We start from the raw sequence: 144,179 nt of genomic DNA, 5'->3' as shown, positions 1-144,179 counted from the left end.
GGCAGCAACTAATGGTTATGATATTATTGATTAGTCTTTGAATCATTTAGTCTGAAGCCAAAATGAATGCCAGAGCACTAACTTGGTCTGACCATAAGTCATAGTCACTATTCACGAGGGTTATTAAGCATTAAGGTGATATGAAAAGGAGAAAGAAATCCTCACATTAGAGAAGCTGCAACCAGCAAATATGCAGGCTTAAAATTATTATCTAAATATTATTCAAATAGTTTTGTGTTATTTGACTTATGAAACAAATTAATCATAAATGTCATGCTTCTCCAACCCTTTTTTCTGTATTCCACTTCTCCATTTCATGTCATTTCAACTCATCTCCCTGTGTGGGCGATATCGAGGAGAAAAACGCCAGAGTAGCAACCTCATGTTTCTCTCCATCTCTGCTCTTTGCATCTCCCTCGCTCTTCTTAATTCTCAGCTCCTTCCCTCCCAGCCGAGCGCTCCCACGTCTTTCATCAACCTTTGTTGGTTATTCAGAGTTTTACTTAATTTAAATTGTGTGAGAGCGGAGGCGGCAATAACACAGGCTATGGTCATTTTACACAGGAGTGAGTTGAATTTTAACCACTGTCGCTCCCCCCCCCCGCACTCTCTCACATATACACAAATCAATTCTCATTTTCCGCTTTGCTTTATTGGCATGGATGTTAGATGTACAGCATTGCCAAAGCAAGGACATTAATTAATTGTATTTATTAATGCAAGAATGTACCAACCCCTACAATAATAGTGTCAATCCATAAGATTTCAGTCCTGGTTGATTTGGCGACACTCTGTTTACTGGAGGTAACAGCAAACACAGGTCTCAGAATACTGGGGGCACCAAAACAGACTATTGGCGTTTCAATAAAGAAGTCAGGCAATAATTGGCCTTTTCCACCATTCTGTGATCGGATTCTTTGCTGCACACGACATGAGTGTGCAAAAGTGAAAGTAGTAGTAGTAGTAGTGGTCGCCTGCAGCTCTTCCATTACTCTTTGCAGTAGTTAAAACTGACCTGCTGTCAGAAAATGACCGTCGTGTTTTGTAGAGGCTTTTTTGATGGACGACAGTGGTCACATTGGATTTCATGTGACTACTCCAACTCGTGTTTTGCCGTGTTAGCATTGGCAGTAACTTAATACAGCATTTCTTTCTGTGAAATGTCGCCACAGACTCCCATTTCATAATACTGCAAATATATAAATGCTGCAATACGTTCATGGGCCGTAGGCTCAATAAACATGGTGTTACCTCATTCAGCGACAGATAGGGACTTAACAGACATGTATTTAAATGCAACCACTGATGCAATGTATGCCACATGTAGTCCACATGTTAATCTATGTGTTCTCTGTCTCTTTCACAGGGTCCCATAGAGAATGATGTAGTGATTCACGTGGCCCTGATTGCAGAGAGCCAAAGGTAATGTGTGTGCGTATGTATACATGTGTGTGTTTTTTAATGTGTTGCAGGCAGGGTCTTTCAGTGCTGTAATTATGTGAGCTCATAAAGCTGGAGCTCACTCTGACCTCTGCCATCATCCGTCACTCTTCTCATTGTGAGTGTGGGTTTCGTGTGAGTATGCGTGGATACACGTGTAAGAGTGTGTGTGTGTGTGTCTGTCAAACAAGGTCAAAAGACTCTGTGAAGCTTGTTAACCTGTAGCTTCAATCACCGCTGCTGGCAAGTCCCATAAGGACTCATGCATCATCTTTCTCACTGCAGTCCACTCATGAACCAATCGACACTGCGGTTCAATAACTGCTCAAGCTTTATAATGAATAAATATTTACAATAGACCCAATTTACATGAGTTTTATATTTACAAGAACACAAGGCCAATGGATGTATTCATCTTCTATTGACACAGCTATATGTAGCTTGAAGGACTAACAGAATCAAAGAGCTGCAGATCTACAAAAGGTGCATCTGTAAACATAGATTTAAAAGTCAACAGCTGCTCACAGCAAAGTACAAAAGTGAGTTAGAAAATACGCCAACAACTACATGTATAACGCCTAAAGTTATACAGTAAATGTAATATTACAATTTTGTGTCTGTGTGTGTTTGTGTAGACTTCAGGTGTTTTTGAACACCTATGGCATTCAGACCCAGACTCCCCAGCAGGTGGAGCCTATCCAGATCTGGCCTCAGAAGGAACTGGTCAAGGTAACACACGTAGTGCACACATTAATCAAGTTTACAATCCTCCATCCTCCATAAGCACTGCTGCTACGTAAAGCTTTCTGTCCTTGCACCGCTCACATGCAGTTTACGTTCATGTAGCTTGTTTAACCCATCCCTTACACTTTTTGATCTTGTGTTTTTGGTTTTGAAAATGATACATTCCACCTTACAGTACAGAAGTCTTACTATAACCCCATGCGCACATCACTCCAGCATGTGTAGGAATCCAGTGCTTTGACAGACTTGCTGTGCCTAGTTACGGTTGCTAAGATATGATTCACTGTTCGAGGGAGGGCTTTTGTCAACGGACAATTGAAACATCACTGATTGCTGAAATGTTGCCGTGCACAATTAGCTGCAGTGCTTTGTTCGGTTTAAAGGCTTATCTTAACATTTCTAGTCATTCCTGTTGATCAATTTGATGGAAATTTGAGAGGAGGAAACTGAAAGACTATTGATGCCGCTCCACCACCACAACTACAGAAAATCAATCTTACAGTCAGCCAGATTACGTTTCAGCAGTTAGCTGTCAATATCACAACTTGGCTCTGTGAGTCCATCTGCTCGTCAGTCCAAGATTTCCCTGCTTTTAAGATTGTGTTGTTGATTGTCCCGTCAATCACAGCAAGGCTGCGGACCGGTTGTAGTGATTGATCAGTCCAACAGTGATTGTTCATGTTGATCAGCATAGTTGTGGAGCTGTCACTTGGTCACTCTGGCAAATTGGAGACGCATGGAGCTGAGCAGCTTCCAAATGTGTTCTCAGAAGGGTACGTTAGATGGCTCTGTAAGAGACGAGAGACTTGAGACTTTCAGGATGTTTCATTTGGAGTCACTTCTATTGTTACCTTAACAATAGTTTCACACCTTGATTTGAATACTTAGAGGTCAAAACCAGCAGATGAGTTGCTGGGATTCAGGGGCTTCTGGAGAGAATATAGACTAAAGAGCTGTAAACTGCAGTTGGATGAAACTTTGAAGAATTTAGAGATGGTACAGGATGGTTTCTGAATGAGCCTGATAAGTTTCATCGTCTACATTTTGTTCTGTTCTACAAAAGATTAATATCGCTATCCAAACGATCATAACGATCTCTGATGACACTTTCATTATAAGTCTGCTTTCTGAACAAAAGCGATGGGGATTTAATAGAATTTCATCAAATCGGAATTCACCGGCGAATCAGCTCGTCAACTTTAAGTAACAAAAGTAATTTTCAGTTCAGTCTAAAAATGATGACTTGGCCTGTAGGGAAGTGCTGCCAATCTTTTGTGGGTGTAAATAATCCAATGAGATTCAAGATTCATAAACTCTAATGTCCCTGAAGAACAATTTGCTTCACAGACAGTAGATACGCAATAAATACAATACATCGTACACAACACACAATGCATCATACACAACACAGCACAAGATTCATATCTCCTACACTGTCACCGTGAATCATGGAAAAAGAAGAAGCAATGACATGATATATGGAGTTATAGTTTGTTTATAAAAACCAATAGCACATGGAGCAAAGGACGATCTGTATCTGTTCGTACTACCTTTGTGGAGACTGAACCTCCGCCCCGATGGAAGCATTTGGAACTCAACATGTAAAGGATGTTGAGGGTCCAAAACAATAGCTTGTGCCTTTGAGATGACCCTCACTTCATCAGCTGCTACAGGTCATTAAGGGTAGAACCAGTTAAGGCACAGCTTGACAATATCTTTCCAGTTTGTTCCCTTTTTTTAGCTTCTCGTTTAGAACAGTGCCCAAATACTTACCTTTGTTGCGCGGTTTCCACTGACTCACATGGTGCAGGGGCAACGGGAAGAAAAACAATAAACATTTTGTTGGTGTTAGCCACATTTATTCGGAGGAAAGTGGTCACACCAGTTAACTAATTCATCAAGGACTGGGCCATGATCTTGCTCCACACTCTGCAGAAGACTCACAATACCAGAGTCATCTGAAGAGGAGGGATGTGGTAAACTAACAGTTTATTCACAACTTCAATTCAGCCTTTTCAGGCACTTTTAAAACAATGTCCTATGGCCGTGAGCTCCACGTTGACGGTCCGGGACCCAGCCTACTGCAGGAAGAACAGAGCCAGGCCTTCACCATGTTTTTATTGTGTGACTGATCACCTGATTCTGTCCAGCTGTCTGGTCTCCAGCTGAGACACTCCCATCTCTCCCCAGCAGCCAGCGCCCTGACCACACCCCACTGCCACAACGTACAGTCGAGATGCAATACAAATGCCTTTTTTTTTTTTTTACCTATTTAGACCACTCATATTGTGCACATATTTACCAATATATGCCAAAAGAAATGCAGTAACATCAATTTCCACTTATTTTTATACCATGATCCAACAATCTTTTCTACTTATAAAACAAAATATGATGTGTCCTTACGCTAGTACCAACCAATTTCAAAAAATATCATGACATCCATCCATCAATCAAACTGCAACTTATAGTGACAAGGACAAAGGACAAATCTTAGTTGGTACATGATTGCTCTGGCGTGGACAGAATACTCAACATCACATCTGTTTGATTACTTGATTATGAATAATAGAGGTACTCAGTGTCATTGAACTTTTTGTGAGTTACAAGTTCAGCACTAGCTGCTATTTCCACGCTGTCCACTCTGCTTCTTTCATGTACAGCAGAATACACCATTTGTACTGTCATATCTGTAACACCACCGCACTACCTCCTTTCCTACTTCTGTTTCACTCCCATCACATCCGTCACTCAGACCCTGCTCTCTCCTCTAGACACTCTCTCTCATCTGCGTGTGTGTTGTTTGAAGTCTACTATCTCCCAATGTTCGGTCTCACCACTGTCATACCCGTCACTCAAACCCTGGTCTCCTGCCTCGTCTCTGTCCCTCATCTGTCATGTCTGTTATGTAGCGTCTATTCTCCACGCCACCTACTATAAACAAACAATTTCTCCTATCATCTCTCTGGGCTCTGTTCTTTTCTCCAGGCCTTTCTACCTTCTGTCCTTTTCATGCTATATCCATCACATCCACTTCTCTAACCCCATTCTACCCCTTTAGGCCCTATATCCTGCCCCCGCCCCCATTATGTCCGTTGCAGCTCACAACTCTCTCCTCCAGGTCTATTGTTTGCCTTTGAACTGTCATACCTGTTACTTTTCCCTTCTCTCCCCTCTGCCTCTTTCTACTGTGTTGTGCTCAGCCTCTCAGATGGTTTTGCAATTGTGAGTCGGAGCGGGAGCTGTGCTGAATATTAAATCTCAGGCCCAGACAGACGTTTCTTCCTCGACAGGATCTGTTTATCTCGGAGTCACCACCATCTCCAGTGCTGCGGGCTGCATTTGCTCACCTCGTCCCTCGCAGCCGTTTGATTGTGTTGACAACAGCTGCCTGACGATGGGAAAGTGGCAATTACATTTTGCAATGTGTTATTCCCACGTGTACACCCTAAAGCTTATCCCCTTGCAAATCACTGCTTTGCCCCAAAATAGCCTTCATTTTCTGTTTCTCTCTAGTTTCATATCTGATAGTCAATGTGGACATCTTTATGGACAACATGTTGTTTGTTGAAGACTCTGACACATCATGCTGTTACAAGCAACTGCTCGAGTCCAAAGAAAGTCCTAAAGAGACACACACAATAAAAGAGGTAAAAGGGAAATTTGGGTATTTCTCCACCTGCGTCTTATCAGTTAGTCATAACAACTAAGAGATTAGGAAAATGTCAAACAGTACAGGACGCTGATTGGTCACATAATCATGACACAAACGCATTACTTGAGGCCTGACGATATGGATTTTCTTGTGATATTGCGAGAATCCAGCTGCCGTGCAAGATAAGCAGTACAAGAATGCAAAAGTTCAAACAGTACACAGTATCTCTTCACAAAGTTCACACAGAAAGTAGTCCCATCATCACAGTTGTAGAGTGATTAGTATACCTTTATTCTACGGTGGCAGTTGATGGCAACGGCAATGTTTTTAAGTTTTGCAATTTGGAAACTCTCATTGGCGACGACGTGTAAGCAAGTTCATTGAAAGTGAACAAATGGGAACAGGAAGTCGATCTACTGTGCTACGCAGTTAGCAACGATGGCTTCAGCGGACTACTTTCTGTGTTTTGGTGGGACACAAAGCGTTTGAGATCATTTCTGTTAAACTGAAGTTTTTTGTAAAGCCGGACATTGCCCCTATGTTGTTCTTGCATTTCCGAAGTCTGTCCAAGAGGTAGTGAGAAAATGTTATTGTGACCAATTTTGGATAAATATAAAAGAAGAAGGCTCAGCTTGACAAATACTAGAATTTCTCTTTTTGTTGTTAATCGCTGTAACTAAAGAGATCCCATTCCAATGAGTACAAGGATGGGGGCAAAATCTGCAGTCTTAGTTAGTGTTTAGTGTTTTTTTTATTGTCTGTTTAGTGCAGAAATACAGACTAAAGTTCAGCAGAAGCTAATATGTGGCTTGAGTTGATCAAATCAGGTCGGTATCTCTCCCAGTTTCAGTCTTTTTATTACAAAATTCCTTAAATTACCATCCCTCCGCTACAACTCAACCAATGTTGTACTAAAAAGATTGGAACTTTGGAAGATACCCATTTTGATTTGACTAATAGCGACCGCAGAAGCCATTAGCATTGTTTAGACTCTGGTTTTGAACCCCATTCCTTATATACAAGTCACTCTGGTAAGGGATTGCTCCACAAGAAGAACAATTTCCACAACCAACAACACTTTCAATGTAAATTTGAGGATTTGGGGCAACCCAGTGGTTAATAAACCGTTTCAGAACCAAAAGGTTTTATCCCAGATTCAATAGGCACGTACAGTATCATTTTGAGCTGTGTGGCAAGCTGCTGAACCCCTACCTGCACGCTAAGTCCCTCCGGATGACAGCCTCTGCTGTAAAAGTAAATCTGTTTTGCAGGTTTTGGGACACCAACAGATACATTTACACTATTTGGGGCAACAACCCAGCAGCGATAAAAATGTGCAGGAACCTGCTCCTGTCTAGGCTCCTATCAAATTGAGGAATGTCCCTATGAAAGTTTTGCAGAGTTCCTCAGTAAATAGTTGTATATGCTCACACATAGTAGCCACTGCAGAAGTGTAAAATACAGCTTTTATTATCTCTGCCACCTGTCAGGCTTTCTGTTTGTTCGGCGGCCATTGGAAATGTGAGGGAATGAAAGGAGGCTTTGATAGGCTGCCTCCGTGTTGTCCTTCTTCATTGGTATTCTGCACACAGGAAGTGTGAGGTGCAGAGGTTCTCTCAACCTCCCATGGCTTTTCTCCTCCAGGTCTCATACTTGCCTGTTAGGGCAGTAATTTGCAATGCCACTTAATCCTCAATTAACATGTCTCTTTCTTTTACAGACAGACCGTACTTTTTCCTCTCTTAGTGTAATTTTGTTCTAATTGGCCCAACCGTTCCGTCCTCATATTGTGTTCAGCTCAGCCCTTTCAAAACAGTGAGGAAGTACACTAGAGTAGCAGAGCACCACCTTTTGGTTGACGTTGTGAATTGCAGCTGGTTTGAGGCGGTAGAATGCGGCATGGTGGGCTTGATCGGCAGATTTCCTGCAGTGCCACCCGAGTGTGTGGGTGTACTGATGCTGTTTGATTATGGCACAGATTGAGATGTATTTAAATTTAGAAATGTATAGGCTGCCACAAAGGGAAGAAGTACTCTGGTTTCACACTCAGCCAGACACATCAGAAAATGTAATTCACATGATACAAATGCTTCAATTCACACATACACACACATAATCGGTAACTTGTGGTGAGTGTGTCACACCACTACTCTCTGAGGAAGCAGAGCTGAGAAATCAATGTCCATCTTTCTTTTTCTCTTTCTCTTTGAATCAGTGCATTTGACAGCAGGCAACACAGCGGTAAGAAGCTTTTATCTGAAGCACCAAAGAAATGCTGTGGAAACTGATAGGCTTGAGTTCCTGTATTCTCCTTGCTGCCATCTCTAAATGCATTTCAGACATGACTGAGGGAGAAGACCATGACCCTGTCCTCCGCTTTGTTTTGATGACTAGGGAGCCCTTTGATGAATACAGCCAAGGATTTCTATTTATGCGTCTTGCTCTTTATATCTGCGTAACTGGGCACCAGTATTCCTAATGCTACGTTTAGTGCAAAAGTATAGCAATGTTATTGATTAGAGCTAGTGTTAGGGTTTGAGCTGAATCATCCCTGAAAATCTAAAATGAACCTGTGGGGGAATTCTGCTTTTTCAGGCTTTTACCTCAAGCCTGAGGCTGAGTCTTGAGACATTATGGATGACAGTTTATGCATTGACAAGGTAGAAACCACCAGGGTCACCCCTATGTTCCCAGGGACCCACATAAAGTTTCAAGACTCACACAATCACGGTAAACTTAAACTCGTGAAATTACGTTGTACCATTCCAGAGTTACGTCCTCTCAAAGTTCTGTTGCTCTTCTTCTGTTTTCAGTTGGTCCAGCCTTGTGTGGAGTTTTGAGCATGTGTGTCTCTTGATATCAACTAACATTGTACAAGATTAATGAGGACAGCAAAGGGAGGTAGACATTTCAAATGCAGTTCAAGTGGTAGAAATCCAGTCAGCTACTGTTGAGATATCAATGTCTAAAGTCAAGAAAACGGTCTTGACCGCAAATTCTAAGGCTTAGGTTTCAAGGCGTATAACATTAGTAGGCAATATGCTGTAGGTGTGGGATTTCAACATATTGACCCATACATTGAACATTTGACCTAGGGAAAACATAAAACCTGTGTCACATTACAAACATATTGTTGGGGAACATTAGAACCCTGGGAGTGTAGAGCTCAAAATAAAGGACCTTTTTCCAACTCGAAACTATAGCAATCCTGGTGGTGAAAGAAGGATTGGAGCATTTCATTGAGTGGAAAGTGTGGTGCTGTATCCAAGGAAAGAAAAAACATAAATCTGAGAAGTTTTAGATATTTTTAAAGAGTAAGTTCATCAATTTAAAATGATAGTGAGACAGTCATATACTGTAGGTTCTCCAGTGATTTATTGTAGCATTGCACTTTCATAAAGTTAGGTGACTCACAAGAGACTACAGATTAGAAAGGAATGGAAGACAATGTATTAGAGGTAAGGGTAACGATAGCAACTCTGTTCTACTCTCTCCTTTTTTGGAAAAGTTTACTGGCCAGCCAAACTTTTTAACTTAGATCGTGGCACGTTTGCCAAACTTCTCTTGTAGAAATGAAAATTCAAACAATAAGGCATTTGTTGTTTGTCCAAGCATGAGTTTCTATAGTAAGCATCCAAGCATACCAACATGCCATGGGGGTTGTGTTTTTGGTTAGGTGTGTTTGTCAGCAGATTATGTTAAAACTAGCCCGGGTTTCATGAAACTTGGTGGGAGAGTGTAGCATAGGCCAAGAAAGAAGCCATTCAATTTTGTAGTGGATCCGAACAACGGGGTGGAAACAAAACTTATTTTTCACTGTTGACATTGCGAGATAGGGCATTTGGCCTTGGCCGAGCTCTGCACTCTGAGTTATTTATGATACTGTGCTTTTATACTAGAACTAGATTTGATTTGAGTGACAGTTCTGCCATCGTTTTTGTAAACTGCATATGTGCCGTGCTAGAATGCAAAGCACAACAGGTAACATTAACTAAGGGAGATGGGGCTTTGTGAAGGGTCGTTCCACCAGCTAATTTTTAAGATGGATTTGGCATTTGTAGCACAAAGCATATGCTAGTGGTTCACGTGGAAAGTATCAAACAGCATGTCGTTGTTTATTTATTCTAATGAGGGCTCAGTTAGGTCTCGGTGTCTCTTCCTATGGGCCTCTGCATCTCAGTACAACAGTATTATCAGCTCGGTTCCCCATGGGTGTGCTTGGGTCCACTAAGCACGCTGCTGATGGCAGCACAGGGACCTTTCATTATCGTCACGTCTCATAACTTTACACAGAGCTAAAATCAGTAGGTGGTTCTGCCATATGGTGGTAATTTCAGCCTATATGAGTTGCAACAACCGTAATGTCTCAGTGGAACAGACTCATGATGGACTTGCACTGTCATTATGATACAGACTGGCACTGTACTGCATGACATTTTGAGTAAACACTGAAACACTCACTACAACCATGTCTATAATGCATTATAAACATACTTGTAATGTGTTATAAACTACTTATAAGCACTGTATAATGATGGTTATAAGCACTTTAGCACATTATAAAACATTTTATAATGACTCATAAGGTCAAGTATCATTATACTTCATATGTATATACTGGTCACTCAGTGAATTCTTTTTTTTTTTTGCAAGGATCATAGTGTATTATAATTCCCATAACTGTAATAGTGTGTGGGAGAAGGATTTTCGGTCGGCACCAAGGTGCTTCTGGAAAACCGTCCGGCACCTCAGGAGGGGGAAGTGGGGAAATATCCAAGCTGTGGGACCCTGCTGACTTTGACTGAGAAGGTTATCGGGCGGTGGAAGTAGCACTTTGAGGAACTCCTGAATCCGACTAGAGGCAGAGCTGGAAGCTGATGGTCGATCTAATCCCTGTACACCCAAAGCGAGAGTTGTGTCCGGATACTCTGCAGTAAGTCAGACTCGTTTCCAGTGGGTGTTGGCCTCCTCCAGTGCTGCACTTCACCAATCCTCACCAATCCTGTTTGTAATATTCATGGACAGGATATCGAGGCGTAGTCGTGGAGCAGAGGGGTTGCAGTTTGGTGGCCTGAGAATCTCATCGCTGCTCTTTGCAGATGATATGAGCCTGATGGCATCATCGGTCTGTGACCTTCAGCAATCACTGGATCAGTTCGCAGCCGAGTGTGAAGCGGTTGGGATGAGGATCAGCACCTCGAAATCTGAGGCCAGGACTCTCAGCATGAAACCAGTGGATTTCCTACTCCGGGTAGGAAATGAGTCCTTACCCCAAGTGAAGGACTTCAAGTACCTCGGGGTCTTGTTCGCGAGTGAGGGGATGATGAACCGAGAGATTGGCCGTAGAATCGGAGCAGCGGGGGCGGTATTGCATTCGCTTTACCGCACCATTGTGACGAAAAGAGAGCTGAGCCAGAAGGCTAAACTCTCGATCTACCAGACAATCTTTGTTCCTACCCTCACCTATGGTCATGAAGGCTGGGTCATGACCGGAAGAACGAGATCACGGGTACAAGCGGCCAACATGTGTTTTCTCAGGCGGGTGGCTGGCATCTCCCTTAGAGATAGGGTGAGAAGCTCAGCCATCCGTGAGAGACTCGTAGTAGAGCCGCTGCTCCTTTGCTTTGAAAGGAGCCAGTTGAGGTGGATCGGGAATCTAGTAAGGATGCCACTTGGGCATCTCCCTAGGGAGGCGTTCCAGGCATGTCCAGCTGGGAGGAGACCCTGGCGGATGTGGCCCGGAAAAGGGAAGTTTGGGGTTCCCTACTGGAGCTGCTGCCCCGCGACCTGATGATGGATGGATGGATGGATGGATGGATGGATGGATGGATGGATGGCTGGACAGATGGATAACTCTAATACATTATAATCTTTTTATAATGCATGATAATCACTGTCTTAATGCTTTATCATGTGATTACAAGTTGATCTAAGTGGTCATTCCTTGTTTTAAGTGAAGTGAAAATTAATTTTACAACATTTTGTCTGTGGTTCTTGCATATATTTAATGATATGTTTTTATTTTTATTTATGTTTTTATTTATTATCTTTATGATCCTTGCAAAACATATTTATTATGGAATCACGGTACTTATTACCTTATAAGTCATTATGACATGCTTTCTAATGTGGTATAATTATTGTTATAAACCGTTATGAACATTTATGAGTATAATTATACAGTGCTATAAGCCTTTTAGGTATGTTTATAATTTATTAGAAACATGGGCATCATAGAAAGTGTTACTGATATTTTTAATCTCACAAGAAATGTACAGATAAATAGATTAGTTTTCTCTGAAATCAGGAAGGTTGCTAAAATCGTGTTTGCTAACAGGGTATTTGATTATGTCTGTATGTGAAATACTGTGTGTGTCTTTCTACAGGCGTACCGTTTCCTTGCCATCAATAAGAAGCTGGGGTTGAGTGGGCGTCCAGAGAGGCCAGTGGGCTGCATCGGGACCTGCAAGGTATATAGTATGGATTTGCAAACGCACATGTACATACATGCACACACATACATGTTGGCACTCCATGTTGCTGCAAAGGTCATGGGTGACCACATACATGACTCCCACATGTAGATCTGCGTACATTTCCCAGAGCTATTAAGGAGACTACTACAGCTCAAAAAGTCAACATAGAGATGTAAAGTGTTTGTCTTCGTACAGTATGCATCAGTGAATGCTGAATAGATTTAGCATATTCTCTGGACTTATTACATTTTATAATGCTAAGCTGTTGTTCGCTGTGTGTCCGTGTGTGCATATTATGTGGCTGTGGAAGTGATTGTGTGCTAATGTCGAATGCTGATGTTGTTTGCAGTTTCTCCCAAATGAAGGTCACCAAATAAGTTGAGCCATAGCAACTTTCTCCAACAAAGACATTGCTAAACAAATTAATCACGGCTCCCAACGCATTGCTAAGACAATATTATAATGGAACATTTGTGGGGAAGATGGCTGACTGCCAGAGGGCGTTATCATCATTAGTTTGTCTGTACGACTGTGTGTGTGCCTCTGTGACAATCCGTGTGAAAAGGGGCTTTATAACATTTGTGTGTATGTGCTGTATGTGTATGTTGTGTATATCAGGAGTGATTGTGCAGCTTCTGTGTGTCCCCTCTATCTTCAGATTGATGGCTTGTTTTATACACTGCCCGCAATAATGTATACGCGGCTACTTGTGAGCCATCCGTCTTCTAATGCAATAGTGTGTGTGTATGTGTGTGTTTGACTCCCTCCAGATTTATCGTATCCTGGGCAAGACGGTGGTGTGCTACCCAATAGTGTTTGATCTAAGTGACTTTTACTTGTCCCAAGATGTTATGCTGCTGATCGATGACATTAAGGTAAGTCCGGGTCACACTTATTCATCCTTGCCATGACTCCGCAGCATATTATTTGCTCCAATAACTGAGAAATATTCAGCATGACATTTGTGAAATCATCTCATTTGTTTTTTATTGCGTTCTCATTTGATATGGAGTCGCAGAAAAGGCAAATATGCTGTAGGGTCATAGCCACATGAAGGCACAAATCTATGCTCTTTACCAGCAACTTTCCGACTGAATTAGACCACATATTTTACTGTAACTCACAAGTTTGGCCTCTTGTGTCCTATTTTTCTCTACACTTATAATACATCATGTGTAACTTCAGTACATTCATTAAAAAGTGGCAGTGCTGCGTAATAAGTAATGAAACGTGCATGTTGGACAGAAATGGAGCATTCCCTTGAGTCCTGGCCCAATTCAAGCTCTAGATTTATTGATTGATGATCTAGTTCCCTTATATCTCTGTTCATTTTTTGTCACTAATTGATATCATAAACAGCTTCCAGTCGGTTGATGACCGTTTTAACGTTCTAAAAAGCCAAAATACCTTTGGCTTCTGAGCGTCCCGATGATCTAAAGCAGTGATTCTCAAAGTGGGCACTCTGACAGGGGGTCAGTGGAAGGTTTTCAGATTCATTCATTTAAATGATCATGGTTAATAAAGGCTTAATAGTTCAACAAATAATATTAACATTTTTAAATATGTAATAGTTCATAGATAACTTTTAAGAATCCATAACTCTTAGAATCGGCAATTGTTTTTAATACATGTCCAATATATTTCTAATACATTTCTCTTGTGTTGTTCTTTCACATAAGTAATACTAAAGAACTGTTAAAAATAGGTCAAATTTCCTGATTGTATGATATTAGGTTATGATAAATAATCTAGTGCCTTACTTTCATCTGACCACCTACAGTGTGTACATGCACAGTGTAGTTATCAGTGATCCCTGTTGAGAGCTGAAATTGCTCTAGCAAAGGTTATAAAATATAATATAAAATTTAAACATATTCATAACTTTTATGATTTTAACCATTACCCCCAAATGTGAAATCAATCAAGGATAGCTGCAGTATTTGTATTTCAAATGTTACACCTAATACATTCCAGTTAACATACACACTATGAATTATATAAAATACATAGAAATACACAACAATGTACTAAGGATTATATTTTTTTAACATAAATTCATCCTCAGACAGTTGTAGGAGGTTAAATTTAGCTCTGATTCAGTTTCTGCTTAGATACAGTGAAAGCTGGAATCTTTGAACCGGCACAATGTTAGCCCATGCCAATCTGACATTCTGTCTGTGTGTCCGTGTGTGTCCGTGTGTGCAGAACACCCTGCAGTTCATCAAACAGTGCTGGAAGATGAAGGGACGTCCTCTCTTCCTGGTTCTCATCCGCGAGGATAACATCAAGTAATACACACACAATAGCATCTTTTTTTCCCTGTCCCCTGATAGCTTTCTTCCTTCTCCTATCTCACCATACATCACCCTCTTTCCCTCTTTCTCCATCTGATACTGGCTAAAGCTGGCAACAAAATGCCTTGACAGTCACAATGAGGCTTGGTTCATTTTCTTCAATCCAACGTTTCTCTCTCCCTCCCTCTCTTCCCTCCCATGTGTACTATTTATCTTCATAGCAGGAAGTGCAACTGTATTTGTTTGCCGATTGGGTGATAATGTTTCTCGTTTGTATCACTATAGCTTGGATGGTGGGCTGATTACAGCAGTATTGAGCATTATCCAGAAAGCCATATGTTAAATGTGCTACAAGCGCTTAAACAGCCACACTGCAGTATCTGGAATGAGTCAATGGACTCTCAAAGAAGCTACTCAATAGTCATTAGTTTGCTATTGATCGGAATGATGACCTGTATAGAAAGCGACATCAGAGCAAATAAAGCTATGGGGGTCTTTTATGGGTGAAATTGGCTGATTTATTGCGAACGTTTCATACTGATATGTTAAATACATGTGTTCTGTTTGGAATGTAATCGTTAACGCAGATGTTTTGCCTCAGAATGGGACAGATTCACAAAAACAAACTGAGTCATTGTGTCTCATCAGGGGAAGCCGCTTTAACCCAGTACTGGACATGCTGGCCTCGTTCAAGAAAGGCGAAATCGGAGGGGTCAAAGTTCATGTCGACAGACTTCAGGTTTGTTTATTGATTCTTTAATTTGGTCATTTTTAATCACTTTATTTTAAAGGTGCAAATTGTAAGAATTTCCCCAATGGATTATTGGAATGGTTAACAATCAATAGGTAGTTAGAGGTAAAAAATGGACACAACAAAAAGTGTGAGTTTTCCATAAATACTAAAAGAATGTTTAAAAATACTGAGCGCAGACCTTCACTAAACCATTTCCATAAGTGAAAAATAATGTGTGTATCCGCCCCGTGATTTGAATCCAGTCCAACATTGAATGGGTTCTTCCTTGGCCAGTGATACAGCCTTCCACCAAGTTTCATGAGAATTGGTCATAGTTTTTCCATAATCCTGACAGACAAACAGAGAAACCAACTTACAAACTGAACCAAAAACATAACCTCTTCGGCGGGGTTTATAACTAAATAATGCCTTGTTTGGACTCCTTTCTATCTTAATTTAAAAAATAGTAAGAGAAGTAAAAAAGTATTAGGTGTAGAAAATAATGCTGCACAGTTTCAAGGACATACTTCGGATGAGACTGAACACCATGGGCACTTTAAAACTAAATCCAAGCCATTTTTCTTGTCTCTGCAAAAAGGGCTGAAGCATAACTGTTAACCAAGTAAACATGACATAGTTTTCACTTTTCTCTCGACATGTAGATGGCTGAATCACAGTTACCATTTATGTTACTATACTTATTTTATTTTATTAGTTTTTAATTTATTAAGTTATTTTTTTTTTTTTTTTTTTATATTTTGATTGTTTGCATATTGTGGAGAATTCTCATCACATGCTGCCTGCTCTCTCCTGTCAGGTCAGTTACAACGGATATTGCAGTCGTCTCTGGAATAAACAATGGCTTAATTTTACAAAAGTTCCAATAAATTGTGTTGCGGGGCTTCATCTCTTGGTTCTAGAGAAAACAAGGTTTCCCAGCCCTTTATCTGAAGGCTCTCCTTACTTCAGGAGCAGCACCAGTGTTGATCTGTGTTCTGACCTTGGTGTGACAGATTCAATTTGGGAGGCAAACTGTTTTGGTTTGCCTGGGAAAGGTGGAAGTGATTTGAGCCTGGATGGTTTAAAGAAAGAGATGGAAACTATTGGGTAAAAGCTTTTTGTGGCTTGCCAAGAATATGGAATGACTTTAGGGGAGAACAACAAATGAAATGTTGAATTAACAGGTTAGAAATTGATCCCTCCAATGTATCGTTGGCCTGCGGAGAAGACTGCAGAAAGATCTCAGTGCCAACGTGCATTAATGAATCCATTTACATCACTAGGTGATGCCGTCTTTATGGTATGAAGGCATGAATTAAACATGCATAGCGTGTCACAGACGCTATAAACCCAGCCTACTTATTTCAACAGTATTAATGATTATTTAATGAGAAGGTGTCGGACAGGTTCCAGGGTTAGTGTATTCCCAGTAGACATTGCAAAGTAGGAAGAAAGGTTGGCTGTAAATGAATGATTAATCACATCTAAAAACAAAGGACCACAACAAAATGTGAGGAAAACTCACATTATATTGGGTCTTATTTGCTAGATTTTGCAATTATGACTGAACTTCAGCTGCTACTACATTGTAACAGGATCATTGCTCTCAAAGCCAATGGAAGGGCCATGAAAACACAACAACACATTCTTTAAAGCTGCTATGGTCAATATTTTGATATTAACAATGGATCACATAACTACAGCACATGTAATGTCAACAGTGTCGTTAGCACAGACTGTATGCAAGAAGTGGACGTAGTCACCGTGACATCAACCATTGGTGTGGTAGTAACCTGTCAATCACAAGGTAGCCCCACCCTAGTGCATACCCTGCTTTATCGTCAATTTTACTCTAAATGGGAGCATAATTTACCAAATAAGCATCATGCTGTACTGAATAATATTTTAAACTAGCACTTAGGACCAAACATTTGTTAAGACAATGTTTCCTGAAGTAATAAATCAAGTGAGAAGTGGTGTCATTTTCTCATAGACTTCTATACAATCTGACTTCTTTTTGCCACCCGTGGAGTCACACAATGCTGGACGTTACAGAGAATGCAAGTTTAAGGCTTCCCTTTTTTCAGGCTTGGAGGTTGTTGCCCAGACGTTCATAGTGTCAAAACCACAGGGTAATATCACCCGACTCTGCAGTTCCCCTTAGCTCTGTCTTTTAACTCACTGTTTTTGTTTTACCACCCAAAACGTAACTGTTTGGTTCGGTCCCACCATCTCATCTGCCTCATTTCCAGCAGATGCAGGCAGCTGTTTACCATGAAAAGCTCTAAAAACCCTCTAAATCATGGACAGACAAAGTTAGAGACTAGCTGGTGAACATAGTAGAGCATTTAGCTACGGTAGATATCTGCTAGATGAGCAAATAAGGAATAAGTTTGCTAACGACTTCCTCATATCCACTTATAATATGTCAGTGTTGTGTGTGCAGCTTGTTTTCACAAGTGTCAAGATCAGTTAATGTCGTTTTAAACAGTAAAGTTGTAGCATTGCTCACATATCCTTTGTTTGCTGGATGCCTTGTTCAGTCATCTGAAGACCTTTAACTCATTGGAAGGTTCACAGCCGTATTCATGACTTTACAATGAGCCTTAAACAGTTTACTGCAGATAGTTCATATTTCTTCACGGCACACTCTATTGGTTTAAGTTGCAGGATTTATTTAACACAATCAAGCAAAAAAAAAAAAAAGAAGGCCAAGGTAGATTATACTTATTTTCACATTGGTAACTTTACTGCTTTGTCAAACTTATGACAAGCTTTCCAACCCTGACTTCTCTCCCACTGTGTCTGTGGTGTTCAGCTGAGACTTCCTCATATCATCCTTTTTCTTTTCCCTCTCTAAAGTTCTTCCTTCCTTCTGCCTATTTGCTATTCACTTCACAGCTAACTTCTACAGCTTTGAAACACTTCTCCTCTTCATCACCGACCTCATTGTTATGAGGAGCAGGATTGCTCCTCTCCTACGCCTCTTATTTTTGTTTTTGAGTCGACTTCAGTTGGAATGGCTAATATCACATTTAGACCCCAGCAAGTCGTATTGAACTGCGCTCTTTGCTCCCACACTGCTACATGTGCTTTTAAAATTCTCAAACTTTTACCGTGTGAGACATTCACTTGTCACTGCTCCCGTACACATTTGTGCATTTGAAACAGTGAACTGAGTTCACACCTTAGCACTCCATGTGTTCTTTGTTATAAAGTGCATTATTCAAACAGTTGTTTTGTGACTCCTCTCGGGATTTATACAGCTGTGTGTTCTCACCTCCTGGGTTTTTGTGCTCCTAATTAAGTATGATTCTCTCCTACATGTCTTCACTTGCGTACACTGTAGGTATATTACTGTGGAATACCTTGTATATAGAGAGAACAGTTACTTTACAAATCCCTAAATGTGTTTCTTTCTTCTCATCAACCTTTTAGACTCTGATATCTGGAGCCGTGGTGGAGCAGCTGGACTTCCTGCGTGTCAACGAGGCAGAGTAAGAGCTTCCCCTAGTCTTTAAGCCTAATTGTGTCAGAGTTCAGTTTATCTGCTGGCAAGATATTTCAAAAAGTATTTCCATGATGTGGTAGACAAATAGAACAACTCATTCAGATTGTGTGTTGTGTGATTGTTTTCAGGATCAATAAATTATTGTTGTCTAAAATAACAAAATGTTAAAGGAATGACGCCAGCATTGTTTTGTTTGTTGATTCAATTGTAAAATGTATCAAATGAGAAAAAGCAGCACAACAACTGCATATGGAGCTACGGTCTACATACAAATAGTGTGTGTGCGTGTGCACAGGATCCCAGAGTTTAAGAGCTTTGAAGAGCTGGAGCTGCCTAAACACTCCAAGGTGAAGAGACAGATGAGCACACCCAACGCGTCAGACCTGGAGCAGCAGCCAGAGATCAATGTGGAGGAGTGGCTGCAGAAGCCCACTAATGAGATCATCAAGAAGTTCTATGTGAGTAGATTGGCTTTAGGGCAAAAAGAGTCAGAACATAGAGTAAGTTAATTAATAAGGAGGTAAAATAAAGTTGAATTCACAGCAGAACTTTAGTATTCTGTAAGCATTATATAATGGTAATATTTTAACCAGACAGAACTATTAATCGCATAAATTCAGGAAGCAAAGGTTCCATCAACAACAACCAAAAAGGTTGCAAGCTGTAACTGTTGCTGTTTAACATTTGTAGCAGTATTTTTAATTGCTAGTATCTTACTCGTCACTTCCTTAAAGCTGGAGTGCAGAACGTTCATGTCCCCCTTCTGGCACAGAGAGTAATTACCATATGGGACACATCCTGGGCAGCAGTTTCATGAGTGGATGCCAGATAAAAATTAACCTTGGCCTTCAAAGGAAGGATTATTCATTTGTTTATTTCATTTCATGCTTTCATTATGAGGTTTTTGCTTCAAATCTCTTCCCAACGAACATACATAACACCTTGATGTATAAGATAGTAAGCCGTATACTATCCTAGGATAAAGCCAGGCTAACATGAAATATTAAGGCATCACATGCACAAGACATAAGACGCAACACGTGTATATTCAAATCAACTTCATTCATTTTACACGTAACATAAGCGCTGTCCTTGTAATACATTTCAATTACTACATAGTTGCTCGTGTTTGCAAGGGTCCTCATTTCCTTGTCACTGCGCTTGTCAAAGTGGCAGGGGATAATAGGCGTCTGGAAACTGGATGTGTATCAGAGGAGACACCTGACTGTCTGCAGCCATCCCCAGGTACAGTGGGCGTTAGTGAGGACTGCAGCCTGGGAAATTACTTATTCTAAACTGCTTACAGTCAAACATGTAGCAATCCTGCCAGAAGAAGCCAAATCTAAACGTTAGTCAGATTCTACTTATATTATATATACCATTTTAAATGTCAAAGTTTACCTTCATATTGCTGAAAACATATTCTTATTAATCAACACAATCCCGGGTTTCTTTTCAATACGGTTAAACAACTCTCAAATCCACTTCCAACGATCACCTGCCTCCTCAGAGAATAGCAAGCCTTGCCTCATTATTTGTGCCCTCATTGCTCCCCCCTTGATGCCTCATTGAAATGCCCCACTCTTTCCAAGTTCCATCTGTCTCCTGTTTTATTATAACATCTTATTAATATGTTCAAACATGTTTCCTCAAGACCGTTTATCCGTCCAAGTCTGCTCACAATTACCAGCTCTTTAATCTGCCTCTGTAACTGAATATTTCATCCATGTTTGACAGATCCAAACCTCGACCCAAACCTTTAGGTTCAATTCTTCCTCGCTGTTAGTGTTTTGCTTTATTTTGTAAAAAGAAAAAGACGTAACCTAAACAGGAAGCACAAAAAGTATGGTTTACATTTTTTTATAAGTAGTTAAAGTAAAGGATAAATAATTTACCCCAAGCTTTCTCTAATGTGCTTAAAGATGATTTATATTCTATATTTTAGGCTCATTGAGGCTGTAATCAAATTTAAACAGACAATACCTAACCATTATTACACGATTGCAGAAAACAACTTGATCTAACAATTCAATACGGCTTGGTAGTGTTTACTGTGAGCAGATAATATCGCAGCTGATTGAAATAAAGGTGCGTAAATGTTTATCATGTTTGTAAGCGTAACCATGCTCATCGTCCCATGTGTGTGTATGTGTCATTGTCCAGGACTGCGACTGCTTGGCCAGTCAGGCTCAGCTCGGAAGTATCCTTTTGAGGAGAGAAGGACCAGACTTCCTTGCAAAAGATGGTAAGAACACACAAACACACACACACACACACACACACACACACACACACACACACACTCACTGTGAGTTATGCTGGCCCCACACTAGAGGTTAACGGGGCAGATTTGGGGTATGACTGGCCCCTCCCAATCAAACAAGTTTGATATTTAAAACTGAAATACTGTAGTGTGAAAGGAACGGTGATAGAATATTGACCAGAAACCTACAAAAGCCAATGACCACCATGTTAGCTTGTAGCAGTAGCTTGCTCAAGTTTGAAACTAACAATAAAACTTAATTTCCAACTCACCTCCACACAAGTGCAACCATTTGATGACGACAGTCCGGCACCATGTGTGTTTTTTTCTGAAGTCACATTAGATCATGTTTCTTTGAGTTCCTTTGTCCCTGGAACCCTACACTCTGAGATCATTTGGTGAAAACATAAGTGTGTGTCCTGCATCATGACTGAATTGTCTGGTTTGTGCGTTCTTACAATTAAAATATAAAAAATCAGTTAAATCTGTCGTAGTGTCTGTGGTCTCACATGTTTTTATAATGAGCTAAGATTTGAACATCTTCTAGTGTACACAAAGCATTAGTGAGCAACTTAAAGAACTGGTTGCAAGTTATACTGAAACACAACAGCAGATCTTCCTCATTAAGTACAAAGGAGATGTGATCATGTCAGGTCTTTATGATGCTGATGTGTTGTGTTTCTGAATGTGTATTAGATGCCTAATTTGGCAGTTCTGATCCACAGAGAGCCGAAAACATTGGGGTATGACTGTATATGTCTTTATGATTATTCATTTTGTCTGAACACAAACACTTTTGTGATTCCAGAGAACCTGATAGATGAACTGGAGAGACTCTACAGGAGAGCTGGCAGCAGAAAGCTTTGGTCTGATATTCTTACACACACATACACAATACTTAGTGGAGTACAATGACTGTTAGCATCATTCCAGTCTGTGATTTCATTTGTTGAGCTTACGTTGCCATTAGTCCAGTCACAGTAAAGACGTTCATCAAGAGTGTTCAAAAGATGCATTCAGGACCAATGAGGCCCTCTAAGATGGTGACATCGAGCACATTTAGTATTTTACTATGTTGAAGCATTAAAAGGGGTTGGGAATTTATGTCCGAACCCTTGTTTTGCCCTGTGTTTGTTGTCGGGTCCCCTTAACCAAAATGACTTTTCCATCCCTGTTGTATGCCCGTTTGATGTCGTCACAAAAATTCTCATGTTGACACTTTAATCTGGTCGAACTGTAGGCTGGCAGTGCGCCATGCTGCTGCCATTACCAAGAAGTTTGCCAGCTCTATAGCTCCTCACATCACCACAATACTGGTGCATGGGAAACAGGTAATGTTCAGGCAGAGATGGACTGAGGACTCTGCATGTTTACTCCCGGTTTGCTAGCCAGCTAGCTTTCCAGCTTGAGATCTGTGTGAGGGTCAGCCCATCCTACTTTGTGATTCCTCATAACCAACCAACCAACAGGGCAAGATCGGTCGGTCAGTCAGTACCTACTGTACTCACCATTATTCAGGCATTTGTTTGTGTAAAATGAATGCTAATCCCACGTTTTGCAATCAAATAGGTCTTAAAAAGTGAAATCTAATTTCTCACAATGATATTTATTTGACCACTGGTCACCCTGTCAATGACCAGTAGTCACCTTGGTAACAGATGGGGTAATGCAGTAGCAGGCTATTATCTTAGCATTTTGCTAAAATGTTAACCAGCTAAAGCTATTTCTGGCTAAACCACCAACATAATACGGCGGTTAGCACTCACACAGTCATGAGTTCGGCCAAGCTGGCAGGCACATTGCCTCAGATGTGTATAATAATGTGTGTATCCGCCCGTGATTCAGATCCGCACCAAAATTGAATGGGTTCTTTTTTTATTGGCCCATGCTACACCTCCTTTCACCAAGTTTCATGAAAATTGGGCCATTTCTTTTTCCGTAATCCGTTAATGTATCTTTCTTGGCAGAGGTAATGAAACGTTTGACTGGCAAGCCATCGCTCCAGTAAAACTAGATTCTCTTGTTTACCTTTAAACGCAAAACTGCTCAGATTGTATTGGGTTTGTGGTGTACTGCTGGCCTGACTTATCTAGAATTGACAAAATACTGTCGATTGTTTCTCACGGGAGCTCCTCTTTATTGGTGCTGTTTTCTGTGTCCATGGTTTAATTTGAATTTGTGCCCGTATTACGTTACATTTATTTGACTGACACTTTTATCCAAAGCAACTTTTTCAATAAGTGCATTCGAACTGACTGACTTTTATTATATGCTGTTTGAATAGGATTATATCATAGAGGAATTTGATTATGCCACAGAGGGGAAAACCCCAAGCCTGGAGGCTGGTTTCCAACTTGCTGGGAAAAAGCATCAATACTCAGTTCAATTTACTTTCTCATTTACCTAACATGGGCCAGGAAGTGAAGCTTGAAATAGGTTCCCCAACAAAGTAGATTGACACCACACCATGCCTTCTAAACATTAAGCCTTTGTTGTATTTTTATTCATCGTGCTCAAGATGTGCCTCTGTAATTCCGCAGGTTTGAGCACTGAAACTGAACACACACACACACACACACACACACACACACACACACACACACACACACACACACACACACACACACACACACACACACAAACATACACACACACAGCTGTATATAATAGCATATAATAGGAGGTGGTTGTGTTTCAGCTGATTGTATTCATGACCCTATTAATGAAATGATTTAATGTGTTCACTGCTTCTGTGAGGTGGCTTTAACTCTGTGTGTGTGTGTCTATAACAACCCTGGCTGCGGGCTACCATTAGAAGATTATGAGTGTTCATGTGCTGCCTTTTCCCTCGTAGGAATCCTGCAGGCCAGCGGAGGCAGTTTGAAGGCTGTAGTGACTCTTGTGAATAATGAACTGAGAGATTAGTGAACATTAAAATATTTCCTGGGAAGCCAACTATTTATTTGGGTGTTAAATAACTAAATCAAATGGATCAATTAAGATTGTGACTAATATATTTAGATATTTCTTACATGGTAGAAATCCTCTGTGAGGATTAATTAAAAAATATTTTGGAAACATGCAAGTTTTGTTTTCAATTTCATTCTGATGTTCGGATAGTTTTTAAATTTGGGGACCTTGAACTGTTATAATAAGAAAAGGAACTGACGATGATGCCTGGGGAAAATGTAGCCTTTTTATTTGATCTTGTTCGTGAAATTTGTTTGTTTTTCTAATAATGTTGAATCAAATTTGTGAGTAATGGTACCTTATTTGGCAACTGTACTCAAGTTTTTTTGTTTGTAAGTATACTCACCGGTCACTTGATTAGGTAGACCAAGCTGGTATCGGGTTGGACAAACCTTTTGCCTTCAGAACTGCCTTAATTGTTGGTGGCAAAGATTCAACAAGGTGATGAAAACATTCCTCAGAGATTTCTATCCATATCGACATGATATCATCGCAGTTTCTGCAGTTGTCCATGATGCGAATCTTCCATTCCACCACCTCCCAAAGGCACTCTATTGGACAGACATCTGGTGACTGTGGAGGCCCTTTTAGTGCAGTGAACTCATTGTCATGTACGAGGAACCAGTTTAAGATTATTTGAGCTTTGTGACATGGCGCGTTGTCCTCGTTCAAGTAGCCATTAGAAGATGTGTTAACTGTGGCCATAAAGGGATTGACATGGACAGCAACACATCTCAGGCAGGCTGTGTCCTTTAAACGAGGCTCAATTGGTACTAAGGGGCTCTTAGTGTGCCAGGACATTTCCCCCCACGCCGTTACACCACCAGCATCCACCTGAACTGTTGATACAAGGCAGGATGGATCCATGCTTTCATGTTGTTTATGCCAAATTCTGACCCTGTCGTCTGAATGTCGCAGCAGAAATCAACACTCATCAGACCAGGCAACGTTTTTACAATCTTCTGTTGTCCTGTTCAGAAGAGCCCGTGCCAAATGTAGCCTCAGTTTCCTGTTGTTATCTGACAGGAGTGGCATCTGGTGTGGTCTTCTGCTGCTGAAGCCCATCTGCTTCCAGGTTCCACGTGGTGTGTCTTCTGCACACCTCGGTCGTAACCAGTGGTCATTTGAGTTACTGTTGCCTTTCTATGAGCTCGAACCAGTCTGGCCATTCTCCTCTGACCTCTGCCATCAACAAGGCGTTTTCGCTCAGAGAACTGCGGCACCAACCATCCCGTGTAAACCCTAAAGATGGTTGTGCGGGAAAATCACAGTAGATCAGCAGTTTCTGAAATACTCAAACCAGCCTGTCTGGCACCAACAACCATTCCACTTTCTAAGTAACGTTAATCGCCTTTCTTTCTCAGACTGATGCTTGATTTGAACTTCTGCAGATCTTGACCATGCCTACATACACTGAGTTGCTGCCACGTCATTGGCTAATTAGATATTTGCATTAACAAGCAGTTGAACAGGTGTACCTAATAAAGTGGCCGGTGAGTTGTACTGTATATATAAGACAAATGTCACATACAGTATATAATGTGTTCTCTATAGAAACTGCAGTAAAGCTGAACAAAATGATGTAGTTTGCTAAAAGCCTTAGTTGCTACTTGTTATCTGTCATGATGAAAAGAATGTTCTTGTGTCTTTTCGCCCACTAGGTCTGTTGTCCGTCTGGCTGCCAGTCTCTTAACTAAGCTAGTGGACAGCCTTGCCCCCAGTATTACTAGTGTTTTAGTGCATGGCAAGCAGGTAAGCCTGAGTAGATTACAGTCAAATCCCTTTTGTACAAATGATTTGGGGTTATGTTAGGAAAATGGCATGTCGGAAGAATGATTTTAATGTTCACTGATTAATTCAAGTAAATGAAATTGGTTATATTATTAGCTTCTCATGCTGTCATTCTAAGGGAATTACTTAGGCTAGCTGCATGCTCATACTCCTCATTACAGCTCACCTCCATTCTGTGTGTTTCTAAGCTGTAGTTGTAGCAAGGCTGCCAGTGTGACCAGCGTAGCATCCTAATGTGCACCGTGTCCACGTGTCTAGACACACTCATTGTGCCGATTTGATATATAGTGACCTGGGAATTTGTCTGACTCCACTCCCTCGCGCTGGATGAGAGCTGGTGCATCATTTCCTGTCAAGTGTTACTCAGAGATTAGCCTCCACTCGAGAGTGTCAGTTATCTCGCCTCATTTTTACCCTTCTGAGCAGTTTTAGGCATTTCATTATGCTGAAGTAGCTCAAGGTGTGAATCTGCATATAGATTGCTTACCGGAGGGAAAGCTCCTCTCAACATGATTGGAAAAGCTGATTTAAGATTTGAGACGGCTGCGTTCCTCTCTGTGTCCTTACAATAACAGCTCAGTTGGAAGAAATAAGAGGCACCACCCCATTTAAGTCAATTCTGACTCTAGCTTTGATTATATTTCTTGTCATTGGTACACTTCAACAATGTATCTCTTCTTGGTCATTTTCCAGACTTAATTTCCAGCTCCAGGCTGTTCTTTGCTAAGTTACAATCAGTCTTGATGTAAAGATGAATGATATATCTTCAAAGGGCTGGGTTTCATCCGCTGAAGGCAAGGATAAAAGTGTGTCCTCCCATCGGGAAGATTGGTTACGTGTAATTTTCACGAGATGGCTTTCATGGGAAAAAAAAAAAAAATACAAAAGAGTCATTTTTTTTCCTACGCACTTTATGTGACTCTGGGAGAGGAGGCCAATTTTAGAGTAATGGAACAAAGATACTTGTAGGAATTGCACCTTGGAGGAGTGTGCACGTGCCAGTCTACGCATGAACACACTTTCACACACTTTCACACACGTGCACCGAAACAGGCACACATATTCATGAAAGCTTGGATATATATCATAACAATTATTCTGCAACATAGAACTTTCTAACTGTATGTGGGTTCGGCGTATGCTTTTTCCCCTTTCCCCCCCCCCGTGTGTGTGTGTGTGTGTGTGTGTGTGTGTGTGTGTGTGTGTGTGTGTGTGTGTGTGTGTGTGTGTGTGTGTGTGTGTGTGTGTGTGTGTGTGTGTGTGTGTGTGTGCGTGCGTGTTCTAATGCCTGGTTAACAGGTGACCCTCGGCTTATTTGGGCAAGAGGAGGAGGTGATCTCCAACCCACTGTCCCCAGGGGTGATCCAGGGCATCATCTACAGCAAGTGCTCCCCTCACGGTGGGGAGCGGGAGGCTGTTCTTCAGCAGGAGCTGGTTATCCACATTGGATGGATTATCTCCAACAACCCAGAGCTGTTCAGCGGCATGATCAAGATCAGAGTCGGGTAGGACAAATTATAATTCAGGATAATAATAATAACAATAATAAAAACAATCAACTTTGTTTATATTGCACCTTTCATACAAGTAATGCAGCACAGAGTGCAATATAATAATAGACATAGAATCTTATGATTAATGTAAAATACAACACACGAGATAAGATGAAATAGAATGCATAAAATAAAATGGAAATAAAACCCACAGAATAAAAATAATCTTAAAATCAGTAGCAATATTTTCAGCATGCACATCAATAAACACTGTGACAGCATCAATAGGTCTCTTCTGCTGTGTTCTTATCTTTTCTACATCAGTGGAATTCTTTAAGACGGAAACTCAGAAAGTGTTTGGTTGCAATGGTGCCCTAACATGTCGTACATTTTGTCATGCGGTATGTTATCTTTGCTGTAATTCTCCGACCCTGGTTTTCAGACACAATAAAACCTGAAGAATTGAATGACTATTAGCATCAGTTGAGGCTGCAGTTGTCTCTTTTTTTCTATTGTTAGCTGATCCAAACATCAGGATTAAATATCAAATATATGTGTCCATACTGTACATTTCAGGTTGTTTTTCTAAAGTAGTAGTTTGCTGTTGCTCTAAATCAGGGGTATCCAAACTACAGCCTGCGGGCCAACTGCGGCCCCGTGGTCCATTTTTAATTGGCCCGCAGCTAATTCTAAAAGTATAATGGAATATGGCCCAGATAGAAACTTGCGCTTGAATGTTTTGTACTTCTTAGTTCTAACACAGAAACACAGTTTTGACTTGTCAGCTAACTTAAAACATCAAGTGTCAGATAAAGTTTGTGCTTTAGATCTTTACTAGATTGCATGTGATGAGAGCACAGATACGACAGACACCGCACAGCTGTTCATTGTTTATGCGGGGAGTTGACGATAACTTTTGCGTTACAGAAGAGCTGCTTGGTCTTAGGAGTCTAAAAAGCACAACATAATTCGAGCACGAAGACTTTACCACAGAGAATTTCAAGCTTTCCTGTCTGATGTCGATGCTGAATACGGGTGTTAACAAGCCCAATAACTTATTTGTTTAACAAGCTTGAGATGTATCCATCCCCTTTTCCCCTCATTCCCCCCCCTGATTTGTTTTAGGCAATATACCTCAAAAGTATGAGTGGCCCAGCCCTTCGTATATTTTTCTGTATGTGGCCCTCAGGGAAAAAGTTTTGGACACCCCTGCTCTAAATGGAACACACTGCAGTTCTCTTTGAAGTGGACTGGGACTCAATTTAGAGGTGTAAATGGATAAAGCCCCTGAGTTTGAACCAATTTCTCCAGACATGTTTGGTCCGTAAACACCGAAAATCGAAACTCGTGTTCAACTCATGTTGGAAGAAGTGAGGTTGGATACAGTGTAGTATTTTAAACGATCAAAATTCATTTCCACTAGTCAAGACAAACAACTTGTCTGGTTTCATCTGTCTTTGACTTCTTGTGGAAGTCCTGAGAGGCAATTGAGAAAAAATGGATCTGGTGATCCATTTTCTAAGTCTGATCTAAATTGTTTTCTCCCCTGTGTTTATTATTGAAGAACAGATCAAATGGTTCTGCCAGGAAAATGGTTCTAAGTTCTCTAAAATAAATCATATTTCTAAATTACTTTTTTCTTTTTCTTTGACTGGTTACATTACATTTATAAGAATCATGAAACTGTGAAGCAATACAGAAGAAAGGACACTATTTTGACACACGTTCCTTCTTGTTAAAACAAAGTAACCATCCCAAGGGTTTAATTCTGTGGTGGTTAACAGCGTGTGTGTGTGTGTGTGTGTGTGTGTGTGTGTGTGTGTGTGTGTGTGTGTGTGTGTGTGTGTGTGTGTGTGTGTACTGTGGATTTCCAGATGGATTGTCCAGGCCATGAAACATGAGCTGAAGATCGGGGCGGGGGACATGCCACCCCAGGACATCTACCAGCTCTCCCCCAGCGACATCAAGCAGCTCCTGCTGGACGTCCTGCAGCCACAACACACCAGCAGGTACTGTCTCATCACTTTTCACTCTCAAAGCAGCCTTTGAAGATAGTGTCTTCATGCATTCACTTGTTGTATAATCTGTTTAGTTTTAATTATTTTATCTTCCGTCTTGTCTCCATCCATATCTTATTATCGGCTGCTGCCACAAAACCCAATTTCCATATGGGAACTATTAAACTTTTATCTTATCTCATCTAATCTAATACACATTGACTCATAGACAATTTCCTCCAGAACAAACGTTATCAACGTTATATTTCCCCAGTCTCTAAAGTTCCACCCTTGTTTTGGCCTCAGGTCTTGGCTGAACAGGCGTCAGATCGATGGCTCTCTGAACAGGACCCCTCTGGGCTTTTATGATCGTGTGTGGCAGATCCTGGAGAGAACCCCCAACGGCTTCATGGTGGCTGGGATTTACCTCCCGCAGGTACCTGCCTCGTCTCACTCTGCTGCAGATTAAATATTCTGACCAAATGCCTAAAGGGTACACTGTCTAATATGTGCTGTATAGAAACCTGAATGGCATTATTTTAAAGAATACTTTTTCAAAAGAGTGTTGCACACATTTATTGATTGGTTCAAGTACTGGTGACGGTGTCCGCCAAAATACCATCTTCAAATATGGACCAGATACACGATAAAGATCATTTCCTCCACAGTTGCAGAATGGAACCTGTGCTGATTCATTGATATTTTATGATTCACTAAATGATTCACTTTAATAAGGACAAAATAATTCAAATGAATAATTATAACAGCCCTGTTATAATTTTATATTGGTCACATCCACGATGATCATCAATTACAGCATCCAGTAGCTGTCAGGTCACCACTTCTGTCTTTTTTTCATACCATCTCTCTGCAGCAACCGACACTATCTGACATGACCATGTATGAGATGAACTTCTCCCTGCTGGTGGAGGAGACCCTGAAGAACATCGTCCTGCCTGAGTACAGACAAATCATAGTAGAGGTGACCACCAACACCACACAACAGAATGAAAACACTTGCAGCTAATGTAAAACAAATTAAACTGAGTTGTACTCAACATGACATGGACTTTGCTCTCTTTGTTCTGGCATTGATCACATACTGTATGTACCAGTATGTTCTTTACTGGCTATCCATTCTGTTTAAGATTGATTTTAAGATTCCTTGTTAGGTTTAGACCTTTAAAATTAAGAAACGGTGTTCTTAGTCTGTGACAGCCTTGTCCTGTCTCCACTGTGTGAGTAGTTGCTGATGGTGGTGTCCGTAGTGCTGGAGAGAAACCCGGAGCTGGAGTTCGCCGACAAGTTGGATCTGGACGGTCTGGTGAAGGAAGCCTTTAACGATTTCCAGAGTGATCGCAGACGCTTTGAAGGCGTGGAGAAACAGGTAGGTTGTTTTCCCTCAAGGCCGTAGGAGTCAAATGTTTTTACAGAGGGGATTTGGATATCTCTTTGCATCACTCAATAAATCAGAAAAATACTGTCCACAGCCATAAAATATTCATTTTTGCCATAGTTATAGGAGTAAAATTTTATATAAATCAGGCTGTGAATGAACAAACCTCTCTGTACACACCTTCAGGATATAGATAGGAATGAAACTGGAGTGTTTGGTGTGTGTGTAAGAGCAGCTGAAGAGGAGATATCAGGCTTAGAGTCTGAGAAAAACACTCATTTTGAGAAAACAGCCTTTAAAGATATGTATTGTAAAAGTCCATACATTTTGCAACACACTACAGGTGAATAGGGTAAACATTGTTAACGAATAGATATCACCATTAAACTTCCCATTCCAACAAGTTTTGTGAAATGTTATATTTAAATATGCAAATGAGACATTTTATTATGCTCACTTAATATGTCAAATTAGGAGAAATCTCCAGCTGCAAATTGGCAAAGTTAGTAAAATAAACACCTAAATGTGTATTTGTAATCAATTTGTTCCACTCGTCAGAAAGAAGATGAAAGTTATGAAAGCAAAATAGCCCGAATTCTCAAAATTGACCAGTGCATGAAAAAACAATGTTGTTGCCTGTACTGTCGCGCCTTAAATTTATGAGATATATTCATGCTAGGATCATTTTTTTTACTTATAGCTTATCTAAATTACTTTTAATTTCTGCCAGGATGACATGGAGGGATTCTACAACACACCTCCGATGGGAAAGAGAGGCACCTCCAGCTACCTGACCAAGGCTGTTATGATATTGTTGCTGCAAGGGGATTTCAAGCCCTGCAAGGACGACCCGTGCACTGTTAGCTAGATTTATAACTTCTTTGACCTCTAAGCCCAGCCCACTGCAGTGTAGTCATAAAATGATCCGGCAAGGTCTACTGAGTATCCATCACATGTATTCAGAAGATGACCTCTAACCTCTCTGATCCTCCCTTTAGCAGGACTCTGCCCACTCCTGCACATTACATGTTTCCTCAACAGCAATAGAAACTTTAAGCAGAAGCCTCAAATGTTGTAGATTAGCATTCAGCATCTAAACATTACTTTTTGATAATTTTGGGAAATACTCACAATATCACCGGGGCCTTGTTTTTGTCTTTTACCTCTACATATTTCTGTTCAGTATCCAAACTGTGCTGTGTACGATTGTAATCTAGTTACCTTTAATTACTCTAGTTATTATTACCATTGGTGGCTAGTCATGTCAAATGCCACATGACTAGCTAACGTTGCCACATAACGTAAACCTGGCTACCACCAGTTGTGCATAATAGCACCTAAAGCTTTGCATAACCTCAACACATCTTTTAGTTGCCAGGGTTCCCTCTCCCAGCTGCGTGGTGTTAATTGTTATTGATTAGCATAGGTGGCTAGGTATGTCAAAATGGCACCTAGTCATCTATCTACTGTTATCTTGCCCTTTAGGCTACTAAAACCTGCAAGATAAAAAGCAATTAAAGGAAAATGTACACAGGTGATAATAGTTTTGGGTTTTCTCATCATAGTTAGCTTAACTTAGCATAAATAACTGGGGAAAACAGCTAGCCTGGCTCTTTTTAGTCCAAAACTAAAAAGGTATGCTAAGCTAAGTTAGCAGGCTGCTGGCTGTAGATACATATATAGCATACAGACATAAAAGTGGCATCAATCTTATATAATTATCTGTAGTGAAGCGATTTAGCGTCTTTAATTATTATTTTTTCTGATATTCTAGTTTTGTATTCTGGCTATCGGATGTTAACGGATAATGTCACTAAGAACACAGATTAATGAACCATGAGCTCAGATGTAAGCTATACCTCACCAGCAATAACATATAGTTACATAGCAATTAGTCAGAACAAGGTCACGTTGTATCATGAGAGGTCAAATTGATGCATTTAGCTCCCAGGCGCCTTTAAAAATGTGTCACATATCACCAGATATAAAAAGTCTGCCATTATTTGATATATGATCCATCAGTATACATGTATGAATTTTCATCTGGTTATCTTTATCAACATATCTGTGGGTCTTTGGCATTAGAGGGTTAGGGAACCACTGCAGAGATATTTAGATTTGATAGTGTGTCCACAGTATGTTCAGCTGAAATGTGTTTATTGTACTATGTTGCGTTTCTCTTACTGGGACACTTTACCTCTATGCATGCACAGTCTGCCGCATGACAATGGGTACTGTTTGCCATAACCATAGTGACGGTTTATCTGAATGTTATAGACTACAAAATAAGAGTTTCTGAGAGGCCTGTTTTTCACATCTGCATGACAATGACTCACTTGAAGTCCTGGGACTGAGGATTCTTTAGAAATATGTGGGCAACAGTAAAGACTGCTGTCATCCTTAGGTAAAGATGATGAAAGATTCACTTTGACTTATTTTAAAGCGTACCTCTTTGAATAACATCCCTGTGATGTATCCGCCCAACCTTGTCACTGTGTGAGTGTGTGTGATGTTTACTGTTGTAGTTCAAAAGAAGTATTTTTAACTCAAAACTGTAGTTTCAAGGAATAAAGTTATTATGGAAACTATCAACATTTCCCTTTGTGTTACTATCGCCTTTATAAACTGTATATGTGAGTGTGTGGTCGGAATTACGCTTCGGGAAAATGTCCCCTTTTATTGAGCAGTTATGTGAATATGAAATACTGACATATAATTAATTCACATGAAGTAAAGATCTCTTGTTCCTTGGCTAAAAACTGCAGCAGAAATTGAGCGTGACTGCTGCAGCCCAGAGCGGTGCGTTTTGGCATCGTATCGGATTCTGCCAGTTACACCCACTTATGTGGCCCGAACCCCTTATCAATCTGCATCTCGTGGATGTGAGTGCTGTCTGCAACACTGACTAACTGACTGGCACAGAGATGTGGAGGGGTGGGCGAGAGCCAGAGGAAGAAGATAAATGAGCTCTGCCTTGCACTCGATATATTCAAATCAACTTCGAGCTGGTGAGAGGAGATCTTGCCTGTCTTGTTGAATAAATCTCTTCTTCACCGAGAAGAATCCAAAATAAATTAGTTTCTGTCAACATTAAGTAAATGATCTCAGTAAGGTTTTCAGTTGTTTTTATATTTGTGTAGTGTTTAGTTTACTTTTGAACATGTGTTGCTAATTAGCTCTACACATTATATTGATATGATTAAAATACATTCATAGCCAAAGTAAAGACATGACAGTAATATTGCTCAATAAACCAAGAAAATGGATCACAAGAATTGTTCTTTTCTTCCCACTTGCCTCTCGTTGCTTGCTTTCGTACATCAGTGAAGGGATAACTAAAAGATGCTATTAGTTGCATCATGGGAAATATAGAATTAAGTGTTTTTTGGCCCATAATTCAACCTCTGCTGCTTCGATTATTTTCTAAATCTCTCCGTCACCAATCACCCAAGTTTAAGAAAGTTCAATACGAAATCACATAAAAGAGTCCTCCTTTAATGAGGCTAGATGAGAGTTGAGTTATAGAATGTATTACAAATGATAACATAAAATTAGAGATATTAATTTAGCCAGTGTCAACTTCCCATCTACAAAACAACAACCCACTCAGATGCAGAGACCTGCACGATATTGTCCTCGGTGTGGCACAACTCTACTGTTGGCATCAGTATCTGGAGTGCAGGAGTTTGTACCTCATCAGTCCACTAGGATGCAGCAGAGTTCAAGAAATGAAATTTATGTGATCTGGGTTTTTTCCTTAAAGATGTTCATATGGTATTTTGCAGAAAATATAGTAAAATGGAGGATAATGCAAGGAAAGTCAAATAATTTGCATTCATATCCATGACCTGTTGGGTCATTGTGTATAACCAGAAGATCAATTCTATAATATATTGTTTCTACATCTCACAATTAGCTGTTTCTCTTTTCAAATCTGTAATTCATGTTACATATATGTGTTAATAGATAAAGAGGTGACTGCTGCTGCTCAAAATATCAGATGTCGTACATAGATACTTATCAATGGATGAATCCTCAAAGAAACATTACATTTTCTCTGTGCTGCCCACCATAATAATTGTACCGTACATAATTCAACTCAGAAAACAGGTCAGCTTCCACCTCCACTTCACATTGCTTTGTTATTCTCTGACCAAAGGGCACACTAGGTAAGTGGCCAGAGTGGTTTTGTCTTCTCAGACAGGAGAAAAACAAACAGGTGGGCGCTGGCAAGAGGCCCTGCTGTTTGGCTGAATGGAGAGGAACAAGGAGGGACACTAGCAAACAGTTAACTGCACAAAGATCAGGGGCCTTAAATGTTCTATCGCAGGACTGTGGAAAATAAAATCATAATTGATTATGACTGATTATATTAGATTAAGGGACTATACATAAATGTGAAACCAAACTGTGTTTAGTCAGTGAACCAGTAAAATAAGAGGAAGGATGGAACATTGTGGTGATAGATAAATTAACTGCAAATGTGAGAAAGCATTTCTAATATCTCTCCACTCTTTAAATGTTCTTCTTTCTTTTCTTTTCTGACACACCCACACACGTCATATATACACATCCCAAGGCACTGCAATCATACATTTCCCTAGAAGTGGGTTGTCAACATTAACATAACCGAGAGGGAGAATAATCCCAGGTGACACACTCATACAGTGTTCTCGGATTGACTGTTGAGCAGAGGAGGTTTCTCCCACGGCGCTGAACGCAGCCTTCGCTCGTCTGCATCTCTATCACACCTCCTGCTATAATACAGCAGGACATCCACCACCTCCTCCCTTGCTGTTATCTGGGTCTGAGATGTGAGTGACTGCCAGACTGCAGATAAAACGCCATAAAATTGTGTTTAGTCTGCAGGCAGCCAACCACTGGGGAATAATGCAGCAGATCCACAGGTGGTCGTCATATATCGTTTATACTATACATCAGTCATTGGTGATGGGTGGTCTTTCTGACAAATCCAATAGTTCTAGTGGAGATGTTGTTACATCAGTCCACCACTTCGGTCCAGACTGCATTACCTCAACATTCATTCTCTGGGTTGTCATGACATTTTGTACAAAACTTCCCGGCTTCCAGAATGTTGAATCTTAATGACTGATGAACCCAACTTTTTTCTCGCACCATCATGAGGTTGATATTAGTTGTTAACCTTTCATTGTGGCATCATCAAGTCCAAATTCCAAATGATCGGCCACAACCATAGACTGTATAAAAGAAGTGGATGCAGTGACTATGACATCACCCATTTTTTTGTTGAATAGGTTTTGAAGCCTTGAGTTCGGCCTTTTGGCCATCTGGGTTTTTTTGCAACCAGTAGTAACACCAGAGAGTGGAGCTAAGTATAATCGAACACTGGACTTTCTTTTAAGCCACTTAAAATGTAACAATTAACTTTCATGAATTGAAAACACATTGTAAAAGGGTTAAACACCCAAACCAGACAACACTGTGGTAGTGACAAGGATAACTACACCCAAAAGCATATCCTGCTTTTTCGTCTATTTTACTCTAAATAGGACCATACTTTACTAAATGAACATTGTGCTGTACTAAAGAAGAAACTAGCGATTGAGACCATAAACTCCTCAGGCAAATGTTTACTGAGGTTTCAAATCAAGTGAGAAATAGGATCATTTTGTCATAGACTTCTACACAATCTGACTTCTTTTTGCAACGAGTGGAAATGCCCCCTGCTGGCTATTTGAAAGAATGCCGGTTTAACGCACTGCATTGGCTTCACTTTTCAGACCCATAGTTTGCTGCTTGAACACAATCCATCCAATGCCAACGTCAGAAAGTGCGGGGAGGGGTTTCCGAAGTTGTTTGATCATCCAACCTTTTCTCGTCCATCCAACACTTTTATGTCTTTGGGCCGTTAATATGTGTTTTCGTCATTCTGTCATTTGTCAATTTCTGTATATTTTCCTTTTTACTGTGAAAAGCACTTTGGTCAACCGCGGCTTGTTTTTAAACTGTGCTATATAAATTAAATGACTTGGCTTGTGGTGAAGCATACTGGCCTCTTTAGTCTTGTTTTGGGCTCTTACATTATCCTTCTGTGATCATGAGAATATTGGAAGTTTAGTACAGCCTTGACCGTTGACCTTAATATTGGTTGCTTATAATACAAAACATTTTTGTTGCAGTTGCAGTAACTCAAAATGAATCTTAATTCCTAAAATGCTGGTGAAAAAAAAAAAATACAACCGCAGTCAAAGATGACATTGTGTTAATAAAATGCACAATTAAGGGGAATATTGTCTTCTGAAGGGCAGCAGGACAGCAGTGCATTGTGGTTCTCCGAAACTTGTGTTATGACACACTGCCGATGCTGTGGCCTCATAACTCAGCATCTGCCAAGGTGACACACATCTATCAAAATCTCATATTAGAGATGGCAGCATGCAGACACAAACACAGACCTTGACTGGTCTTAAATTGTGACTAAACTAATGTACAACATGAGACTATAAAAGTAGTTCACTTTGTAGAGCAATGAAAGTCAAAGACATACGGACGAATTCACAAAGAATGGATTGTGCATCACTAGCAACCACTATCTGCCCCGTTTCAAGGTCTGGCTCACAAAAGATATTGCGCTAATGACATTACAGCACAAAAGCGTATTTGGGATTTAATATCCCAGTCCGTTAGTATGAATGTGCTTCAGATCGCATCAACTCTCTGAAGACGCTGATAATTTCAGTGTAAATGCATGTGGTTTTTAGCTCTGATGTTTGTAAATTAGACTGTTTTTTGCAATAAGGCTCAATTCCATAGAAAGCGAATCATTTTGCACTACATGTTATCAAAATAAAGTAAGGCAAATGTATCAAATGCACGATTCACAATTGCCAATAATTCCCGACATGCAGACGAAGCTGAAACAACAGTACACAAATAACAGCTCAGTCTAATACATTTTATTTTCTTACATAAAAAGCTCCCATTGATTGTCACTATAAGCATCTCACTTATGGATGTTTTGTGCACAATAATACATGCATACCTTCTTATTAATGGTGCTAATGATGATGATTATTACTATGCTGATGATCCCTTGCTCGGCTACATACCTCAAAAAGGCCCCAACATAAGTATGCTATTATATTTCACTAAAATGAGGGAATTCATTTTTAGATTTGGAACCATCTTCTACTTTAAAGATATCATTTGACTAAAAGCACCCTAAAACAAGCTTTAAATGTCAAATGCTACTATCTAATCATTCATTAATGTTTAATTTATGTGGAGGGGAGTGTGTGAGATTAACGACAGGATGAACAGATCCTCCCATCCACACACTACCCTGTCTGTCTGTGTCTGGAAGGAGGCAACTGTAGGCAGATGTAGAAGATTAATATGAATATACAAACACGTATATGGACACTTGGGGTAATTCAATCTTCTCCAAAGTGAGCGTTAATGCTTTCTGCACATTGACAGAGGAGGACAGGAGGAGGTGAGGAAGGAAGGTGGAGAAAGATGGAGAGGAGGACATGGAAGAAGAGATATAGAAGGAGGAAATATAAGAGAAGTTGGCAGACGTGGAGTATGACAGGAGGATGATGCAAACTGACAGAACATTTGAAAGAGTGGGAGCAGGAAATGAGTAAAAGAAAGAGGAGGAGGATGTGAAGGACATTCATGTCCAACCTCCTGCGGTGTGTGTATCTCAGCAGCAGCAGCAGTGGGTCCAGACTAAAGACGATGGGAAATCTGCAAACAGACCGGGGGAAGTACCACAGCCTCTGACCTTGCCAGAGAGAAACCCCTCGCAGCAGGAGGTTGACAGAGAGAAAAAGGGAGTCTGGGACAAGAGTGAATTTAAATCAGACAGAAGCCTGGAAAGAAACCTGGCCCACTCCTTTCTGAGTCAAATAATACTCAAATAATACGTATTCTGCCAGGCTATGTGCTACTGCTTTGTTGGAGGATTATTTAATTGACAAAAAAAAAAAAAAAGATTCTGTTTTGCTCTAAATAAAAACACAATTTACAGTAAATGCAATGGTTCTGAAACCATGCATGATACAGTGCTGTGCTCGAGAGGCTTCCGGCAATAACGTAGGCACCATTAAAGTAATTGTCACCATGTAAACATCATTAGCTGCCTTCTGTACCTCGGTCCAAACCTGCTTATTCCAAACTTCTCTATTTACATTTTGTTTAATTCTGCAGAATTTATCAAAGGTATTCTGGAAACCCATCAGATCAAACTCCTTCTTTGAAATCGTGTACTTTTGCAGCTTCAATTGAATTCAAGATCACTCAGTCCAGGAATATAAGCTCTTTTTAATAGTCGTTTGATAGTCTCAATCTTTTTTCTTTTTTTTTTTTTTTGACAGGGACAAGATGGCTCAGTAATGAAAATCATATGTGAAAACTTACATGTACATACAAAACACACATGCTTTTTGGACACATGATGGTTTTCAACATGATTTTTTCATATTAAAATGACATGTACATGACATATAGAACAAATACACTGTATAAATGTTCTTAAAGATCCACTTATTTTTTACAAAAGTGGATCAACTGACTATGTGTAATGTGAAAGCCGTTGCCTGTAGCGATTAAGCCAGAATATTATAACACAACTCTCACTCACTCAGCTCTATGGGGCATTTTAGCATCTTTCAGCTCATTGTTTCAGACCAAAATAGCGCTACCACGGTGTAGGCCTATGTAGCACGGCGTTGTTCAGTTTTTGGTTGAAATCAAAGACACTCAGGGATTTGGCTGCTCATTTTTAAAGAACATTTTGTTTTAACCATGATTTTTGCTAGCCAAAGTTAGCATCACAGTTAACCTGAGGTAGCCTACAGTTGCACCTTGCTAAACAAGCTAGCTAGCTAGTGCTATAGCATGCTATATCCATTTACCATAGCCTATATAGAGCTGTAAACACACATTATATTAAAAACGCTACTTTATGAAGGACTAATAACTAGGCTACTCCTCAACCTACAGAGCAGCTGTTTTATCTTGCTGTGGCAAACAGCTGAACACGGTCAGCTGGACTTCCACCTTTTCCAGAGATAAAATAGCTGAACTTGCCCTCTGACCTGTGTGTCAAACACAGGGTAACACATACAGTAGCCTACTGTGTGCCTTAAGAGGAACAGTGGGAGAAAACAATATGGCAATGTTATCAATTATCAATCAACCACTTGAAACATATACTTACAAATGTTGAGTTTTATTGTAGCAAGTCAAGAAGAAAAATATTGGTATCTGGACTGATTAATAGAGTTGTAACATTTATATTTTTTGCAACAAAGTCGTGTATTGTGAACACAGTGTGAGTGGGACCCCATTCTCCGCCCCGCCCCGGTCGTGCAGTAAGTCTACCCTATAAATCAGTCTTGTCCTGGGGCGAGACGGGCTGTCTGCTGAGCAATCTGTCTTCCATAACACCCACCAGGAGGGGGACATGCCGCTTCAAACGGCATCACATCTGCTGGTGTCATGTTGGTGCTTGACCAACACCGTCAGCTGATCATAGCTCTTTTACCTTCGCTTCCTTTCTTATCCACATCATCTTTATCTGTGCCTGTCAATTCATCCATCTGTCTGGATCTGCTTCACTGTCTGGCTCCTTCTCTTCACTGTATATTTATGTTTAAGATGAGATATCATAAAATTGTACTGACCCCTGTGGAGAAATTGAATCAAGCTGTGGTAAAAGTGACAGCAGGAATAAAGCAAAGAAAGCAAAAACAAAGGCGATAACTAAGTCAAATATAAATAAGACAAATGCAGGGACTGCACAATACAATGCTATTAAATACAGCAGCCATATCATAAATGCATATGCACATTTGAACATTAAACTATACAGAACCAAAGAGCACTGTCTTTTCTGAGAGCAAATCTACTGTGTATTGTTCTCTCATACACAAATATTCCTAGATCACATGAATATTATGCAGGTACTAAAGCTCTTACCATAATCCAAGGGCCTGAGGCATAACATATAAAGTAAGATATTTTGCTGTAGCTGACCTGACCTCTGACACTGCAGATGAAAACAGAAGAAACAAACATCTATGTGATCAATAAAGTACCACATAAATGATTTTCTGTTTTCTCTTGTTTACCTTCTAGCAGTACCAACGCTGGCCACAAGATGAGGATAGACAGCAATAAATTGAAGATACACAGATGGATTACCTGTACTAGTTCATAGTTTGGAGTCTTGTATGTTGTCTCATACAACTATACAGTATATCTCAAAAGTGAGTACACCCTTTAGATTTTTGTAAATATTCTGTTATATCCTTTCAGGGGATAACATTATCCTACTGAAACTTTGATATAACTTAAAGTAGTCAGTGTGCTGCTTGAATAACAGTATAGATTTATTGTCCTTTGAAAATTACTCAGTACACAGCTGTTAATGTCTAAACAGCTGGCAACAAAAGTGAGTACACCCCATAGTGAACATGTCTAAATTGTGCCCAAAGTGTCAATATTTTGTGTGACCACCATTGTTATCTAGCACTGCTTTAACCCTCCTGGGCATGGAATTCACCAGAGCTGCACAGGTTGCTTCTGGAATCTTCTTCCACTCCTCCACGACGACATCACGGAGCGCACGGATGTTGGACACCTTGCACTCCTCCACCTTCCTCTTGAGGATGCCCCACATGTGCTCAATTGGGTTTAGGTCTGGAGACATACTTGGCCAGTCCATCACCTTAACCTTCAGCTTCTTCAGCAAGGCCGTTGTCATCTTGGAGGTGTGTTTAGGGTCATTATCATGTTGGAAAACTGCCCTACGGCCCAGTTTCCGAAGAGAGGGGATCATGCTCTGCTGCAGGATGTCACAGTATATATTGGAATTCATGTGTCCCTCAATGAAATGCAGCTCCCCAGTGCCGGCAGCACTCATGCAGCCCCAGACCATGATGCTGCCACCACCATGCTTGACTGTAGGCAAAACACATTTGTCTTGGTACTCCTCACCAGGGTGCCGCCACACACGCCGGACACCATCTGACCCAAACAGGTTTATTTTGGTCTCATCAGACCACAGGACATGGTTCCAGTAACTCATGTTCTTGGATTCATTGTCTTCAGCAAACTGTTTGCGGGCTTTCTTATGCATCGGTTTCAGAAGGGGCTTCTGTCTGGGGCGACGGCCATACAAACCGATTTGATGCAGTGTGCGGCGTATGGTCTGGGCACTGACAGGCTGACATCCCACTTCTGCAACCTCTGCAGCAATGCTGAAAGCACTCGCACGTCTATTTTTGGAAACCAACCTCTGGATATGACGCTGAGCACGTGGACTCAACTTCTTTGGTCGACCCTGGCGAGGCCTGTTCCGAGTGGAACCTGTCCTGGAAAACCGCTGTATGATCTTAGCCACTGTGCTGCAACTCATTTTCATGGTGTTGGCAATCTTCTTATAGCCAAGGCCATCTTTGTGAAGCGCAATAATCCTTTTTTTCAGCCGCTCAGAGAGTTCCTTGCCATGAGGTGCCATGTTGTCCAGCATTCAGAGAGAATTGTGCCCAAAACACCAAATTTAACAGCCCTGCTTATCATTTACACCTGAATCCTTGCAACACTAACGAGTCACATGACACCAGGGCGGGAAAACAACATCATTGGGCACAATTAGGACATGTTCACTATGGGGTGTACTCACTTTTGTTGCCAGCTGTTTAGACATTAACAGCTGTGTACTGAGTAATTTTCAAAGGACAATAAATCTATACTGTTATTCAAGCAGCACACTGACTACTTTAAGTTATATCAAAGTTTCAGTAGGATAATGTTATCCCCTGAAAGGATATAACAGAATATTTGCAAAAATCTAAAGGGTGTACTCACTTTTGAGATATACTGTATATTACAGCTAATGTTGATAGGTTTAATTAACATCATAGACATACATTTAGAAACACAAATAGATAAAGACATAAAACATTTGATAAGAAAATCATGTGATTCTTTAAATATGGTCAGTGAAACATAAACATAGTTACATGTGATATGCTGTAGTTCCATGTCAATAAACACAAACAGTAAAGCTCAAGTAGTTCACTTCTAAGCAGTGGTGGAATGTAACTAAATACATTTCCTCAAGTACTGTACTTAAGTACACATTTGAGGTACTTGTACTTTACTTGAATATGTCCATGTTATGCTACTTTATACTTTCACTCCACTACATTTCAAATATTGAACTTTTAACTGAACTATCTGAGCTTTTTCAGATTACGGTTTTTCATCCTCTTCCTGTCCACTGAAAACCATGTATCTCCAGATATGTTGATTTTAAATGTAAAGGATGAATTTTTCCTTTATGTCTTAAGGTAAATAAACTATTTAAAACCCCTCTTGGATCAGCTGTAAATGCATCGTCACAAAGCTGAAAACAGGCTGTTCTTCTGAGAAACTCTGAGAAAACTCTGAGAAAGAGATGCCTGGTTCTCACAGGACAGCAACGAAGCTATACACATTTCATGATCTTATATTATCATTAGAATATGATGTATTGCTGTAGATTAAACTACTGCTAAATGAGCAATATAGAAATGAATGCAGCAGTAATATTAATAAAAAAACATCATATATGATAGTAAAACACTGATATTTTTCTGTACATGTTGTTTAATATTTATATACTCTTACTCAGGTAAGGTTTTGAATGCCGGTCTTCTACTTAGTGGAGTATTTTCACAGTGAGGTATTAGTACTTTAACTTGCCTGTGAATACAAACTGAACATCTCACTAGCTACAATTGCCTGATGTACACTGAAGCTTCTCCATCCAGCAGGAATCCCTCTTTCTCCTGCTACAAATGTCTTCCTTCAGGTGATTCATTATCCTATCAGTACCGCGCTGTATACACACATTGTAATATTAAACACATAATCATAACTGTGTCTTTTTCAATATATCCATCAACGATTTATGTTACATTTAAGGTTGCTCACAGTGTGTATCATTTTACTGTACCCGCTCACTAACACAGACACATGTTAAACAGCTTGGGGACAGCTGCTAAAACTTCAGTTGATTAAAAAAATGGTTATAGGTTGTTCATCAATGTACTGTATGTCCCTAATGTCTCCAGCAGCCTTTAAAGACAATCTATATTATTTATTTTCTGATATATTTAAATAATTCATTGATTAATTAACTGCTATTTGTATACTGGCATTTCCCCTGCCTGTAACGACCAGTGGGAACACAGACTCAGCAGCACGACTCAGAGACAAAGGCTTTATCTGCAGTGTTCGGTACACAGCTGATCAGTCAGGAAGGCAACCAAAACAGAGAAGTAGTAGGCGAAAACTACACTTTGCTTCTTCTTTACGATCTTAGAAAGCTTTGTATGTACTCCTTGGGTTGCATAAAAATGGGAACATGGGAGGTTTCTTAGGCAAGCCTTCACCACTAACAACAAGATTAGTATTTATATAATTAGATATTTATAAGTTTTACTTATATATTTATAAGAGAACCAACCTTGCAGGCGTTGTGCCTCAGGGCTCAGTCCTCAGCCTCTTATTATTTACTTTGTAAATGCTTCCACTAAACCCAATCATGCTCATAATGGCATTTGATAGTTTCCAGTGTTATGCAGATGATACATCATTTTCAGATTAATATATTAAATGTAACTAATCTATCTAACTCTTAATTGGCAATCATTTTCACCATCACAAATCAGAGATAGCTAATTTTCTTTGTCATTAAACATAATGTTTCAGAATAAAAGTAGGCCTGTATTTGTTATTTTTATAACTAACTTTTTTATTTCTTTTTAAATCTCCTATAATTTGAAGAATGTTAATAAGGTCTGACGTCTTCTTGACAATGAAGCTACAAAACTATTTGCTAAACTATTAATCACTATTCATAGTCACTACTATCCTTCCTTCCTGCCCGGGAAACTATGAACATCATTAGTATTATACTGCTGCAAGAAGCTGACTGGGACGGAGAAGAGTGTGCATGTGCCTTTTCTCTTACTTTAAAATAAAAATAAAATGTTTGGAAGTGGAGAAGACTACACACTGTTAATCCAATGAAAAAGCAGATGATCACATATTTTTTATTTGCCTCAGATATTCTCTCTTCAGATGATTCTGTTCACTTTCTAATCTGTAGTTTAATTAGTCAGACACCAACACCCCCGTGTGTGTACGTGCTTTGTCCACTGTGGCCACTGTGACCTTTACCGTGAACAGGCAAATGGCGAGCAGTGGATTATGGGTGATTACTAAGAATTGATTGCTCTGGTCTGCAAATGTTTGTCAGAAGCCTTTGTGCCTCTTCTCCTCTCACGTGCAATACCTTATGGGAGAACATTTCCCATAGTGCAAGTTAATCTCCAATATCCTGACGTCCACATGGCTAAAGACTGCCAGACCTTGGTAACAATAACAAGTGTACTTTCAGTAGCTTTAGTACGTTATAGAAGAGTTTTACTAACTTTAGCTGAACCAGCTAGATCTGATAAAAATATTCCAGAATAATTGTGATTTCAGCCGACAAAACGTATAGCCTGAGAAGCCTGCTTTGTCTCAAATCGAGGACCCTTGTTTCAAAAATAGAGTTTTGAGTCGTAAATCTGCCATATTTGTAAACTATGCTGTGTGAGAATGGAACATTTGACAGCAGTATCATTAACTTGGGAGTGGGTCTTAGCGAAGCCTCTATTCTGTTGCATGTCCATACCATTTGTTCCTTGTTTCCATGTCTGTATTTGATTAGAAAGGTTTAAGATAAACTACGTGTATGAAATCAAGTACTTGTAATACAGAACGTTGTTTTACTGCCAGAAATATGTATTTTTAACTTGTGATTTGCAAAAAAGCTCAATATTGTTTGCAAAACATGGTTATATTCAGTACTTGATAGATACTTAAAAATGGTTCCAGAATTATTAAGAATTAATTTTGTCAACTAAGGACTTATATTACATATTGTCCTTTTCTCCGGCCGCAGATGTATGTATGCAATATGTGCAGGATTGAGAAATACACTCCACAGTTCTTCATTAAAATGTGAGATAAATGACAATGATAATAAACCCACGCTTCCCTCCGTAGTTAATAGCGGGAAATGAGAAAATAAAACATATTTTCATCTCTTGCTTTTAAGTGCTTTCATTTCCTGGTCCTTTGCACCCTGAGAATTGTCTGCTGCTAATTGGTTCTTTAGTGTGTATCAAAAGCGTAGCTGCTGTATGCATGCTCTAATAACGGCTTCATTATACGCTGCTTCTTTGCAGTGCACTTTTGTTAGTTTACAAAGCACTGTTTGCCAACAAGACTAGCCTTGAGGCGGCAGCGATGCTATTAATAACTGATTAAAGAGCAATGTTTGCACTTAGGTTGTACAGCTGCCTGCACACTGTGCAGCTTTTCAATGAAACAAAGCTAAACATTTCAACTGAATGAAACTGAATTTGCTACTGTCCCTGTCTGCCACTTTCATTCATTTGATCTAATGAACTGTGTCTTTTTTCGAAAATGGTTATTTTATTATTTATACATACAAATAATTCCATTAGAAATAAGACCCTTCAATTTTGTAGCTTTTTCAGTTTTAAAAGAACGATTGAGGGAAGAAGTGATGGACTGACTTGATAGAACGTTAAATAATGATTCACTGTGAACTCAGTTTGACCAAAACTTACTTTTCTTCAAGAGCTGCCACAGTGCCAAACATAAACAGAGTGGGAGAGCGTTTGTTTTATGTACATGCTCATGCATACATTGATTAAAAAGTTCGGCATGACTCACCCCTATAAGTCTACACTTAGATTTGTGTGAGTGATCAGCATACATAGCAGGGAGTATAAAACGTAATGTACATACGAATCTTCATTCATCAGATGGAAATTGGTTTTACTTTTCAAGCTGTAACCTACTAACAGTATGCATGAGCAGTAATGATAATATCAACACAAATAGAAGCAAGGAGTAGAGTGTCCTCCTCAGCCAGCTGTATGTCTGCACACATGGATGCCAAGAAAATATGTTAATATGACTCTTTCTAGCGTTTAAAGAGCAACTTAACAGATGCTGAAAGTCTTGTTTTTGCAACAGTTCCTCGTAGCTAAACGAGCGAATAGGTTGTTTGCCAATGACACATATGACAGTCGGAGAGGACCAGCGACATTGTATTTAAACACATGGTTAACGTTGTAGATTGAAACAAAACTTCTTGGTTAGGTTTAGGAAAAAATCATGGTTTGGGTTTGAATAAATATGTTACGTACCCTAGATTACGAACGTAAATTAATTTAGGTATAAATTAAAATAAGTCAACGATGCCTTTAGTTTTCTGGGTTACAAGTTCTGTGTTTGTTTGACCCATCCATCCATCTACCCCCACCTCCTCTCCACTACGTCACTCACTTCTTCCTGAGCTCCCGTCACAATTACTACGGCGAATAGAGATCGCCGCCTGGCAACAAACGTGAATATGCTGCTTGCACAGATGACCTATACAGCCGTTGATTTTTTTTTGGGGAGAATATGTGTTTCTGCAGACGTTCAGTGGTTTAATGTCTCACCTTGCTGCAGTGATGAATTGTACTCCAGGAGGCTTGGAAAAGATACACGTACACTGTCATAAACCGCGGCCAACACGAGGAGAGCAACCTGCAGAGAATAAACACAATCTATTAGTGGGAATCTAATCACATCCTCTAATGAGCTCAAATTGGAACTTATAAAAAAGGCTAATGAAGACCAGCTAGGGTAATACGACTGCAGGGGTAACAATACTCTGAGCTGTTGAGTTTTATCTCTTCTTTTATTTTGTTGTTTGCCAGGAACATCTCAAAAGATCTGATGTGTCAAAGATGTGCAACATTTTCCCTCTCATGTCTCTTTTTCCCGCATGTTTCCTTGTCAGTCAGTGCACAGAAAGAGTCTCTCTGTCTGTGTAATCCACAATGAGAAATTTCAGTCAATAATTGCCTTTTGTTTTGTATGGATTGGTTTGGATTGTCTTTAAACGACTGTTCTGACAGCATGTAATGCTTGCTGTGGGTTTGTGCATGTGCTTGAAACATGTTCATGCTGAGACACTTGGGAGCAGATGAGGTGATTTCTCTTATTAAAGTTGTATAGACAGCCACAGATTTCCCAGTTCATGTTTCTCATTGGTGCAACAGCAGCCTCCACATCAGACTGTGGCAGATATTTCATTTTATACATGTTGCCTGGGAAGGAAATCACAGTCCCTGCCACATGTGAGGAAAATCTTTATTCATTTATAAATTTAAATCAGAATCAGAATTTGGTTTATTGCCAAGTAAGTTTTCACATCCAATGAATTTGCTTTGGTGTATAATGGTGCAAACATAGACACAGTAAGATAAACTATTGTAACTATTCAAATGTGAACAAGAAAATACAATAAAAATATGACAAATTACTGTGATTTTCTTTTACAATACAATATGTGCAGTTTTAAAGTGGTAGTATTGTGCAGAAATGTGCAACTTTGTCAGAGGAATGTGCAAAGGTTCACAGTATGGAGTATGAAGAAGAGTTTGAAGTGTACAGTGTACACAACATGTTATACAAATAGCATTGCATAATGTTTTCTTATGTCTAACTGAATTTATGTTGCTTTTGTCCTGATGATGTCTGATGAGTATGTATGCGTATTGTATTGTTTGCTCATATGTGTGCTAAAGAAGTGCAGTTAAATCACCACTTGTGTGGTATGACTGTATGTGTGTGTTTCTGTGTCTGAGATGATGCATGGTTTGATGCTTGGCACTGGTGTGTGGGAGGATGTGAGCAGACACGCTTGCCAGAGGACCCTCAATCCATGTAACCTCTCACTGTTGGCCCCGGACCTTCTGCAGAACTTTTACATAGAATATCTGTTCCATGTTTTCCAGCCAAGGACTTTGCAAAGGCTCATTATCGTATCCGTACTTCGGTAAAGAAAATTAGTAAAGGACCCGGGGCAAGGGATACGAGTCTGGACGGTAACACTCCCACTGAAGAGATTGATCGTGAAGAAAACCTTGCTGTGAGTGTAAACAGTCATTACCCCGGGCGATGATTGAGTCATAATTTTCACAGGGATTTGAAGAGATATTAGGTGGAAGTCTGGCATATTTAAAGTCAATCCTTGGTTACAGTAAAAACAAATCTGTAAAAAATTGTAACGTCTGTGCTGCACACACAAAAACACACATCACAAAGTATTCACCATCAAGACCCCGCATGTACTGCTGTATACAGTAATTTAATATGAGTTGCTGCAGGCGGAAGCTTAGTTGAAAGGAAGAGTGCTGATTTGAAAGAAAGTTCCCGTCCTGTTAGATGTAATGTATAAGTGAGCGTCGTGAGATGCATGGCAAACTTGAAATGTGAGCTTATAAATTGCTCAAACACAGGCTGCGTTATGAGGGAGTCACAAGCTGAGCTCAGCTTCTTCACATCCTTCTTCACATCCTTACATTTAGAAAAGATTAGACTTAACAGATTAGACTTAACAGACTCACATCACATGAAAAACTAAAAGTGATCCATCATGCCTTAAAACGTTCTGTTTACACTTCCTACTGAAAACAGTTTCCTGTCGAGTCTAAAAGTGTTTAAAAGTGTGATTGTTTTGCACATACTGTACATTATTGGAAATAATATTCTGTCAATGAACCCTTTCTCATCAATGATGGAGTTTCACAGTGTAAAATAGCAGCTTTTTATACATATACTGTATGTAGAGAATGCTGCTTTTACTATATATTTTACCAAATACTATGTAAACCTTTGCACATACTGTTCCCTGATAGTCCTTTCAGAATGCACACAGCCTCATTAACTTTCACATATAAGGTCGCCTGTATGTAATCTGAGAGGAGGAACTTTATTGCTTTGAGACCACATTAATAACTAAAGGTGTCTTAGAAAACCACATCAACATTTATGTCAACTAATCTGTCTTATTAGGACTATGGTGGCTGCACAACAAGAGGACAATGTTAAAACATTTTTTAAACTGATTAGGCGGAAAACAGATGATAATATTGCCTCCCTCTTTGTAATCTTTATTACTGTATACAGCATTCAATTTATCAAATATAAAACCTTTATAAAAGCTAATAGCCTGCAGTGGTGTGCATCCTTGGCATGCAAACAGGCATCAGGCCTGGGATGATGTCACGTCTAGAGCTGTAAGAGTGTGTCATTTTGCCTCTTGCTGTGCACTCAAAGAAAAGGAGAGATGGAGGGATTCAGCTGGGCAACAGAATGGCCACTCATTCAGTCCAATCAGGGCGGAAAATCGAGAGACAAGAGACCCCTTCCCTGCTGGACACACACACATGCACTAACACACCCACACCCACACACACACACACACACACACACACACACTCTTGCACACTGAGCATGACTGGCTTCCTGTGGCCCTGGCAGCAGTTGAAAGTGGTCGGCGGGATCAGACGAAACGAGTCGGGCCTCTTTTGTAACAGATGACTAGGAGAGCCGTGTCACCACTCTGAAGCTCCCCGCCACTCCGCTGAAGGGTGGGTTGGGTTTGTCAAAGGATGAGCTCATGTGCGTGGCGGTTGCTCTTGTTGTCATTATTTACTGCTGTTGTTTAGTTGCGCTGACATGCAGCTTCTTTGTGGACAGGAGCACAGATCAGAAACCATGAAAAAGTCTGTAAAGCCACCAATGTATCTGTCACAGTCAGAAGCCATTACTGTCAAGTTCGCCTCGTCCTTTAGAAGTCAGAGGCTCCTATTGTTCTCAGCTCGGAGATACATATTGCCGCTTCGCCTAATGGAATACATCATGTTGAGCCACTGAGGCTGTTAGCTCTGACCACTATGGTCTGTCAGTCCCAGAATAATTCTAAATGATCTTTACTGCATGAGCTGAACAGATATAAAGTTTATGTCTAATCCACATGGGTCGGTTCACTGCCAAATTAAACAAAACTTTAAAAATGCTATTACAAATATTCTTATATTACAACACTTTTTCACTCGTACTGCTTTAGCTTAATTTTTAAACGTGCAGGGTACTTCAACATGTGATCAAGCATTACATACAAGATGTAAGTTAAGTACGTTAAGTTACTACTTGGTTAGGTTTATAAAAAGATGATGGTTTAAACTAGAAATGAATTGGTTATGTTTGTATATTAAGTAAGTTTCCTAAGTATGTTACCTAACTATGATAAGTCAACGTTGAGTTTTGGTTGCACCTGGGACCAAGTCCGTAGGAACAACGTCGAGCTTTAAAGTCATTTTGGCATAGTAGCCAAAAACCTTTTCTCTTAGACTTACATTGGGAAGAAAACATCTGTAAATCAGCAGGGTATTTTTTTTTTCTGGTAAATAAACCACCCGGTATGAAAACTTGAATAACCCTTATTTAAATCTTTAGCTCCTAAAAGTGGTAAAATGCACTAATGACTACTGACTCTAGAGGGGCATCAAACTTTGACGAGTAAGGCCACTGACCAAGCTGGTTATGAGCTAATGAGTTGGTTGTGAGAATGGGTATATTAACAATCAATCAAATGCATATGTCTACATGTATTGTAAAAAGGTGTCGCTTGGTTCCTCTTAGATCTATGGAGGGGTTTAGCATCTTCTAACTAGTTTCTTTGGTTTTACAGCCCACAACTTTCTCTCATTAGTGTTGTTTCCAGACCCAAGCAGCTGTACAGGGGAAATGTCCTCTCATAAACATATGTGTGCACTACTTGCCCAGCACCAAACGGCAGACGGACAAAGTCAGCAACTAGTAGGTGAACATAGTGAAGCATTTGACAGCTAAAATGCAAGATATTTTCCTCGGGAGTTGGTGGAGAGCAAAGCAGAGCTAAAAGAAGAGTGCATACTGGATTTACGTTCATCAAGTGGACATGAACACGAGTCCAAATCAATTTCAATGTTGCTTTGTTTCTGTTCAATGTGTGATCAAGCCGCCTTTGCTAACACATCCACCATAAAAGTAAATGTTGTCTTTGCAGCTTGTTGCACTGCCCTGAAGTTTCCCAAATCTCCATTACTCCATGTTCTCGTCACAGTACATCAGGCGGAACAGAACTGCTTTTGCTATGGTTGCAGCTTCAACGTTAGTAGCATCATTAAGTCATGTTAGGACAGAAGGTCTGTATGTGATATTAAATGTGATGCAACATGTTATCAAAGCAACAGCTGGTCTCTGTGAGATCTTTGCGTTAAAACAATGGGAGCCTATCACTTGTGGAAGATGAGAACAGACAATAGTAGCTTCTGGCCGCATCATAGATGGATGAAGAGGCTTCATATGGTGAAAAAGAATCTAAAATTACACAGATGTGTGATAGATAGCTTGCAGCTATTCTTGTTCTGTCTCTGGTCACAGGGCTCTCACAGAAATAATGAGCCATTGTCACATTGATGGCTATATTACCTCCATTAGTCAACCTCATGAAAGATTATGGAGAGAAGACCTCCGCTTGCTGTAGTGATATGAATGAGCCTCAGTTCTCCTTCTCTTTGACACTGATATTAAATCATTTTCAGCCCAAACCACATAGGAGATGAAACCTCACACAATGTAGGAAACCCTTCAATCCTCAATGTTTCTCTCCAACAATAACTCACTGAATCCCCCTTAAATATGAATTAAAATGTGTCAGATTGTATACTACTTTACATCGACAAATGCCAATGGCAAAGTAATGATGAGATAAAAAAGGGTCAACATCATATTTTAACACAGTGCTTTAATGTTCATGAGTCTTCTGGTGTCTCTGCGCTGGTGTTAAACTGGGAGGGAATTGGCTGTGGAATCTTAAAAGTGAGAACTCTTCTGTGAAGTGTGCTTATACAGTTGCCTCAGCATTACAGTGATTTACTGATGAATAAAAGACACAGTTCTCTGCTTCTAAAACATGGCTTTCAGATGTGCTCTCCAACAGAGACACACAAACTGTATAAATCATATGGAACAGAATATATTCCCTGACAGTGGAAACACTATTTTATTTTATTATGAATACAGTAATGAACTCACAACCCTGTGTTTTTCCGTTCTCTCAAGCAGTGGTCTCATTGAAATGAGAGAGGAGTGTTAATGTCGCTGTGAATGCAGATGTTCTGGGGGTTCACACTGAAAACAAATGTTATTCATTTTCTACTAGGAATGTGTGCTTGGGTGCATTTGATTGGCCAACGCATTGACATTGCATTGCATGTAGCAAAAATTAAGCTAGGTTACATTTTGATGCTGGTCAACCCAATTAACAAGTCATAGTTTGAACATGGCCTTGGAGGGATTGAACGTCACTACAGACAGAAATATGCTTTTTGAAATGAATTGACATTAATTTATATATGAACCTGTGTTGTCCATGGACACCCACTATACTAGTTTAATGTTCAAATACAGTAGTTCAGAGTACTGTATATCAACTTCATGGAACCTTTGTATTTTTCATTCACCAATGGCATTATATTTGTAATTCAAAGTGATGTATAAACAGCATGTTTTTAGTTTTACTTTAATCAAATAAAGCCCTCATCCACAAGAGCGGATGTATGGATCCATGTCCCTACAACTTTTCTGATAACCTAGGTAGGTTACGCTAAGTAGGCTGTAGACTCTACAGCCTACTTAGCTAACATTAACAGATAACGTAGTTAGCTAGCAAACTAAATGTGTGTACTGCGCCATAGGGTGATTTGTGCTATTAATGTTACTCATGACAGCCCAAGGTTACTCTAGTTTACATTACAATTCATTATTATCTGATGACTGATTGAACATCCTACAATATTTTGTTAATTTAAAAAAATGTCCCTTTCCAAACCAAACCTCCGCCGTTGTAGGAACCCATTGCGAACAAGCATCGCTTGCCTTCATTGGCACCCAGCAAGGATTTCAATAAACAGAACTATCTATGTGGAATTGGTGCTCCATGTTTCAACATTTGAAAAAAAACACTTACCTGAGATTCACCTTTCTGTATTGTCTCTGTTACACTGCTAACACAGTCTGTTATTTATTTTTGAACTTTTTAAATCTGTCATCGTTAATATCCTCAGGTCAGGTCTGAACTTCAGCGGCTTGTTCTGACAGTTCTTCATGTTTTTGAGCATCACTGGGTATTTTCTTTGGCTGGACTACATTTGGTCTTGCTTGCATGCCACATGTATCGGCAAGCGTGGAAAACTGCTGAATCTCTATCAGCTAATGATCAAAGAGTGGCAAGTTATGTGTCTGAAGCCGTGGGAACACTGGCTGCTGAGGATGACTTGAACAAAAGTGTGCTACATAAGAAGTCGGTCACTTCTAAATGGCAAAGTCAGCACAGTAATCTTTCCATTTGGATCCATCCATGCAGAGCCAAATGGAAAATATACCAGTATTCATTGTTTATCGTGCCGTTGGTAAGCTAACAGTTGCCGCTTTGTCTTCTTGCCGCACAAGCCTTCAATTCAAGTTGGCAATTTGGGAACACCGCGTCCATCCTACACAAGTCGGCACTGTACCGCTCGTGTTTTCAAGTCTTTCTCGCTGTCACCGCCAAGCTTCATCAGCATACTGTCCTACCACAGAAGCTTCAAATGTCACTGTAGCTGCCTTGCCAACTTTGCGACGCTCCTCATGTCAAGTGATGCCACACGTGGTAAATGATGCATCTATAATAATCATGTTACTTGTACGACCAAGAAAAGTATCTAGTGACAAGCCTCCCTGGGATGCAAGACAATTGGATCATGTGGTGGACCCATAATCGGTGGCTTGATATTGTTTTATTTATTTACGTTGGAACACAGCATCTCATTGTCTTATTGACACAAAAGCAAACTCTTCATATGTATGGCCCGCAGGATCGACTTTGTCCACAAAACGAAAGCAAGACGGCAGCGGAGGAGGGGGTTTCCCTGCACCAAGGAGTCGGAGATGAAGAACACTTGTTGCCTGTTGCGGATCTGTTGATTGAATAATTGTGCTAACCCTATGGCTACATGCAGATTTTGAAGAAAATGTGTGCAGTGCATTTCTTTTTCTAGAAACCTGTCAGCAGAGAACTCGTTGTCCCGTCGCAACAATCTCATGTGCCCATGTTAAAAGTTCTTATTTACCTCAGTTTCTCTGTATTTCTACATTCACTTTGCTTCATCACTGACTTTAAGAGAACCTTGTGTGCTTGCCCTACAAAACCTTGAGCTTTAGCTTTTGTTAACTCAGCAGGCTTGAGACTACATAGTGAAAAAACTGCATGGTGCAGCAATATCCTGCTCTGTATTGTGTAGGTTGAGTAGGGTTAGGGACAATGAAGCTGGTGTGTGTGTGTGTGTGTGTGTGTGTGTGTGTGTGTGTGTGTGTGTGTGTGTGTGAGTGTGTGTGTGTGTGTGTGTGTGTGTGTGTGTGTGTGTGTGTGTGCGTGTAATCCTATTTGAAATGATCTCACCTCTCTTCAGGTCACTTCATCATTGAGGCCCTCCATCTTTTGTCCTCTCCTCTCTTCTCGCTGTATTTCCTTCTGTGTTTTTCTTTTCATAGAACAAGCAAATTGGCTTACACACACACACACACACACACACACACACACACACACACACACACACACACACACACACACACACACACATACACACACACACACACCAGTGAGAAGAGAGGAGATAGAAAAGTCAACATCGCCAGCAATAATCCAGTGCTGTCCCCTTGGAGGACGGGGTGTCAGGAGTTTGTCTTTGCCCATTGTCCAGCCGTGGAGGCCAGAGACAGGGGAGGGTTTCCAGCTTCTGCCCCCAGACAATGGGGCCCTTGGAGGGGGCAGGACTTACAAAGTATAACAAGGGCCCTGGTTCAGATAGAAGGGGTCAGAGGGGTCATCTGACTTCACACCTCAACTTGTTTAACTTCTGGTCTTGGCTGTCAGAAAGTGATCATTTTTCAAGGAATCCAGTGTGAAGTTGTCTTCACAGTGCCCCAGGATAACTTCTTGTTTAAACTAGCTTCCCAAACATGTTTTGCAAAGTTGTTTTTTTGCCTAATACAGCACTATTCTTAACGTTATAATCCTATTGCCAGCGAGACACCATTTAACATGAAATAAATGACCTCCCTGTAGTTAAAAGTTCTCTTTTGCTCTCTGTTTCCTTTCTACTTTGTGGCGCATTCTTACAAACAAGCGATACATATTTATAAATACATCAAAGGGTGGCCTTTCCACCCTCGGCCCGTCAGAAAAGCCACAAATTGAGATCCATGTGCAGAAGTCAGAGGATGAGATTATCCGTAGAAAGACAGTTTCTAAATACAGCAGGCCGACGTGCCTTCCCCCCGTCGCGCCCTGGCGAACCTGCTGGTTTTGCTGCTCCTGGCCGCTTGGTGTATTTTTACAAGAGATGTTTATCCTCAAAATGCCGGTTGAGCTGTAATTTTGGGTCGTCCATCCGTCTCTGTGTCTGTCTGCTGCTCTCTGGGGGAGGAAAGAGGTTGTGGCTGCTGACCACTGGCACAGACTGGGGCCGAGCTGCTCATACAGCTTCTCCTCAATCCGATACAGTAACACTCGGGCAACGTGCATCACCTCCGACGTGGTTAAGACACGGCTTCTGTTCCAAACAACTGCTGCTTGTTACTGTTCCATTTGAATGTGTGCCTTGAAGGTTGCAGTTCAGAAAATATGTATTTTAGTCCAATTTCATATGGTTTCCTTATGACACGTGGAGCATGAGTCACCTGCAGTGCCTTCAAACTACTTTTGAAGTCCAGCAGAATATGTTCCATTGATAACTACAGCTATTACAGTCACTACTGACAAAAATATATAACATTTACAAATGTATATTTAATTTCAGGACATATTTATCCTTTTTAGGCCAATATCATTCAGTTTTGATGCAATATATTTGCAGTGCCAAGTAACAAATGAAGACTCAATGTATGTGAGAGGCAGTTAAATGATGTACTACTCCTATAAACTGGAAGCAGGCCTCGTACAATAACAACTAGAAGGGCCAGACCTCCGAGGCCGTTTCCATTAGTGAAAAATAATGCGTGTTTCCGCCCCGTGATTCTGATCTGTTCCAAAATTGAAAGGGATCTTCTTTGGCCAATGCTACACCCTTCCAGCAAGTTTAATGAAAAATCAGGCCAGTAGTTTTTCAGTAATCCTGCTGGCAAACAGACAAACAAAAAGTAGAAGCTACTTTCAGTCTATGACCCAATCAGATATAATCCATTTTGACAACCCTTTTTCTTTCTTGCGGCAGCAGTTTTGTGGAGTCATCGTTTTGTTGTTGCATGGAAGTATTTGTTTCTGATTTTAAAAATAGAATGAAAAACATGCTTGATTAAGCTCTGACAGAAAGATGACCTACATAGCTTACATTGGAACTCCAGTTTGGTTCATTAGTATCACTGATCTATCAGTACATCCATTAAGTCATTTTCTGAACCACTTATCCTATTTAGGGTTGTGGGGGGCTGGAACTTATCCCAGCATGGACTTGGTGAGGGATGGAGTACACCCTGGACAGCGTCTATCATAGGGCTAACACACACTGCAGGTACAGATGAACACATTTCAATTAATTTGCAAGTTTAGAGATTCCTATTAATGCCATGGGTGACCCATTGGATGACACTCTGGTTGGGGCACGTCTGCATGGAGTTTGCATGTTTCCTCACATCTGCTCTTTCGGGTTCTCCACTTTCCTCTCACAGTCCTTGTCAGCATTTTGTATAATTAAGAAATATTTTTTATACAACTTCACAGAACTTTCAAATGCATCGTTGAACCAAGTCAGCTTTTATTGCAAGACTCTGTAACAGATTACTGTGCACATTTGCCGAAACAGATTTCCACATGTTCTCCAGATACTGTGTGTGGAACCAAGGACACATATTGCCTTTGTCTGTTATGAAAAAGATCTGATTTGAAAATTGAAACACACAAGTGTCTTTAGCCCCGTTATACTGTATAATGGATCATGAAACATTCAGACAATGCTTATCAAATCCCACAGTCCAAATGAGGCCTTTTTTTGAGCCAAGGTCGCAGCAGCAATCATATCAATCAGTGTCTATGTTGTAAAAAAGAAGAAGAAGAGCCAAGCGGCAATTAGCCCATTGTACTGTGTCATGACAGCACAGCTGCGGACCTGCGCTCTGTCACGTCCCCCCAGGAAGTGAGTGGGCCTGACTTGGCCTGCAGGAGGAGGGTGGGCTAAGGGGGTATTGGGGATGAGGGGGACACCAAGGCTGAATATGGGAAATCCTAGTATAGAGGTCCAAGCCATTGGTCCTGCACTGATGGAGAGCCAACAGACAGTGGGCCATGTGTCGAGTGAGTTTGGAGTGGAGGTGGATGTGGGGATGAGGGGTAGGGCAGACAGTAGGGACATTGGCAGGCAGCGCATCGCAGATGGAGAGAGATGAGTGCTGCCAGTTGTCATGTTGTGTTTGTAGCACGCTGGAAAACACAGAACCACAAGTCTGGGGCTCCTGGCCGGACCTCATTATCCCATCAGCTCTGAAGTGACTCACTGAAGCAGACTTTCTCTGTTGCTGCTGTCACCGGCCTCACTCCCTGTGCCTACTCTCTGTTTCAACTGCTTCATACCTATCCTCTTTCTTTCACAGATCCACAACGTGACTTGTATTAGGGCTACTTGTTTACCAAACTGGGGAGGGGTCCTGAAATATATTTTTAAAACTACTAAAAACAATTATCATCAATACAGGAAGTATGACAAGGAAGAAGGCTGCAGTGTTCTAGGCTCAGGCCCACCTCCAGTTATTCCTACAGGACCGGGCTGTCTGCTCCAATCACTACTTTTTAAGGGAACCAATAGAATGGAAGACAGAGAGAGGGTTACATAGCTGCACTTAAATTACACCGGACATTAAACTGTGTGTGCATGATTCACATTTCAGTTTATATTTCCCTAATCAATGCAACGCTTGTCACCATCATGGTGTGACACACCAGTATAATCTTTATAGTATGTTACTGAGCTATCAACTGTCCATTTGATTGAAGTGTTTCTTGTTGGATCTGACCACATTTAAAAGTCACCCCCTGGAGCTGTAAACAAACACAGTTTTGTTTACAGACTATGTTTCTCATTAAACTAATACACAATACTTTGTATGTGTTCTGAAGGTCTAACAAAAATGTTGTTTACATTTTTCACCTCATACAACATTTTCATATAATTCTTTTTATACCTGCATTGTTTATATTCTGCATTTGTTTGTCCTTCTGTGGTGGATCCTTTTTCATTCAAGAAATAATTTAACATTGTAGGATGCATTGTAACTAACTACAATATACTAGGAAAATATGTACAAATAAGAAAGTAAGTTTAACTTACTAGTCCAGTTAATACAAGGCCATGTTGGTAGAAAATCCCTCCTCAGCCTTTTCTACTAAGGAAAAGCCTCACCAGTATTTGTACACTTTTGGTCTCGCTTTCTTCTTCTGCCACACCCGAGAGCTGCTCTGCCACTCTGAACTCCTGTGCAACTAAACACCTCCATACAAACAATGCAAGATATTGTGCATCTGTTTTCACTACTGTCCAATGCATTTCACAAACAGCACAGTCAGGAGCACAGCAAATACATTCAGGATGGTCATTGTATCACTACAATAGGATTACAACTAACAATTCTGCAAAATGTGCATTATGTCACCCCAGTTGATTACTTTTATTAAGACAATTCTTTTTTGTGTTACACACTCTATACTATACTATACTATCTATACTCTGAAAGTTTATAATGTGTGTGCTAATTTGCACACATTTCCGGAACAATCTAAATTCTGTTTAACTTTGTTTACATATTAAAGTAAAGTAAAGGTTTTTACAGGATTTTTGATATTTCTTTGTATCAGATGATGCTGTCAGCAGCCAAACAAAAAATAAATACATTTTCGCCATGTTCGATAAATGAGGGCATGAATAATATAGAAAGAAACCGTTTGTAAAAAGCTTCAGAATATAAACTGTGAATGTAAACAGTTTTGTGTATGTAAGTGCTACTGAAGTGGATATTTCTGTCTCAAAGTATGAGAAAAAACTAATTTTGAGAAAATATATATATTGTGTATATATATATATGATCATTTTATATAAGACAGTAAAGGTGAATAGTGTAAAAAATATATATAACATATATTTAAATATGCAAATCAGGCATCATCTAATGCTATATCTTATATTAATATATATATATATATATATATATATAAATGAAAATGAAAATAAATCCTCAATGTGTATTTTGGATGTTTTCTTTCCACTGGTCTGAAAGAAGACTTGTTGTGAAAGCAAAATGGCCGACCTCTCAAGATTGACCAGTGCAAAAAACACATGTTTTTACCTGTAGTGTCGCACCAACATTGCTCTACAGTGACATGGCATCTTTAAGTAACTGGTAGAATATGTTTTTATTATACCCAGTCACAGTCTGGATTAATGGGAATGTGGATCTTTAGGCCAGGGAACAAGTGGAAACCCATGTTTCCCATCTTAGTTTAGTGTGTTAGCATGCTAACATTTGCTAATTAGCACCAAACACAAAGTACAGCTGAGGCTGATGGGAATCTTATTACTTTTTCCAAAATGTGGTGTATATGATCTGTCATAAAACACAAATCTCTTGCATTTATTGCCTGGTTGATGCTCCCATTATATGTTTTCATATATCCCCTTTCCAAACTGAGACAGTGCCCTGTCTGTGTCCTTTATATTAAAGTTATACTTTACCCCAAAATCTTCTTTTTACTCTATTTATCATAAATGCTAGCTTGAAAGTTGGCTGTTAAAGTTTGGTAGATTCCTCCTCCACAGATAACACCAGCTGTGGTCAGCTTGAAGTCTAGCAACTGTGCAAACCTCCCACTTAGCTGTTCATTGCTATGCTTTTGGGAGAGAATATCAATGCTATGAACCCTCGCTGTTCAGAAGACACCTCATCAAGATGAGTGACAAGTGTTTGATTGAAAACTTTCCAGATTGAAAGACTAATAATACGCTTTCCTGACTCAAGGCAAGAGGTTTTATTTCATTTCCTCTTTGGTGTTTGTCAGTGACTGTGTGCTTCCCACAAGCTCAGCTGTCGTAAACGTTGCTCGGGCAAGTACCGTGTTGCTCTGTGACCTGAAGGCTTCTACTGTCAGCTGTCCCCAGTGCCATTAACAAGAGGCAGATCAAAAAAGGAAGGCATTCTCCTGAAAAGAATTAGATATGAATGAAATAGTGCTGACTGGGAGGTTTTTTCCAAACATTAGCTCTTTTTATCACCTGTCACCTGACGCCTGCAACTCTGTCTGTGTAAAGCCATTAAGCAGGTATCTGAGGCCGCCAGGGCGCCGTGTGACACAAAACAAACGCCCTCTGTTATTCTTTGCCTGCAGGTCCTGGGGGAAATGGAGTGAGGTAATGCTGCTCCGCTTACATGATATGTGCACATGTAGATAGCACTGCTTTCTGTCTTTCACACACACACGCACGCACGCACGCACACGCACACACACACACACACACACACACACACACACACACACACACACACACACACACACACACACACACACACACACACACACACACAGGCATCTAAGACTTTCTTTACACATACTGTACATGAGCCTCTTACACACAAAGTGAGACAACCTTCAGGCACCTCGAGTGACTTTCACTATTCACACATGCACTACATTCAGTAACATTTCCATCTTGCGCCTTTTCACACACGCCATGTCAATGCCACAATAGATGCAGTAAGGGACAGTCCAGCAGATGGCGATGATGCAACACTTATGGATGCCAACTACCATAAAACGCAACAGAAGTAAAAGAAGATGGATCGAGTGCGTGTACGGTATGCTGCTGCTGTATGTAGAAGCTATTTGTCTGCATGTTCTTTCTCAAGTGTATGACAAAACAACATTCATGAAAATTGCTTCAGAATTAAGCGAGTTACAGTTGATTTTCACGAGAAGTCTGCACATCCATGCTCTTAATACACATTGTATTTGTTTGATAACTGATCTTGATCGGTCAAATCATAGACGAAAGGCAAGTCGCACACGCGGTATCTACATTTCTATATCTATGCGATACAATTAATTTTTTTAGGAACAAGGCAGGGCGAGGATTGTTTTTGTCCAGTGCCAATGTTCTTGCAATGTATTTAATATTAAAAAAGTTTGCAAAACAAATCAAATTACCCATGAGAGCATTTGCACAAAGTGTAAACCGTAAACAAGTTGCAGCTTCAAACACCTCTTCAGCAGAGATTAGTTATTGGTTCACTCTGTCCCTGCAATGTTACTGCTTTCATTCCACATGCAGGAAATGTTCCTGAACATATCAGGGATAGACCACATGTGTGAAAGGGACTGGATACAAGCGTGCACACACGGGTCATAATCCTTTATTGTCTGATGGATAAACAGAGTGAGCCGACCGTCCCATGACAATGTTTCTTTCTGGGACAAACTGAGTCTGCGCTTCACTGCAGCTGCTGCTTCTTCCACCAAATCTGCCTCCTCTGACTTCCAGTTCAGGCTTGCCCTCTTCTTGAGGAGCATTAAGATATCAAAGGATTACCCCTATAGTCAGACTGAAATATTTATGGTCCAATAAGGGTTTATTAAGGGCTTCCTATTTTCATTGTAGAGCGGATGAGGGGAGGGGTTGACAGCGGCTTGGATTTTCTTTCATTGGCACCGTTTATACCTTCCAGCCTCACCGTCATCCTATTCATCACTGATATAATACTTGGCCAAATTCACTATTGAGTCATTTCTTGACAGAGTGTCTACCTCTGCCAGCTTTCTGTTTGAGTAGATATCTCTGTGCGTTTGTGTCCCTATGTAATCTAGTACAGGCAAAGCTAGACAATGAGTTGGTATTTGAAAAGCAGAGCTTTTTTTAAATAAACGTTTATAGACAAGAAGTATTTTGCAATTTTGTCTTTGTTCATCCAAATATAGCCAACGCCCGTGCAGATACTGTGACTCAAATACAAGCAAACATTAAAAATCAATACGACTCACATCAAAGGATTTTATAAACCGCTTCCTGGGATACTTTTCTCTCCAGAGGAAAACAGTGAGGTGGTGGTTTTGTGGCTGAGCAGAATCTCACAAACCTTTTAAGTTTGATATATATTCTGTGTACTGTATACTGTATTAATGACAGTATTGTGTAACTGGAGAACGGATTAAAAACATGGGGTGTAAGAAGGAATTTGTAAAACAACAGATGTATTTTAATCCTGGGTGGCCGGGCCAGAAAGAGTTTAGCAGGAAACCTGGAGCTCCCGGAAGCCGTTTTCTCATTGTATCACACAACAGCAGATTGTCCGTCTGAGACGCATTTTAACTTACTGGAAATACTCGTAATAAGTAGTAATTCTAAATTTGGTTCAGGCAACGGGTGGGGCCTGGGTAGAGTGTGCAGTAGGCAGGACATGATGCGGAAAGTAATCCGCGGTCATAAACACCCGAGTCTCTTGTCGTTCCTTGAATTTATCTGACAATGTCGCCGTCGGCCCTTACCCACAGAAGCTCCATAATCTCGTCGTCTCATACGACCCTTCTTTTTCACCCTAGGATGTTTGTATTTTTCAGGTTTCGTGCCCGTCGCACGATAGAAACGTCATCAACATGCCCACTCGCTCACCGTGAATTCTCTGGCCAATGACCGGCTCTATTCACACATGAGCACTATCGGACAGTACACAGAATTTCGTACTAACTGATTTGGAAATATGTGTTCTCGCATACAGCTCCTGCAGGGAATGTCTAGGAGTTCATTGTACTGTTTTGTCACTGACAGTGTTCAGATGATACCTCACCAGTTGAGACATTAAGCGAGGACCTTCAGGGGCTCAGTATGCTTGAAACAAAGTAGTTCTGACACCATGTTTTCCAGCCATGTCTGCGATAGAAAGTGTTTGTACCTGTTTCGAACGACCACACTTGAAGGCGGGTTCATAGCATCCTCCTGGCTGCCTCAACAATCTCACTTTAAGAGTTTTGTGTCTTTTACATGTCTTCGTAGTTTTGATTGATCCTAACCAATGGCGATAAGGGCGTTCACTGTCTTCCAAAGACTTTTATGTTGTTTTGCTTAGGTCTACACACAAAAGGGCTTTCTCATTATTCACAACTACACTTGGGCATGACCCTTTGAATTGCTTTAAAAGGTTAAAAGAATTGTGGTACACAGCCCTGTGGAGTTTTATTGCTAACAAACAAAAGTTCTGTTTGCATTCAGTGTTTCTTACCAAAAATCATGTCTTTGAGGTCTAACAAATGTGTTGACGTCTTCTCATAAAACATTTGCAATTGAAACATGTAAACATCACTCAGGGTGAACAGGGTGTGCATGCGGGTCCTTGTGTGCATAAAACGATTGCTCTATTAGCACCTTTAAAGTCTACTGAAGTAGATATTAAGTTGTTGTCTGTTCTGCAACATGAATGCAGATTGTATTATCTATTAACTTTCATAGTAACATTTTGTTTGCATCTTGTGTAAATTAATATACTTTGCTGTTAACAGGAAAGACAAATGATGAAAAAAATTATAAATGTAAAATATTTTTTATTTTACAGTATGTCCCTGTCAACACTCTCAAAAATGTATTTTATGTATTTATTTCAATGTACTGCTCAATTATTGTTGTGCGTTGCAATAGTGTCCTTTAACACACATTGACACGCTCAAAACTTCAGCAAATTAAGTGCACTGTGATAATAAAGAATAAAGGCTTTCTTCAACTCTAAATGAAACAAGTCTCTCATCTTTGTTGTGGTGTGTGTGCTGTAGGCTGATTTACTGGCCGACCTCCTCGTCACAACAACTCTTCAAGAAGGAGCCCCTTTGATACAGATCAGGGAGATTTCTCACAATAACATAGCATCAGATATGTAGAAGGAGGCAATAGACAGTGCAGTACAGTATGTGTGTGTGTGTGTGTGTGTGTGTGTGTGTGTGTGTGTGTGTGTGTGTGTGTGTGTGTGTGTGTGTGTGTGTGTGTGTGTGTCTTGTGTACACGGTATGTGTGTGTGGGAAGCCTGCCACATACAGTGAAACCCCAGGGCAGCACCAGACCGTATCTAATGGGAATTAAACAGCGTATTAAAACATCGCCCAGTCATCTTTCTGCACAGCCTCGTCACAACAGTTGGAAACTTCCTATGCTCGGCTGGTGGACAAGTTCAAGCTGTACTTCTAATCCAGTGGTGGAGGAGTGTATACTTGGAGCAGTGCATGCTGGTTATAAGTTTAAGTGGAATAAGAAGGAAGAAATAGAAAAGAGCAGATATTTCAAAGTCCAAGAAAGAACAACTTTAAATGTCTCTATAACCACCTTCAGAGATAGTGCACTCTGGTAAACAGTATGCTATTTATTTTAATATGGTGAATTAAAACAAGGAAAACATTGGGAAACTAAGTTCTTAAATCATTTATTTTATATATGAAGTGCATAAACTTGCTTAGGATTGATCATTCACGCACACATTTGCAATATCTATGAACACGTACACACATGCATCCACACTTTGATGCATTTACACAACCTCACAAACCCCTTGACCTCCAGGCCTTAATGTAAGCCTCCTAGGTTGAAAACTGTGTCTCCCAAAGGGTGGGGAAATGTTGTGGACAGATCGACAGAGCGAGCTATACAGTAGAGCGGCTGGTCGCAGTCACAGTTATTCTCAGGCTTAAAAATAACAAATAGACCTCCCTGACTTAGAATGGAGTAACCGTTAACAGTAATTTTGTAAATCAACCTGGTCATTGATTTACTCTTCTTACTTTTATTACATTAACCTTTATTTATTGAGCACTTGTCATAACATTGTAACAAAGTGCTTTACGAGACAAATAAATTGGCCCAGCCAGATGGGAGTGTCAGAAATATGTGCTCCAACTTCCCTCATTAGCTGGGTAATAGAAACTGGCTGGATCAATACTGGAGCAACAGAGCCATTAAAAAAGGTTGAAGATTGAAGATAGTATATATTATTGTTGGTTTAAATGGGCCTTTAAGAAAAATCATGATCTTAAGGAGCATTGTTACACTTTAATTCCCTTTTGAGAATTAAAGTGTAAAAATACTCCTTAAGATTATTTGATTTCTACCAGCTGTTAATCAAACAGAGTCCTGTTGGGTTTTCTGAAGTTTGCTTTTCTGTAGACGTTTCCTTTTCCCTGTTTCTTCTTCTTTCCTTTGATTATTTTATTGCAGCTGTGGTGGCTTGTCCTAACTATCCGATTCTTTTTATATTTATTCCAAACAAACCACAACATAAAATGAATCTCATTCTGTGTACAAGTTCACTTTTCCCCGAAAAGACCTCCAAGACACAAAGAGAAACTGGATGTAGGTTAAATCACCACTGTGTTATAGCACTGTGCTAACAGGACAGCCATGGAAGTGTATCTTGAATTAATACTACACCTACAATCGCTTAAATTCAGGATTAGAAGTGGTTCTTTCAGATTCTATGGATTGTATATGTAAGGAAATGCGTTTACATGTGTGCCCAAATGTTAGTGCATATGACTAGTCTGGCCTGGTGCTACAGGAGCAGCAAGTTTATTATTCTACCCGGCAACAAACAGTGACGCACATCAAACACGCACACCGGGCAGTTAGCACCTCCACTGGCATGGGCCCATGTGATGTCATCAAAGACAGAAATCCCAGGTGCTGATGGGATAGGAAATGGTTTCTCTGGCTCTCCCCCGACTCCTGGCACCTGGCTGACAACTGATGACATCTCCCTTTTCATGTAATGATCCCCTTGACTTCAAAGTGAAAGTAGGGGAAAACCATCTCTCACACACACACAAACACACACGTACACAAAGGATAAGGATATGCATTCATCTCATTTTTCCTCCCAGTGCTAAGGTGTGAGATGATTATAGCTGTCATTTCTTGTAGGTAAATATTCTTTAGATGTCAAACTTTTAAATACACTCAAGAAATGTGTGTCTTATGTCATTATGATCACATTATGTGAAACCTGAGACATTTAATAACAAACCAGAGTGCAAATGGATAATTCAATGTACTGATACAAAACAAATATGCTTAACTTAATTTACCAGATTTAAATATGTATATGTATACTTACATACTTGATGGCTACATACATGATATTATACTAAAAGACTCAGGCTTAAGCTTTACGTGGCAAAGGCAGCATCCTTACCCGTTGGTGACATGGAGAAAAAGTAACATCATTGTTCTTGCGTTGTGGTATAGAGCTAGTTTTTGACGTTACAAGAAAAGGATTTAGGACGACTAACCGATGTGCTGAGCAGACATAATGCTGTTTTGGGTAATGTTGGCTCAGGTTGCTGTGTATAAGCCTCCCAAAATACATCAGTTATTGCTTCTACTACAGACACACTGCTCTGGCATGTGGAGAAATGTAACACCTCACAGGGCCGCTGTGCATTGCTGAGCTATGATAGGTCAATCTCAGTTTAGGGGAGGGGGTTAACAAACGGTCAGTTGGCATGATTCACAATTAATTTACTTCATTTTATTCACAATAAAAGATAATCCTGTGGGGGAATTGTCATTTTCCTCTTGACATGACACAGACAAGTCCTAGCTCCATTTCATAAGCCCGTAAACTGAGGTCAGACATTATTACTGTACTTCTCTCTAACTCTGCAGAAGACTGATATCACAGATGCTGTTTCTAGATGGACCATCTGTGAGCTAAACTATGGCATTTCACCTGTTTGATGCTGCTGGGGGGTAGAGAGAAACGCCAGAAGGCCTGACTGCCGAAGAGCTACTCAGAAAGAGATGAAACTATCAGTGACGCTGACTAACTGCTGGAAACACACACTCACAAAGACCCACACAGTACCTGCATGTATACACGTTCATAAGTAAGTACATTTACTAAAGTACTGTTCTTAAGTACAACTTTGAGGTACTTGTACTTTACTTGAGTATTTCTATTTTCTGCTTTGTTATACTTCTACTCCATTACATCTCAGAAGGAAATGTTGTGCGTTTTACTGCAACTTTAGATACTTTGAAGATTCAAATTCTTAATACAAAATATAACTCATTAAAAAACGTGTGATATATTATTATAGGTTAAGATGCCCAGCAGTGTATGAAGTAATTAAAATAGGCCCCATCTTTTCAAATTGCAATATTAAAGTGATGAACACATGAATCACTAAACATAATCCAGTGGTATCATATACTGTATATTATTATAAAAAATAAAATGGGCTTTTCTGCATAGTGAATACTTTTACTTTAGGTACTTTAAGTATATTTTGATGCTAATACCTTTGTACTTTTACTTTTATCTGAGTACTTCTTCCACCACTGCACATTCATTAGGAGCTTCGCTGTAAACCGAATATAAAAAAATAAAATTGTTTTCTCATCCCTTTTCTTTAGACATTTTCATAATCAAATTTTGACCTATTTAATGGAATTTCATATAGTAATTCCATGCTATCACATTCTTGTGGTTGGCCCACACTGGATCTATTTCTATTCACATGCAGGAGGAGATCACGCAGGGCTGCAACGGACGAGACGTGACTGACAGGCGCACAGATGCCTGCCACTGTGGCAACCGCTGACACAGCCAAAAATAATCCTGGAAGAACAGACAGAAATTCACCCCAAAAAGTTCCACAGATACAGGCAGCAGGGAAATTATAAGGTCTGAAATGAGGACCAGATACAGGACAAGAGCACGGGACAGGGGAGGGGAGGAACGTCTGCAGCTGGAGTTGCACATTCTGGAGCCCACGCTGGAAAAAGCTGTGCCACATGACAGGCAAAACAAACAAACAAAAACAAAGTGGAAGGGAGAGACATCAGGGGAAAAGCTGACATATTCCTGAGGTAACAGCTTAAGGCTTCAGTCAAGTGTTTGACTGTTCAGTAAACAAGCCCAACGTCTGATTACTGAGTGCAGCCACTTTCTCAGCCAGTGCTACACCCAACCTTGAAGGGTAGGGGTCTCCCATGGGTAACTCTGTGGCAACGTGTATTAAAAAACGCTTAATTGGTGAAGAGTGATGCTCGTGTGTTTGAATCAGAACAGTCCAGCCCGCACCCTAAACCAAGGTCTCATTCATAGTGCGGGGTCTGGGGTCAACCTGGAGCACTTGAGATGGCTTCGAGGGGCTGTTAAAGATTCTGCATTTAGTACTTTGCCATTAGTTCATCAAATATTCTTTTTTTGAAATGGGAATTTAGAAAATAGTGAGCTTCTGTGAACCTTCACTTTAACACGCATTTTGTATTGTGTTCCATCTGGTTAGGATACAGTGGTTGACTGCTTTTGTCAGAAAGCAAACTGTGTTCCTGAACAAAAATAGATGAGATAGCTCCGGTGGGAACAGAGCTATAGAAGTAAAATGTCAAAGGAAAAATCACTTCAAACACGTCACCAGGAAAGAGGATATTCATATTCATATTTAAAACTAGGTGTTGAACCTTAGATTTGTATTATTTGACTGGATGGAAACTGATTTCTGTTTTGTCCTAGATTTCATTGTCGCCAAGGTTAGCAAAGATTAGTCTGCTGATGATCTTGTAATTATATAGTGCTGTTCTAGTCTTCAGGATCAGACCACGGGACAGGAGAGAGGAGGAATGGTGGACATATTAACAATTTGGCAACTAAACTAAAGCTAGGTTTGGTGTATGTGTATCATTAAACAAAAACCCAAGTTGTATTCTAATGAGAAGGGTTGACAGGGGGTCTTAAAGGATAGGTTCAACACTCACATGCCACATGTACGTTGTACAAAGTTATATTCTCAACTGTACAAAATTCCCTCTTTGTGCTTCTCCTGATAGTGTTTCCTTGCTTAGCCGAGGCGGAGGGATCCTTCCTTTTAGTTGTGTGTTACAACTAATGACAAAACTCTGACAATATAAGAAATTGTGTTTGTGTGCTGTGTAATGCATTTATGAATAAGGACTGTGGATGTTCCATTTCTTACAGAGTAGTCCCTCTACAAAGGAATCTCTTCACGGCCGGCATCAACAGCAGCAATGATTAAATCTTTCAACGTACCTTTGGCATATGAGTATTGTATTATGATAGACGCAACTAAGAGTTGGCAGCTTTACAAGCACAGTGGTACTTTGACATGCTAACATTAGATAACTTTGGTTTGAATAATTACACTTGGCGTAGCTCAAGATTGAAAATGGTCCAAAGTAGATCAGACTAAGCTTCTGCATTGACAGTAACATAGCACCGGGTCATGCAGAGCTTGAGAGCCACCTTGAAAATAAGTATTTGCGCAATGTTACTCTTTGAGTTCAAATATGTATGTTTAGGTATATTCTTGTGGTCTACTACTTTGATACCATTAACTTGTCAAATGGGATCTTTACTCTGGTTCCTCTCACGTCGAGTTCCCGGGACAGAAGGCTCGGGGGATTGACCTTGTCTTAGTGTAGTCTCTAAATCTTACAATCTATTTCCATCCCTGGCCAGAAAACCCAACTGCTTATACTTCTCACTGCAACCAGATATGTTGTATTGCTTTTGGGAAACAAACAACAGACTGGCCTGACAGGCCCCTGTAACTCAACAGCCCATCTGGGGGTGAGACATTATGAGAAAGGGAGAGACTGCTAAGTGCTTCAGACAGTTGGTTAAGCATGCCGTAAATAAGCACATCGTCTGTCAACAGTGGCACAGTGCAACGAGCTGCGGTGTGCCGTGGTGTAACACTGTTCAGATTTAAAAACATATGTAACCGCCACCAACAATACAAACTACATTCAGGGGGAGAACGAGAATTATCCATGCTGAGGGAAAGACATCAACAGAGGAGAAGATATTGCAATAAAGAGAAAGGGCAGGAACCACAAAGGCCACATTAGAAATAACATCTTAGCCCACAAGTCTTTCCACTTTCCAGTCTTAGCGTTACGGTGTGGCTCTGCTCAGCACATGGAAACAAATAGGTGGGCCTGGAGCAGAGTAATCAGGTAGTCAGACGGAGTGTCAAACATCAGCAGCTTATACAACAACTCAGGGACCTTCACTGAGACCTTGCGGAAACCGCGTGGTTGTGTTTCCTCACTCTAACTCTACATCACACTGTGCAGATGACAGTGCAATTACCCTCCAAAGTACAGTGCAGGAAATTTCCCAGCAACCTCAAATCACTGACGCTCAAACTTAGGCCAAGTACAGGGCCACCAAAATTGCATCTTACATCTTAACGACAAGTAGACGCTATAATGACCCAATGAGGTATAATATCATCATAAAGACGCCTATTCCCATGAAGAGATTGGTTCAATATTGTGACAGCTTCTGTCGGATGAGGGTAAAACTATTTTGAAGTTATTGAAAGCCCAATAGTAACAAACTCTGTAAATATTGTAAAGGTAATGAGGTCTTTCTCACATTGTCTTCATCCATTAATGGGCTCCAAAGGGCTCACTCACTCCTGCTGAGCAGCACTCTCAAGTTAATGCCGCATTTCCATTTTCTCAGCATGATTTACTACTATTGTACATGCTTAACAGTGGACTTTACAGCCTTACTTTGTTCAACTTTTACTAGTTTTACGTGATAAAGGAACATGCCAATCTCATCTAGTGCAGGTTGTAGAAGAAGCCCTTAAAACCAATCCTGGCTTCATGTTTATTATAATGAGACAATTACTTTGGAGTTATGGAAGGCACCTTTGACATCAAGTAGTTGGTTTACCAGTCAGTAACAAGTAATGAATAATTTGATGTATTTTTCTATCACCTTGCTCAAACACTGCTGCCAAAAATGTTCCTCTGATTATGTCTATTGCATGCATTGGCAAGCTGTGAGGAATGCAAAGCTTTCTGAGACGCTTACAGCAACTGTTTGCCTGCTTCTGTAATGAGATGAATATTCGGTCCATTCAGGGGCGGAGAGGGTCTCACTTTCAGCGCGGGAGGTAAGCAATGCAGAGTGGCACACCTCAATTGGGAAAAGGTTGCTGAGGCAGTAACGAAACCTCCATTCTGAGACAGCTACAAACCAATGACAAGACTTTAGATTGAAGAAAACAAGCAAGCAGCCTAATTTGCACTTGCACCACCCACATGTATAGAATCTATATCTGTTATTTTTCTACATTTGGCAACATCTTGCTAAAATATTTCTTGCTTTTCACCTTTTGTTCTCCGTCAACCTGGGAATGAGACCGGGCTGTGTTGGCCCACAATACCAGTCCAAAATGGTTCAAGTCGGATTTTCCCAGTTTCTCTCCTTGTTCCTGAATAGGCAGTCTGATATGATTAATGTCTTTCCTGGTAGAGCTGTTGTTCCAGTGTGCTGGCAAAGTCTGGGCTGTGTGGGACTTGTCACTGTCACCACCAGGGTCTATATGTGTAGATTTGGTTGATTGCACATTGTGGGATGCTGTTCTGTGTTCACACCTCAAAAAGGCATGTGTTGGGTGAAAATAAAAATCCTTATCAAAATCAAAAAAATAATTTTAGCAAGGTACTATGGAAGTGTCACTGTACCTGTTCTAATATTGTAGGACTAATACCATAAATGATTAAAAAAGCCACAAAGGGTGATTTGGTCAGTATACTCTGAACACACGTTTAACCAGTGCAGACATTCCTAAACCCCATGAGAATATTGCCGGGTTATTAAGGTGATGTTTTATTTGGGTTGCGCTTTGAGCCGTGCCAAAAAAGCTGCCAAGATCTGTGAGAAGCCTTACAATGCTCGGCGGAGTGTGAATATCGGTGTAGTGAATTTGATGTACTCTTCAGCTGTGTGTCTGTCGGTGCATTCCAGCCACCTGTCCAGGTGTTTGCCAGCCACTGCAGGACCATCTGTTTACAACAATTAGGATGACACACATGCTTCAACAATACAAGTCAGTGAAGTGTGTGCAACCTCTCACTTTAATATGGCAGATCTCATTAAACACTTAAACAGTGCGCCTCCATTTTGGCTGGTTTAATTGACTGCTGCAATTAAGAAGAAGTCTAATGCTGCCATGAAATGCTGTCAGAAATATTAGAATGGAAAGGTGAAAGGTCCATGCATACAGAGAACATATATGTCACAGTTTATTTTAGGCACTGCAGAATACTTTGTGATGCATAGTCAATTTTAACATTTTAGAAAACACATGCTGACCACATTTACTAGATTTTTTATTTTGTTTTATTAAAATTAGGTCTGTATTTGTTTTTATACCCTGTGCATTTGTTCAAGTTTTGGCAGATGTTGAATTCACATGTGTTGTTAGATTGTTTTTTTTGGTGTATTGATACAATCCCAACCACAACAAGAAAAACATCTGCAATACAAAGAAGAAAATGAATAATCCTGCGTGTAAAACTGTGTGCAGACTGAGGCAGGGTTGTAGGACAATAAAAACAAAAGTTGCCATTGCACTTAGACTGACCAAATGTGTGGGTGTGACACGCACTGATGAAGACTTGTTTTGAAGTGGAAGTGCGTTTGTTTCAAGCTAGGATTCAGTAAAGGCATTTGTGCTTATTTATGGCTTTGAAGTGCCTCGGCTTTTTCTGTTTTTCAGTTCTGACCAGTGATTATTCTGTTTTTTCCTTTGAAAAACAAGATAGATTGAAGAGGTCATGGCTCTGAACTTCTGGACCATAATATTTCCTTGTTATAGCACCACCATCTGGTCGATCGGTATATTTTGTGTTACCTGAAAAGTGGGGGAGCCTTAACATTTTTAACATATATACATATATATATACATGTTAAACTTAAACTTAAGGTTAAACTTAAAGTCTTTAGGCAGTGGTGGAGGAGTTATTAAGATCGTTTACTTCAGTAAAAGTACACATACAACAATGTATAAATACTGTAAAAATTGTACTGTAAAAAAGTAAAAGTGACAAAAGTGACTGACATGTGGCCCCAAGAAAACACCACATTTCTTTTTTTATAAAACAAGTAAAAAAAGGAAACCTTTTCTACTTAGCTTAACAAATGCTTATTTTAGTGTAAAATCTTAATTCACCAGTACAGCTGTCAGATACATCTTGTGGAGTAGGCTACAATATTTCACTCTGAAATGTGAAGTAGAAGTACCAAGTAGCATAACAAATATATACTCAAGTAAATTAAAAGTACCCCAGACTTGTACAGTACTTAAATTGAGTTACTTTACATAACGGATCATTTTCACCATGTACAGAAGAAGAAGAGAAGAGGAAATTAAAACAGCTGATAGTGTATTAATATTGTTCCGGTCTTTGCTAAAATAGTCACGTCTCTGGTGTGAAGGTTTCTCCCACCTCATTCTGCCACTGCAAAGAAAGCAACCTTACAGAACCAGTAAATTAAAGGTCTGCGCGGTCTGCTCACGAAGCTTTCAAATTAGAGATCTACGAGCGGCACCTGAAGGCAGCAACAGTAGTGCTGCTGCCAAGAGAAGAATCTCTTTTTCTTCTCTTTTATCTACGGTACATGATGCTGCGCGCTGATTGGCTGCTGGCCGCTGACTTGCGCTCCATCCTGCAGGCCGACTCTCACAGACTGAGCCGGGGCTGAGTGCTCAGTCAGCGGCGCTCCTCCCGGTGATCCCCGGCCGACTACCCACCGCTCCTCTTCACACACTTACACTTCCACACACTCACACTCATGAGTGCGCCCTGCTCCTGTGCGCACCCCGGGCTGCTGCAACCTGCCGACTTCACCTGAACGAGCAAGAGGAGGAACAGAACCAGTAAACAATGCGTGCATATTGCATTATGCGATACCGCAGGTTATTACAACTTTTGCGCTCTTTTAGGAGGTAACGGGGGAGGTCTAAACTTGCATGTCATCACCATGGATTGCCTTTTTCTTCTGATATGGACTTTACCCATCCCGCTGGTCGGCTGCACCTCAGTCAAGCTCCTGTCAACACTCTTGTCCTGGAACATTATCAAGGCATGTGGCACTTCATTAAAAACGTATACACTCTTAAATCCACGTGCACCACTCTAGTTTGGGAGCAAAACAAACAAACACTTATCTCTTTTCAGCATGATTTATGTCAACAACATTGATTGTGGTGCAAAGTAAGACAAGTGATTGTCATCCCAAATTAAACCTGAGTGCAACTCATGTTTCAACAGAGGAACTCAATTGATCATATTTTGGCTTCCACTTCTTGCAACCTGTTGCTACCTGTCCATTTACGATTTTTTTTCTTCTGCAGACGCTGCACATTTACTGCTCACACACCTCCCATGCCGTTACTGCCAGCTATTCTTCCAGCGACAGCCACGGATTAAATCACGGTGAGTTGAGTTTGTCTTTTGACATTTCTGGATGTTTCGTCCAGCTGGCACGATTCCACGTTTGTAGAGAGAATGTGAACAGACTGAAATGTAAGGCAGTGATGGACTCAGTTATTGGACTTGGAATTTGGTCTTGAATGAAACTATTAGGAATATTTAAATGTCATTGTGGGTTGCTTATTTATTACATTTTGGGAATCCCTGCTTAGGTCTTTATAATGTGCTGACACTGCAGCAATGGCTGCAGTGCAAGGATTCCCTCTTGGCTGCTTTGACCTGTAAAAACTAAGGAAACAAGTTAAGATGATTTACATAGCCTACCTTGATTTATTGAGGGAAGAGGATGTTTTTCTCTTGTTGGGAAGAAAGCATCCTGTTTCCCCCAGCAGTACACCATTGAATGGTTTAGGTGAAGAACATTCAGAATGTCAAATGAACAAGACAGAGAGGAAAACATGAACACACTTTATTGAGTTGTTATAGTTTCTGTTTTTTTAGTTAAAAGTGTATTTTAGTCTTTTCAATTGACTGGAACACCATGACAACTGCATGAGATCAGAACCAAACATACCCTCTGGTTCTGAAGTATTGACCCGTATTTGACATGCATCTAAGTATGATGTTGTTGCCATTATGGTTTCTATTAAAACCCATCTGTGATCCATTTGTGGAGCTTCGCTCTGAGCAACAGCTGGACCTTTCATTCCAACACAAGTTTTGTCATTTTAGTGCCATGCTTTCATTCCTATGTTGACCTTTCTGTTTAGATGTTGGCGATGTATGTTGTGGTGCATGTCTTGGTAGAACTGGCTAAAAGTGACACCATGTTGAAATATTTTCATAGCATCTATGATGCAGTTTGATATTAAAACATTTTTTCAGCTAACTAAAATGTCAAAAGTAATTGACATGCAGCAATAGTCACACTCCACTGACACGTTTAAGTGATGGCTCAATGCAAATGTTCGCACTCCTCCTTGACCAAATATTTTCCAGGGAGATGGAGATGAAGCAGGATGTTAGGAAGTGTGTATGCCAAAGAACACAAATTAACCCCATAAGCAGAAATATCTGAGTATTTGATGTTCACACTCTCATGTGACTTACTTTCCACCCTTCTTCTCCTCAGATTACATGTTTGTAACGCCGGTGGAGGTGGACTCTGAAGGAGGATACCTGACGCACGATATGAACAGGCGAAGCCATCGCAGCAGGAGGTCCCTCTCGTCTTCTCTGTACTACCGGGTCTCTGCCTTCGGGCAGGACATGCACCTGGACCTGCATCTGTCTCCTGTGGTCGGCCCGGGGTTCACCGTGCAGATGTTCGGCTCGGATGGCATTGCCACAGTGATGGATGATGTAGGGTTTCACAACTGCCTGTATCAGGGATTTATCCGTAACCTGACGGCCTCTTCGGCAGCCATATCGACCTGCTCCGGACTGGTAAGTGTCTGCCAGGAATGACACCTACACACGATAGGACTTTCAAAGTCGTCAGATTGCTGATCACATTACACTTATATGTATGTGTGTCTTATATAGGAGTATCTTAAAGTTGAGGTTTGCACATTACTCGAGTGATTGGCGTCAGGGGGGTCACACATTTCAAGACGAGGAGGAATCTCCAACAAGTCTGTCTGCTCTCCAAATTACGTTTAGTCAACAAAACACTCGTGAGAATTGATATGGGGGGGGAAACGGAAGACCACCTGCGAAACAGGAGTTCTTTACTCGCAAAATGGACGTCCGCAAGAATCTCAGTTGTTTATGCTCTGATTTGTAGCGGGGAAAAAAGGGGGGAAAAAAAGAATAGCCAAGCTTGCTGATGTTCTGTTGTAGGTGTTAAGACTCCTCCCCCTGAGATGTATACTTTTCGGCTTGGTTTGTCTGTCAGCAGAATTATGGAAACCCTACTGTAACTTTTGTCCGAGTGCCATTATAGTTCCTTATATTTCCGTATCTTGCACACTCCTAACTTTTAAGGACGTCGCTGCTTTCATTGTTGGTCAAAATCATTTCTACACTACAGGATTTGGAATCGCGGTGTCCAGTTATTTAACCTCCTAGATATCTCTGTGGCATCTATGACGCATCAGCGCATCTCTCAGATTGCATCTTTGAAAAGGTAGACATAGCCTTCTCTCACAAGCGAGCAGTTATTTGTCTCTGCGACCTCCAAAAAAGGCAAGTTGAAGAATTAGGGTTAAAATTGTGTAATGTAAACTCAACATAACTTCTTAGTTCTTGCGACATTGCAAGCCTTTGTTTTCAGTTGATGACATGGTCATCTTCTTAAGTGGATGACATGGTTTCTACGTGGTCTGAGAACATTTATCATCCATTTGGGTTGATGAAACATTTCCAAACCAGTATTTCAAACATGTTTATAGGAATGTTTTCATTTTCTGAAAGGTTGAGAGGACATTTTAGAAATAAAATTAGATTTTGTGCTCCACCCTACCTCAAGCTCCATGCCTTTATGCCCTAAAAGCCTTCTGTCCTCCAATGACCCGATTGTTTTGATGTGTCTTTGTCTGCACAAGGCAGACCTTGGTAATATGGGTGAACTGTAACATGACATCATTACCCATGAGTGTAAGCATTAGTTTCTTGTGCTTTGTGAGGCACTTCTTTGAACCTTAGGAGGTTGGGTGGAGTGGAAAAAAAATAATGGAAGGATGAAAGGAGGAGAGCACGAGAGACGAGAAATGTTACACTTCTGACGGCACAGCACATGAAAAAGGGCAATAATTCAGTCAAACTGTCTATTGCAGTGCCAGCACACATGACAACCACACCCACCATATTGATCAGAGAAGTCTGAGGAAGACTATATCGACTTATTCTCTCACCATATGTAATTCCTGCAGGATATAATTTTGTCAGCTTTTTACAGACAATTTATCTACTGGAAAAAAAACATTGATCCACATCGGGTTTGGAGTGACATGGTGAACTGGCCCACAAGTCCAGCTGTTCACACTAGAAATCATTTAATGACTGTCTTTAAGTGTAGGAAGTGGAAAAGTGTCTTCATCACATTTTCCACGTCACTGCCTTTGTTTATGTATCTATGCTAAGTTTTGGTCACTGCTATTTCCAGTTTTCCTGAGTCACCACACCCACTGGTCTACTGTGTAAATGAGTATTAGAGAAAAAACCTCAACATTTTCTCCAACAAAAGATTGTCATTTTTTACATTTCTGTTCAGTTGTAGGCATATTCTTAAACATAGTTGAGCATATAGAGCAAGGATAGCTAGCTGTTTTCTTCTGCCTTAAGTCTTTATTCTAACCAAGCTAAACATGTTGTGACTCTAGCTCGGAACTTAACGCACAGACCAAGCAGCAACCTCCGTGGTTAAAAGGTGAAGCCGATAAGTGCACCAAGCCTGCATTCTCTCTAATAGCCAGCATATGGAGCTAAATCCGGGCCAAAAGGTTTGATCACTTGAAGAAAAAAAAAGTAAACTGAGAGTTCGAGTTTTGATCTTTAACTTGAAAAATACAATAATATAACTAAACATGAAAAGTATGAAAAGTTTTTTCAGGTTGAATATTATTTTGAATCAGTTCTGTAATTCTTTTGAATAAATTATTTATTTTTATTTTCCCTTTCATATTCCATATTTTGATATTTGAGACAGTTTCAAATCTTATTTTTTCGCTTTCAGATCTTTTTTTCACTTTCAGACTTTTGTCCCTGATCTGGCTGTGGGGGGGCGTGGCTTCAACTGAAATGTGAGTGACAGCAAAACAAAGAAGGTTGAGGAACCTCCTCAACCATGTTGCCTTCAGGAAACGTAGGTACCGCGAGTAGTATGATTCAACACTTTCCAAGGATTTAGCTCCATACCAGTAGGGCTCCACTGGTTGCAAAAATAAGTTTGATTGTATAGAAGTCTATGAGAAAGTGACACTACTTTGCACTTGATTATTACCTCAGTAAACATTTTCCTAATGAGTTTATGTCTCAATCGCTAGTTTCAAGTCCTCTTTAATACAGCATGATGTTCATTTAGTTAATGATGGTCCCATTTAGAGTTAAATAGATGATAAAGCAGGGTGTGCTGTAGGGCGTGCCTACCTTGACAGGTCGCTCTTCCTGCATTGTCCAGTCTGGGTGCTCTCCGTGTTTTCGTCTTAGAACTTTAACCCTTTAGTTTGAGTTATTGTTTTTTATTATTATATTATATATTATTGTTTAACTTGTGATATCATTGATGCTCTACTTGTGCTTCAGTTATGAACTTTGATTGATTTGTGTAAACACTTCATATTTAAGGTACAGATATTTTTCCACCACAAGGACTCCGTAATTACAAGATGCCTGGACCCTCTGGCCCAACAACAAACACTCATTCCTTGACACATCCCATACCATCCTAAACCAGATGGACACGCTACATCTCCATAAAAGCCATACCTTCATTTATCATCCAGCCTTCATCCCTTCTCTTGTCTCCTTCTACGCTTGCCTTGCCTCATTTGTCCTCTGTTTGCCCTGCCTCAACATCTCCTCTTGTTTGCAGCAATTAAAGCCAGGGTGAAGTTTGAGCCGCCTGGCTGGCACTGCTAATCTTCGCTTTGTCCCTTTCATTAGGCTAGCTCCCACTCACAATAAAACACCACTGACCCGTCCTCTTAAAAGCTCTGCGAGAACACAATGATTGGGTCATGATTGCATTTGAATGGGCTACGACAAACACTTTGATCTATTTTTTACTCCTCACAAGCTTTTGCCTACTTTTTTTATTTTCCTCTTCCAAATGCGACACTGGGGCCATCGTTGGTTGGATGTTCACTCAGCCTGTTAAATGGACTCATGTTGTTGTATCTCTCTCTCTAAGCAACACAGAAATGAAAGATGAACGAATAAAGTGAGACAAAATGACAGGTGCATTGAAAGCAAATTATTCGCCTTTCCCGCCTCTTTCAGTTTCTCTCTCAGTGTCTGTGTGTTGGACTCCTGTAAGGCTTAGAACAACGAAAGCAGTTGACCCTTGCTTTTCATCTAGGCCTCTACCAAGAATATTTGGATTAAGTACAAATGAGGAAAGAGCCATTCAAGCCTGCGCGACAGGCTCGAGAAAGAGATTAAAAACAATTGTAAAAAGGGAAGAAGTCAGAAGAAAGAAGAAGAAAAAGACGGGGAAATCCAGGGAAACACAAGAGAGAGAGAAAGTGATGTACAAGAATAATGGGAATTCATTGTCTGCGGTGGAAGCGCTCAGGGATGCTGGATGATCTCTTTATAGAGAATTGGAGAGATGGACTGTTTTATATCAAAGGGCTTTGGAGGAGAAATGGGGTGAGAGCAAGAGATGGGGGGAGAAAGAAAAAGTGCTTCATCGTACTTCATGTCCTTTCAGCAGAGGAAAGAGGAGAAAAGGGAAAAGAAAGTGTCTGGAATACGTTTTTTGGACTTGACCCTACTTGTGTCAGCACTGACCCAGGTCAAGCAGATGGAAGTGGGACTCAGCTGTTTAAATAAAGACCAGGGCGAGATGGTATTAAGAGCAGGGCCGGATGGATGACTGGCAAAGAGGGATTTACTACTGTAAATCCCCATTAATTGAACATGGTATTATGTGTTGCTTTTTAATTACTCTCTCCGTGTCCTTATCAAGCTCATGTCTTCGAGTGAAATGAAGTTGTCCCTCTCTTTTGCATGAGAGATGAAAGGACGTCGTTTCAGAAGTAATGCTCTCTGATTTGAAAGAAGAGGGGGGGGGGGTGCTCTTGTCTCTTTCGTCTTTTGAGGGTCTCTCATCTGAGGTTGCTTTTCTGGTTGACCCCAATCCTCTCTGCTCGTGTACATGGGGGTTGGTGGGTAGGTTGAGGGGGTGTCAGCCTGGACTCTCACAGGTTCTTAGTATGGAGTGAAGGTTCAGAGCTGCTTGCCACTCATGTGAATGCAGACAAGAGAGGTGATTTACTGCTCCCCTCTGTCCTTCCAACCCCATTCCCAGGATAGGATTCTTCTCTGTGGGGTGACTAGGGCAGATCCGACCTGTGAGAAAGATACTCACACCATATAGTATATACAGAATGTAATCATAATTTTGACACTTGTTTGCAACTTGTGAATGAATGGATGACAAAGTGCAGTAGACAGACAGATAATAAAACAATTAAATATAGTGAAAATACACCATATGATTTGCAGTGATCTAAGGAGACACAACTCTGAGAATATTGTTAGTTTCTTGATCATTATGTCAATATGTTTGATTAATTTAATAATTATTTGGACTACAAAATATCAGAAAAGAGTAACAAATAAACCATCACAATTTCCCAGGTATGAAGATGACTTCTTATTATTGCATTTTTTGTACAACCGACAGTCGTTAATAATTTAGGCCCTAGATATACTACATTAGGATATATTGCATAATTGTTATGCTCTTTAAACATATGAGCTAGATACTGTTGAGGGAAATCTGTGAAACACCAAATCTTCTCACATATACGTTATCTGAAATACCTTTCCCTGCAAATGTCAGCATCTGAATTTGTGATTTTTATCTTATTTGTCAGTTAGTTATGCAGCCACATCTAAGACAAATGGATAATAGTATATTTTGCATACAGTGTTGACTGCGTAGGCTTTAAGAAATGAACTTGCTGCAACATTTTTGAAGTTGCCCTGTATGACTGCTTTAAATAACACCTTGACATGCCTTCATTACTCAAACATTTAAGTGTTGGATACACCCTTCGCCAGGCTGTATGTTCGTGTTGTGGCCGAGCCGACCATGACCTCTACTCTGACCTTTCCCAAGCCCCTGCGGGTCAGGTCAAAGACAGGCTAGGCTCTATGGAAACTGAGCTCCTAGCTCCAGAGTGACCAAAAGAAGCAATTCAAGGGATAATTTTTCCTCTTCCTATAGTCCTTAGTTTGATACACCATGCACAGTGTCATTTAATTTATTTTCAGTGCATGGTCTCCGGTTGTGAGTAAAAGAAGAAATGATGACACCTTTATGAAACATATGAGGCTTCATGCAGAGTGCTCGCTGTACACACACGCTGTTCCTCTGTCACACTTTGACAGAACTAAAAAAATAAGGCTCCTATTAAAACATTGTCATTCCAAAAGTACCGATACTATTACAATGAAGCATTGTACCCTTTTTAACGGCAGGGATTGTGATACCTTTTTAGTATTGGTATACCATGCAACACTGGTTTTGAACTTTGTACTGGGTCTCAGTTTCCTGGTCAGTTGCATCTGTTTACATTTCTATAGTATCATGTCTTTAATCCATGTGAGCTTCCTATAAAACAAACACTTACTAAACATTATAAACTAATCACAGTTTATATGTGGTGAGATTTGTATACCATGGTTTGGTTTTGGAAACGCTCTAAAGACTTCTTGGGTGTGTGTTGGGAGTTGGTCTAATGACCCAGCAACCCCCCAGGTACACAGTTTACAACTTAAATGTATCTTTGCACACCCATGTGTGAGAAAAAACAACCTAGAGAAAGTGTGAATACGCCTCCATTTCCCCTTCATCTTTTCTGGCAGCTCAGATCAAACCTGTCTGATGGCCGTCGTTGACACGGTGCCGCATGTTGTGGCAACCACCAGTGACTGTTGTAAGGGGGGAGTTCAACCTATGACCTCCGTCTGTCTCTACCAGGCATGGGGCTCCCTGTGGTGTGAAGAATGCTTTGCTCTTTTCCCAGCCTTGTTATTGATGCTGCATGTACTGTAGTAACTAGAGGGCTTGTGGTTGTAGAACACATCACCCTGTGAATATATGAGACATCTAGCTCCATTACTTGCTGGGAAAATGTGACATCCTCTCTTGCAAAAACTGTTGCTGGCATCAAAGCCTCTTAAGTTTTTTTGTTGTTTTGTAAAATGGAATATGTAGATTTAAGTCGGTTCCACTCCAAAATGGCAGTATTGGATATTGAAGTGACATTTAAATATCTGAAAAAGTGTCTGTATACTACATCTGGAAAATAGAATAATTTGGCCAAAAGGCATACATTTAAATACTCACTTGTTCTGTTTGAATATTTAACATGTGTAGATGTTGTAATTCCATTAGACTCCTTGTGGAACTGACACAATATATGATTACTCATCCGCAGGGCTGTGAACAACCGGGACAACATATGATGTGTGTGAGTTTGTCAGTGTGCTCCAAATCCCTTAGGCTTTTGCAGAGTTAAAATGACACTTGAATGACTGATTTCCAGCCAGAACTCAGGCCATTTGTACCTGTCTGTTTTCTGTAAAGGCCAACTATTTGGAACATCTCCCCACTACAATATGCCTCTCTGGCTTGGCCATAATTCAGCGTCTGGGCTGGGCCACAGAGGAGCTCAGAGCTTGGCGCTACAAGAGGAGAGTGGCCCGGAGCCGTTCCCTGGTGGTCTGGACGCTGACAGTGATGTAGTGCCCACTGTTAGATGCCAGCAGGAGAGAGAGGGGCGGGGGGTTGTTGTGTGTGTGAAAGAAAGAGAAAAAACAGAAAGTCTATGTGTGTGTGTGCTTGTACCTCCTTTCCAGTCTGTGCAAGGTCTTTCTCACACAAGACTAATGGCTGGTGTTGAAGTCTTCAAGTGGATGCTGCAACTTCTACAAACAGAGCCCATACATCAAATCCGACCGGCTATTGTCACAACTGTATTACATTTACTGGTGCTGTGGTAAAATGGTCCAGGCTTACAGTAAAGTACCAATTAGTGCCAGGATAAGCATCAATGTGTCTGGGGTGAAAGTTAAGTTCTGTATGTGTTTTAAATAAACTACTGCGCTCTTGAATGTTGAAGACATCGTCCTCAACTGCCGCACGGCAACCTTTCACAAACACATTATAGTACAATCCATGTGGTCTGCGTCCTAGTTTCCAGCAGAGCAAAATCTAGGATACATGGCAAAAGCGGTCAAATCTTGTTATTTTAGAAAAATTATGTTTTTCAGACTGTGTGAGGATACTTTCACTAGTGGCCATGTATAGGAGGTCGCATTGCAACAATTGTATACTTTTTTATCATCACTTTAAATGATGACGTAAGTAGTAACTTTTTTCCTTTTTGCTTCCTTTACAACCTTCAGTTCATTCAGCTTCTCTGGGTGTTAGGGTGTGGCAGGCAAATATGTAGAGAAAGCAGACTTCCCATCTCTGTAGCCTCCACCTTTCCAGCCCCAGGTTCTATTGCTTTCTTCCTCACAACTTACAGCATTACTTCAAGTTAATTTAAACACTTTTACATCATTTGCATCACAGCAGCACTGTATTTCTTAGTCAGTAAAAGTGTTAGGGCTGCACTGTATCGTAGTTAAAGTACAATTAACAGCACTTTAAAGGAGGACATTTCCATTTGTATGGGCTGGTGTGGGAGTAGTCCTCCTGTTCCCTGCGGTGTCTACACGGGATAGTAAGTGGGACCATGCCCAATGGCTCCAAATGACAAAAGACTCATCCAACACCATCAGTTTCTCTCTTTGTGTGTGCCCACCTCTGCTCTGTTCCCTAGACATGCTTAGAGGGTGTCAGTAGGTTGTTCAAAGACAATTAGTGAGCCCAAACACGGGCTGCAAGACTCCGGGCTATTGACACATTGTGAGCCTAATCAGTTGTACATGACAAAGGTTATCTAGACATAATACCAGTGATGGGGTGGTTGCAAACGGTCATTTCTCCGCTGCCCTTTCAGACATGTAGGACACAGCAGGAGGATGTTTGTTACAGAATCGTTCTCACTTACTGGAATAACTGTTTGTTTTAGGCAAGGGGTGGCGCCTGGGTAGAGTGTGCAGGAGGCAGGACATGGCACGGAAACACTGCGGTCATATAGCCGCTTCCTAAGTTGTCCTTACAGACCGAAGTCCCCGAATCTCGTCGTATCTCCAGTTAGACATTTTAGTTGGCGTCCTTGTGAAAATGACCCTTCTTATTTACCCTCGGATGTTTGGCTTCTTTAGTTTTTTTGCGCACAATGCATGGGAATGTCATCAAGAAGCCAACTCGCTTGCTATGAATTCTCCGGACAATAAGCAACCGTATTCACACATGGGTTCAATCGGACATTACACTGACTTTGTACTAGGAAGCTACTAGGAAGTCCGTTTAATGTCCGGTCAGAATGATTCAGCCTTTGTGTGCTCTCACAAACGCTCCTCCTGGTAATGTCTAGATAAGTTCAAGGTTGCAGTGCATGTGTGAAAATGGCTTTGTTGTACTTCTATAAACGTTACTGTGCGCTGTGAAATTCAGTCATTTGAAGTTAAAGGAGGAGAATTTCAACCAACGCAATGAAAGGGCAAAACCCTGTCATTGCCACTTGGCTCTTGTCTAGTGCACCATCTTCTTCTGATCCAAGATCCAAAATTACCATCTCTTCTCTACCCAGTTCTTACCCCATTTTAAAAACACATAATTCACTCGAGCAGACTGTAATTACTCAGATTATGATTCTATTGAATAAGTTTGATGCCTGAGGGGCCTCTCTGCTCCTGTATGATTTTTCCCCCTCACCACACACTGTTCACGTGATTCTCTGCTGAGCTGGAGTGCAGATGTGCTTTAGAGCTCGGTAATCACCAGCTTGGGGCTTCTCGCCGCTCGGCACTAGTCTTTAACAGCATGTAAGCACTTACTCATTTGCCTTATAATATCATGGTAGGAAACCTTAAAAGAGACTAAAGTTTATACAGAGACAAGCTAAAGATGCCGTCTCCCCTGACATAAACCGTTACGTTGCCAAACAGTGAGCTGATTGTGGGAGCGGTTTGGATTGACTTTACCCAAGGAAAGGGAAAAGTTCTGAGGGCGTTTTTCACATGTAGAAAATAGTACCATTGCTGATTGGAAGTGGCCTGGTTCAACTTGTAATCTGACTGTGTGAATCTGTGTGTGAGAGTCAGAGAAATGAGTGAGTCTGCATGTAAACATGGGAGGAAAGTAAAGTGGTGTTTAGCGGAGAGTGTGCATCCCTTTAATCCAGTCAAGTCTTACAAGTGTTAATGTAGATAACTAGAGGTCTGAGGACAGCAGAAACTGTGAAACTCCATACAGCTCATCTATCTTTTTCATCTCACGACATTAAACATATAGGCCAGCAGCAGCTGAGCATTGTGTTTGACACAAGGAATAATGTTGTATATGTATTATCTGCAAGATGCATAATATTCACTCATATAAAAACTGGTATGTTGTATTAGTTGTTCTGTCTTTGGTATTCAACAAAACATACAGCTAATGCTGACAAAAGAACATTTTATCTGCGCGCGCACACACACACACACACACACACACACACACACACACACACACACACACACACACACACACACACACACACATACACACACACACACACACACACACACACACACACACACACACTGCAGATGGAATACATTTCCTGTCATTATCGTCATATATCTGCTAACTGCTGGAAAAGAAAGTGGACAGCTGGCAGATGTGGTGATACAGCAAGAGAGCAAGAGAGATAATGGATGTGAGTTTTAAGTTAATGAAGTGTCTTGAGACAGTTGGGTCCGTCATAGTTAGTTTCGGGGGTGAAAAAATTATGAAATGATCTCGCAGTGTTGCGGGATGATTACACTAATATGTTTTGACAGAAAAAAAAATCTAATAAAAGCGTCTCATCTTTAAAACAGGGATATTTCATGATGAGGTGTATGTTTTTATAGGTCAGGCCTGTTGTAAATGCCAGACACAAAGACAGATGAAAAGATGGGCAAATAAGAGTCGACAGCAGTGTGTGCTGATTGGAGACACCTCCTTTGACCTCCTCCAGCTCTGTTTTGAATTCCAATGTAGTCCTTTTGCCAAGGACCTTCTCTTTCTTAATTCAAGTCTTTGATTTGATATATTTTATTCAAGGCTCAGGAGAACATTTTCCTTCCAACATTTCTGCTTGCAGGTTGAGCCTTTCAGTGCGATGCTTCAGGAGCAGGTAGCTGTGAAGTATCTAGCTCAAGGCTGTTTTGGCAGGTATTGATGTGCTGGGGTTTAAACCATTGACACTGTGGAACAAAACTCCCAAGCACTAGACCATGTGGACCTTACATGTAGTCAAAATAATAAAGTTTGACAGTTAACTTCCTGTAAAACTTCCCATCGCACCTTGAAGATTGATGGATGAAGATGGCAAAGATGATTTATGAACAGATGAAATATGTGCTGGCAGCTAGACTGTTAAGGGATGGAAGGATGGAAGGATGGATGGATGGATGGATGGTTAGACAGATGGATGGGGCTGATGATGGCAGCCTGCCATGTATCCAGGCAATGTTTTGACAACAAGAGCCTCGCCATGGCTTCCCTTTTGTCTTGCCCCTGTTTATTTTGCCACCTGCTACTCTGGGGGGAATGGGGTCAGCTCAACAGGAGCAGGGTCCTGTCACACACACACACACACACACACACACACACACACACACACACACACACACACACAGACACACACACACACACACACACACACACACACACACACACACACACACACATAAACATACATGCACTCACACTTCAGTATGGGGAAGTAGATGACACACACACACACACACACAATCAGGTCAGAGGTCACTCGGTCAATGGGTGTATGTGTATGTTTTGGATAAGTCAGTGAGCATGTGCTCTTATGGACGCTTGTGTGTGTGTGTGTGTGTGTGTGACTGTGCGTGTGTGTGTGTGTGGGTATGTGTTCGTATGTGTGTCTGATTGATTGCACAGCTATTTTGTGAGCATTCGGTGGTTGTGGAGTGAATTAGGTAGAATTCCGTGGTCAGACGGAATGTTTAAGGTTCAGTAGCTCAGTGTCTCAGTTCAGGGGGCAGCTAAGGCTACTCGACTAAAACTGAGACCCACAACACTGAGTTAGTCAGCCGCTATGACAACATGTTAGCAGGCTAGACATGTTAATACGTCTTCTAGGGACACAACATGTCAGCAAAGGCACGATTCATTCAAATGTTGCCCTTTTCAGCAGCAGGGAAGTCAAATTGATTGTTGATATGTACATACATCCACATTTGTTGACTATTTCAAAATACTAAATACAATGTATGATTAGTAAGTGTCAGGTAATAGATGAAGTTGTGAATGAGAAAAGATTAGGCATCAAAAAATCATCTAAACACAAAAATATACTCTGGTCAACTTTTTCAAAATTGGATTTAATAATAAAAAAGAACAATCACACAACAATACACTTTATTTTGGGAAACAAAGCCAGGAACACAATGTTTGTACTTGATATGAATATGTCCATAACAAGCACTGCAATCTTTGTCAACTTACTTGGATTGAACCTCCTGTATTCTAGTTGCACGCATGATATAGATGTTGTTAGAATCAATTAAAAACAAAGCTCAGCCCTCCATGAAAATAGTGATTTCACGCTATTCTATCTTCCAACTTAATAAGACATATCCTCCCCTCAACAGCTGTATGCTCTGACACTCTGCACATCTGCCTGATGTGTGGATAGATATGTGATAAGTGTAGCTGAAGCTGATCTGGAAGTAAAATGTGTATTAGCTCTGTTAAGAGGAGGAATGATTGTTGGCATCATTCAAAAGCTGCCTCAGCTACACTGTAGCTCCGTCAAGGCCAGGAAGTGGAGACTGGATAGCTCTGCTATCAGATTCCATTGTAGGTTTTTGTACCATATGTGAGGTGCATGACTGCAACGTGGTGCTACGTGATATGTATTAGTCAACCGATGTGAGTCTTTCAATGGCTGATGCAGATATCGAGAAAGCAGGGCGGACGATATAATGCCGATATATTATTGTTGTTTTTTGCATCTGATAAAATGCTACAATTTATAATTATAACAAATGAGCTTAAGTAAATCAGCACTCTGTCTGCAGTGCATATGTTTGAAATAAGAATATGGGTATCGACTAAATAAATGTACACAGGCAATCAAAAAACTAAACTTTTGAATGAAAATGAAATAAAGTTTTAGTGCACTTAACAACAGCATTTATCAGCAGATAGCAGCATCTCCTTGGTTCTGTAAGTTAATAAAAGTAAGGCTCAGTGAAATCAGATGATTCCGATTACCTCAAAATGGCATTAAACTGCCCGATAACTACCACTTCTATACAGGGTGTTATTAATGCTGTTTTCTGTAATCTGTTTTCTTTGAAAGGAGTAACTCAAGAAACATGTGGTATACAGTTCACCTCTGGTATCATGCACAATATACAAAGATTGTTGTGGGGATTTGTGAGTAATCTGTGTTTTTCCCTCATTGACCACATCTTTTGTATGTGTCTTCCAGTCGGGTTTGATCCGCTTGTCTCAGGAGGAGTATTTGATCGCACCGCTGCCCCAACATCTGGCTCAACAACACAACTACAGCGCTCCTGATGGTCACCACCCGCATGTAGTCTACAAACGCTCAGCGGAACACATTGTCCACAGAAGATCTAGCGGCCCATCTAGCACCAATTCTTCCACAGCTGACAACCCATACCATCACCAGCATCATCCGCAGCACAATCACCATGACTACCAGCATGGAAAGCTGCAGAGGCAACACTTCTGCGGACGCCGCAAGCAATGTATGTAAGGGAACCTTATATTCCTTATACTTTTTTATGATACAATTTGTATTTAACGTTATCATTTATGTTGGCAGTATGAAGAAGTTACACTGATGGACACACCATGAATTAACATTTTTACATGGTTTCCTATACTATATATATATATATATATATATATATATATCTGTAGTTTACAGACACAAGCGTGCTACTGCAGTATGCATAATTCAGATTATTATGTGTAACACTGTTAACTGTAAATATGTAATTACAACGTTCCATAATGATTTTACTTTAGAAAATGCATTATATGTTGACAACGTAAAATTAAAAATGTTGTTCAATGTGTTATATAGTATACAGTGTACAACCATACTCATATACATTGAAAGGAAATGTGTTTTGACTTTTCGGTCTCAGTATTATTAATCTTTAATTACACATTAACACACTATCCCTATACCAAATTCTATTGTTCTATTGAGTAGAAAGGTCACTGAAAACGCAGTTAGACTATTACGAGACATATAAACGTTAGCCTAACCCTAAAACAGTATTATATAACTATAACATAAAGCATTGTCGCAGGATTATTGCATAACTATCCTCAATTTATAACATGAAAGTGTTCATTTAATATGTTATAAAGCAGTTAACCCTAAACCGCTGCGGTCTCTATATATGTCCACCATTATTATTAAGATTAATGTCTGAATTAAATGTTTCTGAGTGCATTGCGTCCAGTGTAATGGAGCTACATCAGCCTGAGGCTACTCAGCCCAAAGACTAGTTTACAGTTTTCTCTTCCCTTCTAGTGGTGAGAGGTAGGAAGCAGCGTGGGGAGTGGATTTCCTGTCCTTTCAACACCAGAACCTGTACTCTTATCACCAGGCACGAGCCAGGAAAAGACAGTTCATTCATTTGACCCTCACTGCCAAGTTCTTTCTCTCTCTCTCTCCCTCTGTCTTTATCTCTCTCCCTCATACTCTCTCCATTTCTCCTCCCTTCCGTCCTTTCTGCCCTCCTAGACGCTCCCAAGCCTCCCGCTGAGGACAGTTTCATCATGCCTGACGAGTTTGCAATACCTGAGGCAGAAGGGCCAGGAAGGGCGAAGAGATCACCCATTAACTCCAACAGGGTGGGGGGTCTGAATGTGGAGACCCTGGTGGTGGCAGACAGGAAAATGCTGGAGAAACACGGCAGGGACAATGTCACCACCTATGTCCTCACCGTCATGAACATGGTGAGGGGAGGAGAAGGGAGGAGAAGGGAGGAGAAGGGAGGAGAAGGAAGGATCTGCTTGCATGTTTATTGCCTTTTTTTCCAGCTACACATTCTTCATCAGTTAGTTACAGAAACTGCAAAGTCATTTACATTAAAAGGAATCGTCAAAGTGAGATGATGTAACTTTTAAAAGAAGAAATAACGTGTTCATTGTCTTACCCTCGCTAAGTTCAATACACTCAGTGATTTTGCTGCTATTGCTTTAACTGGTCTGGTATGACCAGTAGCATATAGTGGCTAATGTCAGCAAATGTTAGCAAACGTTAAACCACTTCAGCTGTTTTACCTGTTAGCTAACCCAGATTAGATCCTATTTAACCCTAAACATTAAAGGGTGTTTCTCTCATTAAGAGGAGAGCACAGGACAAACAGAAAACTATGAATATTAGATTTGACACATGTGAGATATCACTACTTAAACGGTTTTCTCCTCTGTTGCAGGTTTCCAGTCTTTTCAAAGATGGCACCATTGGGACAGATATCAACATTGTGGTGGTTAGCTTGTTACTACTGGAACAGGACCCGGTGAGTGGATTTAGACTGCAATTAGACAAAACTGTGTTGGATTGTACTGGGCAACTGGTGATTGACTCTTGCTCTTTATCTCTATGTCTCTCCTTTCATTTCCAGCCGGGCTTGACCATCAATCACCACGCTGACCAGTCCCTCAACAGTTTCTGTCAGTGGCAGTCAGGTCTGGTGGGGAAAGGTGGTAAACGGCATGACCACGCTGTCCTCCTCACCGGACTGGATATCTGTTCCTGGAAGAATGAGCCCTGTGACACTCTGGGTAAGAGGGTTAGCAAACACCCTATGTTTTAGCCAAGTGAGAAGAGAGAATGCAGCACTGGGAGCTATCTTCAGTGGTGACAACTCACTCGGCTGACATAAATATTGTAATTTTGGGTTTGTGGACAGGCGTCGAGAGGATGCTGTGGGTATAGACATTACAACAAGGAGTGAGGGAAGTTTGACAGGTGAAGTGAAGAATGGCACTTATTTGTCACTGTCACCAAAAGCTACATTTTATTGGAGTATTTAAACACTGTCGTAAACCCAAACTCGTGTTATTTACTTGGCATTTTCTTGGATAGTGACAGTGTAGATTTAATGAAAAAGAGCTCATTAAAAGGTGTCCTGTCAGGGCAGTCTGTCAAATCTGTGTGAAGAACAACTAATGCTTAAAAACACCTTGTTCTGGATCAGCAAGATGAAGAATCCACATATATAAATGTTGATTAAGAATCCTGCTTTAGCACGTCTGAAGTGAGCAGCGTTGCACTCTAGGATGAGCTTATGTACAGTTTACGCATAAATCTTAACACTTACGAACAAAAGGCAGATTGAACAATATATATGTAGCTAACTAAGCTCGACTAATACCATAATCATATTGCTTTCACACCACTAACTGTTAGTAATCTCAGGGCAGCACTTTATCTCATTTGCTACATGAGGTAAAAACAAGGGTGACTAACAATCACAATCATGTATTAACTGTAGGTAACTTCTGTATGTGTGTATGTTCTGCCTGTGCTATTTAAGTGTAACTTCCGGCTCTTTAAGTTGTAGGCTCATCTATCAACCATGTATTGATGTTTCTTCTGTGCATGTTCTTACATTTGTGGGTCCATTGGGAGAAACTGCTGCCAGAAAGGACAGTGAGAAAAAACAGTGACCACTAATTTTTATTTTTATCAGTAAATCTCACATATAGGATAATTGATCTTTTTCCTGATGCTGTCAGGTCCACCAACAGCAGCACTCAGATTGGCTTTTAAAGTCTACGAACAAACTTAAAGATCCCCTCCACTAAAAAATGTGTTTTTCTTATGTTTATGTCCCCTAAAATGTCCGACCGTGATTATATTGAATTGTATCTGTGCAAGATGTCCATGCACTTCCCTAAAATCCGAGATTCAAGCGTGCCCCAGGCAAGCTACATTTGGTGCGTCACAAACTCTAATATTATTATTTTGACAGAAAAACAGTCTTCTTCACAACACCGGTATAGAAACCTGAAACCTCCGGTGCAGAGCGGACAGAGCAAGAGTTAGGATGAGGATAGCACTGTGATATTTGAATATTCATAAATCCAGAATTTCTTAATGAGGGAGAAAGAGTAGATGTGCTTCCAGCCCCTTTTCAGAGTTTTCTTTACTTTATATCTGGGAAAACAGTGTAAAATAAATAAATAATTCTTGATAGCTTTACATTTATACATACTTTAAAACGTGTCTGGAGTGGAGCTTTAAGTGAAGTTGGCCAGGGTTTGTGAGGCTGCACCTGGTGTGAAATCCCCCTCCACGCATGAATGTACGCAATACATTTTGTAGCCTGCCAAATCTGTGAGACGTTTCAACACAAAGAAAAAGATAAGATGTTTTTCATGAGGCAGATTTGAGTTTTGATTTTGTATCTTGTACTTCAAACCCCCATCTCTCCCTCTTCCTTTCTCTATGCAGGATTTGCTCCCATCAGTGGGATGTGCAGTAAGTACAGGAGTTGTACCATCAATGAGGATACAGGACTGGGCTTGGCCTTCACCATCGCTCACGAGTCTGGACACAAGTATGTTTCACAAAAACTGCAACATCGGACTTAACAGACTTAAACATATGAAACTATGTCAGACTTTACTGTCATTTTAGAGCGGAACAGTATAACAGGCTCTGTGCTGTGAGTGGATGTAATGAATATATATCAAATTAAGTAAATGCGGTCTGATTAAAATAAACAAATATACTCTGAAATCAGAGCATTACGTTAGAGCACTACCTCATCCACTCCTTGTCACTTTATAAGAGAATAATGGGAACTGCCTCAAGCCCCAAGGCTCTGTGTTTGTGTATAGATGTTTCCATTGAGACAGAAGGCCGGTTGATTTTTAAGATTTCATGTTTTCAAAACCTTTCTGTCTATCTGGCATGCTCTCATCAAAAACTAAGGATGTGTTGTTTTGACTTTACCCAGTTGATAATATGTCAGAATATTTATAAACCCCGATATCCTATTGTATCCAGCTACATAGAAGACATGCCAAGAAATATGTGGATTCAAGTCCTGAAACTGTTCATCTCTGATGAATTAACAAACAAGTAATTACTAAACATATGTCGCAGTGAACAGTCGTAAACCCAAACTTGCGTTACTTATTTGGCATTTTCTTGGATAGTGACAGTGTAGATGTGAACAGTCACTGTCATTTTAATGAAAAAGAGCTCATTAAAAGGTGTCCTGCTAGGGCAGTCTGTCAAATCTGTGTGAAGAACAACTAATGCTTAAAAACACCTTGTTCTGGATCATCAAGATGAAGAATCCACATATATAAATGTTGATTAAGAATCCTGCTTTAGCACGTCTGAAGTGAGCAGCGTTGCACTCTAGGATGAGCTTATGTACAGTTTACACATAAATCTTAACACTTGTATGAACAAAAAGTAGATTGAACAACATATACGTAGCTAACTAAGCTCAACTAATACCTGTTATCGAATCGAAATGACACTATTATTTGTTTCTTTTCATTGTTTTCTTTAGTTTTGGGATGATCCATGATGGTGAGGGGAACCCTTGTCGCAAGACAGAAGGCAACATTATGTCTCCCACTCTGGCTGGAAACAACGGGGTCTTCTTCTGGTCCACCTGCAGTCGACAGTATCTCAGCCGCTTCCTTGGGTAGGCCTCGATGCCTTGTGCAAGTGCACAAACACTGTCAAACTTTGCTAGTTCATTCCTGAGTGACACAGGTGATTTACTGTGTTCACCAGAACAGCCCAGGCTTCCTGTCTGGTGGACGAGCCCAGGCAGATCGGTCAGTACAAGTACCCAGAACAGCTTCCCGGCCAGCTGTACAATGCAGACACGCAGTGCAAGTGGCAGTTTGGATCCAAAGCCAAACTGTGCAGCCTTGATTTTGTCAAGGTGAGATATTCACTTTATACATTGTTAGCATGGTTTAAAGCTACTATAATCCAATGTTTTTGTATAAACTATGGATCAATGTCAATCAAACAATCATTATCTGACTCTGTAGTTCCCTTAAGCTCTACGGAGCTATGTAGCAACTTTAAGCTCATTGTTTTGGTTTAACTACCCACAGTTTTCAATTGGTTCACTCTCACTGCTCTCAGCAGTGATGTAGCGGCTGCAGCAGGCAAAAACACACAAAAAAAAAATCAATCAACCATATCAACTTAACATATCCTTGGTGTCCCTTATTGCCGTTTCCATAAGTGAAAAATGATGAGTGTGTCACCCCAGTTAATCGGATCCGCTCCAAAATGAAATGGGTTCTTCCCTTGCCCATGCTGCAAGTTGCATGGAAATCAGGCCAGTAGTTTATAGACAAACAAACCAACAAACAAACCAACAAACAAACCAACAAACAAACCAACATACCAACAAACAAACCAACAAACAAACCAACAAACAAACCAACAAACACACCAACAAACAAACAAACCAACAAACAAACCAACAAACAAACCAACAAACCAAACAAAAACATCACCTCCTTGGCGAAGGTAACTAGGGTGTTCTCTACACACTATTTATTCTAGGTCTTTTTTGAGAAGGTTCTCACCAAAATGGCAATATGTTATACGAACCAACAAAGACACTATACACAAGAAGAGTAAGGAAAGTAGGACCATCCCTACAATAGATCATTAAACTAACCCTATGTTGTGCAGTTACAAAGAACCAACTCTATAGCAGTTGAATAGTGGTTTAACATGGACCCCAACATTCCTAAGTCAAGCATTATTCACGTGTCCCTTTGCCCAAACCAAGACTCCCAAGATGAGCCTCCAGTAATGAGATGGAGCACACAGATCTTACTGGGGCTGCAATTGTCTAGCTTAACAGCGCTAACGATGCAGTGCTAAATTGGCACTTAATTAATTAGCATGATCTTTGCACAACAACCTCAAACCCTCCTACATTTAACCCACCATTGCAATGCATTCCATAAATTGAATGGGAATCCTGAGCCTTCCCTCTGCTCCCCCCAGAAGCCATGAGGGTCTTGGTATAAGCCATTATGTTGGGTGCATTCAGTGATGTTGATTCACATGTAAATTCCGTTTAAAATACTACGGGGTATCCTCTCCAGGGCTGTAATTGCTGGGAAATCGACTTTGCCAAATCGTATATATGACGGATTAGCACACATGACATCGCCCTGGCTATTCACGACTTCTCTAAACCCCGGCTATGTTTCCCTAACAGAAGATCAAATACTACGTCTGCATGTCTTAGACCTGTGGGTGGTAAATTAACCTACACACTGATTAACGATGGATTTAAGGCTGCCTTTCATAATTGTTTTTATTGTCCATGATAGGCTCATGTGGAATGATTTTCAGCATGCCGGTATGGCTGTCAACCACCTGCTCGGCATCAGAGAACGGGAACAAAGACTCAAACACACACACACACACGCACACACACACACACACACACACACACACACACACACACACACACACACACACACACACACACACACACACACACACGAGCGGCCTCTCTTGCTCTTTCCCCTCCCGCCTTTCTGGTTTCTCTCCCGTTGCCAGTTGCAGTTGGGCGGGTTGCCAGACTCTGCCGCATGTCTTTCGACCCCGGCTCTCCCTCTGTGCTCACTCACTCGCTCTGTCTCTGTATTGTTGGGTCAGATGACACATACAATTATAGGCCGTTTCATTAAAGAAATACAGTGATTAGATTTGACACCGAGGCTTTGTGGAGAAGCTTACCAGCGTGATGGTGGTCCTGGCAGGAAGCAGGTGCTGTCGGGTCAAGGAAGAGGAGAGAGCAGAGCAACACGATGCCAAAAGGCTGACAGTCTACGGTTATAAGAATAAAACATATCTGATAAGACATCTCATCCTGTGTGTGCGTTTTTGACTTTTTTGACAGGACATCTGCAAGTCGCTGTGGTGCCATCGCACAGGGCACCGGTGCGAGACTAAGTTCATGCCTGCTGCAGAAGGCACCAGCTGTGGCCCTGACATGGTGAGGAAATATCTTCTTGTTCCACAGCAGCCACATTCTGCTTCCTGACAATTATAATCACTGACATTTCTAAATAGTGATACAGGGATAAATATGTGCCGAACAGTGTCACATTTGGATGCATATATTATTCATATGTTTTACATATACATGAGCGTGGACAACAAATTCAAAAAGATAAACAAAATAGTTGTTTTTACCTTCAATTGTCAAGCCAATTTTAAGCAAACCTTTGAAATGTTGCAAAAATAAATGCATACTGGCCATGTTTTACACAATGCAATCATTCGAACACACGGGAATATCTGGGAATATCCAGCAGAATGTCTGCTTTGACATCAGCGGTCAGATCATCATAAAAGTTTATTAGAAATGATTTGACATTTTGGGAAATACGCTTAGAAGGTTAGACGAGAAGATTGATACCACTCTCATGTCTATACTGAAACATGAAACTACCACCATAAACAGTCCGGCACCCCAATAAAACCACATTGTGTTGTTTTTATACTTCATATTTGTTAGTATAATTAGTCAACTTTAGAGGTGCTGGTATGTGGACTTTGTTCCCTTTAGACAAAGCCAGGTTAGCAGTTTCACCCTTTTTTGAGTCTTTGTGCTATGCTAAGCTAATAGACCGCTAGCTTCATGTTTACTGTACAGATATGAGACTTGTATCAATCTGCTCATCTAACTCTTGGCAAGAAATATCTTATTCCCCTCAGCATAAACTTTTTCTTTAAACTAATCCCCAGTTAGTCATACTTATCTGAGAGAAAATGAAGGCAAACTTTACATTAACTCCAAAACCATCAGTTGAAAACAACCATTACAGTTCACATTGTGATTCAACTTTGATGTGATGTGCTTGTTGTAGCTGTGAGTGCACACTTTTCCTGTGTAATGACAGATTGTTACCGACATTTCGAGTTGTTAATATGAATTGGGCTTTGTTGTTGTGTTGTCATGGTGTTCCGAGATCGCAGTAATTAATTCAGTGAGTAAAATGTTTTAATAACTGATTCAAATAATGACTGTGAACATAAGAGCCAAGTTTTAATAAATATAAATACATATTTTAAGTTAAAGTGTTCTCACTTTCCTGAGCCAAAGTAAATCATTAAAAAGGGCTCAAACTACTGTATATTCTTTTATTTGGACTATTACTAATAGCAATAAAACCTCTGTCATGTATCCATCCTTGCTGCTCACGCATGTACCTGCAGCAGTATTTTTGCTTCTCCCAGCTGGACATTGAACATATCGAAATATGATATTAAGAAGAGAGAGAGGTGCTGATGTGTGTGAGTGCAGAGATTTGGCTTGGACCAAGTTGTGTGGTGCATGTGTGTGTGTGTGTGTGTGTGTGTGTGTGTGTGTGTGTGTGTGTGTGTGTTTTGTGTGTTTTGGCTGTAGCTAAAGAGTGTGGGTGTCCAGGTGTGGTGCTGGGCAGTTGTCCAAACCAGGAAACTCAGGCAAGAAGCCCGGGCCAATGCTCAAGTTCTGATAAGAAAGCTATTTCTATGCGTCTCTCTTCTCTTCACTTATTTTCCATCTCTCTCTCTTTTGTCCAGTGGTGTCGGCGGGGTCAGTGTGTTAAATATGGGGATCACGGTCCGAGGGCGGTCCATGGCCAGTGGTCGGCCTGGTCTCAGTGGTCTGACTGCTCCAGAACCTGTGGAGGAGGGGTCATGTACAGGGAGCGCTCCTGCACCACCCCGAGGTATACACACTTGCACACACTCACATAATCTTCATCACAATATTTTTAATGCTATTAATGGAAGACTTCACCCCCAAAATGACCATATATATGTTTATTACTCACCCCGTGTTTCCTTGCATTTGTGAAGAAAATTTCTAATTTATCCAGTCATATGCTCACTGCTTCCAAAACACATGCACAGTTTTCTTGAGGAATTCAAGGTAACACAAGGCAAGTAATTGATATACAAATGATCATTCCGTGGCTGAAGTATTCTTTGACTTGCCAAACAGACGACAAAGTGATTCATGTTGTCATGTGGCTGCTTCTACAATAAAAACCTGAGTTGCGGTTTGGGCCAGAAAGCAATTCTTGAAAGCCTCATGTCCCAAAATCCTTCCTTTCAGAACACCTGAAAGCACTGTCTGCCAGATAGCTGTCAGCACAGACATGCACACACATACTGTACATGCACACAAACACTGTACATGCACACACACACACACACGCATGTGCCTGATAACGGCTCTCATCAGTCAGACTTACAGCCCAGACAGACAGACCCGTGCTCCAGACGAGGAAAACCTCCTAATAGCATGCTCTTTTCTCTGAAAGCTGCCCAGACACTCAGCAAACGTCCCATATTGCTACACACAAACATAACTCTATATAAATCTGCAGACGCAGATCCCACAGTGCATATCTCTTTGTTAGCAAAGGGCTCTGTGCATGTCATTACAGGCGCGAGATCCTCAGTTTGAATGTTTTATAGCAGACGTGCAAACCCTTGTTGTTATTCCCCAGAACACTTTGGGAGATTTATTAGATACTTTTAAGACTTTATTTTACTTTTATACAATAGACTACTAGATTTATTTTTCTGTCACAAAGCTGGTGTATTGTCTCGGTTAGTAAGCCAGCCCCGACAACACTGGCCCTTTAAATTTATTTCAGGACAAGCAGGATTTCTGCAATGGGATATTTAGAGAAAGGATTAATTTCCTGATCATTCATGCAGTTTCAGCCCCTCCTGCCTTTACTGTGTACTATGTGTAATCCACACTCCAAAGTCAGCCTTACAGAGATCTCGTTAAACACTGACATTGAATTGTAATTGTATGCAATGTTTGAGCAACTTTTGTTGTTGTTAAGGGTTTAGAGTCTTCTCCTTGAAGAATGTGTGTTTACATGAGCCTGTTTCCTCCATACTGTAACTCAGGAACAGTCATGACGGGGATGGTGGAACCAATTAACTGTGTTTTTATTTTCGCTTGTGGAAGCCATGGCCAATCAACAAGAAACAAAGTCAACATACATTCCTATACATCACATTCATTTATTTTTCTTTCGTATTTGTGTTTCTAGCCAGCTGTCAAGAGAATTTTAAGCACTCTTGATATTTAATATTTAAAAAACGAGGAGGAATTGATTTCCCGAACTTGCGAGATATCTCTCATGCTTATGTTTAGCATGTTTCATGACACATGTTTCACTCACTAGTGCAGGGGTCGGGAACCTATGGCTCGCGAGCCATATATGGCTCTTTCGATAACGCAATATGGCTCGCTGACATTTTTTAACATGATTAACAGGTAATAAATAATTGTACTGTGTCATTTTAAAGTAAAACATTTAGCAGCGGATTTGTTTTTAGTTCTCCCCTCTCTTTCCTCCGCTCTGTCTATGGCTGTAGGTGTGTTCACACGTGTGTGCATAGGGGGCGGAGCCTCGCCCTTCGCGAAACAGCAGAGGAGAAACTGCACAAAGCAAGCAGTAGACTGGGGGTCAAACTCATTCGCAGAGAGGGCCAACATTAAAAACTGGGACTACGTCGAGGGCCAAACACGGTCCACATTTATTCAACAGGATACACATAAAGTGCAAAAAGATATGGAACATATTTAAGTCAACTGCAAACGGATTGCTGAGTAGTTCAATTTAAATTTCTGAGCTGCAAAGTCGGCAAATGGTCTCAGTTGATCAGCAGAATGCTGTCGGGAACACAGCGGTGGAGATGTTTGTCAGTGTTTGGAAACTCGTAGTGACCAAAGTTTCCTTCTGCATCAGAGTCTCCCACAGGCAGCTTGGCATCATACATGTCCGTGATCACACGGCCCTGAAGCTGCAGGTTTAACAGTGAGATGCTTCGTTATGTCGCACAAACAGTCCCGCTCACATCGTCCCAGAGATCTGTGGTGTCTTTCTCTTTGCTTTCCAAAAACTTTCATTTCATTCACAAATGTAATACTTCCTCAAATGTATTTTCCCATGGTTGTGCCATGCATTGATTTAATTACCAAAACCGGCGGGCCAGTTATGACAGACATATGATATTTTCTCGCGGGCCGGATATAATTGCCTTGAGTTTGACACCCGTGCAGTAAACACTGAAACGTGCACATAATGAGATAAATAACGCAAGCGTTTAGTTTATTTAATAAAAGAGCACCTGTTCAATGCAACACTGATACCGCTATTAGTACTCAGAGACGTGTTATATTAAAAAATGCACGCATAAAGTTGCATTCAAAAGGAAATACATTCAAAAAATACTTGGCTTTTATGGCTCTCCCAGCCAAAAAGGTTCCCGACCCCTGCACTAGTGGATCAACCTGTTTCTCTACAGCAATTAAATGAAACAGCATTGCCACTTACTCAGAGCTCATATTCATGCATACACACACAGATCCACACATACAATAGGCTTATTATGTGTGTGCTGAAAATCCTTAGAAACACCTACATTTGAATGTGCTGTTTGAAAAGTGCTTGGATCTTGAAACGGTTTAAAATGGTAATTGCCACTCTTCTGTAGAAAACAGTCTGAAAAAACATAATTTTGGTTGTTTAAAGCACAATGACATCGGACTTAATGTGATGAACAAGTGAAACAACCTGTATACAGTATATTCTGTATGTACTGTATGTAATTGGCCACAGTGGTAAGGTGTTGGAAAAGCTTGAAAATGTAACTTTAAAAGTGCTTGAATTTGAATTTGGAAAGGTATATATATATATACATAGAATATAACCTGATTCTAATACCACATTAATAAGGATCACGTCTAATGGCTAATATTCAAGGCCACTGCACCACTTTGATTAGTTGACAGACAGCTATTTGGGTTGTTCTGCTAATGATTGCCATCATAGAGGAATTAGTCACAGCAGGTTAGATCATAGTGGCATGTCACATCCAATCGTACTTGTGTGTTTCTATGCGTTTAAGTGCAGGTGAGATAACGAGGATATTAGGGACACAGTTTCTCTCTTAATCACTGCTGCCCCTGTTTACTGTCTTTTAGCCATGTGGACTCGACAGATGTGACTGGAATATTAGAATGGCTTCATAGTGCCGTCTTTCATCTAGCACAGTCATTTACATGTAAATGACTCCATAGGAGCCTACGCTGAGTCACCATAAGACACACAGTAGACATTTGGACTTGTCATAGTACAAAAAGCACATGCGTTACTAATAACACTATGGATGGCTCTGTTCTATTTAAGTGTTCCAGTGATAGGCACGGTGATCAAGCATGCATGATACCAGCACCCTGAAATAAAAGCAACAAAATGGAATTCAGCCATCATTCCTTTCATTATTTACCTGTGCTCTTCCTGCTGTGACAAGTCAAAATGTCTTCCATGAAAAAATGCCGATGTAATGCTATTTAGTAGACAGCCTCATGAAATTAAAGTTGAATTAAAACAGTCAGTGCTCATGAACCAGCTGACATTTCATCACCAGCTCGACATTTGCGTAAAGTTGAGATCTAGGCTACCTTATGCAAATCAGGGGAGTCCAGCGCGATTCACCACCTCTGGAAACTCCCGAAAAACTTTTAAACTGATCTTTAAGCTTGATCTTAAATTAGAACAGATTCAGCAACTGTATGGCCTTTTTCTTGCCTCAAATTATTTCAGAAACACATTTTGGTGAACTGTTTATCAGAGAGAGTTTCTAAACGAGACGCCATGTTGGTCTGCTTTGAAAACCAGGTGCGGACAACTTCCGAGTGAAAGCCTTTGCTTTCTTCTTCTGTCCATGGCAGATGACAGTTGGCTCTGCAAAGATTTCTGTATTTATACACTCCCTCTAATGATTGAAATAAAGACTGGAAATGGTTTCATTCTGTATTGGTTTCCAAAAAATGACCCTGTTGACACGTACCATAACTCTTCAACTGACAATTGTCACTGCTTTGATTTCTTATATTCTATTATTTATATTATCTATATTTCTTGTGCTGTCAGAGATTATATAGTTCAACTGATACTTTAAACCCAAACAAAACACATGTTTTCCGCTCTTCTTACTCCCCACAACGTCCAGTGTTAATACACTATTTATTCCAACTACTTGCAGTGTTTACACTTCAGCTGACACTTTAACTGACATCTTTCAGTTCATACACTTGAAGATGCTTTATCTTCATTTGAAACTTCAACTCCTTCCAATACTTTCACCCCAGCAGATACTTCAATTATTCTCCAGACTTACATTTATGTTGACATTTCAATATCAGTACTAACACTTAAACTGAATGCTCAACTTTTTTCTGCACTTCCGTTTTAAGTGCCATTGCAACTTCTTTCATTAATTGTATTTTGACTGCTACTTCAGCTATGACTGTTTTAGTTTTTCAGCTGTTACAAAGGTTTAAAGCCCTTTTGAGCTGCAAGCACTTATACATTTTCTTGAGAAGCCTTTTCTAGTTAGATGTTTTTTGTTTAATCATAACCACTTCATTTAGAAGTCTTTTTAGACATCAGACACTTCTTCTATTGTATATCGTCTTCTTTGCTCCTCTGGCTTCATCAATGCTTACTTAACAGACACCGGTGTGGCTATTCCGTCCATCATAGCCCACTCGTCTCTTAATCCCCGCGAGGGATCAAAGACCAAAAGGTTTCAGAGGCAGAACGGCCCTCATATGATACACATTATACACCAGAACTGGCAGACCAAGAAGGGCCACAGAGCCCTTTAAACCAGGTTAGCTGTCAAGTTCGTTTATCATTCCTGTGGCACTAAAGAGTGCTTTGTAGCAGCAGCCGCTGAAAAATGGGTTGGTGCTGTTAAACGGTGAATTAAGGGGTCAGTGGGACAGAGAGGGGATGGAAAGATGGGGAGGGCTAAACATAAATCCCCCAAAAGTCATGATACCATTTTCAGAAACATATAATGGACTAACTACTTATCCGAACCCTTAGAACTCTCATGTAAAGGCATCACAAATGTATGTTTTATGGCATCTTCACCTCCGTCACCATCCTCAACACACACCTCCACAAAAATAATTGTTCAACCCAAACACAGTCCGTACCCGTTGACCGTATCCCAACTGCAGCATGTACCCCTGAGTCACGTTTTAGTCCCTGACTCAGAGTGTGTTTGTCCGCAGTAATCTCTGTGATTATTTTGGCAGGGCCCCTCTGCTCTTAATCTGAACAGAACAAGAAGGATTAGTCTGAATCTGACTGCTTGTCTGTAATGCCATCTCTACCCCCAAACTGACCTGTCTGGACAGTCTGCGTTCCACTCCTCACAGATCACTGACACTTAATAAAGCAAGACACTACAGGAAAAAAACATTGTTTTTGTTGGCCGAATTTGCTTCCAAAACACGTGTTCTTTCAGACCAGTGGAAAGAAATTCAAAATACACATTTAGGTGTTTATTTTACTTTTATATATTTTTATCTGTAGAATTCTTTTAAATTGACAAAAGGTTAGCATGAGACAATGCCTCATTTGCTTCTGAGCCAAAAATCTCCATTTCAGTAGCACTTACATGTACAGAGGGCTTTGTTCATATATCATTCAGAGCCGAATTTATATAAGATTTAATTCCTAAAAACATGGCGGAAATAGATTTTTGTTATGGCTGTTGACAGTATTTTCTGAAGTGATACAAAGATATATCTAAAATTCCCTCTGTAAAAACCTTTAACTCTGACATCTCAACAAAATGAAACAACAATGTTGAACCTGACTTTATTCAATGTTCGCATTTCTGTTTTGGAAATGTGTGCAAATTAACATATATTTAATAAGAAAATGGCTTATTTGCATATATAAACGTACAATTTCAGAAAACTTGTAATACAAAAAATATTTGTCAACTGTGGAAGTTTCATGGTGATATCTATTACCCTGTAGTATCTCCCCTTAAACATATAGATTATTGTCAAACAGATATTACATGTATGGGAATCCATATCTCAAAATCCTACATTGTTCAGAAGTTGAACATACAGATATGACAGCTTCTTGTACATTTTCTCCTCTGCCCTTTAACAAAATCTTCACTCAGCGGGAGCAGTCTTAAAAATAATTCATTTGATTCTGCACATCCTTTTTACGAGGCCAGCGTGCATCTTTTGAGTCTTGTTAAAGAGTTCTATGGGTTCGGCCGATTAAAGCCATCCCATCTAAGAGTTGCTCCGAGACGGAAAATGAATCTTCTCCCTGTCCCTCCCTCCTCATCCCTCCATTCCCCGTAGACCACCTGCCAGATCAAACACAGTCAACCTAATCCTCACCAACAAGCCTCGAAGATTAGGTTCAAGATCTTGACCTGGTTTTGTTGGGAGCACATTTTGTCACACACTTGATTTAAAGGGAGTAGGGGGGTTGAACAAGGAGGGGTGATGGTGCTTAGATGGAACCGTGTTTGGTGTAGTCTCGCGGTAGACTTGTAAAGGCTTTTTGCAGGGGTTAGGCCCGTAGCAGAGAAGCAGAAAGTGGATCTAAGTAGGAAGCTGTTTGAGAGGCAGAGGGAGGGAAGCAGGTGACTCAAGGAGAAGACAAGACTAGACACGATGACCTCTGACCTACATGAGTTCAGTCTCAGTATCTGTCGCTGGGCAGATTTACCAGGCTCCCGGGACCTTTAAGCATCCTTAAGGTTCCTGAGGGCTGCGTTGGAGTCGGGGTGTAGACATAGAAGAGGAATGGCTGAAACACAAACTGAAAACTTTGTCATATCTGGTTTCTGTCTTGTTGTTGGAATTCGATTCACAGTTGCAATGATACTGGATGATTGAGGGTGAGGAGAGGAGCGGAGGAGACCAAGAAGAAAAGAGGTTGAGAAACCAGGAGGGTTGGGAAACACAGAACCAGATTGTTCATAATCCATGAATTGCATTCAACTTTCTCAAGTAAACTGTCCCTGTTTTCTACGCTCGCCTCTGATCAGAAGGCCTTGACTGTACGACGCAGTATGCGGTGTGGTTCCCCACTGGCCTGCCGTAAGCACATTACCATATGGGCTGCATTTGTCTGCCGCTAAGTCTTAATAGGATCAGGCCTACGGAAACTTGGGCCAAATCCCCCCCTCACCAAGGGAAGCGAGATCGGCAGTGAGCAGTTTTACACACATACACACACACCTTGAGGAGCTCAATCACTCTTGGCAGCTAAGTCACAGTTTGATTGAGTCCAGGTCTGGATGGAGGGGATGAACGTTTAAAGAAATGAAATAAAAATGCAGTGAAGCAATGTGTAGATTTGTTTCTGATTGTTGCTGGCATTTATTTAATGCAGACATGTTTCATTACTGTCGAAGGACATTCAAAATAAATATGCCTCTAGTTGCGTTCTCCTCCTCGTGTTTACTACACTTTTTCAGTTGGTTTTCCAAAGTGTTTCATTACATTGTAACACTTAGTGGATTATTTTTATTGGACATGTTTGATCAGCATGGTTCCCCAGTCTCTGTGTGTGTGCAGACCACTTTGGTGAATACCTAAACTCAATTTTCTCTGCTGGTGGTTGTGTTGGAATTTCTGCCAAGAGTCTAGAAAGCCTGAGAATTCAGACATGGCTTCCTAATGTTTACTAAATGTCAAGACTCTGCTTGTTTTTTTCTAACAAGTGGTGATTAAAATGACTTTTATCATTTTAATGACATACTAAAGCACCATTACCTGTTTATGTTCTGTACCAGCTATTCCTGTGTGGTTAGAAAAGTGTTGACTTGGTGTGGCGTGGAAACATCATGGCATGCAAACCTCTCTCTGACAGTACTTTTTTAAATCAATGTGATCTTTAATCCTTCTTAATACACTCATTTATCAGGGCTAACACTGCACTGACAGATAGGATGGTGCCATTTTGATGAAATACAGCAGCACGTTTGACTTTATTATGTTCTGAAAGACTTTGTCTCGGCTCATCAGTCACACTGATAGAGGGATGTGCAAAGGTGCCTTGTGAAGCCTTAAAGCAGACCAGTTTCTTTTTAATGAACAAGTGTTTATTTGACCAACTTAGGCTATTTACGTGTGTAGATTTCTCCTAAATTCACCAACAATCAGCATTAGATAATAACAAATGATTAGATAAATAAAATGGGGAAGTTTCATAGTGATATCTATTAGTTAACATGTTTACCCTATTCACCTTCAGTGTTTCTCACTTAAACACATTGTGTCTATCTTTGATGTCTCACAAATGTGTTTGATGCATTTTCTTTCTCATAAAACAATTCCTTTTCGAATATTACTTTGGCAAGTGTTTTTTTGTCAGGTTGGCTATTTGAACCCTTGCTGCATACTTTCCATTAGTCTGTAAAACGGCAAAGATGATGTAATTGCGCATCGGTAAAGGAAAATGAAGTTGGGAAGATCATCTTACCTTTAAATTATGAACACACGTTAGTAACCAGCACTATGTATGTGTACTTCTGATGGTGACAGTCCATAGCAAAGTGCATTGTGCGTCTTGTTCGCTGTTTAGCTGGCTTCATATTGTCTGGGTAGCTGTAATGACTTTTGAATGCCTTATTGATACATTAGTAAAAGTGATGCAATAAAACAAACCGGATATTTCCGATCTGTAAACCTTTTTTTCTTTGTCTTTCTTCTTCTTCTCTGTCTTGCCTTGTCTTCCACCCAGGCCTCAGAACAATGGTAAATTCTGCTCAGGCTCAAGCCGTCTAAACCAGCTGTGTAACACTCGGCCGTGCCCTCTTAACGCTGTGGACTTTCGGGCTCAGCAGTGCGCGGAGTACAACAGCAAGCCCTTCAGGGGCTGGTACTACAAGTGGAAGCCCTACACCAAAGTGGACGGTAAGGTGATCAGTTGATATAAAACCCAACAGGTGCAACATGTGTGCAGTCCTGTCGGTCATTTGAATTTAATGCATAAAGTGTGTTTTGAATATAATTTCTTTTGCATTCTATATCTTTTTTTGTAAACTAAGAGGTTCTCTATCTGGCAAATACTCAGTACTTTACAAGGATTATAAAGACATCTCTACTGCATTCTCAGCACATAATGCACAAGAAAAAATAAGTTTCATTGTTCAAAGAACACAGCGTTGCTAAATACACAGAGGATTGCACATTGTTCATGGCAAGCTTTTTCTCGTCTTAATTCCGCTAGTCCTAATCTTTTTTGTAAAGTGTTTCTGTAATGCCAACCTCTATTTACTGCTGGGCCAAAAAGCTTGAGGAAACTATCACTGTGTAATGTGCATGGGAGACATGTAGCCACCTGCACTCTCTGACACAGTGGGGATAGATTTAAAAAGGAAGCCTACGGGCCAGCTTTGTTACACAGAGTGAGGGAGCGAGAGAGAGAGAGAGAGTGCACTGAAGGAGAGCGGTGCGTTTGGCCGTCGTCCCAGGCCTGTTTAAGCTGTTGATGAATGGGAGGGGATGTAGAGAGGAACATATTCTAAACTGCCTTCTGGGACCTTGGGCCAAGTCACCTTCACCGTCATTTATTTTAATCAAAGACGGCTGTAGAGACTTGTCTGTGATAACTGATCTGAACCACTAAATAAAACTAGCCCCACATGAATGCCCTTGGGTGCATTCATAGTCAATTCCTGTCTATTCCAATTCAGCCTCACCAAGAGCTGTACATACTGTGTGTGTAACAGGTTGCTGTACAGTAGCCACTGCAACTTTTTAATTTACTATGTCATAGAAGATATTTGGGGAATGATTAAAATGAAATGCCCTTCCCACAAAACTGACCTTTTTCCTGATGTATTTTTATTGATACCAGTCTTGCCATATGTATTTGTTTGCTCTGCGTGCAGATGAAGACATCTGTAAGCTGTACTGCATCGCAGAAGACTTTGACTTCTTCTTCGCCATGGCCAGCAAGGTCAAAGACGGCACCTCCTGCTCCGACCACAAAGGAGATGTCTGCATTGATGGAGTGTGTGAGGTACGTTGTCTGTTTGGATTCACTGTGCTGCACAGTAAAACATGGAATTTTTTTCTTCTGGTAGCATTGGTAGAAAAAGAAACATGACAGTTCATAGAAAAAAAGCTTTTCATACCTGTTGTAAGAGAGGTCTCAGAATCAAGTGGCATACTGCAGTTTTGGGTGGATGATCAAGATTTGCTGTTGCTACCAAGTGGCAACTTCTGGTGCTAAAAGATTAAGCCAATACAAAAACTGTAGTTCCTGGATTGGCCACTTGAGGCTGGCTCCAATCTCCATAGACCCCATGCCTTGAACAAATAACAAATATTTAGTCTCTATAGCTAATTTCCCCGTTCACGACAACTGTGCAGGAGTGAATTTTTATTTAACTCACCCATTTAAATTATATTTAGGCTTAAAGTTAAGCATAATCAAGACCGTGGTTGCTTTGAGTGACAGGTAGTTGCCCTCACAGGTTTTACCCGTGCTCGCCTCAGCTCTACTGACGATCCACTTCTTTGTCCATTTTGATTAGCCGGGAGTTAAGCGTTGTCTCAGCCAAGATGGTGACGGCAGGAGCCACATACTTGAGCTTCACAACGGCTCTTCAGTAACCTATTGGTGATGTCACAGAGACCACGTCAATATTCTATACACACTATGGTTCCAACACCAAACTTTGGAAAACATTGAACTGTTTATGAAATCTTAAGGAGCAATTTCCTTGACCTACTGCAGTGCAACACATGATTACAATCGACATTTTGGGTGTGTTCACTTTGAGTTTTTACTTAAGAAAGAATTGGATTGAACTGGAGATTTATTTAGAACTAAATAAAGTAGTCTAGTCTTGTTTTCGAAAGCAGTTATGTTGCTTGCCATACTTGCATCCATTTAATTAAGGAGTAATTCTTGCCAATATGTCAACTGATTACTTATAGTATGCACAAGGGCATTAAAATAAAGAAAATGTTTAGTTTTTTCTGTGTCCCAGCAGGAATTTTGCTCCTGTTTGCCCACATTTCACTGCAGCCTTTAACATGGCTGCAGTGAAATGAGACAGGTGAAACAGGTGATAGAAACCTGGCTACACTGTTTTTGTGTATTTCTTACAATCAAAAAACTCAAAATCCTATTGGTTTTTTCCCTACACTTCATTTAATCTTAAGAGTAATGGTGCATCACTCCACCATGGTGATATTGTTACGTTGTCAGGTGCAGTAGTTACGTGAAACACCAAACGTCAACACAGATGGCGTTAAAGTTACCTGGATTGTCTAAATACATTAGTTTATTCCTCTTAATTATAGTTCTGTCCAAATTGATGGCATGTGTGTTTTTGTGTGTGTGTGTGTGTGTAGGCAGTAGGCTGTGACCAGAGTCTGGGCTCCAAGGCCTCTCTGGACTCCTGCGGGGCCTGTAAGGGAGACAACTCAACTTGCAAGTTCTTCAAGGGCCAATACACCCTTCAACACAGGGCCAACGGTAAGCTTGTCTTTGTTTGTAGTGTGTTAGCTAGCATAAATGTAGTCCTCCTGCAAGACAAAGGGAGCCTTAAGCAGACAAACAAGGACAAAGAGAAAATCTATGTACAGACAAATGTATCTACTCCCGCACAGTAATGGACTGATTTACTTCATCCAGTAACACACATAGGCAAAGATAAAGTTCAGTGCATGATGAGGTAAAGCAGGGATGATGGTGTGCTAGCCATGGTGAGGACATTTTCCCACTGGTTTTACCATTTTACAAGAAAAGATATTTGTTGATGAGGCTCAATTTCTTCTTTTCTTTCATCTTTAATGTTGGATGGCAGTGTGTCCAGCCTACTGGTCAGGTGTCTGGTTGGGTTTACAGAAAGTTTACTGATTGCCTCATTTTAACCTGGTTTTAAATCTGAAATATTGCCAAGTTGACACCAAATCCTCCATAATGTCTTGTCGGTCAATTGTCTTTACTCTCGTTATAAGTGATAAGTGACTCTTGCTACTCTGGTGTCAGACTATAGACTGATAACACACTTAGTACTTTATAAATTAGAGCTTTTTTAATTGCTATATGTGAGCGCTTATAGGCCTACTCAAAAATGCACTAAATAGGTTTTATTTCTATACTTGCGCTGGCCAAGTAATACAATCAGTGTATGCCCGAACACCGTATAACACCGGCACTGACTACCAAGGAAGTCCAGGTGTGTGTGAATGGTAGAATGGGTAGCAGGATTGTATCATGACAATTAAATAATAATTGGAGAAAAGCAAAAAAACAAATTTCAAACAAATTTTTTTCCTCAGAGTATTACTCAATGGTAACAGTCCCAGCTGGGGCACGAAGCATTCACGTTCAGGAAACGGAGGTCTCCACCAGCTACCTGGCTGCTCGCTCCCTGAAGAGGAAGTACTACCTGACCGGGGACTGGACGGTGGACTGGCCGGGGAAGTTCCACTTTGGTGGGACCATGTTCGACTACCAGCGCTCTTTCAACAAGCCAGAGAGCCTTTATGCCGCTGGACCTACTAATGAGACGCTGGTGTTTGAAGTAAGCCGCCGCTGCTGGGTGATGTCCGTTTGTGGCAATTGACAGTGACAGGGTCCCTGGCAGTGCTGTCGCGCCTCTTTTCTTTTTTACGTATGGATATGAATAGGCTTAGATGAAAAAAGAAGTTTGGGTGGTAGGGAGAACAGGGGTGGTTGTAACTGTCTGTGATGCTTCTGTGGGGGATTAATTGTGTTTAGTGATTGGTTACGTCAGGGATGATCTGGGGATGGATGGGTGGTGTGGAAGGCTTTAATCTAGAAGAAGAATCTAGAGATATTGTGGGGTTCAAACAGCCTGGCCTGTGCAAAGCTGTGCTCTTTGTGAGTGAAAGAAAGAGAATATAAGGGTCAAAAGTAGAAAACCCCCCCCCAAAAAGGCTCACAACATATGTAGGATGAATATAAGTCAAAGCGAGTTTAAATGGTCGGTTTACCCAGAACACACTGTCAAAGTAAATTAAAGACAGAAAGCTCAATAATCACTTCGTTCCCTCAATCTGTGCCACCCTGGGGCAAACTCGTGACTGCCCATTATACGCAATCACACTGTTTTAAAATCCACGATGCAATTTTTGTCTGAACACAGTTTAAATATTTCAGTGCTATTCTCCATTGTATAGGGGTGGCAACAGAAATTTTTGAGGCACATCATTGAATTTATTATAAGGATAGCCCCTTGAGATGTAGCATTTCATTTTCGAAGGGAGTTCTATAGGCACAAATACAAAATGATAAAACACATAGAGACAAGAACAGCGTTACATAACACGCACTACAAATACACAGATACTGGCAGCTCACTTACCCTTACGCCCCCAGCCCTCAACTATTGTACCATAAAACAATAACAATGACCCAGATAATAAATCAATTACATCAGTGTAAGGAGCAATTGAAGCAGTTTGTCTTCAGTTTCATGAAAAGTATGCACCAATTCAAATAATTTAAAGATTGATTTAAAAAGAGAAAATAAAGATGAACAGGAACATTATTCCAAACAAAAAGATCTTTGTATTGAAATGACCTGCGCCCAAATTCTGGGGACAAATAAAAAGGGATATTGCATAATATGTGTAAGTGGATATGAACATCTATATTGAGCCAAAAACAGTTTTAAAAAGGAATTAAAAATAAAAGCATAACACAAAACCTGAACAAATAATAAAAATAATCTTGAAAGCCAGATACAAGGGTAAGGGTAGGTGAGAAAATATGTTTTGTTTCATTTTGTTGAACCAATTCTTTTAAGGAGGCAAGGACAATAACTCAGACATCGGAAATAGAGAGATGTGGCGCAATTAGTCGAAATCAACCTTTGTGCCACTTTCACTATTCAGCTCAGTCTCACATGGCAGAAGCCTGCCCCTTGTTTGTATGCTGTACAGTTTCTTGGTACTGCTGGCTCCAGTGCAACACAGTCACATGTTTGTCCACGTACACATACACAAAACCATGGACGTGGCCCCCACGGCCACTGATCTCAAAAGTGCTGTGTTGCAGCCATGTGATTTGTGGCTAATAGAGCGAGTAAAATCTCTAAGTCAACTGCCCTTCAGAGGCAGGGATGAAAAGTATAAAATCAGATGGCTGCTTGGAGTGAGGTTTTCTGCATAGTATAGCTTGATTTATTAGCTAATGGTACTTTTTTTTGTGCCTCACGTTTGTAATCAGTGGTGTATCAGAAACTGGAGCTTGGAGGGGAGGGCGAGTCTTTACCTGTCCTGAAGCAGCAGAATGGGATGCTGGACAGGCATATCCTCCTGAGAGCAAAACTAATATTGGGCAAGTGGCTGAGTCATTATCCTTATGACTCTGCAGGCTGAAGTGAACAGTAGTGGGATGTGTGGGACAATATTCTCACAAAACTTTGTCAGCAAAAGCATTTATTTTCCTTGACCTCTGAACTGTAGGCGTGGACACAGCAGTGGAAACCAGGTGAAGAGTAGACTCCCCCCCTCCCTCCACTATGGGTGAAGTTGTAGTCATTTAAAGTCTAGTCCCTTGGGCTACTGAAATCCTGCGGTTAAAGCAGGAATGAGTGGCCTGTAAATCCAGGAGGAATACCAGTGTGAAATTTCCAAAGTGCTTGGCTGGTCACTTGTTTGGCCACCAGGAAATGTCTGAGTGTTTGTGTAGCTATTTTAGAAAAGAGACTTGTATTTGTGGGCAGGAGAGGAGTTGCTGCTGTAGTTGTTGGTATTTGAACAGCCCATTGTTGTTTCCCTCTGCAAGATAAATGATTGCAGAGATGCAGACTAGTAACTAACAACAATCCAAAATTGTCATTCCTAGAAGAGGTTACATGATACATTTTATGATTATTTCTGAAGGAACTTTGCAAACATTTCTAAAATGCCACAATCTTGCTTTCACGATGTATGGTTATATATAGGGATAATTTAGATTTTTCAAAAAACGGAAATCTTATTTTTAGCATTCTGGGTGCTTGAGCAATGGAAATGTCTGTATGTCGGATGAATGAGCGGTCCATCATTTTGGTCCAGACTGAAATATCTCAATAGCATGGATTGCCACATTTTGTACAGACATTCATGGTGCCTAGAGGCTGAAGCTTAATGACTCCACTGACTTTTCACTTATGCTGTGAAATATCTCAACATCTACTGAATGGATTAGCACAACATTTTATATTAACATATGGTTCCCGGAACTCTTTAGTTCATGATAAAATAACTGCAAAACTAATGACATTCATTTCAGCCTCTGCCTATAATTTGTGGGTAACGCTGATTATCGAGTACTAGCATGCTAACATGCTAAAGAAAGACTGATAACATGGTGAGTTAGTATTTATCTCAAAGGACCACTGTGCCTAAGTACAGCCTCACATAGCATGGATGTAAAAGCACTTGTACTTTTGGCCTTTGTTCCTGTTGGTAATAACTTGTCACCAAGTTATTTGCTGAGTTCGAGGAACGGGATGACGTTGCTAAAAACTCTAATGGAGCAAAAACACAAGCAGAACCTACAAGGTTAGTCAAACGTATTATTAATAAGACTAAGGTTGGCTTACAACCTGTCTGATCTTTAGACCATTTGTGTTTCTTGCCCTGTCATACTTCATGCTAGGAATGCGGTGGCATTTAGTTAGGTGAGTACAGTGTTAACATAACAATTACCCAAAACCCAGTATGTTATAACCCTAAATGTCCTTTAAGGAAGAGACTTGTCTCTGTCTGACAGTGCTCCTCCTGCTTGTCCGTGTGTCCCAGTCATACATCTGCTGCGGATCTGCAGATGACACGAGCATAATCTCTATAAGTATGTCCTTTAATTACAAAAGGGAGAAAGAGGTTGCTAAAGAGAGAAGGATAGAGAGAGGAAGGAAAGTGAGATTAAAAGATTAACAATTCTGCAATTGAACTCTTTGAATGTGAGAAGTTAAGGTCAGGGCACAGGGACTTTAACTGCAAATGAAAAAAGCCAAATGAAGGGAAGCGAGGAGTTTTTTTTCCACCGGCTGATCTTCATCCATTTCACACATTCTACTTAACTTTCTGCTGTCACAGAAAAACTGAGAGAGTACATGGGGGAGTACATGGGGGAGGGCATACACACCGATTACTCACAGACCCTTACTCAGCTTGAAACGCTCAAAGAAAAAATATACTGAGGAGTGTGAGCGCAAAGTGTAACATGGTGTTCACATCTCTACAGCTGCCCAGCTGGTAGGGGGGAGGAAGGAAAGAAGTAGCTAACAAGAGCAGGAGGAACAATTGGCTGAGGTCTCAGTGGATAGCAAGTAGGATTATTCCCCCTGAATTGACATTCTTGTGGTATGGTGAGGCGAGGTTATGCCAGTCCAGGGCAAATAATTGTGGGTCCACAAGTGAGATTGATATCTGTGTCCGCCACATTCTAATTCATCATCATCTCATCTGACGTGATGAGTGGTGTGGTGGTTGGGTTGTGAAAACCAAGACACTCTGTGGTCTGACTATAGGAAGATAGACTCCCATCAATCACGCATTGTGAACTTGGCAGGCACATTATTCCTCTAGGAAATGTATGTTTCATTCAATATATGGGATTTTTATATGGTCCAAATCAACAGTAGAGAGATGTAGACATACTTAAAAAAACAAACATTTCTCCAATTGAGATCACCAAAAAGAAGATTACTCAAGTCAAGTGAGCACAGTGGAGAATTCCCATAAAAAATTGTTAGAAATTAAAATTTGTATGCCTCTTTTCCCACGGCAATTTCTTCTCACGGCAATTTTGATCTCATCACATTTGTCCCCTATATGTATTTTTTTTTACTTTATTGGCATATTTCTAAGTTTATTTAATGATTTTTATGAGGCATGTTTGTGATATGAACTGACAGGACAGTAAATGGTGGAGAAGAGTTTTCTTACTCTGTTCATGTTAAATACAAATGCATTGGAAAACATCTGGTTCTTCAATAAAGAGTAGAAGATAAAGGCTTGTGGACTTTAAAATGTACAATAAGTTTAGAAGTTATAAATAACTTCCAAGGTGCATTTTGGTAAGAAACATTCAATTACAGAGTTTAAAGTTTTGAGCGCCGCTAACGGTGGGTGGAAGCTACAAACTCAAAGCATATTGAATTGAATGTCATACTGCTCAGATTAGCACATCTGACTGGCTTCTTCTCCGTAGCAACTGCACTGGAGAATTATTGGAAAATTTAATATTTAGAGCTGTCCACCATGCTGAAGTGAGAGAAGATTTCTATTAAATATTTAAAACTAGTGGCCATAACCCAAGTCTATGGGATTGTAACAACTTTTCTGTTTAGAAACATTGAGGATATAAAAAATTAAATATATTTGAATATAGAAACACATCCACTTGGTAACTCTAGGTCTGGCCAAGCCAAAATCTAGCTGTGCAAATGGGTTCATTGTTATAGTTTAGCTTGAAAAATAAATCAAAACTTTTGAAAAAAAGGTTCAAGTCCAAGGTTTATTTATTGTCATTCTGCAACACAGGGTTGTACAACAAAATACAAGTTGTATTTCCTTGGTACACACGAAAAAAAACAATTGTCTTTTAATATCCTTTGGGCTCTGCGCATACACCTCACCGATATCACTGATGTATCAGTAGATGTTCCAATTCTGTTTAATTATGACAAAATTGCACATAAACTCAATGACTGAGTAACAGAGGTTACTGTTGCACTCTTTCTCTTAATGCAATTCCTACGGATAGTAGTTTGTGTTGTCAGTCCAGATAAGGCTCATGTATTTGCTGGCTGTAGAGCTTTGGCGGCAGTCGTCCCAGACTGAAGAACTGGAGAGGAGACAGGTTTGGTTATGTCAGATATTATTATTTGAAAGTTAGTGTCTCTCCTCTCAGACAAGTTTAAAGCTGTGGTTGGTTGGGTGTATTCAGCATTGTGGATGGTTTAGGAAAGCTATTTAGAAACCGTCAAGGCTTTAGTGATGTGGAGGTGCTCTATTAAAGGGATTATAAAAATAAATCATGTTCAATGTTGTTTTTATAGCTGCTGGTTCACATCATTGGTGGTTGTTTGGCAAAGGAGCAGGAGTGTTGGTAAGAGTTGGTTTGCTTGGATAAGCATACAGTCCTGGTGTGGCTACTGATGGTAGTTGTTTCATGGCAGTGGGTTTGGTCTGGGTGGGAAGCATCAGCAAAGGAAGTGTGGGTGTTAAAGTGATACCGGTTCTTATGCAGTTCAAAAGAGGCTAGGGCTTAACATTTTAGGCTTTTGTTTTTTGTGTGACATTAGACAGCTCCTTGCTCCTCTCCACATAAACAAATCTCTTTTTGTTTCCTGTTTGGAACTGCGCCGACTGTACATGAAAGAGTTAACATTCAGTAGAAGGCGATTGGTCCAGTAAGTGGATGCGCCCCAGGACTGTTGAATGTGGATCGAATCCAGGAGGTGCTTGGCTTTCTTAGTTGGATGGTTGATGGTAGATTCCTCGTACTTTAAGGATATACCCCAAAGAAAATACTCTTGTCAAAGCTCAATATTAGACAGACTTGATATGTTTTTCAGGCATTGGAATGGCTGTTGATAGTTGGACTTAATACAATTTGCCAAATGGATTAAGGATTAATACCCACCCAACCTGAACTAAACCAGGTTGGGCTGTAAAAGAGACATACTGAGTACAGTCCACTGCAGTGATTTAAAATGGTTTACAATGACACACCATGAGCTCACTATATAAATGTGCCTCATACTAAATTCTTCACCATGGCGGTGAATCCTCACAGGGTTGCTTTAATGATAGCCTGATGCTTCTCCTGTAATGGGTATGTCTGCTCTCATTCATCCGTTAGTCTCTGCTTGACTTGAATGTCCAAATAAATCCCCCGTATAGAAAAAGGTAACTCAGAATCACCAGCCAGGATCCACCAGAATGTGGTTAAAAAAAGAGCTAACTCGCTAAGGAAAATGGAAATTGTCCCTCATATGTGCACTGTACTGTCCAAATAAAATGACCTTATAATAGTGTGGTCAGCCAGTTTGGACTAGAGATGGAATAAAGCGCTCCTTAATGTGTCTGGAGCCTTCTGGTTAGTGGCTAGTAGATCTCAGCTCAGTGGGACCTAAATGTCTAAATTAGTCTGCCACGTTGTCTTACCTTTAAACTCTTGCAGTGGAATCCATAACAGATGGGCCATTTATGTCTGCTCTCCTTTCACTGTGCATGAACCTTTTTGTTTATACAGTGTAGGGACTACTGTATAGATTCTTGGAGTTCGACCAATACAGAACAAAATACTATGATATATTTATTATGTATTGGCTCAGAAAGAGGATATATATCATTATGTGTGTAGGGGAAGACATGGTATGGTTGTTTGCTGTGGACATGGTTTGAAATTATAGTACGCCAAGGAGTCTGGAAAAAAAACTATTGCATTTGCTGTTTCCAGCCTCTCAAATGGGAAGATTAAAGATTTTGAATGACATATATTTTAGTTTTAGACGGTCAGTAAGACACATTTAAAGATCTTGTGGTCTAAACAATTGTGAAAGGCAATTATTATTTCCTTAAAGTTTAGAGAAAAAACAATAACTTGTAAAGAAATAAATTACAGATTTAGGGGGAGGATTTGGAGGAGTAAGGTTGCTGGTTTGAACCCCTTGAGCAGCAAGAAGGGTTGCGAAGATTTGAAAACATGTGATTGATTCTCTGTGGGCTTTCTATTATCTATATGCACTCATGTGACACCTTTCTGACTTACTGTGCTCTTTTCTGACAGATCCTTCTGCAGGGAAAGAACCCGGGTGTGGTGTGGGAGTACACCCTGCCTCGCACTGAGAGGAAACCCGACTACAGCTGGGGCGTGGTGCGCTCTGACTGCTCTGCTCCCTGTGCTGGAGGTGAGACCGTGTGTTTGTATGTAGACCTGTAGAAGTTTGTTTTATCGATAAAACTAAAAGTGTGTGTCTATGTGTCATGTACATGATTTGACCGTTTGCTAAACCCCTCCCACCTCAACCGTAACTAGGCACGGCAGGCTGATAAAGCTTTGGATCTCTCCTCATGTTGAAGCAGCGTGTATACTTGTATGGAGAGTGATACTAAAAAAAGTGAAGACATACTGTTGCTAAGTACTCAAATATAGTTACATTACAATGAAACAAGTCTGATCTTTGATTCTTTCCTGAACTAGACTTATAATACTAGCCTTACACTGCAACATGACAACAATGCTGTTAATTCAACAGGTAAAAATGCTGAGTTTTTGCCCGAGACATGCAGCTTTAAGGCGTTTTCCTTCGAGTAATTAATTTGCATGTCAATATAAAGTATATTTTTTCAAAACAACCTAATTTGGTTTTGGAACGAGATCAATAAAATCCTCCAGTGACAGTTGCCATTTCAGTCGGCAAGAGTGACTGTCATCACTAGAAATAAGAAGCCTGATGTTGCCAGCCCCGTATGCAATCAAGTTGTTTTGAGAATTTTCGGTTCTTGTTTTGGTCACATACAGTATCAGCCATAGCAAACAAGCAGTCTCAAATATATTTACAATGAAGTACATGCAATTAATATTTTCAATTTTTTGCTGAAAATGTAATAATGTAAAACAAGGATTGGATTTTAAACAAAATTTGGAAAAATATCAAAAAACAGTTGCTGAGAATTTGAACATTAACTAACGTTTACAGTATCAAAGGGGGGCGCGGTCAATAAGCATAAAAAAGTGGTAGAAATATGTGCATATCCACTTCATATGCATGTGTGTCAGATTGTATCTGTATTTTTGTGTATGTTGTGTGTGTGTGTGTGTGTGTGTGTGTGTGTGTGTGTGTGTGTGTGTGTGTGTGTGTGCGAAAGTCTTTTTGTATTGTGTACAATTCCTTACAAGTCCAGTGTAGTCCAGGAAGTGTGTTGACGCTAATGAAAAGCACCTTTGTCAACCGCGAAGTTTAGACTCTGTTGATCCCAAAAGACTCACAGCAAGCCCCTGCTCAATTGTCAGTGGATGGCTGTGTGTGTAAATGTGTGTGTGTGTGTGTGTGTGTGTGTGTGTGTGTGTGTGTGTGTGTGTGTGTGTGTGTGTGTGTGTGTGTGTGTTCTGATTGTGGTCCTTATAGCTCCACTCTTGCTCACAGACACACTGACTTACCAGATATTTTGAGCCATGACAGTTACAAAACTGAACTCTTCAGATTTCCTTGTTAGGCACGAACGCTGAAATTGTCAAATTATATGCAAGAACTTAAACTCTTTCTCTTTCTCTCTCTCTCCTCGTTTTTTCCATCAGGTCGTATCTCGAACAAGGCCATCTGTCTGCAGGACCAGAAGGTTCAGGTCAACTCCTCTACGTGCAATCCTAACACCAGACCGACATTGGGCTCCCATCTCTGCAACACACAGCCCTGCCCTGCATAGTAAGTGCTGCTGTGCGTGTGCGTGTGTGTGTGTGTGTGTGCGTGTGCGTGTGCATGCGTGTGTGGTTGGGGTCAGGGCATTTTTTCATGTACAGTTGGCTGTGGGATATGTGGCATGTGTCTTTATGTTGCCAAATTTTCAGGAACCTTAGGCGCTGTTTTTATTACAGACTCACTCACACACACACACACACACACGCACGGTGGTTGAGTAGTCTAGAGGTTGCCTGTGGTCCATTTGCTGTGGCCAGCCACCACTCTTCACTCTCCGTCCTCCTCCCTACTCTGCTCTCTAATTTTTCAGATTTTTCCATTTTCCTATTTAAAAAGCACATGAAAGCCCTTTCTATCTGCTGTCCTTTTTGTATCACTCTTTACTTATTCCATTCCACTGTATTCCCCAGCTGTACGTCCACCTACGTGTCACTCTGACTTGACAGAATCAAGTAGTGTCAATTATTTTGTCGTCATGTCTGTGATATTTTGAGCTTTGCTCTACCACTTGGTGAGAACAGGCTCCTGGTGGATGACAAGCAGAACATTTAGTTTAATCTAAATTGTCTTTTCCTGGCAAGTCAACTAACCTGACACGCCAGATGCTTTGTTACACAAAAACATCTGAGAAGCCATCATTGGAATATGTTTGGAAAGGGAAGGCACAAAAAATACTTGGCAGGTGATTGGATGAGCCATCTGTCTATCACTGTTTATCATGGTTTTAATGAAGAAATACTCCCCAGTTCTGATATAACTGATGCTCAAGCAGCATCTACACCAGGGGTATTCAACTAAAATTCTAAGAGATCTAGTTAGAGAAAATTTCCGCGAGCAAAGGTCCGGAGCATCATAATGTCTAACTTGTGTTATGAATTCGTGTGATATATATGGAAGCAGCCTAGTAGCTGTATCAACGTTTGCACATAATCAACAACTGACTGTCAAACAAAGAAAGTACAATTTAAAAACATTTAGACAATATTTATTGTCACTTAACATTGAACTATACAGATATATATATTACTGTAGATATGTATAGTGTTCTTCTCGGGCTACATTTAAAAATAAAATTGAGAAAATAAATAAAATAGCTTTTGAAAAATTGTGCATCTTAAAATAAAGTGCTTAATCTTAGAAAAATAAAATAAAGTGTAGCAGCAGCTTGAGTTTCCCTTTTTCTTCAACTGTTTCACATCTTGATTTAACTCTCAACCAATGCTAGAATACATCAGTCTCAACACATTTTAACTATTGAACAGTTTAACCCAGACTAGCACATCCTGGGTTAAACTGTTCTCTGTGGCTGATGATGCTTGCAGGTGGCCTATTTGCTTTATTTTGTCACAAATCAAAATCACATTGGGCTCTGAGTGCTTATTTTCTGTGCCCTCAGACACTTCAGACTTGAGTGGGTTTGTTTGGTCAAAAACGTTGTGCTTTGCCTCATAGTGGCGTTTAACATCACCACTGTTAATGAGCACCACGGTCTCTGAGCATACGAGACACTGGTGTTGTGCTCCCAGTGGGAAGGATGAACATGAATGAGTCCATTCTGGGTTGAAAGCTCTGTTGACTTTTCTCTTCTTGGAGAGCGCCATGAGTAGTTATTCTTCTCTCCCTGTATCGCTAACTCGTCTTTCCTTCTGTGACTCTCCTCTCGCCTGTCTGTATTCAGAGTCGCAATATTTGATTGGCTGCGTAGCATCACGTGGGATGGCTTAACTCGCATGTAATTGGTCTGTGAGTTTCCTGAACCGCTAAACCAGTGCCATAAAAACGAGTGCGGTGATTCTCTAGTTCACTCCTCTCCTGTCCTCCCCTCTGTTTGTGTGTGTAGGTGTGTGCAAAGTGGCGCTCTTCGTGATACAGGGCGGACCGAATGTGAATGCACAAAGCTAAAAAAATAAAATAAAATGCGCCGTTAAAATAGAAGAACCGGTCCGGGTCCGGGTCCGTATAGGTCGGTGTCTGGGTCTGGACTCGGACTCGGTCCGCCTCTTAGTGACCCCTGATCTACAATAACCTCTTAAGGAGCCACTATTGTTGTTTTGAACAAACAGATGCCTCTCCGTGTCTCATCGCAAACCCCTAAACTATGCCTGTAGCTGCCAGTAGCTCCGTCCCATGATGGATTTTCATATGATTCTCTCGTGATATTGGGAGATTGTATGTATTTTTGCATTATTTTAAGCACAATTCACTGTGTTCCGTGCTCTGTCTTCAGCTGAGGTCAGAAAACAGGTGTAGCTTGAGTAGCATTGAGGTCACATCCTCAGTAATATTTCTTGATTTTTTTAAACCAGGGGTCTTCAACATTTTTCAGGCCAAGGACACCCAAACTGGTGTAGCGTGGAGCAGGTTCACCCTTCTCCTTTCCTCCACTCTGTGTGTGTCGGGAGCGAAGTCCCGCCCTCCGCGAAACACAGCGGAGGAGGGAATGTGAATGTTTTATTTTTTTTTAGAACATTTGCTTTATCTACAAACAATTTTGCAGTAGCCTACCTGGTCGTGGACCCCCTGATGAAGACCTATGGTTTACCTATGGTGGAGTTCTGGCTACGGCCCTGTTAGAGACATCTCATTCCAGTGTAACCTTCTGACACAAGGTTTAACCAAATGGTTCACTGTTTTTTCATGAAGTTAAAACAGAATGATTCTTGTGCATTGTCTGCATTGAACCTTTTACTTTAGCAAACACTTGAGAATAAGAAAGATAGAGACAAAGAAAGAAAGACAAGGCTAGAGAGAGGGAGGGAAACATCAAAGCAGACTCGGAGTGATTATTGCTTTCAGTGCATATCATCCTTCCCAAAAGAATTCTCAGCCCAGAACAACCGACTTTTTCAGTCGCAAAATCATGCCCATGTTTTATCTCCGTTGTCTAGACATCGTACTTAATGGCATGCATTTTTAAAGCATTGGGGGACCAGCGCAGAAAGCAAAGGAGGAAACCAGGCTAAAGTGCAGTGGAGTAACAAGTTGAAACAGCATTGAGTAAACGGCCTCTCTCCTATGTAGGCCTTTGGCTGGGGGAACTGGAGCTAGCTTGATTTACAGCACTGCTCCAAAGAACAGGCAGGGAACCGTGTCTTGGGTTCAGAGAGAGTACACACACACACGCACACACACACACACACACACACACACACACACACACACACACACACACACACACACACACACACACACACACACACACACACACACACACAGGGGAGCATGCACAGTTGCACGCACATTTTCCAAATGTATGACGCTGAAATAATGCATTCCGGATCCAAAACTGGGAGTAAAAATAGAAATACAAGCTGCTTCTGTTTGATGTTAAGAATGTTGTCATTTTGTCCACCATTTGCCGTGCCGCAACAAGTCCGGACTGAACTTTCTCCTGTGTCAGAGGTTCAATAAGCCAGACAGCTATCGGTTACACCTCCAACATATAGCCTCTGTTTCTCACTAAGTTTCCCACCACCCGAGAGGATATTTCCTGCCCCTAATCTTGGGCATACCATTTCTCTTATCTTGGCAAAAGGTATTAAACAGCCTAGTTGCGTGCTCCTTTGTTTGAGTGAAGAAAATGGTATAGCCCAGATAAATAACATTGGTGTGGTTGTCTATTCAGGAAAATAAAAGCATTGTTTGACACCCATGGATCTTATTATACAGTAGCTGACACCATTTCTCAGCTGAATGTTTGTATGGGCCAATTTATGGGCGCTGCACAGGAAGAACGTTGAGTTGAGTGAGCAGCATGAAAGCTTTAATGACTGCATGAAGACCTCCAGGATGTATGGGCGCGCATTCAAGAGCCCAGCAGAGAAAAGAAAAATTGACAATGAGGTGGGATGCATGTGCGCTCTTGTGTGTGTGTGCGTCTGACAGGAGGGGAATGTAAAAGTGCCTGCTTATCTCTGCAGCGTGTATCTCTGGTGCTGACAGGCCTATCCATGTTTTATTGTGCAGAGACGGCAGGATTCCCACGGGGCCCGGCCAGTCTAGCCATGCAGAGCCAGTCCTCCCCCCCAAACCCTCACCCCTTCACTCCCATCTACCCCCTTTTGCTTAAAACCTCCACTCCCCATATTGCTGTTAGCATGTCAGGCAAAAGTGGAATGGGGTGGAACTGGGGTGTAGCAGCAGTTTCTGAACATAAATGAGGAATGCAAGAAGAACTTTAAGAAGACCGTTCAATCTTCCAGCCCAGCTTGCAGTTAGGAAGAGATACACTCATATTTCATGAATTTTCTTAGAATATCTTTTTTACGCTTTCTCCACAGCACAGCCCCCATCCCCACTTCCTTCTACCTTTCCATCTTCTCTTCCTCTGTATTTCTGTCTCTGCTGTTTAAAGTTATTTTTCTCCTTCTCTTGGCAGAGGCCATCTGTAGAGTCACTTACCCCAGGTTGGGGATTTCTCTGTGCATCACGCAGCAGCATATGTAGACAGATCAAAGTGAGACATGTTGTACCTGTGCCAGACGATGTGCAGGAAAACATGCACAAGATACTGACCTGTATTTATCAAACATGTAGGAAACTCTGAACATACATTTTTTGATTGATTGAAATCAATATATATAGAAATCTATCCAGTAACAATTACCACACATGAAATTAACCCTCAACTTATCTATTTATAAGGTATTAAACTATATAATGAATGAATGAAATGGGTGCCAGCTTTATTCATGTTGTTTTCAACCACATTAAATTCTAGTTAAAAAAATTAAATGTTAAAAAAATCAAAGCACTAAAAACTGCTGTAATATTCTATCACATATGTGTTTGGAGCTCAAAAGAAATGTGAAAAATAGATTGCATTCTTAAGAATTACATTTATTACTCAAGTTTTCGAGTAAGCCATGGCAGTGTGCCAGTCGCGCACAATACCAGGACCCTGAAACTGAAGCAACTAAATAGAATTCAGCTGTCCTTAATTGTATTATTCACACTTGTGCTTTCCCCAACATTGTAAGAAACTAAAAGAAAGGAATGCAAATATCAGAGCCTGCTGTAACCTTTGAATGACCATACTGAAGTGAAATGTTAAAAGAAAAACGTTCAAGGACAGAAATGGAAAAGGATGTTTATACAAGCAAAATGAGTACAGATGGGAAATGTCCAAGTACACCAAACCACACAAATGTAAAAATGTATAAATCTGGGTTTTAAAAAAATCATATTTTGTTAAGAGTTTTAATAAGAGTAACGCAACCTGTTTGGCATCGATGGTCATTTTGTATATAATTAAGCAGAACAACTTCACTCAAACTCAGGAATAAACTTCATTTGTTGTAACTGGTGCACTGCCATACAAGCACTAAAAATGCATGGGTGAGCTTCTCAGAACCTCCCCTGCAGTATTGCACTCTTCTACCTCAAAACATGTCAGTTATTGAAACATTTCAGAGATACAAATTACAGCTAGGTCAGTGGTGGTTTGCAGCGAAGCCGAGTGGCACTTAAGCCACTTTTACCCAATGATATATTGTTATTTATAAGCCAGGCAAAACATAGGAGGAAAAAAAGCAAACAGTCCCCAAAAAATCTCAAACCGATGCTTTCGGGTCCCAATGGTTCGCATCTCCTATTTCCAAATTGCAGTTTAGTCCTTCTGCTTCATTTTTCTGTGGCGTTTGAAAGTGAATGAAAGCATTTTTCTTCCCCTGAAGCAGGTCGGCGGCGAGGAGGAATGGTCTTTGCGGTAGCATGTCGTCTCAGAACTGGACTGAGCCATCTGCCCATCTCTCCATCTCCCTCTTCTAAGCCCTGTGGTTGTTAGACCACTCATTTTCTGTAATCTCCCCCTTCAGCCCCAATGCCAAGACAGGAGCTATTTTAGAAGCAGCAGTAGGCTTTCATCAGTGGCGAAGCAGAATTTCAGACACCAAAGGAGAGAGAGAGGACAGGAGAGGCAAAAAAGAGAGAGAGGAGATTGAAAATAAAATGATGGGAAGAGGAGAGGACAAAAGAGAGGAGAGAGATTGTAGTCCCCATCTCCATCCCCATTGCGGTTGGCCTTGAAAACCTGGTAATGCAGTTATGGAGAGTTGTATATACAATATGGTCGTCATGTTTAGTTTCAGATCCGAATAGTACGAAGAGAGTTGGATGGATATGGATATATATTTCGGTCTGTGTATTTTCTTTGCCTGTTCATAACTATCAATTTGTACACTGACAAAGACCAATGTTTGAAAATATTGTAATGTTTTAAAAACAGCAGGTTTAGGTTTTTCATGAATCATAACTTTTAAGAAAAGCAAGAAAAACCCAGCTTGTTCACCAGTTGGAGTTTCGACCGCCAAATAATACGTTGTTTTCTGGTGTGCTAGTACTTACTGGTATTTACTGTAGGGTAAAACTGGGCTTTTTTAAGTGTGTATGTGTGTATGTGTGTGTGTGGGTGCAGCAGATTAGAGTTTGAACCAGTGGTTGGCTGTCCTGATTAGGAGCTGCATCATGTGGTTGGTGTCCTGATGATAAAGGCTGAATTTAGTGTGCGTATGTGCACATGTTTGCATGTACAATTTAGCATACAATCACTGCAGGCTTTTCATCAATACTAGGGCTGCAACTAACAATTATTTTGATTATGGAATAATTGTTACGAATACGAATACTAATACGAATGATTAGTCAACTAATTGTTGCAGTTCTAATCAATACAATATTTCAGTCTCTAGGGTTTCCCCCCTCACTCTCTCCCTTTTGGTGTCCCACTACAGTTGGGCGACAGGAGACTGGGGAGCCTGCAGTCGCTCGTGTGGGGGAGGTCAGCAGACCAGGACACTGCGCTGCCTGAGGAAGGTGACCTATCAGAGGGAAGAGGCAGTGGTGCATTCCCTCTGCCCCGTCGTCTCTCCGGCCCAGCTCCAGCCCTGCCACACCCAGGCCTGCCTGCCCGAGTGGAGCACCGGATCCTGGTCACAGGTGGGTTTGTGGCAGCATTTGAATTCTTATCAGTGAAATGTCATGACAACTGTTGTATGAGTTTCATAAACATTTGGAACAGTCGAGTTGTAACATTTTTGGTGACCCCTCACTTTTTATCTAACATGACAGGTCGAAATTACATTTTATTTACAGAGTAGCTGAAACACTAATGACAATGAGCCTCAGTTGTAGGCTACTGTTACATGTTAGCATGCTAACATGCTAAATGAAGATAGGAAACATGGGAAACATTAGGCCTACCTGCTAAACATCAGCATGCTAGCATTAGCATTTAGCTCATGCTAGCTAGCATGGCTGTAGACTACTAGTCTTGTTATAATTTTACTACTTACAAATTGTTACAATTGTAGCTGTTGTTTAGCAGCTTTTTGGAGAGTTTGTTGATACATAATGTAAATCCACAGGAATACAATTATCAGCCTATGATGTTTTGGTCTGTGAAGCTACAGTAAGTCATGGCTATAGTCTACTACCATTAAGCTATAGGCTAAGCAAACTTTCCAAAGTCTGGAGTTTGAACTTGAGTGCAGCTGACTTTGTGTACGTCATGTACAAATCAACTTTGATGCTAAAAAACATAAACAATTATTTAGTTGTTACAGGTCTTTTTCACTGCAGATAGGCTATGTTTTTCTTGTCATACTAGCAAAAGCACAGGTGTTACTAATATCATTAGTAAGTTATGACAGTAAGCCTCTAGGCACAATAGCTGGACCCTGAAACTGACACAGCTAAATGGAATCCAGCCATCTTTCATTTAATTATTTACACCTGTGCTTAGGTGAAAAGTGCGGACGGTGTCTTTTTTTTCTTCTTTTTTTGCTATCAGGTTTTACAGGATACGTGATCCCACTGTCATAATTAATTTGTTGGCTAAAAGTCTTGTAGAGCATAGCCAACTTCAGGTTAAAACACACTTTAATGTTTGGACATCTGCATGACAGAAGCACGTCAGTGCCTGAGAGAAGACACACACACGTACACACACAGGTACACGCACACACACACGCACACACACTGAGTTCCTATGCAAGCTGTCAGATGTTTCACTCATGCTAAAACAAACGCTCTTCTGCCCTCTGTTGGACATGTGAAGAACTTGTCATGGCAATTCAACTTTTATCCTCAGGCATTTTCTTAACTGCCAGTTGTGGAAACACGTACTTACTCTTCAATATATATTGCAATCTCTAAGAAATGTTTTCTCTTCTACCCTTCTTTGGAGTATGGGAAAGATCATTTGAACAATCATTAATTCTACCTGCATGTAAGAACCAAATACTCCCATGAATCACAAAACAGCCACACAAAAGTGATTAGAAGCCGTGGTGAAGGAAGTATTCAGATCCTTTCTTTAAGTAAAAGCACTAGTTCCACACTGTAAAAATACTCTGTATTGACAATGTTTTTAAGTAAAAGTAAAATTTCTATCAGTAAAATCAGAAAAATGTAGTAAAGTTATTGAAAGTAAAAGTCTTCAATGCAGAACAATGTCCACTGTGTCTGTTATATTATATTATATCATTCGATTATTACTCTAGTCATTAATATAAAAGCAGGACTTTGCTGTTGGTTGAGCTCATTTTTTTTTACTATTTTGTATCGGACTGCAAAATATGATTATTTTCACTATATATTAATCTTTTGAATATTTTCTTCATTAATCCATGTGTTATTTGTTTTGTAAAATGAGTGAAAATAGAAAGAAATGCATCACAATTACCTAAAGCCCAAAGTGACACCGTCACAACCAACATTACAAACCTCCAAAGAAACTAAAGAAATCCAAATAAAACCTTTATTTCACTTTAACTTTATTTCAAACATTTAAACGAATGTATATCAACATGTATATTAAAGAAACCCAATAAATAACGGTCAACAATAGACTTTCAATAAGCAACATACATTAACATTTCAACCTAAATGATTATCAAAACAATTGCTCTTATAGTCAACAAAAACTCTTCATATGTTTCCTGTGCAAATGTTTGTAATTTGTAAAGTAACTAAAGCTGTCGGATCAATGTAATGGAGTAACAAGTGTAGAAGATGAAAGTGGCTTGAAAAGAAAAGGCTCAAGTAAAGTACAGAACTGAAGTACAGTACTTACATGTATTTAGTTACATTCCACCTCTGATCATAAGTGATCATTGTCTAGTTTGCAACCAACCCCTCTTGTTAGATGTTGGTTGTTAGATGTTGGTTTGCAGGATTGTATTCATTCTAAGTTTCTTTTGTTTGTTTGCGAAGCCAACACTTGAAAGGCTATTTAATGATATGGCTATTAACCTAGCATGACTTGGCCAGTTCCAGTACGTCACACACTAGACATGCTGCTATTTGCTCATTTGCCTGTATACAATACTAATAGCCTGGCAGCAGATCTGATGATCCGCTGCTGTAACCTGCACAGTCCGGACACTGAGCTGTCCTTCAGCCATCTTTCTTTAGGACGCTGGCTTGTGTCTCCCTGAAAAGATCAATCAGATCGTTCAGTGACAAAAGGACAACTGGGATGTGTGTTGGTGCACGGTTGTGTATGTAAATGGCAGAACACAGATGTGTTTTTTTGTCTAGTAGATTCATTCGACATTGTCACATAAAGTGTCCTGACGGCTGTGCTCGTCAGTCCCAGCGGAGCAGTTTGACTCTGTTGTCCACCTCTGCATTCAGCTGGAGTTTACAGCACACGGTGGATACTTTGATGGGTTGGGGTCACATTCATCTGCGAATTATTGGTGTATTGTATTTAATGTTAGGCCATAATGGGATGTCATCAAAGCAGTGACCTTCTGTTTGCTTGTTACACCATGTGGTGAATCACAAATGCATTTATAGTGTCCGCGCCAAGGGTTTAACCTCTGTTAAACGTGGTGAAAGCTGAAGGTTAAAGCAATCATAAGAAAGTACGAGTCTAAGTTACAGTGTATGAATCAATGCTTATGGCCATAAAGGTATAATGTGTAACATTTCCGCAAAAGACTATCTGTGTTATATGTTTGTGTACTTACATCATCCCAAATGTTTCCGACAGTGTTCAAACCCAGTAGTCCGTCATTTGAATGAGGGCAGCTCTGCGTTTCATTTGGTCTCCTGTAATGGGGACGTTTCCTCTTTGTGGTGGTTGTCATAAATGTACCTTTTATCCAGTTTTAAGCCACATTTTTACAATACACTTTTTTATGTCTTGTTCGTTTTGAACTATATATTTTAACAGGATGAAGGGTTTTGGTCATCGTACGTCTGGATCTTAAGTTATCAGAGAAACAAGCTGACAAATGTTTGCAGTTAGCTCGCAGCTCCTCCGTCCTGTGTCTGCCCAACAGCATCTGGAAACACTGATTTTAATGAGAAACTGCTTTATTCAGGGTTTTTACCAGTTTTAATCAGTGTCTGTGTAAACAATGAAGGAATCCTAACTGGGAGAAGTTGACTGCAATTCAAATGTTGGTAAAGACAACAGCTCCCATGATCTCACGCTACTTCACGGCGCCACTAAACTCTGTATTTTGTTATTGATTTGATTGAGAGCCCCTAGTGGCAGAAAAATACTTATTGTGCTTATTTAAATTGGCCTATTGAATCACTAATCTCCAGAGGATGCTCTCATCTGTGTTTTTGAGTTGTGTGACTTCTTTTACTTCCTTCTTGTCTACTCACAGTGCTCCAAGACATGTGGCCGTGGCCTGAGGAAGCGGAGCGTGTTCTGCCGCAGCACTGATCCCGGGGCCAAAGCGGTGGTGGTGCCCGATAGCATGTGCAGACAGCACTACAGACCCAAACCCCAAGAGACCTGCGTCCTGCGCCGCTGCCCCAAGAACGAAAGGCTGCAGTGGATCCCTATTCCCTGGGGAGAGGTAGGAAAGAAAGAGACATGAGGCTCGAGGAGCAGTAGTGATATAAGTTAAATGTGTTCAGAAATGTCCAGTTTATTAAATTTCAGGAAGAAACCAGAGCCACCTCACACTGAAACACTTCCAGAACAGCATTGATTTGCAGCTTTCATGTCAGTCCAAAGGCTTCTCACTGGAACTCCCATTTTTCAAAATATATTCCCGAATCATATAGGAATCCATTCAGAATCCAGAATGCTATACAACATCAAGACTTTTCTTCATCTGGAATTGGAAAACTATTAGCAGTGCTCGACTTCACATCACTTCACTGAGCTTGTTGAAAGGAAAAGGATAAGCGTCCTTGAGAAAAGCACTATATAAGTCAAATGTATTATTATTATTATTATTATTAAACTGGACCTGAAATGGAGGAAAAACAAGCGCAAATGTGCAACAGCTGCGACCACGTACACACAGATGTGCATCCGTGCTTTCATGCATTTACACACACACACACACACACACACACACACACACACACACACACACACACACACACACACAAACTGCGGGTGGGGACATTTTTTGTTGACCGACAGAGCGAGCTATAGAGCTGGTCGCAGATAAAAAATTAAATTTAAAAAATGAATAATAATTAGAATAAATTATATGTTTTCACAAAATAACTTGTGTAATGAAAATTATTGAAATTCTGATATGAAAAGTGTCACACGGATTAAAACAGATAACTCTTAATCAATAAGGACATTACTTGATTAATTCATAAAGCAAAAGGTCTGAAATGTGAGGATTTTCTTCTTTTCCCTTTCTGAACTGATTGCCAATCAAATATCCTTAAGTTTTGTTCAGTTTGTAGACAAACAATTTGAAGACGTCATCTTGAGCTCTGAGGAATCATGATTGGTATTTGTCTCTTTAATGTACAGCTGCGTATTGCTGCCACCACGACAGAAGTTATCATTGTAACTCCTAAAGTTTCTCATCTTTACGAAATTTTAACCATATATATTTTATGCCATTAGGACATATTTGAAATGTTTTAATAAATGAAACGTAACAATGAGGAAATAATGTCACAATAACACAAAAATATCTGATATCTGGTCAGCATTTGCAAATGCCAGACTGTCAACAAAGGATGTTCTCAGATAATACTCCCTAAAGGATTCGCTGACAATGTCCAAGATATGCTCGCTCTCTCCAAAGCTGATCAACATCCTTGAAAAAACTGGGACCGGTTGTATAACTTTTAATTTATTACGAATCAGTACACGTATTTGACAGCCTCATCATATATTCTTTTAGTTTTTGTGCAGAAGATTTGTGAACTCTTTCTTGCCTCTGTGCTTTTGATTCTTCTTTGTTCTCCTTTATGTTTAGTACAGTGGTTTGAGGGAACCCGCAGCATTACACAAACACACTCGCAGAGTTCATTTTTGTAAAATTGTCCCTCCTGCCTGCACTCTGTTTCAGTGCTCCAGGTCTTGTGGCTCGGGCATCCAGAAGAGAGAGCTTCGCTGCGGGGAGAGAGACTCACAGGGAGGGTATGTGTCTTTAATAGATCTGCACATGCACTTACAGTATATCTCAAAAGTGAGTACACCCTTTAGATTTTTGCAAATATTCTGTTATATCCTTTCAGGGGATAACATTATCCTACTGAAACTTTGATATAACTTAAAGTAGTCAGTGTGCTGCTTGAATAACAGTATAGATTTATTGTCCTTTGAAAATTACTCAGTACACAGCTGTTAATGTCTAAACAGCTGGCAACAAAAGTGAGTACACCCCATAGTGAACATGTCCTAATTGTGCCCAATGATGTTGTTTTCCCGCCCTGGTGTCATGTGACTCGTTAGTGTTACAAGGATTCAGGTGTAAATGATAAGCAGGGCTGTTAAATTTGGTGTTTTGGGCACAATTCTCTCTGAATGCTGGACAACATGGCACCTCATGGCAAGGAACTCTCTGAGCGGCTGAAAAAAAGGATTATTGCGCTTCACAAAGATGGCCTTGGCTATAAGAAGATTGCCAACACCATGAAAATGAGTTGCAGCACAGTGGCTAAGATCATACAGCGGTTTTCCAGGACAGGTTCCACTCGGAACAGGCCTCGCCAGGGTCGACCAAAGAAGTTGAGTCCACGTGCTCAGCGTCATATCCAGAGGTTGGTTTCCAAAAATAGACGTGCGAGTGCTTCCAGCATTGCTGCAGAGGTTGCAGAAGTGGGATGTCAGCCTGTCAGTGCCCAGACCATACGCCGCACACTGCATCAAATCGGTTTGTATGGCCGTCGCCCCAGACAGAAGCCCCTTCTGAAACCGATGCATAAGAAAGCCCGCAAACAGTTTGCTGAAGACAATGAATCCAAGAACATGAGTTACTGGAACCATGTCCTGTGGTCTGATGAGACCAAAATAAACCTGTTTGGGTCAGATGGTGTCCGGCGTGTGTGGCGGCACCCTGGTGAGGAGTACCAAGACAAATGTGTTTTGCCTACAGTCAAGCATGGTGGTGGCAGCATCATGGTCTGGGGCTGCATGAGTGCTGCCGGCACTGGGGAGCTGCATTTCATTGAGGGACACATGAATTCCAATATATACTGTGACATCCTGCAGCAGAGCATGATCCCCTCTCTTCGGAAACTGGGCCGTAGGGCAGTTTTCCAACATGATAATGACCCTAAACACACCTCCAAGATGACAACGGCCTTGCTGAAGAAGCTGAAGGTTAAGGTGATGGACTGGCCAAGTATGTCTCCAGACCTAAACCCAATTGAGCACATGTGGGGCATCCTCAAGAGGAAGGTGGAGGAGTGCAAGGTGTCCAACATCCGTGCGCTCCGTGATGTCGTCGTGGAGGAGTGGAAGAAGATTCCAGAAGCAACCTGTGCAGCTCTGGTGAATTCCATGCCCAGGAGGGTTAAAGCAGTGCTAGATAACAATGGTGGTCACACAAAATATTGACACTTTGGGCACAATTTAGACATGTTCACTATGGGGTGTACTCACTTTTGTTGCCAGCTGTTTAGACATTAACAGCTGTGTACTGAGTAATTTTCAAAGGACAATAAATCTATACTGTTATTCAAGCAGCACACTGACTACTTTAAGTTATATCAAAGTTTCAGTAGGATAATGTTATCCCCTGAAAGGATATAACAGAATATTTGCAAAAATCTAAAGGGTGTACTCACTTTTGAGATATACTGTATAACCCCACTGTGCCATCTGTGCACTATCATCAGTCACAATGTTTTAACCCCTCCTCTGCCACGCAGGTATGTGGAGTTCCCCATACGGAGGTGCAGGAACATGGTCAAACCTCTGGTGGATCTCCAGCAGGGCTGCAACCGAGGTCAGTGCCCCGAGCTCCCTCGGGTCATCGCTGGCAGAAGCGGCTCCAGCGCTGTGGTGTTAGGCTGGTACTCCTCTCCCTGGCAACAGGTACATTTTACTCAGGCTTTGATCCTCATCCGTCTACATGAAAGACTTTTAGTGCTACACGTGCGTTCCAGCTGACACTCTTCCAATTTGGAGCATTTCTCCCACACTGTAGTACTACTACACGGATATTTGGTAGAAAATTGAATCCCGGGACATGTAACGCATGACTGGATGCTCAAACTAGAATTTGTCATCATCAGCCATGACGACACTCGGATCTCACTCTCGCTTCCTGGCTTTGTATTTCTCCACATGCAGAAGTGGTGTCCATGGGGCTCTAGTTACAGAGATGCATTTACTATATAAGGCTTTTCTTGCGAGTCCTTCCTGAACCAAAAAGAGCAGTAAGAGTTAAAGAAATTAATCAAGCAGTGTGTGTATCTGTAACATAAACTGTGATCGTTAGCCTTTCCAGCCAACCAAAAAAAATCTTCGGTACCCACACACAAACAAACTTCTTGTTTTATTCACTCTGTTCCAATATAATTGTGAAGTGGGAATCATGAGTGTTGTGGGTCACGCCGGACCATGTAGCCCTGGCCCTTTGCAAAAGTACCAAATTAGAGTGTGGGTGGAGAAAGATCTCTCTCCCCCTCAATGAACAAGAAACCCTTGCACCACTGAAAAAGTAAATGATTTAGCAGTAATGGTCCCAATTGTTTTTTAAAGATCTTAATAAAAGCTGGTGATGTAATCAATTAGCCAATTAACTGTGTGGTTTGAATTATCTTCTCAAGTAACACTTTCATGAATATGACTTAAAATCATTGCAAAACACTAGTCTTGCTTGATCTAAGATGACTTTAATTGGGCTACACCACTGCATGGAGGTTACTTATTATTGGACTGACCCTCTGAATGGTGGTTTGGGTAAACGAGTGAGGGAAATTGTCACTGAAACCTGGAAACAGGAACAAAGCAAACATTTGAATGCCAACCATATCTCAAGGTGAGCAACTATTAACAAACTCTTCCCGCTGGGATGAATTTAATTATCCCCCCTTAAATAGCCAACAGTGTCTGGTCACCTCCCCCCCCCCCTACCTAGGAAAGGGAAATCACAATTAGATTAGTAAACATGAAGGTTAATACACACTGCACAGACAAGCACATGAACCTGGTTTAGCACAACATATTTAATTTAATTTCTCATCTTATTGATTAGAAATAACCTTTGATGGCTGTTATGGCCCAGGTGTCCTGACTCACCTGATGACAGTGATGTAGGAACTGTAGGGAATCTGTCTCTGTGAAAAGGTTTTCACAGTGTTTCAAAAATAACTAAGAATTTGGAGTTGTTACGTTCAACGAACAAAAAGCTTGGCAATAACTAAATGAACCGTCAGTTGAAAGCCAAATTTAGAATGAGAAAGTGTGAAAGCAATGTGAGTGTAGAAGTAGATTAAAATGAGGTCAGGCAGTAGAGTGAAGTGGGTATTATGCTCTGCCGTATATAACATCAGCTTTCTTCAGAAGCAGCTACGAGCAAAATCATCCCATTGTGTGAAAAGTTGTTTGTAAACTAACAAATCTACTGCAAAGGGTACTTCAGGTTCACAACATTTATTTTCCACCTCGCACATCTCTCACTTCATTGATTTTGGTTTACCAGGTCTCTTTCTCAGGGAGGCCCTGGCACGATGAGCACGGCAACACAACGTCTGGGCCAAAACAATCAATCAATACGAGATATATAACCATGTTGGGCTCTTGTCTTCTCTTATGTCTGTGTTTCCCCACACACCTCAGAGGCAGACAGTGCAGTGTAGGTGGTGCTAGTTAACAGGCATAACATAGTTCTTGTGTGTGGAATGGGATTTAGATGCAATCCAAAAGCTCCACTCAAATACAGAGTCTATCGGGGCAGATTGTGTAGGCTATGTGTTATATCATCTATTATGCAAAAAGTCTTGAGGGCAACCTCTTATAGCACAGTGTCGTATTCTGCTTGATCTCGAGCATGTGATCCCTGTATGTTTCCATCCTGACAGCTCGCTGGAGGGCAAGTACATGCTGGATGGGATGTTGGTTTTCTTCATCTGTTCTTTGTCTCTGCATAGACTTTTGCTCCATCCCTCTTCTGCTCCTTTTCATGACGATTCCTCTTTCTCCGTGCGCTTCAATGTTTGATCTCCTCCTCCTATTTATATCCCTGTGCATTTCTCTCATGTCTCTCCTTCTCACTGTGCTCTTCTATTTGTTTCTGTCTTTCCGCTGTTCCTCTCCTACCTCTGGCCTCAGTGCTCCGTGTCCTGTGGCGGGGGAGTCCAGACTCGGTCCATCCAGTGTCTCCGGCAAGGTCGCCCCGCAGCTGGCTGCCTGCCCAACCAGAGGCCTGTCACTTCCAGGGCGTGCAACACACACTTCTGCCCTGCTGTTCCCCCGGCTCCGGCGCAACGCCCCGGCCGTGTCACAGCTCCTGGACCAACACTAAAAGGTAAACGCCTCTGAGGGAAAAAGACAAATTCATCCAGTTTCCATTCTTAATAACCATGAAATTAGAGTTCTGTGTGGAGTTTGCATTCTCTGTTTGTGGGTGGGCTTTCTGCTCTTCTTGATGAATTCCTCCTACAGTCCAATGAGAAGTATCTCCACTCCATTTGTCCATGTGTACAGTATGTGTGTGTGTATATGTCAGCCTATTGGTTGACTGGTCCAGCAGTGAACAGCCAGTTCATTCTTAACATTCCCATCATCTTCAGCTACTCTGTGTTCAGTGTTAGTTTGCAACACGCTAAACTAAGATGATGAACATGGTAAACATTAAACTTAAAAATTGGCATTGTGAGCATGTTAGCCTGTACATACGACATCTATTGCATGTCTGTCCGTCCTGGGAGAGGGATCCCTCCTCAGTTGCTCTCCCTGAGGTTTCTTCCATTTTTCCCCCTTTAATTTTGGGGTTTCTTTGAGGAAGTTTTTTCTTGTGCGATGCGAGGGTCTAAGGACAGAGGGTGTCGTAACCTGTACAGTCTGTAAAGCACACTGAGACAAATGTGTCATTTGTGATATTGGGCTATACAAATAAATTTGATTTGATTTGAAGATTAGCATTTTGCTCAAGGGACGTCTGTGCCTAAATACGGCCTCACATCACTTTAGACTCTTTTTCAAACGTGTAAAGGGCCAGGGCCTAATTTATTCTATTCTAATAATCTATTTAAAGTGTATTCATGAACAAAGCCACTTCCTGTTATATAGTGGGGAGCCCTCAAATAAAATAAAGACAAACAGGTTCTTTTAAATTGTATGGATGTGCTAGATGCCAAAGTGTCGAGCCATACTCAACACTTTGGGCTCTGCGTCATCTCCTCCATTGATAAAAACATATTTTATGTGATTCGGATTGTATCTACGCACAATTCTAATATTTCCGGATATAGTTTTAGTCCCTTCACGCTCCCATTATGCGCCACACCCCAAGCCTACTGATTAGCTTATCTGTCACCAAACTGAGCGTAACACGTGAGCGTCCCACAAGCTCCATCTTGAAAACATTTTGCACTAGAGGGTGCTCACGGCCCACACATGGGCCCCACACAAGTGGACAGTAAAATAAGAAATCAATCGTCCAGGTCATTAATCTAGTAAAAATGCACCAAAATAATCTGGTTCCACTTTCTTGAATGTTCTGTTTTTTTTATATAACATCGAACATTTAATACTAGATTAGTAGTTGGATAAAATAACCAATTTACAAATGTGCTTTTGGTTTCTGGGAAATTATAGGCCTATTCTTCTGAATAAATCAATTGGAAAATAATCCACAATTAATAATGAATATATTGAATTGCAGCCTTAGTTTGAACATTTTTCCTCATTTTTTAAATATTTTTTTTTACAGATGAACACTGCGTGGACCATTTCAGCTGGTGTCACTTGGTTCCCCAGCACGGCGTTTGCAACCACAAGTTCTATGGACAGCAGTGCTGCAAGTCCTGCTCCAGCAAGACGCAATAGAGCTCCGATACCTCCGAGTCTGTGGCTTCAGGCCTCTGAGGGATACAACACCACAGAGGCCGTTTGAGGGACGATTACTCACAACAACACACAGAACTGTGCTCAAACACTTGTGTGTTTTCTTCCTGGAGTACTTGACTAATGGACTTCGAAAAAGGAGTGAAAGACACAAACCATGGACTCTTTGTTAGTGTGGATGCTGAAGTCATCATGTCGTCGACCACATTGTAACTGGAAAGTCAAAATCACAGAGCATCTGAAGACTTGTTGGTGTTATATATATATATATATATATATATATATATATATAAATGTTGTCGTTTTGTTGAGTGTTTTCCTTTTGAAACCTCTAAAGCTACAAGCCATCAAGAGAACAGGAAAAGGACAATAGCGTTTTAGCTTGCTTATATGTTGTATTTTTTAAAGGCGTCTGGTTTCACACGCCTTTATTTAAGTTATTATGGTCCGTAATATTATGATTTTACATTTTGTCAGGTGTACAGTGGATCTGTGACATGTTATTTTCTATGTTTGGGTATTCCATAGGATTGTGCCAGTCACCCTTGGATCCACGTTATGAGATTTTATATGAGGCATTAGTTATCAATGGTCAGATGCCTTCTGCACTTCCTCCCTCACACACTCTCCGCTTGTTAGGTTCACTGCTGCTCAATGATTTGGAACAAGCTGGAGACACCTTTCCTGTGCATTCCATTCATGTTACTGCTATGAAAATATCTGTGTACGTCAAACATTTTATCCAGTCGCGTTGTAAGTGGTCGCCCTGCTGTACGGTTATGGTAATACAACTTGATAATCTATCTTGTCTTTCTTTTTCTTTTCGATCGTTTAAAGCCACAATGAGGGGAATAATGGAGGAGAGTCGAGTAGGCGAAGAGGGAGAGAAGAGGATGATTGCAGGGCGAGCGTGGGTGCAGTCTAGATAGCGTGAGGTTTGGCTTTGTTAAGAGAGGACAGTGTAGGTGTCTGCAGCTCTGAGGTTTGGCTGGAGGACTTCAGATGAGTGATGACACAGTCACACTCGCTTTGACCTTAATCAGCCACCACTTGTAATACCTGACTCACAGAACAGCAACAATGGCTCGAAAGCTTCACTTGACTCATGGACACAAATATGTGCGTCCTTTTGAAAATTGGTCATAATAATAATAATAATAATAAATCAAAAGATAATTTTATGTTATTCATTATGTTCCACGCTTAGCATCCTCATTTGCATTGAGCAAAGCCAAACTGTGGTTTGAAGGTCAAAAGATGTCAACATATCTAAATAAGAAATTGTAAAATGTGGTTGACATTGTTTGCTGTCTGACTGTATTTCAATGTGAAGCAGGTCTTAACTATATTATTTAAATGCTGTTGAAATAACTGATCCCTCTTTATTGACAAAAACGAGGAGATAAAATATCAACGACTGTTTCCTGTGCTGCGCTCGCCACATCAGGACGACAGCAGCAGCTCACAGTGAGCAGTCAGGAGGACTCGGAGTAACTTATTGAAGTTAAAGTTGACCATCACAAAAACGTGGGAGAAAGAAACAAGGGGATATGTTGGCTAGACTAGATTAACTGAAATGCCCGAAGAAGCTACGTGGTGCCTCCCATCCATCCATCCTGTGGGCCCACCACTCATGGGAAAAACCGCTGGGGTCGGGTGCGCTGTCACACGGGTGGCAGTGATGGTCAGGGACCTCGACGGACCAGACCCGGGCAGCAGAGGCTGGCTCTGGGGACGTGGAACGTCACCTCTCTGTGGGGGAAGGAGCCGGAACTAGTGCGGGAGGTGGATCGCTACCAGTTGGATCTGGTGGGGCTTACCTCCACGCACAGGCTCTGGAACCGTACTCCTGGATAGGGGTTGGACTCTATTCTTCTCCGGAGTTGCCCAAGGTGTGAGGCGTCGGGCCGGGGTGGGGATACTCACTAGCCCCCGGCTGAGCGCCGCTACGTTGGAGTTTATCCCGGTGGACGAGAGGGTCGCCTCCCTACGCCTTCGGGTTATGGGGGGGAAAACTCTGGCTGTTGTTTGTGCCTATGCCCCAAACCGCAGTTCTGAGTATTCGGCCTTCTTGGAGACCCTGAATGGAGCCCTGCAGGGGGCTCCAGTAGGGGACTCCGTAGTCTTGCTGGGAGACTTCAACGCACACATGGGAAATGATGGAGACACCTGGAGAGGCGTGATTGGGAGGAAGGGCCTCCCTGATCTAAACCCGAACGGTCGTTTGTTGCTGGACTTCTGTGCTAGTCATGGAATGGCCATAACAAACACCATGTTCGAACATAAGGATGCTCATAAGTGCACGTGGTACCAGAGCACCCTAGGCCAAAGGTCAATGATCGATTTCGTAATCGTATCATCTGATCTGAGGCCACATGTTTTGGACACTCGGGTGAAGAGAGGGGCGGAGCTGTCGACTGATCACCATCTGGTGGTGAGTTGGATCAAGGGATGGGGGAAGACTCTGGACAGACCTGGTAAACCCAAACGGGTAGTGCGGGTGAACTGGGAACGTCTGGAGGAAGCCCCTGTCCTGGGGATCTTTAACTCACACCTCCGGCGGAGCTTTTCAGCCATCCCTGTGGAGGTTGGGGGCATTAAACCTGAGTGGGCGATGTTCAAAACCTCTATTGCTGAAGCTGCAGTGATGAGCTGTGGTCTGAAGGTCTTAGGTGCCTCAAGGGGCGGTAACCCTCGAACACCGTGGTGGACCCCGGTGGTCAGGGAAGCCATCCGACTGAAGAAGGAGTCCTTCTGGGTTATGTTATCCGGGAGGACTCCGGAAACAGTTGCAGGGTATCGAAGGACTAGAAGGGCAGCTGCTTCTGCCGTGTCAGATGCAAAGCAGCGGGTGTGGAGAAGTTCGGAGAAGCTATGGAGAAGGACTTTCGGTCGGCACCAAGGTGCTTCTGGAAAACCATCCGGCACCTCAGGAGGGGGAAGCGAGGAACCATCCAAGCTGTGTACAGCAAGGGTGGGACCCTGCTGACTTCAACTGAGAAGGTTATCGGCCGCTGGAAGGAGCACTTTGAGGAACTCCTGAATTCGACTAACACGCCCTCTATGGTTGAGGCAGAGCTGGAAGCTGATGGGGGAATATCGTCAATTTCCCTGATGGAAGTCACTGAGGTAGTCAAACAACTCCACAGTGGCAAAGCCGCAGGGGTTGATGAGATCCGTCCAGAAACCCTAACTAACCCTAACCCTGCTTTGGGTGTTGAGGGGCTGTCTTGGTTGACACGCCTCGTCAACATTGCGCGGAAGTCTGGGACAGTGCCTAGGGGTTGGCAGACCGGGGTGGTGGTTCCCCTATTTAAAAAGGGGGACCAGAGAGTGTGTGCCAACTACAGGGGTATCACACTTCTCAGCCTCCCTGGTAGAGTCTACTCCAAGGTATTGGAAAGGAGGGTTCGGCCGATAGTCGAACCTCTGATTGAAGAGGAACAATGCGGATTCCGTCCTGGTCGTGGAACAACAGACCAACTCTTTACTCTTGCAAGGATCCTGGAGGGGGCCTGGGAGTACGCCCATCCGGTCTACATGTGTTTTGTGGATCTGGAGAAGGCGTATGACCGGGTCCCCCGGGTGATACTGTGGGAGGTGCTGCGGGAGTATGGGGTGAGGGGGTCACTTTTGAGGACCATCCAATCCCTGTACGCCCAAAGCGAGAGTTGTGTCCGGATACTCGGCAGTAAGTCGGACTCGTTTCCCGTGAATGTTGGCCTCCGCCAGGGCTGCGCTTTATCACCAATCCTGTTCGTGATTTTCATGGATAGGATATCGAGGCGTAGTCGTGGAGGAGAGGGGTTGCAGTTCGGTGACCTGAGGATCTCATCGCTGCTCTTTGCAGATGATGTGGTCCTTATGGCATCATTGGTCTGTGACCTTCAATAGTCACTGGATCGGTTCGCAGCCGAGTGTGCAGCGGTTGGGATGAGGATCAGCACCTCCAAATCTGAGGCCATGGCTCTCAGCAGGAAACCGGTGGATTGCCTACTCCGGGTAGGGAATGAGCCCATTACCCCAAGTGAAGGAGTTCAAGTACCTCGGGGTCTTGTTCGCGAGTGAGGGGACAATGGAGCGAGAGATTGGCCGGAGAATCGGAGCAGCGGGGGCGGTATTACAGTCACTTTACCGCACCGTTGTGACGAAAAGAGAGCTGAGCCAGAAGGCAAAGCTCTCAATATACCGGTCGATCTTCGTTCCTACCCTCACCTATGGTCATGAAGGTCATGACCGAAAGAACGAGATCACGGGTACAAGCGGCCGAAATGGGTTTTCTCAGACGGGTGGCTGGCGTCTCCCTTAGAGATAGGGTGAGAAGCTCAGCCATCCGTGAGAGACTCGGAGTAGAGCCGCTGCTCCTTTACGTTGAAAGGAGCCAGTTGAGGTGGTTCAGGGCATCTAGTAAGGATGCCACCTGGGCGCCTCCCTAGGGAGGTGTTCCAGGCACGTCCAGCTTGGAGGAGACCCCGGGGAAGACCCAGGACTCGGTGGAGAGATTATATCTCCTCACTGGCCTGGGAACGCCTCAGGATTCCCCAGTCGGAGCTGGAGGATGTGGCCCGGAGAAGGGAAGATTGGGGTTCCTTACTGGAGCTGCTGCCCCCGCGACCCGATCCCGGATAAGCGGTAGACGATGGATGGATGGATGGTTTAATATAATCTGATGAACCAAAAAGTCAACAGTTTTAACTGACCAAAATTATAGACTGCTGAAATCGTTAGGGTTTTCTTTGCCAAAAATAACAGCATGAGGTTGATTAAATGTGATAAAAGAAGAACATTTCACTAAATGAACACGATGCCTAGATGTAACACAGCAGGTCAATGCTTGCCGGCCTCTGTGTATTCATTCAACCTTTACTGACCTCTGTTTATACAGGATCAAATGGTGTTAAGTGCTGAAAAAGATAAAAACAGTTTGGTTGACTTTAGCTGTGATGGATCAGAAGGAATGGGATTATATGTGTTTCAAAGCACAGAGCTTAAACAGATAGAACATCATGAAAGTGTTTTGTGGTCACAAACAAATGTCTCCTGGGCCAAAGTGAAATAAGCTTTTGTATGTAATACACAAACAACTTCTTTCACATCATCTGGCAACTGGAGCGAGGTATTACTTTCCACCTACTAGATACACTTATTCGATTTAACCCAATAACCTTGAAAGAAACCCAAATAGCGCCCATTAAGTCCTGAGGCTTCTGTACAAAATAAGGCTAATTATCCTTATAATTAATCTATTATATCATTTCAAAAACCATAAAAATGTGATGTGGTATGTAAAAATTAAAAACATATTTTGGAAACTAATTATTGTTCATATAATAATCTACAACATTGTTTCTGTGGCTCGGTCTCCTGATCCACAAGATAAACGCATAAAACAGACATAACATATTTGTGAATCTTATATTATTTGTGCATATTTTATACAAAGTTTTTTGATTTTATGAAAGAAAAACGATCACATATTTAATAAATAAATAAACCCAAAGATAGTTATTACCTGACTGAAAACAGCTGCAGCTGAAGATGCTGATCACAGCAGTGAGAGTGAATTAAAACATTAAAGTCTTGGGCTATTAAACCAAAAATATATTTGCTAAAATGCTCTGTAGACAACAGTAACTTCTGTATTTTTAAACCTGGACCTTATTTTCCAACTGACTAATGGAGACAACTATTTTTTAAAATTGTTCCAGTATTGAGCG

General features: G+C 40.9%; 2 protein-coding genes across 2 annotated transcripts in view; both read left to right on the top strand.

Annotated features, from left to right (window-relative positions):
* The window catches only part of phkb (phosphorylase kinase, beta), a 117,559-nt gene extending 84,208 nt beyond the window's left edge, over positions 1-33,351 (top strand). Inside the window, exons 14-30 of the mRNA XM_029425173.1 lie at positions 1,367-1,422; positions 2,076-2,169; positions 12,226-12,309; positions 13,086-13,190; positions 14,521-14,603; positions 15,258-15,348; positions 18,781-18,839; positions 19,149-19,311; positions 21,017-21,098; positions 21,925-21,982; positions 22,357-22,447; positions 27,177-27,382; positions 29,245-29,379; positions 29,674-29,803; positions 30,242-30,349; positions 30,614-30,754; positions 31,494-33,351. Of these exons, the coding sequence (XP_029281033.1) occupies positions 1,367-1,422; positions 2,076-2,169; positions 12,226-12,309; positions 13,086-13,190; positions 14,521-14,603; positions 15,258-15,348; positions 18,781-18,839; positions 19,149-19,311; positions 21,017-21,098; positions 21,925-21,982; positions 22,357-22,447; positions 27,177-27,382; positions 29,245-29,379; positions 29,674-29,803; positions 30,242-30,349; positions 30,614-30,754; positions 31,494-31,631 (1,824 nt within the window). The 3' untranslated portion in view covers positions 31,632-33,351. The remainder of the gene's footprint in view (positions 1-1,366; positions 1,423-2,075; positions 2,170-12,225; positions 12,310-13,085; positions 13,191-14,520; positions 14,604-15,257; positions 15,349-18,780; positions 18,840-19,148; positions 19,312-21,016; positions 21,099-21,924; positions 21,983-22,356; positions 22,448-27,176; positions 27,383-29,244; positions 29,380-29,673; positions 29,804-30,241; positions 30,350-30,613; positions 30,755-31,493) is intronic.
* Positions 33,352-74,623: 41,272 nt separating this feature from the next.
* Positions 74,624-139,712, top strand: adamts18 (ADAM metallopeptidase with thrombospondin type 1 motif, 18). The gene is made up of 24 exons (XM_029461170.1): positions 74,624-74,725; positions 74,997-75,078; positions 76,208-76,521; positions 89,370-89,652; positions 90,666-90,880; positions 91,363-91,446; positions 91,552-91,711; positions 93,387-93,492; positions 94,462-94,599; positions 94,692-94,845; positions 96,844-96,939; positions 98,514-98,662; positions 107,549-107,721; positions 108,702-108,832; positions 110,176-110,299; positions 111,109-111,353; positions 118,586-118,706; positions 120,098-120,224; positions 126,950-127,154; positions 130,844-131,038; positions 132,512-132,582; positions 134,319-134,484; positions 136,726-136,921; positions 138,329-139,712. Exons 1-24 carry the CDS (start codon positions 74,624-74,626, stop codon positions 138,442-138,444), a joined length of 3,753 nt encoding a protein of 1,250 aa, XP_029317030.1. The 3' UTR covers positions 138,445-139,712.
* The last annotated feature ends 4,467 nt before the right edge of the window (positions 139,713-144,179 follow it).

The sequence above is a fragment of the Cottoperca gobio genome, chromosome 3 (assembly GCF_900634415.1).
Source record: "Cottoperca gobio chromosome 3, fCotGob3.1, whole genome shotgun sequence".
Lineage (NCBI taxonomy): Eukaryota > Metazoa > Chordata > Actinopteri > Perciformes > Bovichtidae > Cottoperca > Cottoperca gobio.
This window is presented reverse-complemented; position numbering and strand designations above follow the sequence as displayed.

What these genes read in the sequence shown, in the direction of transcription:
- adamts18 (XM_029461170.1), top strand. Translation starts at nt 74,624, where the DNA reads ATGGATTGCCTTTTTCTTCTGATATGGACTTTACCCATCCCGCTGGTC. An exon ending in CTGCGGACGCCGCAAGCAAT is followed by an intron (nt 89,653 to 90,665) that starts GTATGTAAGGGA and finishes CTGCCCTCCTAG; the next exon opens with ACGCTCCCAAGCCTCCCGCT. An exon ending in TACTACTGGAACAGGACCCG is followed by an intron (nt 91,447 to 91,551) that starts GTGAGTGGATTT and finishes TTTCATTTCCAG; the next exon opens with CCGGGCTTGACCATCAATCA.